Source organism: Erigeron canadensis, chromosome 3, assembly GCF_010389155.1.
Source record: "Erigeron canadensis isolate Cc75 chromosome 3, C_canadensis_v1, whole genome shotgun sequence".
Classification (NCBI taxonomy): Eukaryota; Viridiplantae; Streptophyta; class Magnoliopsida; order Asterales; family Asteraceae; genus Erigeron; species Erigeron canadensis.
Genome location: NC_057763.1, coordinates 35862316 through 36004085, shown reverse-complemented (window position 1 = coordinate 36004085; position 141770 = coordinate 35862316). Strand labels below are relative to the sequence as shown.

General features: G+C 33.5%; 19 protein-coding genes and 1 pseudogene across 20 annotated transcripts; 8 read left to right on the top strand and 12 right to left on the bottom strand.

Annotated features, from left to right (window-relative positions):
- The first annotated feature begins 4098 nt into the window (after positions 1-4098).
- Positions 4099-16039, top strand: LOC122593679 (calcium-transporting ATPase 4, plasma membrane-type). Its single transcript, XM_043766120.1, has 7 exons — positions 4099-4567; positions 12084-12138; positions 12288-14236; positions 14620-14775; positions 14884-15055; positions 15139-15437; positions 15512-16039. The coding sequence occupies exons 1-7, from the start codon at positions 4397-4399 to the stop codon at positions 15815-15817; spliced, it is 3108 nt and encodes a 1035-aa protein (XP_043622055.1). The 5' UTR covers positions 4099-4396; the 3' UTR covers positions 15818-16039.
- A 5432-nt stretch (positions 16040-21471) lies between these two features.
- Positions 21472-22429, top strand: LOC122590490. Its single transcript, XM_043762693.1, has 4 exons — positions 21472-21561; positions 21675-21838; positions 21949-22001; positions 22165-22429. Exons 2-4 carry the CDS (start codon positions 21743-21745, stop codon positions 22382-22384), a joined length of 369 nt encoding a protein of 122 aa, XP_043618628.1. The 5' UTR covers positions 21472-21561; positions 21675-21742; the 3' UTR covers positions 22385-22429.
- Positions 22430-26540: 4111 nt separating this feature from the next.
- LOC122593032 (UDP-URONIC ACID TRANSPORTER 1-like) lies at positions 26541-30567 on the bottom strand. Its single transcript, XM_043765374.1, has 4 exons — positions 29857-30567; positions 28458-28561; positions 27988-28216; positions 26541-27047 (listed from the first exon to the last, which is right to left on the bottom strand). Exons 1-4 carry the CDS (start codon positions 30529-30531, stop codon positions 26901-26903), a joined length of 1155 nt encoding a protein of 384 aa, XP_043621309.1. The 5' UTR covers positions 30532-30567; the 3' UTR covers positions 26541-26900.
- Positions 30568-31646: 1079 nt separating this feature from the next.
- LOC122593180 (probable glycerol-3-phosphate dehydrogenase [NAD(+)] 1, cytosolic) lies at positions 31647-36013 on the bottom strand. The gene is made up of 6 exons (XM_043765549.1): positions 35523-36013; positions 34400-35312; positions 33344-33565; positions 32612-32859; positions 32314-32453; positions 31647-31925 (listed from the first exon to the last, which is right to left on the bottom strand). The coding sequence occupies exons 2-6, from the start codon at positions 35055-35057 to the stop codon at positions 31802-31804; spliced, it is 1392 nt and encodes a 463-aa protein (XP_043621484.1). The 5' UTR covers positions 35058-35312; positions 35523-36013; the 3' UTR covers positions 31647-31801.
- Positions 36014-41908: 5895 nt separating this feature from the next.
- LOC122592660 (S-formylglutathione hydrolase) lies at positions 41909-45548 on the top strand. The gene is made up of 8 exons (XM_043764944.1): positions 41909-42080; positions 43080-43197; positions 43932-43979; positions 44118-44314; positions 44484-44582; positions 44662-44727; positions 44986-45161; positions 45424-45548. The coding sequence occupies exons 1-8, from the start codon at positions 41937-41939 to the stop codon at positions 45449-45451; spliced, it is 876 nt and encodes a 291-aa protein (XP_043620879.1). The 5' UTR covers positions 41909-41936; the 3' UTR covers positions 45452-45548.
- A 1307-nt stretch (positions 45549-46855) lies between these two features.
- LOC122593006 (phospholipase D Z-like) lies at positions 46856-49863 on the bottom strand. Of its 2 annotated transcripts, none has more exons than XM_043765340.1 (7): positions 49588-49863; positions 48809-49013; positions 48518-48719; positions 48195-48388; positions 47910-48063; positions 47618-47782; positions 46856-47459 (listed from the first exon to the last, which is right to left on the bottom strand). In XM_043765340.1, the coding sequence occupies exons 1-7, from the start codon at positions 49778-49780 to the stop codon at positions 47001-47003; spliced, it is 1572 nt and encodes a 523-aa protein (XP_043621275.1). In that variant the 5' UTR covers positions 49781-49863; the 3' UTR covers positions 46856-47000. The 2 variants fall into 2 exon arrangements, with proteins under 2 accessions (XP_043621275.1, XP_043621276.1); XM_043765341.1 differs by having other exon boundaries at positions 48809-49070; positions 49588-49641.
- Positions 49864-53532: 3669 nt separating this feature from the next.
- Positions 53533-55481, top strand: LOC122593696 (calcium-binding protein CBP-like). The gene is made up of 5 exons (XM_043766141.1): positions 53533-54068; positions 54416-54462; positions 54626-54801; positions 55100-55118; positions 55232-55481. Exons 1-5 carry the CDS (start codon positions 53630-53632, stop codon positions 55334-55336), a joined length of 786 nt encoding a protein of 261 aa, XP_043622076.1. The 5' UTR covers positions 53533-53629; the 3' UTR covers positions 55337-55481.
- Positions 55482-58638: 3157 nt separating this feature from the next.
- LOC122592032 (alpha carbonic anhydrase 4-like) lies at positions 58639-60700 on the bottom strand. Its single transcript, XM_043764245.1, has 7 exons — positions 60610-60700; positions 59873-60105; positions 59658-59764; positions 59463-59565; positions 59152-59367; positions 58983-59053; positions 58639-58753 (listed from the first exon to the last, which is right to left on the bottom strand). Exons 1-7 carry the CDS (start codon positions 60698-60700, stop codon positions 58639-58641), a joined length of 936 nt encoding a protein of 311 aa, XP_043620180.1.
- Positions 60701-72607: 11907 nt separating this feature from the next.
- On the bottom strand, positions 72608-78081 carry LOC122592031 (dnaJ homolog subfamily C member 7-like). Its single transcript, XM_043764244.1, has 11 exons — positions 77864-78081; positions 76309-76857; positions 76049-76169; positions 75755-75907; positions 75431-75636; positions 75293-75350; positions 74685-74891; positions 73775-73974; positions 73618-73696; positions 73032-73172; positions 72608-72820 (listed from the first exon to the last, which is right to left on the bottom strand). The coding sequence occupies exons 1-11, from the start codon at positions 78079-78081 to the stop codon at positions 72782-72784; spliced, it is 1971 nt and encodes a 656-aa protein (XP_043620179.1). The 3' UTR covers positions 72608-72781.
- A 968-nt stretch (positions 78082-79049) lies between these two features.
- Positions 79050-83592, bottom strand: LOC122594069 (dnaJ homolog subfamily C member 7 homolog). The gene is made up of 11 exons (XM_043766546.1): positions 83268-83592; positions 81794-82453; positions 81528-81654; positions 81261-81413; positions 80948-81159; positions 80809-80866; positions 80235-80441; positions 79898-80097; positions 79735-79813; positions 79521-79664; positions 79050-79376 (listed from the first exon to the last, which is right to left on the bottom strand). The coding sequence occupies exons 1-11, from the start codon at positions 83513-83515 to the stop codon at positions 79326-79328; spliced, it is 2139 nt and encodes a 712-aa protein (XP_043622481.1). The 5' UTR covers positions 83516-83592; the 3' UTR covers positions 79050-79325.
- A 2316-nt stretch (positions 83593-85908) lies between these two features.
- On the bottom strand, positions 85909-93662 carry LOC122594578. The gene is made up of 11 exons (XM_043767015.1): positions 91485-93662; positions 90887-91126; positions 88953-89076; positions 88523-88675; positions 88221-88432; positions 88047-88113; positions 87504-87710; positions 87053-87288; positions 86848-86926; positions 86619-86759; positions 85909-86547 (listed from the first exon to the last, which is right to left on the bottom strand). The coding sequence occupies exons 1-11, from the start codon at positions 93494-93496 to the stop codon at positions 86341-86343; spliced, it is 3678 nt and encodes a 1225-aa protein (XP_043622950.1). The 5' UTR covers positions 93497-93662; the 3' UTR covers positions 85909-86340.
- Positions 93663-98951: 5289 nt separating this feature from the next.
- LOC122592030 (protein IQ-DOMAIN 19-like) lies at positions 98952-99929 on the bottom strand. The gene is made up of 2 exons (XM_043764243.1): positions 99690-99929; positions 98952-99527 (listed from the first exon to the last, which is right to left on the bottom strand). The coding sequence occupies exons 1-2, from the start codon at positions 99927-99929 to the stop codon at positions 98952-98954; spliced, it is 816 nt and encodes a 271-aa protein (XP_043620178.1).
- A 2609-nt stretch (positions 99930-102538) lies between these two features.
- Positions 102539-104080, top strand: LOC122593535 (transcription termination factor MTEF18, mitochondrial-like). The gene has a single exon (XM_043765957.1). The coding sequence runs from the start codon at positions 102712-102714 to the stop codon at positions 103900-103902; it is 1191 nt and encodes a 396-aa protein (XP_043621892.1). The 5' UTR covers positions 102539-102711; the 3' UTR covers positions 103903-104080.
- Positions 104081-108185: 4105 nt separating this feature from the next.
- On the top strand, positions 108186-112131 carry LOC122590968 (probable 3-beta-hydroxysteroid-Delta(8),Delta(7)-isomerase). The gene is made up of 4 exons (XM_043763144.1): positions 108186-108428; positions 108900-109046; positions 109125-109233; positions 111714-112131. Exons 1-4 carry the CDS (start codon positions 108290-108292, stop codon positions 111976-111978), a joined length of 660 nt encoding a protein of 219 aa, XP_043619079.1. The 5' UTR covers positions 108186-108289; the 3' UTR covers positions 111979-112131.
- Positions 112132-112645: 514 nt separating this feature from the next.
- On the top strand, positions 112646-114184 carry LOC122590969 (annotated as a pseudogene).
- Positions 114185-114451: 267 nt separating this feature from the next.
- LOC122590967 (peptide chain release factor PrfB3, chloroplastic) lies at positions 114452-117872 on the bottom strand. Its single transcript, XM_043763142.1, has 6 exons — positions 117697-117872; positions 116390-116607; positions 115815-116015; positions 115423-115632; positions 115096-115273; positions 114452-114855 (listed from the first exon to the last, which is right to left on the bottom strand). The coding sequence occupies exons 1-6, from the start codon at positions 117830-117832 to the stop codon at positions 114566-114568; spliced, it is 1233 nt and encodes a 410-aa protein (XP_043619077.1). The 5' UTR covers positions 117833-117872; the 3' UTR covers positions 114452-114565.
- Positions 117873-118630: 758 nt separating this feature from the next.
- Positions 118631-122465, bottom strand: LOC122592029. The gene is made up of 14 exons (XM_043764242.1): positions 122414-122465; positions 122217-122318; positions 122048-122110; positions 121408-121472; positions 121209-121306; positions 121075-121126; positions 120812-120904; positions 120545-120655; positions 120180-120441; positions 119645-120057; positions 119472-119581; positions 119325-119383; positions 119047-119234; positions 118631-118883 (listed from the first exon to the last, which is right to left on the bottom strand). The coding sequence occupies exons 1-14, from the start codon at positions 122463-122465 to the stop codon at positions 118695-118697; spliced, it is 1857 nt and encodes a 618-aa protein (XP_043620177.1). The 3' UTR covers positions 118631-118694.
- A 1656-nt stretch (positions 122466-124121) lies between these two features.
- Positions 124122-128753, top strand: LOC122591040 (GTP-binding protein BRASSINAZOLE INSENSITIVE PALE GREEN 2, chloroplastic). Its single transcript, XM_043763228.1, has 3 exons — positions 124122-125670; positions 126401-126568; positions 128196-128753. The coding sequence occupies exons 1-3, from the start codon at positions 124210-124212 to the stop codon at positions 128511-128513; spliced, it is 1947 nt and encodes a 648-aa protein (XP_043619163.1). The 5' UTR covers positions 124122-124209; the 3' UTR covers positions 128514-128753.
- A 165-nt stretch (positions 128754-128918) lies between these two features.
- LOC122591041 (protein EARLY RESPONSIVE TO DEHYDRATION 15) lies at positions 128919-129584 on the bottom strand. Its single transcript, XM_043763230.1, has one exon. It carries the CDS (start codon positions 129466-129468, stop codon positions 129145-129147), a length of 324 nt encoding a protein of 107 aa, XP_043619165.1. The 5' UTR covers positions 129469-129584; the 3' UTR covers positions 128919-129144.
- A 2331-nt stretch (positions 129585-131915) lies between these two features.
- LOC122594377 (triacylglycerol lipase SDP1) lies at positions 131916-135237 on the bottom strand. The gene is made up of 3 exons (XM_043766843.1): positions 133448-135237; positions 133132-133275; positions 131916-133015 (listed from the first exon to the last, which is right to left on the bottom strand). The coding sequence occupies exons 1-3, from the start codon at positions 134876-134878 to the stop codon at positions 132086-132088; spliced, it is 2505 nt and encodes an 834-aa protein (XP_043622778.1). The 5' UTR covers positions 134879-135237; the 3' UTR covers positions 131916-132085.
- Positions 135238-141770: the final 6533 nt, after the last annotated feature.

Below are 141770 nucleotides of genomic sequence, written 5' to 3'. Positions count from 1 at the left end.
GTCCCTAAAGTTGACACGTTTTTCACTTTTGATCCTTAACTTTTAAAAATTACAATATTGACCCTAAAGTTGGCCAATTTTTTCAATAATCGTCCTTTGGCCTTACGGCGTTAAAAAATAGCCGTTAACGTACGCACGTGCTAGACACGTGAGGGCACTAATGTCATTTCACCTTACACCGAGGGACGAAAAGTGAAAAAATAGTTACTTAAGGGACAAAAAGTGAAAAAATAGCTACTTGAGGGACGAAAAATGAAAATCATACAAATAAACTTATTTTTCCATTCTTTCTTTTCCGATCATCTTCTCCGATCATTTTTACAGATGGAATTTTCCGACTTTGAATCTAAATCTATACCACAAATAAAATCATTTACTAAAATTCATGACATTCAAAACACAACCAATCAAACAAATTATAGTTCAAACATTACTGTCATCTTTTTTTTTCTAAATTTTGATTTTAATTGAAAGAAAGACGGTGGATGGTGGTGATTCTAGGTGGCGGCGGTTGGTTGGTGGTGAATGTAGACGGCGGTGGGTGGAGGTGATTGTAGATGGCGGTGTTTGGTGGTAATTGTAAGCGGTGGTGGCGGGTGGTGATTGTAGGCGGTGGTGGCTAGTGTTGATTGTAGTGGCGGTGGCTAGTGGTAATTATAGGCGGCGGTGGCTATGGGTGGCAGTTTCCCGTGATGGTTATAGACGGCGGTGGCTGGTGTTGGTTACAAACGGCGGTGGCTGGTAGCGAGGCTGTTGGTGGTGATTGGAGGGGCTTGGGGGTAGAGAGAAAATAAATGTCTAGTCAGAAAATTTCATTGGAAAAGATGATCGGAAAAGAAAGAATGGAAGAATAAATTTATATGTATGATTTTCATTTTTCGTCCCTCAAGTAGCTATTTTTTCACTTTTTGTCCTTCAAGTAGCTATTTTTTCACTTTTTGTCCTTCAAGTAGCTATTTTTTCACTTTTCGTCTTTCAAGTAACTATTTTTTTACTTTTAGTCCCTCGGTGTAAGGTGAAATGACATTAGTGCCCTCACGTGTCTAGCACGTGTGCACGTTAATGGCTATTTTTTAACGCCGTAAGGCCAAAGGACGATTATTGAAAAAATTGGCCAACTTTAGGGTTAAAATTGTAATTTTTAAAGTTTAGGGATCAAAAGTGAAAAACATGCCAACTTTAGGGACGAAAAGTATAATTTACTCTAAAGAAAAAGACATGGGAAATAAAAGAATTTTATCAATAAAATTTTCTAGTGAAACAGATTTGATACAGATTAAAAAGGTAGAGATTCTCTTCCTATTAGGTTTTGAAGATGCCAGCAAATCATACCACATTTAAAAAAAAAAAAAATTTGAATATGGTAAATGTAACATTTATTTTGGTTAATATAAAAATATAACAACAAACATGTTATATGTGATACTTTATTGAAAACATGATATAGTATCATCATTTAAAAAATAATATCAATATCACTATTCTTTAAGTCTTTATATATTTATTATACACTGTTATTTTTATAACACATTGTACTAAACAATAAAACACGCGGATGTAATTATACCAATTGTTGTAATACTAGTATCATTTTTTAAATAAAATATCCATTAAAATAAGACAAACATATTTCTTTTCATTGTTTATACTAAACCCTTAAATCAAACATATTTTAAAGCTCACATTATATGTAAAACGTGGATAAGCATAATTAAGATCATTTATGTATCATATAATGTTAATGTGATTGTACAATATGATATGTGACTTGAATACATAATATGTAAAACGTGAATAAACATAATAATTTATGTATCCTATAATATTAATGTGATTGTACAAAATGATATGTTGTTTATGGAGTAAACGTGAAATCTTATCAATGATTAAAAAAGAATATTGTCTTTTTGAGAGATGAAAAAGAAAAAAAACATCGCTTTAAAAAAAAAAAAAAAAAGACTATTGTAAAATTTAATTTTTGTATGAACTATTGGTCACCCAAATACAAACATAATAAAAAGATGATCTATTACATTTTAAGAGTCACTCCATGCAACCAAATATACCCTAATGTAAATATAAAAAAAGTCATTTTCATTTATGTTATTATATATAAAAAAGTAAAAGAAAAAGAAAAATACATGATTAAATTTATGAAGTTAATTTCAAATATTGTGTCTTTCAAAATAAAAAACTTATTGCATTGTCACTTGTCAATATGCAATAATTTTATTATAATACTTTTATATAAGAATTAGAGTAATTATAGGTTTAGAATTTTTTTACAAACAAAACCTCTACACAGTAAATTATTTTTATGTATTCGTTTTTTTCTTTTTATATCCCACCTACGCTTGTATTAATTAGTTTGTAAAATATTTGTTATTGTAACATAACCTAATTAATTAGCTACTTTAGAAATTTAACATATGTTTTTTCTCAAAGCTTTTATTGAGTATCATTGAGTATTTATTTCTTTGACATTTTAATCTCTTGTTGAAAATGATTGTCAGTTATATTATCTTCATGACTCCAAGACACTTTCATGAATCAATGAGTGTTTTCAATCATATCGTTTTATATTTTTCTCATGTGTCATAGAAGCAATCTAACTTTCATTTGAGTGATCCTCATTCCGACTTTGTTGTCGTTGTGATTGATGGCAAATAACCAATGTTGAAACACACTTGTGTATGCATACATAACACAAAACGTATCAATTTTTTAAAATTATATTATACATTTAAATTTAAATCTAAGGAACTATTTAACGACTTTTTACTAATTGACTTAGAGACCATTTTTTTATATGGATCGTCTAGGTCCTTGTATTAAATAATGAGCTTTGATTAGGAGACCTAATAAATAAACCTAAAAATTAACCTAACCATTAAGATATTGTCATGTGTACATATCACTATTTACTCCAAAACTTTAATAATCGTCTTCCCATTTTACCCCTAATATTAATTTAGGCAACTTTTTTTTGTTTCTTTCTCTGTATTTTTCCATTTAATTAATACTCAGTATGTTTTATTTTATTGATTATAACAATTGACCTGGAACATAACCTCACAACTTTTATAAAACATTGAAAAATATATAAATAATAAAACGTGATTATTCCAGCCGCCTTCAACAAAACTTGAGAAAAAATTGTTTTGTATTTGTTTCATAAGCAGCGGTGTATACACAAAACCAAAAAATATGTTTTAAAATAAATTAAATAAGAATCTTTGTTTGCTTTAATGTAGCTATTAGCATTATGTATTCAATCAAAGAAAACTATACGAGGTCAATCCCATAACAAAAACACAAGAATCAATAAATAAGATACATCATGCAAAAGCAAGATCTAATCGATTGAAATAAAAGATGAATAAAAGTCAAAAAAGACTTGCATGATAAATTAGCAACTTTATATATTCGATTGAAATAGATTAGCATTGAAAAAAGAAGACTTACATGAAAGATCATCTAAGTACGTGAAATGGTGTTAATATAAAGGAAAACTATGCATATAGTTAGTTTGCCATAAAGATTAAGGGTATTGTTGTCATAAAATTAAATAATTAACTAACACCCAAAATTATTAGCACAGGTGGCATTAGTTAAAATTTTAGGCCTTTTTATTAGGTCTCTAAAACATTTTTCTTAATTAAAAAATTTATTTTTTCTAAAACTTTTTATTAGGCCTTTTTATTCTCTCTCCTTCATAAATCATTTTATTCATCTAATTATTTCAAAATCTTTTATCTTAATAACCGTACATTGATAAATTATAAAAATTATATGGGTGTTCTTAAAATTTAATGCTCTTTCATTAGAGATGTCATTCGATATACTTTCGACGAATTTTTAAATCCGAGGACGGAGCCCGTACGGCTAAGGTATTTGACTATGACATTCTATGATGTATCACCTCCTATGACCTATCACACTCTATAACCACCACCGCAACACGCAGGTAGTTGCTCTCGTTACTTTTTCATTTTAGAATTTAAGTTGCTCTTTTATAATTGTTAAATGTTAGATAATGCAAAGCCTATATATATATATTTAGCATAGAAACATCCTCAGTCTGGATGTTGGATCAAAACTTGGGCCGATCCATAATGAATCAGCTAAATCATGTGCCCTACTATTACTAGCCCTCTCCTCTTCCCAAACTCTATAAACAAAAAATATACGAGTAACGCAAAATCTTGTTTCAAAGAATATCCGATTCGCTGTATCCTCTACATAAATACAAAAGAGAAAAAAAAATTCAAAAATAAAAATAACATATCATACGCACACATATGTTATGTAGTATTATATCGGAATTCGGAACTAATAGCATCAACCTCCTCAATTTCTCTCTAGCTCTTGCTCCGCCAAACGCGGAGGTGCAACAATGAAGGACTACATGAAGGATTTCGATGTTCCGGCGAAACATCCGTCGGAAGCGGCGTTGCAGAGGTGGCGCGACGCAGTATCAGTAGTTAAAAATCCTCGCCGGCGTTTCCGTCATGTTGCCGATCTCGCTAAACGATCTATTCATCAGAATCGCCTTACCAAAATCAAGGTTCTATTTTCTTTTCATCCCTTTTAAAATATACACGCACACACATACACACCGATATATACACTTTTTTATCTCTAGTTTTTTGTGCCTGGTGATTACATTTACTCTGATTTCATTTTTTTATTTTATAAATTTAGAAAAGGATTTTATTATTGAAAAATGATAGACATAGCATAGTATCATACTTAATTTATTAAGACATGTTTAAAACTGTTACATATTTAATCTAACCATGTTTGATAAGTATGAATAAATATGAGTACAAATTATTTATAACTCGAGGCTATATTTATTGATTTCTTCTTATTAATAATAATAAAACAGTAGTAACAGAAAAGTCAAAAAAATGATGAAGGTCATAAAATTTGATGGTTGAAGTAGTTGAAAATTGTATTACGAATATTGAAATTTGTCTTTGTTTTTATTCAAATATTTCGGCTTCAATTGTAGCGCGGCTGCTTTAATTTTTCGTTTATTCGGTAAACGCTATTCCCGCTCCCTTTTACTTGTATAATCAAGGTTCCACAAATACATGGTCATGTTTATAAGCAATGTAAAATTTCACGCAGCTTTAATCGTAATTAAATTCTATACATGATAGATATTAATTAATCTACAATTTAATCTACATAAATACTAAACTAATAGAATGTCCTTCGATATTATCTAGTCGATGTCGATTGGTTGTCTCAAAAAGGTTGCAATGAAAGTGCTTGAACTTTGGATAGCAAACAGTAAGCATATATCATGTCCCATTTCCCTGATCGTTTTGAGCAAAATGGATGAAGTCGTGCTCATAATAAATTATTTAATTTTCGTAAAATATATAGTAACGTAAAGTTTCGTTAGGAGTCATACACTCATACATATAAATGCTTCTTATTATTTCAACTTTTCATCTTCGCATGTCAAAAGTGTTTCCAACTCCCACCATTACCCTACTAGCTATTGAAAATGGTCCTTCACTTGACATGCCGTCTCAGCTTGCGCCTTTTTCCCAATTCGATTTGGGGAATATTAGAGTGTCTTAAAACATAGAAGTGTCTTAAGGATAAAACTGATACAATCGATGATTTATGTCCCATATTCTTTTTGAAAATTCGCTTTAAAAGCTTGGGACAACTATGTAAAAATATAATAATTTATTTTCTTTTGAATTTATTATTTGTCTTCATCTTATTTTTGAACCTATTGATAAGTTTGTCTTTAAAATCTGATTCTCACCGTTTTACCCTTTAAGACATTCCTGCCAATATATGAACGAGTATGAAAGTCATGTGAATCTTACTGACATGCTTTTAAGTTTTCAACTCACAATGGTCCTATATTTACGGTAGAGGGAATGATTAATCCTTTCTAATTGATTAGTCTAAAAGTCCTCGTAATTAATTGGATGGTGACATATGAAAATTTAAAAGGGAGATTATAAAAGAGATTAAATGGAATCACTTATCACATTTATAATGGTTTAGAAGGATTTTTACGCTAATGTTGATACATCATTTTCCTTATAGTAATTCTCACTAACAAAAAAAAAAAATTTCAAATTTTGATGCGAAAAACAACTTTGAATCAACAAGGAAAATACAACCATATCTATTCAAATATGGTGACAATACCAATCATCGTGGTAATCGAGGCTGCATTGTTATACTCGTAATAATAAACATATGAGCTTTTGTTTCTTTTCTAACGATTCATTTATATTTACAAGTACTAGTCCGCGCTATGCGGCGGTATTCGTGGCGGTGGCGGTGTTGGGGGGACAACAGTTGGTGGTAGAGGCGGCGTCGAGTGGTATAGATAATTGATGTAAAAATAATTAATGTAAAGAGTTAATTGAGATATTTTAAAAGATTAAGGACTAATAGTGTAATATATGATTAAGGACATTTTAGACATTTTCTTCATGTAACTTTCAACATGGGGCTATTCTTTTTATAATATAGGATATTTACAAGTATATATTTCGATCGACATTATAAAAGTCCTTTTAGATTCTCATTTTGCAATTTTGCAACTTATTTAAAAGCACTTTTTTTGAGTTTTTTTTTTATCTAGTACAAGATTTCATAATAATGTAGGAGATCAAGAATAGTAATGTTATTATTGGTTTCCATATTAGCATTACTTGACACGAAAATGGATGATTCGATTATCCAATTGATAGTATAACAAAATATAAAAGTTGATAAAGCCATGAGGTTGAATCAATCATCAATGCCCATTTTCCCAAAGGGAGATAGTGGGCTGCGACATCACCTTTTTTTATATATTTAAACAACAAAATAAATTAGTCGCATGAAGCCTCTATGGTTCTATTCATGCTGTTTCTTAATTTCTTTAGTTACCGGGCCTTTGTTATCCTTATTTTCTTAAGAAAAATATCGGTAAAGTTAAAAAAAGAAAAACAATACTGTTAAAAATCTTCGGATAAGATGAGTGAAAAGGAAAAGTAGAAACGACATATCAAAATGTCTCGATAGCAATAGGAGTTTTAGAAAGAAATTCAGTATTTTTTAGAATTACAGTAATTGTTTTTTTTTTCTTTCTGTCAAAGACTAAGTTTCCAAGTAGCTTCACAAAAATGTCTTTAATCTTTCTCTTACATATAAATAAAACAAGATTGTTTCTAGAAGTTTTTTATTCATGTGGCATGACACCATTTTTTCCTAACCTATTTTTAAAAATATATGATATCATAATAAATTTTCTTTTTTTTTTCAAAAACTATTTTATATATTAGGCAATATGTAATTTTTTTCCTTTCATATTATTGTTTTAACCTTAACTTCTTTTAATTAATATGAAAAATAATTGACTGTATCCTAACTTTTTAATTTTAGTTTCATATCTACCATTAGCTTATGATAGTTACTTTTTTAAAATTTTATCACTCTAATCGGTTTGTTCATCTTTACAAGTATGTTGTTATCTCCGTATTAAATTATAACGTATTGACAATAAATTACATACATATTTCTATATAATTTTTGGTTTTAAGTTTTTAATTAAAAGTTTCGGGTTGAAGCCGAGTTGATTAACTAGTTATATTGGAATAGTAGAATGGCGATGCCTTATACTTTAGTCTTAGGCCATGCATTTATTTCCATAATTTTTGTGCCTTCTTTTGGAAAGGATTATTGTGCCGTATAAATTTGATTTTTAACAAAAAAATTTTAATTGAATATATGTTCTTACTTTTAGAGAACAAATATCTTTGATAACATATATTTAGTAAAATCCTGTTTATACTTTTCTTATGGAATAAATAGTATAAGTCTGTTCAACGCAATATATATCAATGTAAAAAGTACATCTTCTATACTATATTATAAAAGAAATAGTCCTTTTTATTTATGGAAGTGTTGAAATATATAATATTTTTACTTAGCACCCTTTAAAATATTTCAACATACACTACCTCATATCATTAATGATTAATTTACACTACCAATCCTTTATTATTTAATATATTTTCATTAACCATTTACATCAATTATCCACACCACTCGACGCCGTCTCCACCACCAACACTCGACCCCCCACTACAACGGCATTGTCACGACCACCGCCGCATTGCGCGGGTAACGTGCTAGTTATATCAAGAATTATATTATACATGCAGAATATTCAAATATAAATAAAGAAATTAGTTATATATAGGGGTCTTTTAATTTATAGTTTTATAGATATATAAACGTGTATTGTAGGTTCCATTGAGGCATTGGTCATGTCATATTTACCTTATAAAAATTTAATATTAATTATTACTCTCATTATTATTACTATCCATATGTTTTGGTGTTATTTTTATAAATAAATATTTCTGTCCTATACACATCTACATAAATTATTACTTATTCATCTGAGATACTTCTTTTGGATAGAAAACAAAACATGTCTAACATCACCATTTTACATCAAATGGCAATCTTCTTTTTAAAATTATAATGAAGGGAAGCTTCGGACATGAAGTCAAATAATATGTTCTTGATTTTATGATTGATTGATGGGAATTTTTCTCTTTAAAGCATGTTGTTCTTGAAAAGAAAATAATTAATCATTTCTAAACATTAACCTAAAAATCCCCCTACACCTTTGACACGTGGATTTTACTCGATTTTTTCTTAAAAAATCTTACTTGATCATTCCAAATGTTATCATCTTATTGTTCAGAGAATTTTTAGGCTAATAATTTAGGAGGATATATCATCTCCTCTTACCAAGTAGGCAAATACTACCGAAGAGTATTATGTCGTAGATATCAACTTTTAGAGGAGTTTCTTGAACTCGATTTTTAGAAACACTAGTAGGTCTCATATGGATAGGTTATTTTTTTAAACGGCGAATTAGTTGTTAGCGATCAAATACCTACATTAATATAATAAGCGAACAATATACCGATCCCAATGATTCCTTAAATACCCCAAGGGAAAACCCTGATATGTCTGCTCTAAGCGGGAAACCTCTTAAGAGAAGACCCCTTCAAAAGGAATACCCTTCCTTCACACTATATAACATATATATGGATGATCAAATCTCCTCAAAGGATTAGTGAAAAGTTTTAAAATGATTATCTATTTTAGGATAGGATGATAAATGTGTATTGTGTATGCATGAATAATGTGGTACACTTCTAGATGTATTGCCCCACCAAAACTCCAAAAGGTCTCAACTCTCAAGTAATAAACTGGGGTGTTGATTTTCAATTTAAATATAAATTTCATAAAGAATAAATAAAGAATAATACGTAATAAAGTATGGCTAACACTTAACAGTCCATGTGTAAGGTAGTGTTGGCCATGATTATTACAGATATGATATAATATATTATCAAATAATACACTTCACATCCGTCATCCTATTCACGCTAAACACGTGCAAGAAGTCAACCTTTCTTGGTCACCTTCCAGAAATAGTACTAAGATGAACGACCCATGTACGGTTTTAAATTTTAAATGGGTCAATGGTAAAGCTAGATCTTCGGTGTGAATGACAATATAGACCTTATACTTCTTTGGTTAAACTGAAATATATGCAATATGTAAAATTGAATATAGAATAGGATGTGTGCTCTAGGATTTGTTTTTTCTTTTACTTTTTAACTAGTCATTGATAGTCATTGACTCATTGTATGTAACAGTCTTTGTGATGAACTTATGATCTTTCGTTCGGTGTCGTACAAAAAACATTAATCTTGAGAGTTTTAGGCATCTCAACATCGACTTTGAAAGGACATTGTGATATAGACCGCTTATTCGATATCACGGAAATTTCATAGAACCTTCCTTCCACTTTGAAATGCCCCATCAAAGTTGAGTATAGCTAACATGGGACCCCCTCCGGGGGCAAGCAAGACATTCGGACGGGGCACAAATTTGAGGGGCACAAAAGTTTCAAAAATTTTGTTTACATATTATATATGTAAAGGTTTTTGGTAAAATAAAATAACCAATTTGTTATGAAAAATGCTAGGCGAACTTTTCGAATCATTGATTAACTACTTTGGTATATAAATTTAATACAACTATTTTGTTATTGTTATAATGTCTCAATTATATAAAAATATTTTGCTTATATAGTTAGATTCTTAAGAGTTGGGGCATTTTTTTTTCGTCTCGGACAAGGCATCTGAATTCTCAGGCCGTCCCTTAGCCAATTCCCTTAAAAGTTGTACTAATCAAACATTACTATAATTTTGGATATAACTGTGCTTGTACGTATCAAAATACACCCCTATATCCAGGGCGGTATTAAAGGATCAAGATTCTCTAAAGTTATTATCAACTTCATTGGTGAAGTTGATAATTTTGACCTTTGGATTAAATTCAAAGGTCAAGATTCAAATATCAACTTTGAATCTTAACCTTTGATTTTAATCCAAAGGTCAAGATCCACTCAACTTATCTATGAAGTTGATAATAACTTTAGAAGATTTTGATCTGGTATTAAAGGGGGGCAAAGGGGGCTAATGCCTCTCTCAAAATTTGAATTTTCTCATGTATATTTAAAATTTTTCTATAGGTTTTAAACATTTTGCCCTCATTTAAATTTATTTTTCACAGATTGTTTAATTTTGCTCATTCTAAAAATTTTTCTTGGTACCGCTGTATTTTACTTGCTAATTCACCTCTGTATTTTACTCGTATGCTATGCTTGTAAACTGGTTATAAATTCCGGTTATGCCTGAAAATATAGTCTGCCTTTTTCCGAGAAAATGTTGATAGAATGTTTCAGTTAAGCAGAATATGGTTAAGGTAAAAGTGAAAAGTTTTATCGAATACGACAAACTTCAAGGGCTTTAATGTATTTAACGAAGATTCTCAGTACTTTGGATAACAAGGAAATTTCGTAGCATTTTCGTCCCGCACTTGGATACTCAGACACCCCACTAAACAATGACATGTGTAAGTCAGAAAATAAAACTACTCCGTATATATTAAATCATACATATATATATCTGCTGACATTATCATCTTAAATGGATAAATTTCGTATAAAGTTTTACGAAAAAATAAGTTTAATCGTCTGCGGCCTAGTTGCTTCAAGTTTGGCATTTTGCTCATGCAGTATCTCTCTCTTATGGAAGTTATCTTAACCAACATATATAAAATGATTTTAGATTTCATATAATTCCAATTCAAAAATTTAGACATGTCTAACCCACAAACGTCGGTTGATAAACATTTGATGAGGTGAGAAATTCACTTATTACGATAGAAAACTTATATATTATCAAACAAAATAATATGGAAGTTTATTTACTTAGAATATTAGACATACTAAGAGATCACTTGATTATTTAGTTTTGTGCAACAACTTTATTTGAGCATTGTTTATGGGACAACTATCAAGAAACTGTACGTAACGGGTTGAGATGTGGAATTTACTCACACATCCTATGTACTTGACTGTTCTTAACTAGTTATATATTTACCGGGTGTAAGTGATTACCCAAAGAAAACTATCAAGACATTGTGTTACTGATCATGCATGTAGAAACACGCAATATTTTATCAATTTTTTTTTTTTTTAAAGATTTTTGAATTTAATTATGTTCGTCAATGAAGTTGTGGAGATCACCTAATTATGCAAGAGTGGAAATTTTTGGGAATCTTCACTCCTGCTGGTGTGGGAGACATCTTTCTGTCCCGCATTGATGTTTTTTGTTGTATATTTTGATATACTACAAATTTACCTGTAACTGTTGTAATGTTAATCTTACAGTAGCGTCAAATTAACCCTTTGTGTCAATGACAACAAGTTTATGCATGTCATATTGTCATGGCAATGGGAATAGAGATGATAATAATTCTTTAAGCTTAAGATGTGGTTGACGGTTTTCTGTGAATATCTTACATAACATTAACTACTGATGTAGATATGTTGTACATGAGTTTGCACACTGCATGCACCTAAGCAAACTATAATATAGTTCTACCAAAATTTATGATCCGGAGATGGTCTATCTCAAATTTATTTCACAAAGTAATTTGTTTGTCACCTTTGACAGGAAGATCTGCGTGTTACCTTTATTGCCATGAGAGCTGCAATGCGCTTTATGGATGGTACGTTTCTATAAAACATTTGTGCATTGTATAGCACGCGCATGAGCTGAGATAGACTTGATATTTATCTATTTTTCAATTCTTCTTGCACACATATGTTTTCTTATTATAATATGGCTCTTTTTGTTTCATTGTTCTTTCGAATATAGCTGCTGCTCACCCTCAGAATTCTCATGAACGCAATCAAGCAAGTGATGTAAAACCTTCAGAATTCAGTAAAAATCCAGAAAAACTTGCATCCATTGTTCGTAATTATGACATGAAGATGTTCAGATCTGTTGGAGGAGTTGATGGATTAGCAGAAGCTGTAAATGTCTCGATTGAGGAGGGAGTGAAATCAAGTGATTTGTCTATCAGACAAGAGACCTATGGCACCAACAAATATATTGAAAAACCTTCCAAGAGCTTTTTGATGTTTGTTTGGGACGCCCTTCACGATCTAACTCTCATCATCCTTATAGTTTGTGCCATTGTTTCAATAGGCGTTGGACTTGCCACCGAAGGCTGGCCAGATGGGATATATGATGGGCTTGGAATTCTACTTAGTATTTTATTGGTAGTCACTGTCACTGCTGTGAGTGACTACAAACAATCTTTACAATTTAGGGATCTTGACAAAGAGAAGAAAAAGATTTCATCTCATGTAACAAGAGATGCATGTAGAAAGAAGGTCTCTATTTATGACTTGGTTGTTGGAGATGTGGTCCATTTATCAATCGGTGATCAAGTTCCAGCTGATGGGATTTTCATATCAGGATACAACTTGTTGATTGATGAATCTAGCTTAACAGGTGAAAGCGATTATGTCCATATCGATGAAAAAAAACCGTTCCTACTTGCCGGGACAAAAGTGCAAGATGGCTCAGCTAAGATGCTTGTCACAGCAGTTGGGATGAAAACTGAATGGGGAAAGTTAATGGAAACATTAAGTGAAGAAGGAGAAGATGAGACTCCATTGCAAGTAAAGTTAAACGGTGTTGCTACAATCATTGGTAAAATCGGGTTACTGTTTGCTGTGCTGACTTTTCTTGTGCTGACTGTGAGGTTTTTGGTGGAAAAAGCAATGCGAAATGAGTTCTCAAGCTGGTCATCAAGTGATGCTTTGCGTATGCTGGATTACTTTGCCACTGCAGTAACTATTATAGTCGTTGCAGTCCCGGAAGGACTACCTCTGGCTGTTACACTGAGTCTTGCATTTGCAATGAAGAAATTGATGAATGATAAAGCACTTGTGAGACATTTATCTGCTTGTGAGACAATGGGTTCTTCAACTTGCATATGCACGGATAAAACAGGAACTTTAACAACAAATCATATGGTTGTTAATAAAATATGGGTATCTGGTGAAATAAAAGATGTCAGAGACGGAGAAGGCCGCGTTTTATTTTCAAAAATTTCAGAAAGTGTCTCAAACATTCTATTGCAAGGTATATTTGAATGTACAGGTTCTGAGGTGGTGAAGGACAAAAATGGTAAAACATCCATTTTGGGCACCCCAACAGAATCTGCAATATTACAATATGGGCTAGATGTAGGTGGTGATTTTGATGCGGTACGCAGTGAGATTAAAATTCTAAAAATGGAACCTTTCAATTCCGCAAAGAAGAAAATGTCTGTTATTGTTGCTCTTCCTGATGGTCAAACGCGTGCATTTTGCAAAGGTGCATCGGAAATAGTATTAGGATTATGTGACAAGATCATTGATGGCAGCGGAGAAACAACACCCTTAACTGAAGAGAAAGCAAAACTAATTACAGATGTTATACATGAATTTGCAATGGATGCTTTGAGAACTCTTTGTTTGGCTTACTTGGATATTGAAGAAGGCGATGCTGAAAAAAACATACCTGAAAGCGGTTATACATTGATTGCGGTCGTTGGAATTAAAGATCCACTTAGACCAGGGGTGAAAGAAGCTGTTGAAACCTGTTTAGCGGCTGGTATTACTGTTCGTATGGTTACTGGTGATAATATCAACACTGCTAAAGCTATTGCTAAGGAATGTGGCATACTTACCGAAGGTGGTTTGGCCATTGATGGTCCAGAATTCCGAACCAAAACTCCTGAGGAATTGAATGAAATAGTGCCTAGACTTCAGGTATTATGGGCTATGGGGCAACAAAATGGGGTTGTCATCCACCACTGAGAATGGGTAAAAACAGGCTGCATTCAAACCTATATATTTTTATTACAATAATCTCACCTTTTTTTTATTAAGTGACTTAGCAGCTTCTTTATGCATTTTTAATACATATCAGCCGACTGTTATCCGTTGACCCACTTGACTCATTTATCTGTTTTCTTATAGTTAAATCTTTTAGCTTAAACTGATTCAACCCGTTAGAGATTAGATATAACCCAATGTGACCCATTTGCTTATAAATGGGTCCTAAATGCAACTTTCAGGGGATTACGTTCCATCTCTATAAATCTGCATAAGAAAAGAAAACTAGACTCTGAACTAATGTCCCATGAACACAGGTAATGGCTAGATCGTCACCCACAGACAAGTATGGTCTTGTAAAGCATTTGAGGGGCATGTCAGAAGTGGTTGCAGTTACAGGTGATGGCACAAATGATGCTCCAGCTTTGCATGAATCAGATATTGGATTTGCCATGGGTATAGCAGGAACTGAGGTCTGTATTTCTTTTTCTTGTGCACATTACATATGTATACTTTCTTGTGGTCGTTATATACACATCATACATGCCATTTGATTTAGTGTGTTGAGAACCAAACTGCAGGTTGCGAAAGAACAAGCTGATGTCATTGTGATGGATGATGATTTTGCAACAATTGTAAAAGTAGCTAAATGGGGACGTGCTGTATACATTAATATTCAAAAGTTTGTACAGTTCCAGTTGACTGTGAATATTGTTGCTCTAATGATCAACTTTGTTTCTGCATGCATCACAGGTGATTGGGTTTATAGTCTCCGTAAAGATAATTTTTAGCTGATAATTTAATATAAATGTTCACTTACTCTTGTAAAATCTCAGGGTCTGCCCCTCTTACAGCTGTGCAATTGCTTTGGGTAAACCTGATCATGGACACTCTGGGTGCACTAGCACTGGCCACTGAACCACCAAATGATGGACTGATGCAACGGCCTCCTGTTAAGCGTACAGACAGTTTCATTACCAAGACGATGTGGAGGAATATCATTGGTCAGAGTATCTACCAAATGGCTGTCCTGTTTACTCTCAATTTTGCTGGGAAGCCTATTTTAAATTTGTATGAGCCAAATGCAACGGCCACCCTTAATACTTTCATATTTAACACCTTCGTTTTCTGTCAGGTTAGACGAGTTCTATTACATCATTGTTTCCATAGATTTATGTATGTTTCTTTTTACCATAATAAATTTTGCAGGTATTCAATGAAATAAATAGCCGTGACATCGAGAAGATAAACATATTCCGTGGCATGTTCAGCAGTTGGATCTTCATGGCTGTCATGATAGCGACGGTTGTATTTCAAGTAATCATTGTTGAGTTTCTCGGCACTTTCGCAAGCACTATTCCCCTAGATTGGCAACTCTGGGTGCTTAGCATTGTGATTGGATTTGTGAGCATGCCGATTGCAGCTGTTTTGAAGTGTATTCCTGTTGAGAAGACTCATGTCAGGGAACAACATGATGGTTATGAGGTTCTCCCCGATGGTCCAGAACAAGTTTGAACGAAAGCTGAAGATGTTCTTACTTCATTTTTCTTTTCTAACATGGTAATAATCATACATTATCGTACATTATGATACTAGTATTTTAATTTGGCTGTTAAAATTTTTTTTTTTTTTTCAAAATGGCTGATTTTATAGAAGGATGGATTATGTCTCCTTGAACATTCCAACACATGTTCACCTTTTGGTGCTCAAGTGAAAATTTCGACCTATTATGGTTCAGTCTTATTTTCTTATTTCTTAATTCTATTTAAAAAAAGTAGCCTGTACGTTATATTTTTGCAGACAAATAATTCAAAAATGCAGTTTATTTATAAAAAAAATATTAATATAGTTAATAACAATTATACATAGAAAAATTAATTAATACAATGTAAATTGATTATTATAATTGAAAACTTATACTTTATATTAGCATAACTTTGAAAGTAAATTAGTGAAATGATACATGTGGTTTGGTCAAAATTACTAGTTTTATACCTATTAGATTTAAATTAAGCCCATCATACCTGTGATTTACAATTTCACACTCCGAAGATACCTCACTTGGACGGTCGTTAGTTGTATCATTAAATAGCCAATGTGCCTTGCACGTGAGATATGAAACATGTAATATTAAACGAACCACAGATATCATCCGTGTAATTTAGTTGAGTTACTTTTTTTAATAAAAATTGAATTGATTGTTTAATAAAAATCATTTCTAGTTGAGTTATTTTTTTTAATGTTATATTAAAATACTCTTACATGAAATACTTTTTTAAGTAAATTACTGAATCTTTATTTTAACTAAACGAGTTTTTAATAAAATGATTTTTATTAAACAATCAATTCTATTTTTATAATTTTTTTAGCATTATAATAATTAATTAATGTTTTGGCTAGTAATCAAATATAGTACGTGGAACTCGAACCTTGGTGAAATAACACAAAATCAAAGACCTTATCAATTAGCTATCAACCCATTAGTGATAATAATAATAATTAATATTTTTTAAAATAATAATCTTAGAATTTTGATACAATTTATTTTAAAATAATTATATATAATATTAATTTTTTTTTATAAATTTATAATAAAGTTTGTAAACCAACAATAGTTTTTAAATAATTTTAGAATGATAATAGTTTTATTTAAAATAACATTAAATTTAATATAAAAATAAATCTTTTGATAAATAATAAGTATAATTTACACAGATGGTACCTTTGGTTTGTTTAGAATTACATGTTTCATACCTCATGTGCAAGGCACGTTTGGCTACTTAACGAAACAACTAACGACCGTCAGAGTAAGGTATTTTTCGAGTGCGAAATTGTAAACCATAGGTATGATGGGGGTAATTTAAATCTAACAGTTATGAAACTAGTAATTTTGACCAAACCACAAGTACTATTTCAGTAATTTACTCTAACTTTAATAAATGGTTAACCAAAATTAACGGACTTTTTCGGACAACTGATTTGCGGGTAACCGAAGTTAAAGGTTCAAAATTTCTAACTAACCGAACCGAAACCCCAAAAACAGTTTGAAATTTCTAACTAACCAAACCGAACCGCTTACAACCCTAAATAATACTACATGAATGTTAACGTATAACTTACTCATCAAATATTTACTCATATCAATTAACCAATTATTTCACTAGCTTCATTTGATATATTTATTACTCTACTAGCAAATAGTAATGAAGTCTGAAACCGAGTCTGATTGGGGTCTTTAACCACTTGTAAATAGGGATGGCAACGGGCTGGGTTTAAGTAATCCCGGACCCGGATCCAATTAAAAATCTCCGTCTCAAACCCGGACTCAGACACGACGGGTACCCGTTTACTAACTAAACGTCGGGTAACGAGTTTCTCCACGAGTAATCGGGGATCCGTTAGTTTATAAAAATATGATATATATATATATATATGTATGTATGTATATGTATAGTGCGTATTACTAACCATTATAACGGTTACAAGAGCTCTGATCCATTTGATTAATTAAATTTATAGTTACAAGACTCGGTTGTCATATGCAAAATTGTTAGTGACAACGCAAATAAATTATAAGACAATAGCCATATGTTGGAATATTCATTCAGTCAAGCTAATAGTTTTTGGAAGTATAGATATCTGTGATTAACTGTTAAATAATGAGGTAGCATTTCATACATCTAAATACCTATTGGAAATAAAATTATCAATATTATTATAATAATGTATACATACGGATCGAGTAAACGGGGTCGGGACAGGTTTCAGGTATACAGGTCGGGTATGCGGGTTTTAATTTATAACCGTCCCTTAACCCGCAAAAATATTTTAATATTATCCCCATACCCGGCCCAAGACCCGCATACCCGGACCCTGCCCAAAAATGTCGGGTTTCGGATTTCCCCATCAGGTACGGGTTTATTTGTCATCCCAACTTGTAAACTTAAAGATGATTATTAGCAACTATCAAACTTGTTTTGATTAGTGTTGTTTCTTCATTATGTAATTTTTATCAGTTAAAAAGGGCTTAAAGATATATGGAATGCAGGTTAATTATATATAACTACTATTCCTCCGTCCCATATTAAGTATCATAGTTTGACTTTTTGAGTATTTTTTTCCCAACTTTGACCGTAAATATTTTTGTTTGTGTTATATAAGACTTGATATAACATATAAGAATCGATTGAGTTTTAAATAAACTTTTCATTGATATAATTTTCATTAACTAATATACTACACAAATAAAGGTATTTATGGTAAAAGTCAAAAGATAAAGACTTGATCAGTCAAAATAAGACAATTAAAATGGGACGGAGCGAGTAAAATTTCAAGGTCGGTGTGTGAGGGGGGAGTACTGTAGCTAAAAGTATTCCCCCTAATGCATAAGATACAACTAGCTATTGCATACCCAAATTAATTAACGGTCTTAACGGCTGCTAATAACTAACGGTAGTTACAAAAGGGTATTTAACGGAGTTTGTTTTCAAGTTTAAGTTTTTTAACTATTCTCACCAAAGTTTTTGTAACATCCCCGTATTTTAAGGTAAAAGAAAATTAACCCTTTTCGTAGTTTTGGCATTAAATTAATTTCCTAGTATTTTGTTTTGAGTTAAGGGGTTAATTTAGTTAGAACTTTAGTGGCTAGCGGGTATTTTACCCACAAATTATGTCATGGGACGTGACTAGCAGAGAGAAAAGCCAGCCACCAAGCTTGATGATTCATGTTTTCCCACCAAACTTCCACTCACCCTTTTCACTATCTTTAACTAATATTTTCCTTCAAATCCATGCATTGGAGGCTTCAAAAACTAAAAGAAAAGAATTATAATTCTGAAGCAATAACTTTAATCATCTCCAATTGATTTAGAATTTGAAATTTGAGGGTTGTGTGGAGGTGGTGGTGGCCGAATTTCTCAAGAAGAAAAGGGGGAAGAATTGTGATTGAAAGCCCTAATCTTTTGTCTTTCATTCTTGAAGTATTGATTTCTTAACCCTAGTTTTATTTGTTATTGAAATTTAGGGTTCTTAACCATAGAATTTGGGGGTTTTTGTTAATTGAAAAATTCAAGAAGAACCCTAATATTTTGAATTGAGGAATTGTTAGTTTGATTTAAAGAGTTGTTGATAATGGAAAATCCCCCATAATAAGATATTCATATTTGGTGGTGTTTGGCTAGAAATCATGAAATAAAATTCTATCATGAGGATTTAGAGTTTGTTGGAAAAGTGTTTAGAAGCCAAACACCATAATCTTAGAGTTGTTGAATGCAACTAGATGTTTGTAAGTAGTTAAGTCATGGAACTCATAGATGATATGTGTTTATTCATGTATAGGTGTTGAAGAGTGAGTTGTTGACCTTGTAGCCCTATTGTGTCAACTAGCCAAGTTTAAGGCCCATTTGATAGTTGTTTGTTAGAACTAATAGGTGGGTAAATTCCTACTAGTCAATTTGTTTGTAAGAGCTAGTAGGTGGGTAAATTCCTACTAGCCAAATTATCCATGGCCATGTTGAAAATAAATGTATGTTGTTTGAAATGTATGAAAAGGCTAGCTTGCTAGGCTTGTATGGTGCTTGATGCACAAAGTTGAAATGACATGATTATGATTATATGTGTATGCATTCACTAAGCGTTGCTTATGTTTTAGTTGTTCACTCTTTTATAGGAGTTGGTAGTAGTAAAGGCAAGGAAGTTTAAGAGTGAAGTTCCAGTGAAGGTTCTTGTCATTGCTAAGGTTGGCAAGTTGGATAAATTTGAGGGTAGATAGTCCCTTTTGGTACCCTTTGGCTCTTGATACTTGATCTTTGGTCACTCTTTTTTTTGATAAGCTTCTGAAAAGTTGTGGTTGCGTTGAAAGCGTTGGTAACGATAGAACTTGTAACTAAATTAACAATTACCCAAGTAGGGTTATTTTGTAGTCAAAGGTCTTGTAAAAAGGAAGGATTTCCATGTATTGGTTATTTGTGTGTTTTAAATGTCATGTTTTAGAATTTGGAAATGTTGAAGTTGAATTGGTGTTTTGGATTTTAACAAATTGAGTCAAGTGCAGGAAAACCTGATTTTTGAACAAGTGGTTTGCTGCAGGTAGCCCCACTGCGCCGCAGTGGGAGCCTGTCCTAGCTCACTGCGCCGCAGTGGGCTTTTGGTTAATTGTTGCCGAGTAAAACCACTGCGCCGCAGTGAGTTTTCTTTCATTTTTGCCGAGGTTTTCCACTGCGCCGCAGTGGAGGTGGTCTCGCCTCACTGCGCCGCAGTGGGCTATAAAAAAAAAAAAATATTCGATTTTGTTTAAAAAAGTTTGGGTTCTTACAGTTTTTGTTTTATTTATTTGTTTTGCCAAATAACTTTTGGTTTTTAAGTTTTTCCCATCAAAAGTTTATTTCTTTATTATTTTTAACACATAACTTTTAGTTATTAAACTTTCGCTATGGAACCTTTCTTAACTTTTGTAATTTTTTCCACATAACTTTTTTTTTTAAGTCTTGCTCTAGTTTTCCTTTTATTTGCTTTTACCATATAACTTTTGCTTTCTAAATTTTGTCACTAAAGTTTCATTTTCCTTACTTTTGACCACAACTTTTGTCACGCAAATTTTGTTTTTCGGCTTAATGTTTTTTAAAAGTTGTCGCGAGAGTTTTGTTTTCCTTCCGGGGCAACGCCGGGTAGAAATACTAGGTCAATGCTAAGCATATATGCCGACTTTTTCAATGATCGATATTAGTACAAAACAGAAAGAAAGTACCTCTTGTTCATGTCAACTTCGGCTTTCTTGCAGGGGTAGAGCTAGTAGGGGGACTAGGGGGTGCTTAGCCCCCGCCAACCTTGCAATGACAGTGACTACTCTTCTCTGATTCATCAAATAGTTGTCGAAATTAAATAGTCATTTTCTGTATGCTGCAGCGTGATTTTTTTTCCCCCTTCCCTTTTATTCATGTGGTTTAATGCAGTCATTCTACGTACATCATATTCATATCTTGTCTTGTATCATTCACAACTTCCAGATTCCTCCTAAAAAGCCACTTTCTGCTTATCAACTTAACCCTGGCTCGTTTCTTTGTTTATTTCCTTTATTAGTATTTTTCTTTTTGGGACCATCATATTCTTTTCATAGCATTGCGTTGTTAAGATGAGGTCAACGTAGTCTTTCCACATTCATAGCTTCATCCCTCTTTGTTGGTAACTCGATCATTATGCAGAGAAACCCGGCCATAGCTGCGGTTCACACCTTCACTGCCAAGCTTTTTGTCGTGGATAAGGTAAAGCCCATTTTACTATCGCTCTTTTTGTCTTTGTTCATTCTGATCATTCTTCTTATTGTATATATGCTTAATTGGTTATGATGTGGTCCTTGGTGCCGGTATTCTTTCAGATCCTTATTACCGCTGGGCTGTACTGCACATCCATTCTGCTGTCAAGGAATGTGAGATTCTCGATATTATGCAACTAATCGATCCCAAGACCGGGGAACCAGTTGAAAAGAAAAAGAAGACGGTCTTTGCAAAGAGGGGCAATGTTTGCTTATGCCGTATCCAGGTTAGTTGGTATTGATGTATGATACTCGATCTGTTTTAGTACTACTTATTGTAGTCTCCATGTTTATCTACTACTTCTCGATCGTAACCTGTGGTATTTGTCTTTTCAAGGTGTCTACTATGGTATCCATTGAAAAATATTCTCATTCTCAACAGCTTGAGAGGTTCACACTTTTTGACTACCTTGGTGGCATGGGTGGAAGCTGCCTGCAGCTTTAATCAATCCATTTTTAATTGTGTTTGTTCATTTTTAATTACCTCTTTATCCATGCATAAAAGTTGAGGCAGTTTAATTATTGATTCTTTTGGCTGTTCTCTGCTGCACAGGCACAACAGTTGCACTTGGAAAAGTTACCGAGCTTGCATAAGAACAGCATGCAGTCTGGCAGTAGTGAATATCGGGTCAAGCAGCCGGTGGTGGCGGGGGTTGTCTTTTATTTTCAATAACTTTATCGTTTGTCTATTTTGTCTTATTTTATTTTCATATTCTCGTACTGAACTTTTAGTTGTCTTAAAAGACCTATCCTTGCTAGCTGGTGCTCAGTAATGAATGGTTCAAAGTACTACGAGTATATATTATTGAAAACCAAAGTGCAGTTTAGGTGCATAACATTGCTTATTTCAAGAAAGCACTTATTTTTAATACACCTACAAAGATGCACTTCTAGGCACCCTTTGAATTTCTCTTTACAGAATAGGAAATGATAAAACTACGACGACTTTTAACTTTTCACAACGTTTGTTTTATACAGTTGTACACTGTACAGTATAATATGTATAGTTGTTGTAAATAACAAAAAATTATTGTATATATATCACTACCCTTATAGAATGAGATATATTATTATTACTCGTATTATTCTATATATAATGTGACAAATCTCGTATAATCAATGACATGGGATATAATGTGACAAATCTCGTATACATCCCCATTCTATGTACTTAATAGTGATTTCAATTCGTCGTTTTAATATATCATTGGGGTAGCCCATTTACCCAAAAAAAAATTAGCTCTAGCAGTGGATCATACATCACTTTGCTGCATGCATGGCAAACTAAACTAAATGATACAAATATATATGGATAAGATGATGATTTTCAAGATGCATGATGATTTTCGGTGTAGAGATTTTCGGTGTAGAGAAACCTATTGCTTTATTTGTTTTACTTTAATATTATTTTACCTAAAACCTATATATATATATATATAGAGAGAGAGAGAGAGAGCCCTCTTCTTAATTTATCAAATAACTATTGATCAGCTTTTAGTACGTGATCAATATCTATACTCCTTTATAAAACAAACTCCCCTCTCCTTCCTTAATTTTAAGAACATGAAATGACACATTTATCCTCCATCTTAATACATCCTTATTTTTATTTTATAGAATGTGGCTACAATGTCCTTAAATAATTCAATCTCTATTTCTTCCTAACGCAGAAACACATTGCAAAACCCTAACTCAAAATTCGTACCCCGTCTTCCCCCTTTCATGTCTCACGCAACAATTCATCATGTTCCCGACCATAATGAAAATATTTTTACGTTAATAACTACATCATCACTGTCGCAGTTATCGCTGCTGCATTGTGCGGGCACCAATCTAGTATATATGTACAGATAAAACGACGTGTTAGATATACATGATCAGGTTCTTAGAAACCTCAATGGCTAGAATTACGAGTAATCCTTACAAGGTCTCATCGAGAAACGGTTGTACGTTCCAGGCTTCTACTTAATTTAAATATGATAATCAACTAACTAATTGACTAGATACATGTAGCTAGAGAGATACCTGATACGTACTATACATGGATAAATTAATTACGAGTAGTTTAATTATTTAATTATTAATTGTTAAAGATATTTTTGACATTCTATATCAATTTTGTTGAAAACAATCAAAGCATATATTCTAGATACACATGGACACATGGTTGATCATGACCCCGGCCATGATCGTTTGGACCTGCTAGCTTGTTGGACCGCATATTGCCACGTGAATAATATATATTGATGGGTTTAGTTCATCGTGGTAAAATCATATGGGCTGAAAATCTTATGTTTTTTTGGCATAACTAACTAAGGGTACCAAACTACCAATATACCAAAACAGGATGGTGTATTTTTTTAATCGATACTTGGCGCATTTTTTGTACGACATGTGTCACTTTTAGTATAATTGAAAAAAGATTTCTAATTCATAATTACCTAATTGTAATCAAATACTAACTTTTAGATTTACCAATAAACTAAAACAGAATTGATATGTTCTTGAAACGACACATGGCGCAATCATTGATCGACACGTGTCCTTTTAATTTATTTATTTTGTTAAATTAGTTTTTTTAGTTGTATATAAATTCAATTTCCTTATTAGACTTAGAATTAAAATCTAAGTTTTATTAATACAAAAGACATTACAACCTTATTTGATTAATCGTTTTCTCATTATTAAATTGTCTCTTTTTCTTTCTCAAATTTTCAAATTTTATTACTTATTATAATAACTGTAATAAGTTATTAGCATGAATACTTTAAAAATACGATCTGAAATCACAATGTTATTTGCCTTCATCTACCATGCTTACAAGTTTCGAGTTTGATGTGGTTCTAACAATTTAAGATAAATCCAAACTTTAACTAAACATATATTATATTTAACATTATTGTTTATTATAATTTAGTTTCGATCATCTATTTACTTTAATAATAGTTTATTTCATACTCACGAATCATGTATGAGACATATTCAAAATTTTTTATGATACAATCTATATAACTACCGTATATCGGGTATTAGGACTAGCATACTATATAACTAAGGGTATAAATTGATACATGTTTGTTGACTGTCTTATAATTCTCGTTGTTTTTGTATATGCGCCTAGATTTACACGGCATCATCTATGTACTTTCGCGTCCACGCTTCCCACTCGCATCTTTTATATGTTCTCGAAGTTCATCAATAAAACACAAAAAATAAAATAAAATATATATTTAATTTGTTGTTGTATTCGATCAGTAATTAACTTATTGATTGATTTAAACTCTTTCACTCACATCAAGCAAAAATCTTATGCCAAAATAGAAGCATGCAACTACAAGATGAATTAGCATATACTTGCATTACAAATTAAGACGGTCCCATGATGAGCTAAAATAGATGCTCTTAATTACGTAATTAACTGACAATGCTTTCTCGTCTACATTATTAAACAGGCATTCGGATTTTCATTCATCACTAAACAACTGAGGGGCGTATACATAGTGAACAAAGTGTGGAGCCTAGCTCGATCACCATCCTTACCCTTTTGCTTCTATTTTCTTTTTCTCTTCAAATTAATTACCTTTACATTTAGAAGAGTAAATTTTACCTACAACCGATCTCTATATATCATATCGTTTATCCAATCGCATTCGTTCTGGTCTAATTAATCCGAACAGAACTACTTGAATGGAGCTTTTTCTTTGCCAAGGGGCTTCATCCCTCATTCTCGTCAAAAAGCCGTTGAAGAATCCCAACCCTATTCTTCTGACTTTGATCCCACACATTACACGAATATCATATGTTCAAACATCAACGTACTGTACACTATAAAACATTATAAAATATACTCGTGTAACCATTCTTTTTCTACTAAAAATACGTAATAAAGTGGATAAAAATGGCAATATATATTATATACACCAATTGTAAATATTAGATTCACGTTCGGACTGAATCTTCAGTAATTCACTAATTTGAGACTCCTCAAAATAGCACGACAAGAAAAGGTTATATATGATGAACACCCAGCCTGTAGCAAGAACATATACTACAGAAGTTTAGAATCAATTAGGCATTCAAAACAACATCTGCTTTTTACCTAAGGTAATTAATTTGACCCATTACCAAAACAATCCATATCTACCCTAAACACAAATCAATTATATATAGATCAACTTAAAGAATATTTGAAAAACAAGCTTTTGGTGAAATGAAAGATGAAAACGGACCTGATCTTCTTCAGACGCTCCAAATCATCTCTTTGTAATCCTTCTTTCTGTTTAAGGAACCAGTCTGGAATTTTAAACTGGCGAGGGTTAGCCACAATTGTCATTAGGTTGTCAATTTTGGCATTAGACAGTTCACCAGCCCCGCAAGACGCAAATACAAAACGGATAGTAATCAAAATAACGATATACGTAACAAATTAGACCACGTCTTTCATATACATAAGCAGCAATGAGTGCATAGATGCAATGACATCAACTAAACAACTTTCTCGATAAATCAAGCATTGTTATACTGTTTTTAAGTTACACCTGCGGCGGTGGTTTAGGTCTCACATTCTGATTGATAACATTGAACGGGTTGGGCATATGGGTAGGTAAACGTTTTATATAATAATAACGATAATAGTAAGATGTCTAATGTTTATAAACGTAGAAAAGAAGCATACATAGTTAAAGAAAGGTCAGTAACTAAAAATACCTACCTAAATTACTTAATAAGCCTATTAGAGGAAATCTTGCTAATACTAGTTATTGTCAATTAAGAAATAGATGAATATGAAATATAGCATTTTCATAGAGCAAAATTTGTGCTTTTCTCAGTAGTATGCACAACAAATGGAGTACCATTTTGTGATTTTCCATCAGAAAATAATAGCTTGTTGACCCTAAAAATTCAAATAAAATACTAAGAAACAAATGATTGTGCAATACCATTCCAATAACAATAGTAAGAAATGTAATAATATAGACTTCTAGATACAATCCAATTTGGCTACACCAGCTAAATACCACAAACCGAATGAAAATTTCATCGGAAAACGATCAAAGGTTACATCTGCTAGTGTGGAAGCCACATGCAAAACTTTTCTCTATATGACTATATGCTTGTAAAAATCAATTAGTCATGGTGCTTGGTGAGACCATTAAACCTGATACAAATATACCTTGCCTCTGCTGCAACTTCTAATCATATTATATCATAGTGAATACTGAATAACATACTCCACTAGCTAAAAATGCTTCTACAATATTTGGTTCATATATATAGCGATTGCAAATATCATTGGTATCTCCTCTTAGCTTCCCCATAAGCAACCACTCCCATAACAGTCATCGAGTAACCAGCTATACCAACAAATGTTACTGGGTTTCTGAAAAGGAGTATCGAGATAACAACAGCTACAGCCCCTTTGGCATTCCCAAGTACCTGATCATTGAATATGACGTTTAATGCAAAAACAAACACTGGACACGACAAAATAGACAGTTGGGTAACATGTAGTAATGATTATATGAATGTGTGGGAAAACAGACTGAGTTGGGTTGGAAGGCCCGCCAAAATTTTTTGACCCGTTTAGCTCATTCAACCCATTTCATTATTAGCTAGTTTTCTAATCTTGAACAATCAGTTGGGTTTCTGCAATGACAGCTTACAAATGATAGAGTTGCAGCATGCATTATATGAGTCAAGTCAAAGGAGCTGATTCCTTCTCAGTTACATTCTATGATGAAAAGATATGAAGGTCCTTTAAGCTATGCTTTGATAATTGTTAGACTTTAGGCCAAACAGACTCATTATTGAGTTCAGTTAACAACATAACAGAGTTTTTTACTTTTTGTAGTGAAAACGAATTGATAAGACATTGGGCATTATAGCAAATGATGCAGGGAAAGAAATATCATTCTCAGCGGTTGGATAGAAGGCCTATGAGTATCTAAGTTCCAATCACCTAAGTTAATAATAGGGTAGTAAAAAGTATTGCAATTTCAACTCTTCTCATATAACAAAGTCATTCCAGGTTTTAATCTAGTGACGCTCAAACTTGTGCGGAAGAAAATTACAAATAGAGAAAACATGTCAATAGGGTTGAGAGTCCTTTAATAAGTATCTATATGGTTAAGACCTCCTAAATCTTTTTGCTTTCAAGGATCTAGATTCTATAGTTTGTAATCATATATTATCAAGTTAGCAATCAGTAATATAGAAATATGACAAGAAAAGATTTGAGTGGTCACTTAATCCAACCTGGCCCCATTTTGACACAAAATTATAGACAGTACTGGTTGTGGCTGCCATGCTACCCTCCTGCTTGGCCACCCCTAACACAGAAAAGGTGAAAAGATAACCAAGAGGTAGAGAGACGAACCTGTAGTGTCAATGCACTTGTGTTCTTAGTCACCAAGAAGTTAGTCAAGTTGGCTGCATAAGCCATCGTTGAATTAACCAAAAGCAATAGCCACATGAATTTATGATTTAATGTGAGAGAAAGGGTAACATCTATGACATCAGGTTCCATTACAAGTGCAGCGGGTAATAAAACAGCAATGGCAATCGGGGACATATACAGCAACAGATTCATGGAATTTAACTTTTCCCTGCAAATACATAATACATGTAAATTTATCTGCTAACTATTAGTAAGTGAGCAACCTCAACAGAAATGCAACTTCAAATATACTCAATACATTATTACATATTCGTTCATATTCTACTAATATAGAAACCAATCAACCATATGTGACATCCACACTTTTTAACAAATTTAATTCGTTTATTGTATTATGCATCAGAATGTCATGGTAATAGACTTATAATCATAATAAAAACTGAATTTACCCCTCAGAAGAAAGTAGGATGCCTTGAAGAACTGACTTGAAGGCCCTAGCAGCTGTCGCACTTATACACATAATGAATCCATATAAGTGGAAACTTGGCTCACCCTGCCACAAACCAAATCACTCTTACATTTGCTTCATTAAGGGGGTTTTCAAGATAACATCTTTTTATAAGTGCTCTTAAAATAAGCAACATTCCAACAACTTCAAAAAGTGTCTTCCCTAAAACACTTTAAAACACATCATATATTCAAAAACTTCAAGGTGCGTTCTGCAGTGGCGGAACCAAAATTGAACTTGACCCGTTGCACAAATTTTTTTCCGCTAGCCTTGTATCAGCGTAAACGATAACGACTAGATTGAAATAACCTTTAGCAATTTTTAGTGATCTTTAGCGGGTGTTTAAGAGCTTTTTGACACTTTTGATAGTTTTTATATATCATATAGTTCCACAAGGTCTGCCTGGAAGCAGCCTCTCTACCTAGGTAGAGGAAAGGTTTGCCTACATCTTAACCACCCCCATACTCCGTCGAGGTATTGGTGATCAAAATCCGGGGAAGGCGGCAATGAGCAGTTTCTTTCTTTTTTCCACAAGTACATGTTTATAAGTTTTATTGATACTAAAAGCTTAAAGTTTAAAGTTAGCTACATTGACCGACATCCCATATATATTTGGCCCATAACACAAATAAAAAATACATTGTTTTTCAAAAATATTTAGCTGACTCATAACCCGAGCGCCGCGCTACCCCTAATCTGTTATGCAGTTCTGCCTATGGCGTTCTGGATACTAAAAGAGCAAATTAAGTCATTAAACCGTAAGCCCATAATCAAAATATGTGATTCTTAACACCAAACACATTTCAATGAACATAACATCAATACTTTGTAATGAAACCCCCTAGCCCTCTACCTTATGTGGTAAGCAAACCTTATGTGGTTAAGATGTAGGCAAAATCCATAACAAACAAGATTACAGTGTCGACCAAAATCCATAACATCAATACTTTGTAATGAAACCCCCTAGCCCTCTAGGTAATTATGTACTCATTCTATTAACACGTATATCTAGACTACTGACTACATATATAGGATACAACCTAAACCCAAATGCACCCTAGCCAATACAATCAGACAGAGCCATACTAATCTAAGCACAACTACGATGGCCAAATAAGTCGATAAATCTTACATTAAAACGTTGTTCAAGATCCATGCTTTTTCACTTAAATACTAGCCTACTCATAGATCGAGATCAAATAAAGTCACAATTTACTTCTACACACTGCAAGTCTGCTACATCCCACCTCCCCAAACCTCGCCCATGACCGGATTAAGTATCATTGTTGTCATAAAAACAAATGTAACAAAAAAATAAAAATAAAAAAAAGAACACATACCCCACTAGCAATAATAACACCAGTAACAACAGGAACAAGAGCACCATAAGTAATCCAAGCTTCTCTTTTCAAAGTCACCAAATAAGCAAACAATGCAGTAAAAAAAGGTGTGGTAGCACCAACAGCTTGATTAAAAGAAACAGGCAAATATCTTAATGAAATATTCCCACCAACAACAGACCCACAAAACACAACACTCAGACAAGCAATCCTTAAAAGCTGTGATCTTGATTTGATCTTTTGCAATGGGACAACTTTAAGAAAAACTATAGATACATAACTCAAGATTGCACAAGCTGACATATGACACATTGTCAAAAAGATTGGAAATTTGAAACCATAGTTTGATAATAAAAGTTTGTTCAAAAGAAGTACACCAATGTTTGATGAGTACCATAGAATTATAAGTAATGCTATAAACAAATAAGATGACATTTTTATGGGGTTTGATGGATCTATCAATGGGTGGTCATTTGGGTTTAATAAAAAAGATGGTTTTTTTGATTGGGATCTGTTGTTGTTGTTGTTGCTGTTGTTTTTTAAGGTTAAGGTTACAAAGTGCCGATGTTTGTGGCGTGATGCAGTGAATCTGTGTCGGAAGATGGTTATTTGGGGACATGTGGGAAGTAGTAGTAGGAGTGTAATTGGAGATGTTTTATGTTGTACGTGTCTCATTTTTATTGGTTGAGGATCGTTTTACTTTTGGTTTTGTAGATGGTAAAACTTGGTTGTGTTTGTGTGTATCTATTTTCGTCTTTCTTTACATCAAAGATTGTTGTTTGTATCGATTTAGAAATCACATTTATTATTTGTATGAATAGATGTTTTTGTTATCTAGTAAAAACCATAAAATGGTTTGATATGTATTTATTTTATTTTTAAAGTATATATTGAGTTGTATAGTGAAATGAGATGAAGGATAATAGTCATAATACAAAGAGTGATTGTAGATATTTTGTGCGATTCACGGTGTTGTTTAGTTGTGCACATGCAAGTAGAAAAAAAAATATGAAGAATTTATAAAAGTTTGATGACAACCCATCATTGGTGTATCGTTGTAATAGTAATGTAGTCTTAATGACACCATGAAAACCCAAAAAAGCAATAGGTTCTGGTAGCTTACAAATATGAGAGTATGAGACTGTAAGAGACTTTCACTCTAATTCTAGCTTCTTGCAAGATAGGTTTCAGGCCTAACTATGTACAGTATATTCTAATGACCATTGTAAATATACCTTAAAACAATATTCTGTTTCACTAAAAGTCTTGTAGAATGATGAACGACCCTGGTTCAACTTAGCGTCCATGCGTTAGCTGACTAGCCATATTTGATTGGGTGCATTAAGAAACTTACAAACATTATATCTGGTTCGGAGCTAATCAGAGGACTAAATTGTAGTCGGCCCTTTCTAACTAACCCAACTTTTTATGTACATTTTAAAGTTGATATCTACTATCTGAAATTCACAAAAAGCAAGTTATCCTATTCGATCTTTCTCATCAACCATCTATACTAATTTTAGTTGTTTATTTCTCTGATTAACGTTATATACAATATCTATCAGTGGTCGGCTCCCCTCCCCCTCAAGTTTAGTCCCGTTTCCGCCCTTGATTTAGTTGAGTGTTCTACTACAATGTGTGCAGTGCGTTTGACATATGGAGTCGAAAACCATTTCTATGATTGCCATGGATGATCCAGGCGTTTTGTAGAATGACATATCCATGATATCAAACAACACCTTGCAACTGATCTTTTGTTCTAAAAACCCTGATAGTCAAGAAGAGGAGGATTTTTAAAAATACTAGCATCTCGGAAAAATGCCATTATCTATTTAATAGAGATTTACGGCAGTTATAATAATTGTTTGAAGGAAAAGAATTAATAGTAGGCATCACTCTGCAAAGTGCAAATGCTGTTACATGATCAATATCCTAACAGGCAGCATCAAGGCTGGCCAAGAAGAGAGGGCTTGTAGAATGCATGGCTCTGAGCAATCTCGATTCTTTCCCGTGGATCGTTCAACCTCTCATCTCTAAGTGCCTCAAGAATTGCTAGTGAATCTTGTTCCCTGATGATAGAAAAACCAAGTATGTAATTTCCCCTTTTGTTGGGATTTAAGTGGTGTTCAACTCTATATATCATTTCATCATGCCATGACATTAAATGTAATTTTAAGTATACATTCAACACCGAGTAATGATATTTATGGCTACAATGTACGCCTAAAAATATGCATAATGGTTCGATGGATGACACATAGATTACACTCATTCTCTCTTAATCTTCACCTTTGATCTATGATGTGTCAAAACCAGATTTTTAGACATGTTTGTAGGCCTGCCAGATTAGTTATTATATCTACCGATAAAGTTGTTTTTAGGAATGACACCAGTTAAATACACGTGAAGTCAGACATTTGCAGTTTTTTCTGACATCATGTATAAAAGAATCATTACCTTTTTATGAGTATTTTGTATAGCGTCTTCAGGATAGGGCACAACTCAACTGGTGCAACAGACTTTTTTTCATTTGGATGCAATACACTCAAGCTCGATTGACTCAGAAGCTCAAAAAAAGCTCCGACTGCAGAAACTCCCTGTAAAAAATAACAGCAACCGTTAAGCGGTAGATTTGGCAATGTGAGGGGGCCTGTACGTTGGGTAACGGTTGATTGCAAGTGAATGAGTACATATTTTCACTACAGTTAAGCAGAACTAGACAATTGGAAGGGAGAGAAAGAGCAAATGAGTATACCTGGATCATCCCCTTGCCACTGATGCTGTCACCCATATCGAGGCTCAGTTCTCCCTTAGCAATCATTTGCCCATACCACGCGTTACGTCCTTTCAGAAGTGTCACATATGTGTCTGCAAGCAACGGGCCTGCTAGCTTTTCTGGCTCTTCAGTTAATAAATGAGTGATGAATATCATCTCTGATGTGCAGTGTGCAAAATACACTGATTTGCTTGTAGCGCTTTCATTAGTCAGACTTGCCACCATTCCTGAACATATAAAAACGAAGGCAATTGTTTGGTTTAATATATCACCTGTATCTAATATTACAACTTACAGCTTATAGACAACCGTAATGTACTATACTAAACCCTGCTATAGCCCTTAGTTATGCAGTTGTTCATGAACAAGACAAAGAATAATGTTTAGTATACTTGAGGTTCAAAGTCAACAATCGGTTGTTCTTTGTCACCAGATTTATTTATGCTGCATGGTTCGCATAGACCAAAAAGTTCAGTTCCAAATTTACCTTGCACCTTTAAGTAAACATAAAAAATGACGTTGTTTTGTATGCCATGTACAGACAGATGCATGACCAGCTAGTTTTTAATGGTCTCATTTACTTACAATATATATTTACCTTGTATACGTGCCAGTATTAGTCTATATACAGGCAAAAAAGTAGTCAATGGCAAGTCTAAACGTACATCGATTGAGAACTACTTCTCTTAAATATTATGAAAAATATCTTACCAGCTCCAATTGCATAGACATTTTTCAACCCTCCCATAACCTCATGTGTGACGAGATCACTATTGTCCCATACGATGAAATGGGGTTGCCTTAGAAATTTTGCAAGTGGTATCCTCCATTTTTCAGCCCCACAAATCCGAGCATTGGCATACTCCTTGTTGTAAATCTCAGAAGCAATATTTGGTCCACCAAGATACAGAATGTTTTCTGTTGGAACTCCAGCTACACGAAAATTACATTAACATAAGGCATGACTGATATCTTTTTTAGTCCTAGAACCTTATGGTTGTGGGTTTAAATTTCTTTAATGACAGATAAGTACTTTTGTTTTCCCTTTCAAAACAAGATAGTTCTTGATCAAAAGTTATAAGTGAAAGATGGAGACAAACAAAAGAAAATGAAATCCATGCATGACTTTCAACAAGAAAAATACAAGTTATGGGGAAAACATCATGTTTAGAGGGAGTGAGAGACAATGTCAGCCAATTTAGCGAAAAATGAATAGAGACATACGATTTGAAACTGACAAAATCCTCCTACACGGTTTTATTCAAGATAGTTGGGCCATTACTTTTTTTCTTTTCCCAGTTTTGTGAGAACTAATCATGAAACTAAAATGAAAAGACAAAAGCATGTTGTTGGAATGTTGGGTCAATCTAAACCAAACAATTCTGAATGATCCCACTTAAGGTTATTTAAACTGACCCGAACCAAATTCCATGTGTCCAGAAAGAGTCGACTTTACAATATAAAACAAATTTAACAACCTTTCAAACAATTGTAATCTCAGACAATTCAACAAAATAACCTCTCCGGTGTTCATAAAACAAAAGTGTAATTTAGAAACATCAAATTTCATCTATATGCAAAATTTTCAAAAATCATAAATCAGGTTTTCTTGGGAAACATGAGTTGTCTTGGCTTCTCTTACTACCGTCACTCCGTCAGTTGCAACAGAACACCTAAAGTATGTAATTTCTTTCATTTCTTTACTTATATGCCTAGATTATGATCAATTCTAAAAGTTATCAGTAAATAAAGGTTAAAAACACTTACTTGCCCGACTGATCATTTGCGTTGGAGTAATTATATGAGGAACTGGATCTAAAGCAGCTTCTATGCCCTTTGACAAGGATATAATGATAGGATGATTAATTCTCTCTTTCCAGTAATTCCTAATTTCTTCAAAAACCTCACGGGTTTCTGTCGAAGGCAAACCATTCACCACAATATCAGCATCCCAAACCGCTTCCTGCAAATTAGTTACAACTTTCATGGGACTAAGTGGTGTATCTACCATATTTAAGCAAAACCCATCTTTCAAAATCTCATCAGCATAAAGAACCCTGTCACCTAATCGTGCTTCAACATATTTCAAATATGCACACCGCCTAATTAACCTCCTTAACACATCTTCCCTTGAATTTATCACTTCAAACAAATGTTCAGCGGTGGCTCTATCAACCGCTCTTCCACCCCTTCTCCATATCCTGATTTGTACCTTGTCACGGAACCGGCCATAAGAATCTTGAAGCAATGCTGCAAAAACACTACCCCAGGCACCCGCACCAACTCCAACAATCTTTAACAAATCACCATCAGATTTTCCAAGAACACGTCGAAATTCGTCCAATTTCTCTTCTAAACCATTAACAATCGAAATCACCCCATTTGAATACACATTCGGTGTCATAACCTCAATGTTTCCCACCATAATTTTTTCAAAAAATCTAAACTTTCACCTTTGTAAATAAATGAGACTACCAAGATCACAAGAACCCGCCTGTACCTTTAACTATATTCACCTCAAAAGAAAGAGCCTTTTTTCCTTGACAAATTAAATAACTTTATTAACAACCCACCTCCATTCAAGCTTCATAATTTCCCAACTGTATTTATATTAAATGATTGGAACATATTGGTACAATTTCCACCTAAATCAAAGCTACCCCTTTTGTTAGTATTTCACCTACACTCGTATAAAAAGTAATTAAAATCATACAACTTTATTAAACGCTAACTCAATAGTAAATAGCACAAAAAAAAGTCAAAATGCATACAGATGTCTACACAAACTAAAAAAAAGTTGGTTCATCCGTCCAACAACAAATACAATAAATATGGTCAAAACAAACAAATACTCCGTATGAAATATAAAGGTCAAGAAAAAAAAAAGAACCTTCAAGATTTCAGCAAATTAATCAACTTTCTTCCAAGAAAAGCAAAGCCCTTTAATGGTTTTGATCATAAAACAACCATGAGTGAGAAATATCATCAAAATGGTATGAAGTAAGTACAAGAAATGTGGGTAAAAGACACTATTGAAATAGTAAAAGTTTGATAATAATAATAATAAATAATGGAATTGGTGGGTGAGTGTGAATGTGTAGATATACGAAGTGAGATATTAGTGATGATGTGATGATAACAATAATGGAGGTTAGAGTAAATGCATTGATGAAGGAATGGGGGATGATGAGTTGGGGAAGGTGCCAAAATTTCCATTTTAGACAGATTAGACAATAAAAGATTTTCAAGGATGGTTATTTTTGGGCATTTGCCATTAATATGGCCGAGATGGAGGTGGTTGAATCACACTCTTCTTCCTTCTTTGAAAGGTATTTCCAAGGTATTCCATTTTAGTAACACTCATCAAACTGACAAAGTGAACTTGAATTTTGATAACCTTACTAATAATTATTGACATGAGAATCGATCATTAGTCTTTGTCTTTAACAAAGATTCTAACCATTTTATCCTCTTAAACAATTTTTTTTCTCTATCAAAGATGTAGATCAATTGTTAGTAACAATGAATTTAATTTAATTTGTCTTAACCAAATTCATGCTGAAAAGTGTTAAAGAAATAAAAAAAACCCCAATTAAACTGTTTAAAGACACAACGTTTAATTGGAATAAAACTTTATCCCCTCAACAGTATTTGAACCCGAGTTTTACATTATTGAGAGACTTACCTGTATAAATGAACGAATAATGTATTATAACGATTGTTAAATATTTAACAGATTAATAAGTAATAAAAATTTTTTGTTATATGTATATTAATATTATTATCTATAATTCTTTATAAAATAAATTTTTCCGATCTTCTCAGATAATAAAGCAATGATTTTTATATGTTTTTTCTCTTTTGTTCACTAATATATATGTATTTGCTTAATATACCTCTAATATTCTTAATAAACTTATTTAAAATATACTACTCTTTTAAAAAACTACACCATCCCCTTTTACACAGGGGCGGAGCTTAAATGGGGCTAACGGGTGCTTGGTCCCCCCAACCAATCATATATTTCTTTACAAGTTTGTCGATGTTTTAAGCGAAGCTATGTGTATTTCAGTTTTAGGTTGGTATTTTATATAAAAACAAAGTTGCAGGTTGAATTTTCAATGAAGAAGATGGTGACCTTTTAATACTTTCATTTAAATCCTCTATGTATGAATGAAGTGTTAGCTTTACCCCTAAACTTCTGAGCCTAGTTTAATTTAATGGAAATACTAAGTAAAGACAACATCTTTTAACCTTTATACTTTTGTATTTTTGCTTTATACTAATGAATGAGCATTAGTTTATAAGCTTAACATTAATTAAGAGTTTAGGATATTATTAGAACAGATTTGATGATTAGTTACATATAAGTTACACTACAGATGATATAATTAACTTTTAATTTTAGTTATTACATTTTATAAAATCATATATTCTGTCTCGTGTTAACATGCGTGATACATTTTAGCAAAAAATTATATCGATTATCATATGGAAAATGTCATGATAACATTTTTTGTCACTTGGCCCTCGTCAACCGAAAAGGTCATGGGTTCGATCCTCATCCCATGCAAAGGTTGGAGGGTCTTTTCTACCATTTAGGTAGAAACTGGAAGCAGCCTCTCTACTTAGGTAGAGGTAAGGTCTGCCTACATCTTAACCTCCCTCATACACCGTCGAGGTATTGGGGCTCAAAACCCGCGAAAGGCGGCACTGAGCAGTTATTTTTTTTACCCTCGTCAACCGAAAATCCTACTCCGCCTTGCTCTTACATTAATTACTTTTAAAATAATAATCACACCATTTACCTATGCCACCCGTCACAACCATTATCGTCACCGCCGTTACGCGGCCTACCCTCTACTCTAATTATTACATATTCCTATTGAGAAGTTACATAATTGGGATATGATTAATAATTATATCTTCTTCATTTACATATATACACCATACATCTTTTATTTTTTTAAATATCTATACTGACTAATTAACAATTATTTTTACATCAATTAACTAAATCACTCAACGTCTTCATGACCACCACTAGTTGTTGCCGTCACCAAACTGTTGTCATCGTCACTGCAACTATATTGCACGTGTATCTTTTTAATAATACCTTGTATATATATTTATAAATTTAAGTTTAATGGTATTAAATGTTTATATACTCAACTTCGATTTAAAATAATATTTCACTTGTACAGGTAGCATTTTGTTCACGCTGATATACAATTTCGATATCTTTAATTTTCAAGCTCTTGTTAATATCACTTGAAAAGTGGTGAAACTTGCACGTAGATTTCATATAGTCATATCCTTTTTAACCAACCACAAAAGCGTTTTATTATGCATCCAAACAAGTACATATTTAACACGATTCCATGTGCATCCCATTAATTGTTTTTTGAAAAAGCATTCATTTTCATCCCTTTTCATTTATTAAGAAAAATGTTACACATCATTTTCTAGCAAGAATAAAGATATGCTTAGTTGACCGACAAATACTTTTAGTCGTTCGAACTAATCATAACTAGATCAATACCCGGTCAATCAATACCCAGTCGTTGATCGGGTTATGAAATTGACCTAAAAACAACTGATTTGACATACTTAATCAAAACCAATCCACTTAAAAGCATACTTGACTAACCAACTTATTTTATTTATCAACCCGTTAACCTGTAATTTAATCCATTTATCTTACTTGTCAATCCGCTAACCTATAATTTGGCCAACTTTGTAAACCCGGGTCGATTACGAGTTGAATTTTTGAACATGAAACTTTTAATGTTTACAGTTAGGATCAGAGAGTCCAACAGGTCAACATGACTGGGTCGTGCTTATATATTAGAACAAAAATGGAATATATTATTGCAATTAAAAAGTAATTATAACAACAAGTGGTAATGTAAAAACAATACAAATAAAAATTCAACTTTGTAGTAAAAAAAGGTAATTGAATGGAAATCATTCTCATATACCATTTGGTACTCACGAATCCTTCAGTCATGCTAGTATCCAGGTAATTCTCAGCCACTTAATAACCCTTTAATTATCTCAAGTTTGCCTTTGGCAAGCTCGAACCCAAGACCTCCCCTATAAAGTGGTGGCGGGTGGCCACTGGGCTATTACGCAATGATTTTCAACTTTGGAGTATGATACACCTTAAACTCTCTATGTTACACAACCCTCACGGATGTCAGAAGCCAAAAACAGTCACCTTCTACTTTTTAACTGTATGTCCTAACTATAACATTTAAAAAAATATTTGGATGCCATGTATTACACGAGCACACTTCTAATCTATGTAAAAACTCAAACATCTCGTTATTTTTGAATCTATGATTACAAAATTTCGCATGTACTTACTAAATTCTATCATATTCTTTCTTATACTATTTTTTTTCTTATAAATTATAAATTTGGTGTGAGAGTTTATAAGTTTACCATTTACCAAATTAACTAAAATGAAAACTTCCATTAGATTAAAACTAATCGATCAAAAATGTGAAAATATCAAACATGCATTATTCATCACATCACATATAACTCAAAACTAATTAAAACTATCTACTGTGATGTAAAAATACAAAAATAAACTAATTAAAGTATGTTGTTATACACAAACACTCTGATCATTGCCGTGTGATTTTTTTTTGGTATACTACGTACTTTAATTTTTTTTAAAGCAATTAGTTAGTATGTTTAATACAATTGAAAAGTTACCATGTTTATATTCTTTTGACTTTTATATTTTTAGAAATTTGACTTTGAATTTTAAAGGCCAAGGTTTAAAGGTTTATGAATTTTAATGGTTAAGATTAAAATTTAACTTTATTTTTTTCTCTATGCTATGGTATCTATATATATATATATATAATAATCAATCTTACAGATAAAAGACAACCAAATCATTTTTTTAATTAAATTTTATTAAGGGTTAATAATAGTGTAACAATAATAATAATAATTATGCGGTATGCAAATGTCGATACCAATAATGTATCAGGTTAGGTGTTTCTTTCAATTTAGACCTTTCTTAAAAATTTAACTAACCGTTCAGAAAAATTACGTTATTAACTCCTTAATTGTACATGATTATTAGACCTTTCTTTCATTTTAGACCTTTCTTTAGACCTTTCTTTTTCTTTTTTTTATATATTTTTTTTTATCAAGAGATCATCTATCTATACTTCTATACTTCTATACTACTATATAAAAATTATACCCTTTATACCCTCCATGTTGAAAAGTTTACATTTTTTGAACACACGAAGTTACCATTTTATCCTTATTGAATTAACTTACACAATCATTATTCCATTATCTTTTAAAAGATATACTCTACTCTTTTAAATCAAATATTTTTATATCTAATACTTACACCACTTACTGCATCTGCCGCCACCAACTGTCACTGTCATCGCCGCCGCATTGCGCGGGTACCATGCTCGTACTCTATAAAACAAGCTACCATCTCCCATTTTTAACTTTTACATCTAAAATACCTAAATTACCCTTAATTTTCAACACATTCTCAACTTACATACTACATCTACCCAAAATATCACGAAAATATTTTTCAACCCTATCTATCCAAACTATTTCTCTCCCTTTTTCACTGATTTAAATATTACCTATAATATTTTTAATGAAATTTATTTACAACATAGATCATTTAACCTTTAAAATAACTATAATACCTCCTATTACATCATTTACCTTTACATTAATAACCACTTTTTTACCGCCACCGCAGCCACCACCACCCTTCGTCATCACCACCGTTGCATTGCGCAGGTAACTTACTCGTGAATCACAACTTAAACTTCACATACTGTTATATTTGATGTAAGGCTAGCATAACATGTCACATGAACCTGTTAAGACACGAACCTTTTAAGGTCAAACACGAACACGACCTGTTAACTAATCGTGTCATTTTTTTCAAACACGAACACGACACGTAAATTAACAGGTGCACCTCTTATGACCTATAAAGAAACTTGTTAACATATATTTTTTATAGAATTCTTGACTAATATTATAAAAAAACTTAACGATACAATAACTCTTATAAATCTCAACTATTATATAATGATAATAATCCTTATATTACAAAAGTTCATAGACATCTTACCTTACAAAAATCATATATCAAATCATAATAATCAATTCTTAGTATTTTATATATATGTATAACCTTAACAGGTCTTAACATGTCCTAACGGGTCCGGATTTGTTAAGACATGAACTTTAATAAGTCTTAATAAGTCTAGACCTGTCACGAAACCTGTTAAGAACAAGTTGTGTTAACAGGTTTTGTGTTAAAATTGTCAGCCTTAATTTGATGTCATTGTTGGGTCTCAAATAGTAATAATTTTTTGTTAAAAGAATTAAAAATATAAATGCCATATTATTGAAAAGTTACAACATTTTTAATACTGACATTGATTACTTTATTCTTAATCTAACTAGTGGTGGAAACATGATTTATGGTGTAAAGTGCATGATACCAACAAAGGTAAAATTGAGTGTATAAAATTTTAAATGTATATTTTATTAAGTAGTTAATTACCTCTAAATTTAAAAAAGTTCATAAAATATAGTTTTTAAAATAAATAGTTTTACATTATGAGTATGTCACAACTACCTTCAGTCAACACTCATCACATAACTCCACCACTAATCCAAACTACCTTAATTAACACTCTTATAACAACAATAACAAAAGTACTCAATTTTTACATAAGTTGAGTATAAATGCACTAATTATGATATTTAGTGAGCTTCTACATCTTAAATTTTAATCAACTAGCGAGTTTATAAGTTCGCGCTGCGGGCTTCAACTATTGTATTTACGTGCAAAATTACGTTCAAATGTTTGCGATATAATTAAAAAAATTAAACAAGCTTACAGACAACTAAAAACATAAAAAAAATATAAATGTATATAATCCTTAACGTTTTTTAAAAAATATAAATGTATATAATCCTTAACGTTTTTTAAGAGTTTATTGCAGTCACATTCCGTTTGATATATCCATTAATTATTTATATCTACACGTGACAAATTTTGTAGAATTTAGATATAGATATATCACATCGCAATCCTTAATCGATGGCAACAGTGAGAAACGTGTATGTGGTGCAAACTGAGGTTGCCACTTGACACTCCACCTATCTATCTATGAGTTGAGTATATTATAATAACAACATCCACCCACCCCCACCTTTTCATTTTTCTTCTTCTCATTTCATCGCCTCATACACACACACACACACACACACACACACAAAGGAAATGGAAAAGCCAAGTGAAATTAGCAGCTCAAAAATGTTTGAAGGATTCAACAAAAGATACAAACATCATTCCTCTACTCTCAATTGCTCCATGAACTTCCACATTTATTTCCCTCCTTCTTCTTCCCCTTCCCAGAAATTCCCAGTAAATCAACCATCTTTATTTCTTTTCTATATATATATATATTGTGTTTCTTGATCTTGATATGTTTTCTGTTAATGGGTGTTTGTTATTTTGTAGAAATTTGAGTTGGGATTTAGGGTTTTTTTAATCTGGGTTTTTTTTCTTGCATTTTGAAGATTTGTATCGATTCTAGCTGTTATTTGATGTTTTTGGAAGTGTAATTTGTAGATGTAAAATGCATAAAGTTTGTAGCTTTATTTGATTTCCAAGATTTATATAGCATGTATGGGTAGTATTTCTGTTTTTTTTTTTTTTTTATGTGGTCCTTGTTAGTTTATTACTACCTAGCTAGAGTTTATGGTGAAATTGAACCTAATTAGGCACATTCAAAGTGAAATGTAGTAAATAAGAAGTTGATTTGTTTTATTATATAAATATATATGGGCTTTTATTTTGTGCTTAAAAGCCGGACATCATAAGTAAGTATAATAGATGTACGCCATAAGTAAAAAATATAAAAAAGAAAAAGATTGTTCTTATTCATTAAGCCATTGGTTTACCATGCTTTTTCGCTTTTTTAGTTAATAATGTGATGTAACCATCTCCAAGGTGGCCTAATGGTAATTGGTAAGGCGTCCTTAAGGTCTCAGAGAGTCAGAGGAGACTTGACTTTGAACCTTGCTAGGTAAACCTTTTGCGATGAACAAGGACATAGCCTAGAAATTGGCCACAGGAGCACTAGTTAGGCCGCGTACACCAGAGCTTTTTGACTCGACTTTCCACTGTAGCTTGAACTGGGATCCCGTTTACCCAGTTATTGCTATGAGGTCAATGAACATGTTAAGGTGTTTATGAATTATGGAATCAACAGAAATTGATAAGTGTTCATTTATGATCTTGAGTGACTTTCACTTGATTTCTATGTCGAAGTGTTAGTTAGCTGAAATGCATTTTATTAGATGTTGTATTTAAAACTGGCATTTCATTATGATATAACTGTTATATTTGGTTGTGGATTAGGTACTTTATTGGCTATCTGGTCTTACTTGCACTGATGAAAACTTCATAACCAAGTCTGGTGCACAGCGAGTTGCGTCAACAGAAGGCATTGCTTTGGTTGTTCCTGATACATCTCCAAGTATGCTGGTTTTCTTTTTGAAACCTTTTTTTATATCTGGTTTATTACATTTGTTTTGCTGAAGTACTCCCTTTGTCCTGAAAAATGTAATGATTGACTTACCTATTTTTTATGATACACCGTCTACAGATTAAGTACCTAGAATAACTTTTTAGTAAGACAGAATTAAGAAAACTTCTAGACCACAATTCAAACTGATCGAGTAATGGTTGTTTAAGGTCAAATTGGCCATTTGAGAAGGAATATATATATATATTTATATATATAGGTTTATATAAAATTAAGAAACTTTACACATGTTTCTAGGTGTAGAAAATTTTGCATTTTTGGGGATGGAAGGTGTATATGGCTGCTCCATTTTTGATGTGCTGATACTAATTACACATAAAATGTTGGCAAATTGGTATTTTGATGTTCAACAGATATTTACTCTCAAGTTTCTCTCTTGTGCTTCCGACTTCTAATAAGGAGAATTGTTGGTGGTTTGATCTGGGACCATTTATTACTAAACTACTTTTTCTGATTAGTCTAATTTGTGTGTATGTACATATTAGACGTGCACCAAGTACAATTAATTGAGTTTACCTGTAAGGACAAGTGTAAGATTTATAGTGTCGTACGTGAATTTAAATTCATATTTTTTGCATCAGCTAACAATTGATGATAAGTTTATGGATTTATACAATTATTTGAGGCTTATTTTTTCTGACTAGCTCTTTTCTCGTCTTATATAGGAGGTCTGAATGTGGAGGGGGAAGCAGACAGCTATGATTTAGGTGTCGGTATGTTACAGCAAATCAGAAACTGCATATAATGCACTTGTTGACTTTCTTTTTAATTACTTTAACAACACAGGCAAATAATCAAGTTTTACAAGTATTTCACGTTTTCTTCACTCAATCTGTATATATTTGAATCAGGTGCCGGCTTTTATCTTAATGCCACTACTGAGAAATGGAAGAACTGGCAGATGTATGATTATGTTGTCAAGGAACTTCCAAAACTTCTTAGCGATAACTTCCCACAGCTTGACACGTCAAGGGCATCTATAAGTGGTCACTCTATGGGTGGACACGGAGCACTTACTATTTATTTGAAAAACCTCGACAAGTACAAGGTATTCTGTATTGTCATATCAAAGAAATCTTACTCAAGATCTTGTTTCAGAATTTTACCAGGAATAGTCAATCAAAATGATTGTTGCCTTAATGGAGCTTGCAAATTATGATGTTTATGGTGATTTCTTTATTCTATGTTTTTGCTTTTCTTAATTTGTTCTTTTGCAGTCTGTGTCAGCTTTTTCCCCTATTGTAAATCCTATCAATTGTCCATGGGGACAGAAGGCATTTACTAATTATTTGGGCGGCGATAAGACTGCTTGGGAGGTATGTTTCTCCTTTATAATGTTCATGTTGGATATAGAAGGTAGCAAGTGCTCATGACTATTCACTCGTATATATGCAGGAATATGATGCCACTTGCCTGATATCAAAGTTCAATGATGTTGCGGCCACAATCTTGATTGACCAGGTAGAAAATCTTTTGTTAATCCAAATTAATGTATGGTTCCACTCACCGCTTCCTTCATGTTAAACTGGCATTGGCTTAATGGACCATATAACCTCTGAAATAAATCTTTGATTTTACAAACAAGTGACCCAGCTATCTTAATCAGTAAATAAACATTAAGACATGCATTTAGGTTGTATATGGCCTATAGATTTTCACTCTTTAATCGGATTAGGATTGGTAATATGGTGAGTTACATTTTTTTCTACTCGTGTGCAGGGTGAGGATGACAAGTTTTTGCAAGAGCAGCTATTGCCAAGCAAGTTCGACGAGGCATGCAGGAGCGCGAAAGCTCCTCTCCTGTTGCGCATGCAGCCTGGCTATGACCACTCTTACTATTTCATAGCCTCTTTCATAGATGATCACATCCGTCACCATGCTCAAGCTCTTAATCCGTAAGCTGCTTTACAGCACGCACGCCCCTTGATCTTGCAACTGAAAAAACTCCTTAAAAAACTTGTTGGGTGCCAGTATTTCATCTTCTTTTTTTCTTAATCAGATGAAACTGCATGTTTTAGTATTATGCATCAGAAAAAGGGTGCACCTGGGCCATGTTTATATCATGGTTGCAGAGTTCTGAACTTGTCTGATGTTATATATACGATACAGTGATTAGATGTAAGCTTTCTTAGAGATGGTGGTTTAATATTTTGGTAGGTCAAGGGTGGGGAATTCCAGGATTTAGCTGGGAAGCTTTATGGATGCTGCTTGGACTATCTTTAATTTAATTGTTGTCTTGATTTTCTGACTTATGATTATGCATGTGTTTGTTATTGTCTAAATCTTAGCAATCTCATTCTATTGCATGATTTAGCATAAGAATGTTTCACGTGTCAGTTGTGGATCTTATTTGAGCTTGAATCTTTATACTCATTTATTAGTTAGGGTGGTACAAATGCACCTCTATGGGATGGAAATAAGTATAAATGCATATGCTTAAAATATGGGACTAAAATTGCATGAATTATTAGTCTACAGCGACAACATGCTTACATGCAGAGGACATTTGGAGTAGAACTGCAGATAAGAACACAGAATCTGTGGTTGCTGCATTATTGAAAATGCCAAATCAAAAGGTTTAGGTAAAAGGATGTCAAATGGGCCAGGTAATTTAGAACATACATTGAAATGCTTATGACTTCAAACGAATCATCAGAACTCAAACCAATGTATACATTGCTATCAAAAGGCATGATAAAGATTTATATTATTGCAATTTCCAGACAGCAAAAGATAGCAAACACTACAGTTGGCCAGTGTGGAATTTAACAACATATGTTGCATCAAATCAGTTCAAAAAAGTATGCCTGTCCTGTATGATTCAACTGGAACGGCATAAGGAGAATCCCAGACTCATCAAATATCTTCTGAAGCTGCAGGGCGGTTGCAGGATTATGCGTCCCTAACAGATCCCTGTTGTCGTATAGAAGTCATCCTTGACCAAGTTACTGATCCAAATATGTAGGGATGAGCATATGACCCGACCCAGACCTGCCCTAACCTGACCGAACTTACCCACCTGATAGGTAACGGGCCGGGTCACAGGTTATCCAAAAAAGAACCAACTTACCAAGTTATATAAACTAAATAGAGCATACATACATAATAGGCGACATACTTACTAGTATCGAGAACACCAGGAGTGAGAGAGAGTCGGGGCATATAGGAATGGACTGGACTAGCCATGCCTTGCACTAATTTTCATTATTATCCAACTATGCAGTTGTTACTGTAAGATATGTATTGATTAATATTACTCAATGATAACTTCGTTTCTGCTTGTAGAATTATTACTTTATAAAAATAGAATAATTAATTCAGATATGTTGTGTTTATCTGATACTTTTGTATTTTTCATGTTCAAGTTTTTAAACAATCTTAATTAAGGTTTGTTCAGACCATGACTAGATCATTGTTTTTGTGTAGAAGGATTTGATCTTTGCAATAGATTCTTTTTACACTTGTGTATTTAGCTTCTTGGATGGTCTTACTTCCTAGAAATAAAAATAAAAGTGGACTCGAACTTTCAGTGTTTGATTCCCCCCCCAAATACAATGAGTATCAAATCCGTTTGGGGGCGTCACTGATATTAGTGGGAAATGATTCTTAATATCCGAAAAGCTTCTGACATCTATGATAAATTGATAACGATTTATATTACATAAGAAATATCATGTCCCAAATGGGTGTTTTGATTTCTAAACCAGAGGAACTCACAACTATATCGAAATAATTCAACTTGAAAAAGCATGTCCATCCTGCAATGGTTGAACCGGAACTGCATATGGTGAATCCCAGTCAGCATCAAATATCTGCTGAAGCTGCAACACAATTGCCGGATTATACGTTCCAAAACTGACACCTACTGTCGCATAAAAGTAATCCCACATCAAATTACTAGTACTGATATGTGCTCGCATGTCACTAACTGCGTATTTTCCATGGTTGACTCTAGTGAAACCCGGATACTTATTTCCTGTGCTTGTTCCATTACTAATTGCAGGACCAGTCGAATTATAACCTGGTACCATATAGTACTTGATCTCAATTTTACCAGAACATTTGTTGTCTGGTGAAGAAGAGCATAGATTATTGGAATACAGAAGAGATTTCAGATATTGATCAGTGTTGTCGATAAAATGCGCCCAGTAAGCTACAAGTATCTTCACTTTTGCATGCTTCGAGAATATAACCTACATTTGTAAACATAATTAGATTAAAAGATGAGAATTTGAAATGATGTAGCTTGAATCAAAATATTGTACAAATGCTGATGTTTAATAGCATGCTTCAGGTGGTTATATATTTTTGTAAGGTTCAAAATGATCCTCTAAGAACTATCACGAATTACCTCTGAAATCGCGGTGGATAAAGCAGACCAGTAAACAGTTTGTGCCGCGTATTCAGATTGACCAAGCCAATCCATGGTACTGATTCGCACAGTTCCACCATTTTTTACTGATTTCACAGTGTCAATCCATGCCTGTTCGTCTGCTTGGTACTTCCCAAATGAAAGCTACATTGCAAGAACAATGTCATCCACATGAAGGAATAAAAGACCAAAAGTAAGTAGATAGCTTGTATATGGAAGCTAGATATAGCCATTTAAATCAATGAACCCTTGAGATGGATAAAATATTGACCTCAGGAGGAGCAAATGATAGATAGCTCAATAGAGGCTGTGAATTTGAATTATTGCATGCAGGAGTCTGAATTGGTATTTGAAAAGTCGAAGGGTCCGTGAGCATTGGATAGCCGGCTGTGTGAGGAACCTCTACATAACGAGGGAGAGGAGATCTGCAAAGCAATGATAATTATATATCCGGGATTCTAGATACTACAATCACAATCAAGTGAACAACTTTGAGATAAAATGAACAGTTTTTAGTCTCAATGAAGTTAAACTATTTAACCATTCGCTAACATACCTGCACCTTCCTTTAGATGGTATAAAATGTGACCAACAAGGGACTGTTCTACTGATCTGCCATTGCTGATCCCATATCTTAGTTGTGTAAGCCGAATAATTCAGAGATCCAAGTTTCCATAAGTTATCATAGAAGATCTCAACTTTATTAGCTATAGTTGGACAATCAACAAGATAGATTCCCAGTTCTTTCACCTATAAATTCAAACATTAGTACATATCCAAGCAGTACACCTCAAAGCATTGTCTCTTAACTTTTATGCAAAACAGTATGATGCAAGTATTGTATTTCGTCCTATCTATAATTGTACATCATATGATTACCTGAGTAAGGGATTTCCAGTCATTGTTAGCAGAGCCAATATAAACATGTCGAGAATCTGATATCCAAACTTTGGCATGGAGCACACCCGATTCAAACCAATCATTTATCAACAAGGTTACATTCTTTACATTCGCCCTCCCCGAAGCAAGGGCAGAGGGTTCTTCAGTGTAATCAGGATACACTCCTGAATGCTGCAAAAGCCTACAAGAAAACTTATTGACTACCGAACAACCAAGCAAGATAGAATTAAGTCGCTATGTTTTTGATAAAAATACTGGTCCGGCACATACCTAATATTGACATCACGATCAGCGGCGTCTTCAATGGATTTATATACACTTGAACCATCAGAAGAACCAAAGCTCTGCATTTCCTCTTTAGAAAATCCATAATCCCCAGAACGAGGATCGTCAGGATGGGCTACCAGTTGCCAGTACTGCGCCATTATGTCTAGTTTGCGGGTAGAGTTTCCAGCTAACCATCTTAACACGTCCGCTGATGATTTGCATTAGCTAAACTCACATCACTTATAAATTGTGGTAATCATTTAAGCTGGTAAACACAAAGAAGTAGTGAAAGGAAGAAATGAAAGGCCATTATGCTAATAAAGTCAAGAGCTTGTTACGCAAGTTCATACCGAAAGTCATACTCCGTTATTTTTATGCATAAAATTATACTAATTAAAAGTCATAATGAGATAATAATTCGGTTTCTTTTCCTACTTGTCATATTGGATCATTGGGAACAGTGAGCTGTTTCAAGTTAGCCCTCCCCTGTTTATTTCATTCATCATTCTCCATCAAATTGAGGAGGAACGAAAGTCAAAATCTGTGTTTGACCTTATTTTATGTGAATGAATGAATTTTCAGATAATATCCTCCAATACTTACATCTAGTCAAGTATGGGGGAAGTTAAGATGTAAAGGTCTACCTACATCTTGGACTTCCCATACACTATCCAACTTTAAAACTTGATCTTACTTGCTACGAAAAGGTTAGTGGGTTCTAGTCTCGTCTCGCTGTGGAATGAATAATATAGTATAGGCTAAAGTTAAAAAAGAAAAGGTACCGGTAGCGAGGACGCCGGGAATGAGGGAGAGATGAGGCATGTCGGTGGGAATGGACTGAACTAGCCATGCCTTGCACTCCTCCCCATCATTATTATTAATCAAGCTGCTCGATGATGATGCTGCTAAAATTACGAATTCATTACAGAGTAACAACACAAACAATGGTATCAAAACAACATATGTTTCTCTCATTACTGTTTCTAATCACTTGCTTGATTGGAGTGGTATTCCCAATCAATTTGATCTCTGTATCTATTTATTCTTTTATAATAATCACATCAGAATCAGATATATAAATACATATATACTGCTACCTACTGTATATCATATCCGTTGACTTTCTACCCCGGAACAATCGATTACGTTTGTTTGGAATCCAACGTGGATATTAACTAACTTCACTTTTTTATTCTAATACGGACTACTTTCTTAATTACCATGTTCAACAAAATGACCCCGTATCAAAATTAATACTCTATTTAACATTCTATGAAACAGTAATAAACTAGATTTATTCATGTGTTAAATAGGAAGTTGTTAATAATTATAATTATAAAAAATAAAATAAACTATTAAATAAATAAATAAAAAATACCCTACGGACGTAGATATGCATATAAATTATCATGTGGACCGAATTACCATCATCAACTTTAACATACGAGTCAATTATTTTAAGGGTCGAAGGATTTACATTACAGATTATTTAATTAAGAGTACTATAGGTATATTAAGTGAGGATATTTAAATTAGTAAATAAATAAGAGGAGTATATTAGTTATATATCAATTCATCTTTTGAGATTTTTGGAAGAAGATCTCCCTTTATAAGATATAGATATAGATAGTTTTCTAGTTTTTGTGTACATCCTATATTTTAATAATTTATTTATTAATATCATGAAAAGCTAAAAAGGTTTCTAGTTTTTGTGTACACCCTATATTTTAATAATTTATTTATTAATATCATGAAAAGCTAAAAATGTTAATTATATTTAAATTAAGTATTTTGTATGATTTATTTTGTTATGAAAAGTTAAAAATTATAAATTAGTAATGAAAGGCAAAAAATAACCAAATTAAAAAGAGTTTTATTTATATAATTATTAATATAAGTAATAATTAAAGTTTTTATGACCATATTTTTAACTTATAATAGCTTAAGTTAACGTAAAAAGCAAAAGTTATTTTGAAAATATCGAGGTTGCGATTGGTTGATAAGTCACTAACGACCCTCTGAATCCTTAGTCCACCCCTCTGTTGACCACCTCATTGACGAAGATGAGGTTGACACAGACCTCATCCACGACCTCATCATCGATTCCCTTCAGTGGGTGGATGAGTGACTTATATATGTGTGTGTTGCTTTTCGATTATATATATATATGTATATATATATATATATATACGAGACTAAGTATCCGTGCATTGCGGCGGTGAGATGGTGGGGGTAATAGGCAATAGAGTATGATAGAGCATAGAAGGTGATAGACTGATAAGTCATAGAGTGTGATAGCCAAATGACTTAGCCGTCCAGGCTCCGTCCTCGGATTTTAAAAATCCGTTGAAAGTATATCGTTTGACATCTCTAATGAAAAAACATGAAATTTTATGAACACCCATATAATTTTTATAATTTATCGATTAACGATTTTTTAGATCAAAGATTTTGAATGAATTATAGGAATAAATTTATTTATGGAGGAGAGTGAAAAATAAGTGGTTGATATTTAAGGAGAGAGAAAAAAAATAAGTGGTTGAAATTTCTTTTAAAGTTATTATGAATAAGTGATAGGGGTATTTTGGGATTTCCACTTATTTAAAGTTGAAAAATTTGAGGGAACAAATGATTTATAATATAGTAGAGATATATTTGAGGAACATGTGAGAAAAAGGTAAGGTTAGTAATGAGTGAGGAAGAGGTGATTTAAGAGAAAGAAAAACTGATATGGAAGTGTGAAAGAGGTGAGAAAGAGAGAGAGACCTAAAACAACTGTAATATAATCATCATATTAATATTATCGTTACTTTAACTACGATTTTTGTTGTTTTTTTTTTTTTTGAACATTCAGTCTATCAAGGAAATCTCACTGAAGTGTTGCATGTACCTTAGATAACTAGATGTTGAGCATGGACCGTTATAACTTACATGTATTGAGAAGAAAAACCCCAAGGTTATCTCATTAAGAATCAAACTCAAGATGTTAAGTAAAAACCGAAAATACCTCCAATCAAACTAGTCATAAGTGGCTTCTTTTTCCATGATCATTTGATGTTTATGTGAACTAATTCTTTTATCTTGTCAAAGGGGATACTTAATCAATCTAATTTTTTTTTACTTTTTACTTTTCATTTTAAATCAAAAATATAATGATATATACGACTCATTTGTTAGGTCTAGAAACATGTTAAACATATTGTGTTAAGACGTGGATGGATTCCAATTAGTTTCTTTCTTAATTCTAATGCATCATGCATGTTTTGATACTAGATTTTTAGACACGTCTTTAAAGATATCAAATTAATCACATTTATCAATTTTCAAATTAGCATCATGATACCAACAATTATAAGAATCAAATATCTTCTTTTCGAAAGTGTAAACACTTGTTTTACTTAATTATAGATAACATATTTCCCAAAATCCTCATATACTTTAACGAATTTGACTAGTTAATGTTGGTCTTGGGGAACCCCGCATGCCCACTTGCCAACCAATTTCCTAGTAAATGTTAAGCTATTGACATGACTTACTAGCTAGCATCGGTGTACAACTACGCGATGGGTTGGTAAACATGTCGTGTTAGATAGCTAATTGTGAGTTATGGTTCATTTTTATGATATACTTCTGTAATAGTTTAACCATTTATATATCAAATGTGGATTTAATTTCGTTTGTATAACTTTTAGCTGGTTATATAATGTATTGAATTTTTTGGTAAAAAGGAGTAATTGTATTACTCTGTTCCATTTTAATTGTCCAAATTTAACTTGTTAAGTTTTCTGACTTCGAATTTGACCGTAAATAATTTTGTTTATTTTTTTATAACATTTGATATAAACTATATGGATGAATTGAATTTTAAATATATTTTTCATTGATATAAATTTTATTAACTAATATATAACACAACCAAAGATATTTACGGTCAAAGTTTAAAAATAAAGACTTAAAAAGTTAAATTTTGACATTTAAATGTGACTGGAGGACTAGTTTATAAATGAAGAGTAATATTGAGGGTATTTTATCATTATAAATATGTTTGACTTTGACTATAACATAAATTGTTTTTTAAGTAATAATAATTGACTTTTGGCTACCATTAAAAATAAAAATGAAAATTAAATATGATAGAATAAGGAATCTCTGTGATCAAAGTTTGAAGGTGATTTGGACATTTTTGATCTAGAAGTTTATACAAAAATTTGAAAAGTTATAGATGTTTTAAAAAGGTTAGCAAAATACTATTTGACAAGAACTTTCTCTTCAGAGTACGAATACGTGTCGACTTCTGTGGTTGCATTTTTGTCGTTTTCCATCTTCATGCAATGTTATTATCTTTTCACAAGTAGAAAGTCACCTCATTTTTTTTTATTGCCAATTTTTTTAATATTTACCGTTAAGTGATCGACAGTACTTTAATCTCTAAGAATTTATTAAAAGAAAATGTTTATGGAGGTCACTCTCAAGTATTTATAGAAAAACACGTAAATGTCTCAAATTACAAAGGCCGGAACTAGAATGTGTATCACATTTTCAACCCGAATGTATTGTAAATTTAGAATGCAAGTTCAACTATAATGATAAGGCTAAAAGACGTCGGCAAATAAATAGATAGTCAAACGCGCCTACGTAAGAAGAAGATAAACATTTAGTCAAAATACTTAAACATATATAGTTTCATATATTTATTATATTATATATGCCCTGCACAAAATCAACACGTTTGTTTACTCAAAAACCAATTCCATTTCCATAACTCCATTCAAACAAACAAAGACAAAACCACACGTACATTACATTATTCCAAAAGCGCGAGCCATGTCTGGATACCCACAAAGCCAAACCGGTTACACTTATGGTAGTGCTGCACCACCACCATCTCAGCAATACCACTCTGCCTCTTATGGTGCCACACCACCACCATACGGTCAACCACAACAGCCCGGTTACGGTGCACCCCCTCAGTATTCAGCTCCTTATTACTATAACAAACCGCCAAAGGACGACCATTATTACAAACCTTCATCTTCATCATATGGCTATGGAAGTAGCCCGCCATTTGCCTCCCCCGGGTTCCCTCCTGGGACGGACCCGAATGTGATGGCGTGTTTTCAAGTGGCGGATCTTGATGGGAGTGGTGTTATCGATGATAAGGAGTTGCAGACAGCCCTGTCTTCGTATAATCAAAGCTTTAGCATTCGTACTGTTCGTCTTCTCATGTATCTTTTTACGAATAGCAATACAGCACGAAAGATTGGTAAGTACGTACTAGCAGCTAGCTAGTTGATTAATTATTGGTTCTCTTAATTAATTAGTTTGGTACAACAAATATATATATATGCCGTAATTAATTAATAAGCTGTACGTTTAGAGTCGTTAATTTAGCTCTGAACAGCTTATATGGTTACAAAGGATAAATAGTTTTGTTTTGTGTAAGTAATTAAACAAGTCCTTCCATCTATATATTGACTAGCTAGCTAGCTATAGATGCATTAAACGTTTTTTAACAATATTATAGGATTATATATGTTAAACTTTTCATCTAATTTTTTGTAAAATATGGTGACAATAATTATTGTTTCGTGATCGATGATATGATTTCAGGGCCAAAGGAATTCACTCAAGTCTTTTACAGTCTTCAGAATTGGAGGGTACATATACGATGTCAAATAAATTTTAACCTCTTAGTCTCTTACTATATATTTGTATAAATATTATTACTAGCTCGTAAAACTTTTATTCTTTCAGTAGTAAGTTTAATTGTCTCATTAATTTAGTTACTCGATCTGTCTTAATTAATTAATTAATTTGTAGGCAAATTTTGAGAAATTTGATCGGGATCGCAGTGGCCGTATTGACGCATGGGAACTGAGAGATGCACTCATGAGTCTCGGCTTCGCTGTTTCGCCTGTTGTCTTGGATTTGCTCGTCTCCAAGTACGACAGGTCCGGGGGAAGGAACAAGGCCATCGAATACGACAACTTCATCGAGTATGTTTCACACATATATATAACAACCTCTCTTAATTAATTTGTATATATATATGTATCTTAGGTCTCGTTTGTTATTAATTGACTTAATAAAAAACTTTATTAGCCAATTTTTTTTTTTTTTTAAACTGTGAATTGTTTGTTTTGACTTGATAAAACAGATGAATTGACTTATATATGCATAAACAATATTTAATCATTTAGTCACTTAATCCCAATTATTAATTGGTTAAAAAAACTTGGTTTTTTCTTTGCTAATGTTATTAATGTCTTCATTTTCTTTTCTTTGTAATTTCAGGTGTTGCCTCATTGTCAAGGTATGTAACACGAATATAAAATTAAATTTGTCAACGAATTTTAAAATGCCTGTTGTGTAAAATACCCATAAAAAGAATCTGTGAATAATATGTTAGGTTTGATGATAATGCAGGGGCTAACGGAAAAGTTCAAGGAAAAGGACACAACGTACTCGGGTAATGCCACGTTCACATACGAGGATTTCATGTTAACCGTTCTTCCCTTTCTCATTGTTTAATTCATATATACTAGATTGTCTAGATTTTGATGTCCCGTGTCAAAATACGGAAAGGTTAATTTAATAGTGTTAAAACATTTTAGGATGTTTTGTTTGTTGTATAGTTATATTTCTAAATTATGATATATATGTGTCCTTTTCTATTGAGTTTTTATATATATATATATATATATATATATATAATATATATATATTATATATATATATATATATGATGATAAATAATTTTGAATCGTGAAAGGTAAATTGTCAAAAAATATTTCAATGATTTTTTGTATTAATAGTTATGTTTTTATTATTTTATATTTTTCATTAAAAGAAAAAAAGATATATATATATATATATATATATATATATATATATATATCTACCAATATATATATAACAAGGTCCTAAATTCTTTTATGGAGAAACAAAGACAGTTAGATGAGTTCAAACTTTTAATTACAACCCTTAGATCTAAATAATAGTACCATTACCAAATTTAATATTAAGTAAACACAACATTAGTCCATCTACTATTAATAATTTACACTTTTTTGTTTTCCATAACTAATTTACAGTTTTCACCATTAATATTTAATCACTAATATTAAGAAAACACAATATTAGTCCTTGTATTTGAAATAATTAAATTTTGTATATTTAATAAAGTATGTATATACCTAGGAAGCCATAGATCGATCGATCAGTGTAATGTGTAAACATAGTGAACTAATATATATACTCATGCATGTATGAATTTATATTGTAACCGTATTATTAAGTTATCAAATCGTTTACAATTATATTATATACATTAAAGGTCTTTTAGATTATCCGACTATTATTTAACTAATATAGATAACTATTAATTTATTAATAAAAGACAAAGCATGTCATTCACTATATATACTAGATACTAAATTAAACTCGTATGTTGTGCGGGATAATTGAGAACAAAAATATAAAAACAATAATTGATAGTTGCATTATTATTCATAGTTATGGTAATATAAATAACTATCAGATTACGACTGATAAAAAAAAAACTTATAATTTATGAATATATTATATACGCTAAGTATAAAAGCAAGACTAATGAAACATAAATATTTAAATCATAAAAGTCTTTCTCATGATATATAATTATTAAATATAATATAATAAATACTTTTCAAAAAATAAACATAATATAATAAATAATCTTATTTGATAAAAGATAATTATCATAGAATTAATTAAAAAAAAGTAGTATAATATATATAATCTTTGCACTTATATATAAAATGAAAAATTAAATATTAATGATTAGGATTATAATTAATGATTATGATCAAAATTGATGATAAAGATTGTACATGACAACATAGATATAACAATTTAAATGAAAAATATGGCACCTCTTTAAAAATCTAATGTGACAAAAAAACTACAAATGTCACCTATGAAACTATCATCTCCTAGTTATATAGAGAGATTGAATACATGGTATATAATTATAAACACATAATGAGTTTGAATTTTTCATTACATGCCTTAAATTTTTTATTAACTTCGTTTAATTTCGTACGCATATTTAAAATTCAATGCAAGAACAATTACCTTTTATATATTGACAAAATATTACAAGAAAAAAAAATTTAAAAAGCCATTTTTGATGCAAATAAAACTTTACATAACAATACAATTGTATTTTAACATGTTTTATCTATAATTAATAATTATGTTATTCTTAAAATTTATTGTGTTTATTTCACGTATTTATATTGTCTCGCGTAATATACAAAAAAATATAATTTTACTTTTATATATACAAAAATACGATTTTCTTAAATAATTATTAGCCAACTGAAATATTTTATTTCATTTAATTAATATTTGCTTATGTTGTTGATCCTATCAAATTGAAAAACTTATTACTTGACACTTTTTAATAAGTTATTCATTATATGTTTTTCCTAATAAATCTAGAAGTTGAAATTTATGGTTTTTTATAAGATTATATTATGAACTTTCAAATCTTAATTATTGTATTATAATTTGCTTTTACATAAGTTATGTTAATTAAAGTAAATATTAAAAGTTTAAGATTTTAATTTCCTAAATATTTTAGTTTTTAAATTTGTTACATAAATCCAATATTTGTTCCAAATATTATTAATATTAATAATAAAATTCAACCATGACTTTTAAAAAATATTTTGAAACCTCAATATATTGATGTGAAATTAATTTTAAAAATTTCAAAAGGTTAATTATAAACACAAAAAGTAAACTTTCAAAAGGTGAGCTACTGGCAAGGTCTTAAACCTTAAGGAAATCCGTCAGGGTATAAATCACACTTTCGAAGTTTGTATGAGTGGATAATTAAGAGGGTTTTCAATAATACTGGGTTTCATCTCAGACATGCGTGGTTCAAATGCTAACTACTTTTGTTTTGTTAAATTTTCTTTATATGTATATTTATATAAACATTAAACTACGTAAAATTTGTAAAAAATGACTAATATAGTTACACTAATTAAAGAGAAGTCAAATCCATATAGAGCCCTTATTTATATTCCGCTAAACAAATCTGTTTATATTGAATTTCAAACTATCACTTGCCACAATAATTTGAAGTGTTACTAATTGTTTATAGAAACATAAAATCATGAAATTTTATGTTTTTTTTTTCTATATAAAGACATACATTAACAACAAGATACTAATTAATTTACAACTTTGACACCATGATACTAATTAATCTATTTTTAACATCTTTTATATATGGTTGTCAATGTATGATATTGTGAAACGATAACTTGTCACTAATTAAATATGTTATCTCGTGTATTACGCGAGACAATAATCTAGTATAATATAAATTTAATGTCTAATATTAGTGTGTGAAATTAACGATTTTTATGAATCTTAAAATTAAGATTGAGTTTTCTGAAAAAGACTTTTAGAATACAACAGCCCTATAACTTTGAAGCATTGTTTGCATTTTAATTCACATGCTGGTTGAACTTTTGGATACCCAAAATGAGTTGTGTTAAACAGTTACGGACTCATGAGAAGTACTGTAAATTGAAGTCACGTAATTTTGTGTTTAAATGATATATGGTTCAACCATATGATGGAATTTACCGGCCATATGATTATTTTAGCTATTATAAGTATACATTAATATTATATGCACGTCGTTAGTTAATGAAAGAAAAAACTAGATTATTATTACTCAACTTATTTCAAAAGTTTATAACCGAGACCAAATGAAAATAAAACAAATTAAGCAATAAGGATGTCAACCCGGCCTAGCTACTGATGGATGGATCTCAAAATAAAAAAGAGAAAAACATTTGAACTAAAACAGTGATGATGATTCCATTCCACAGCTTCAATATTGCTGATGAATCCGCTCCACTGTGATCTGAGTCTTCCGCAGCACCCCTACACAAAACAATTGTAATAATACAACTTAATAATCATGATTTCATTCTATTATATATATATATATAACACCATGCTACTATTGTCACTTTTTCGATTTAGGGCCAGGTCTTTGACTTAGCTTATTCGGGTTTTAATTAATTTGGTTCTGTATCTCTATGTGTAGAGATAGAGGATCCTTTTAATTAGAGGATCTATATCCATTAAGAGATGGGTTGAGAAAGCTTACTCTTCGTCTTTAAATTGCGTAAGTGGTCTTCCGTTGAGCTCGACAACAGGCCTTGCATTTTCTTGAAAATCCTATAAAGTTAATAAAACGACAAGATCCGATCAGGGGTAAACCATAAATACTATATGTACATTTTACAATGCAAACAAACATGATATGGAATACTTACAGGGTCAAGAGCTCCTTTCAGCAATTTGATTTGTTCCTCTGAAATGGGTCTAACCTTTTCGGCCACAGTCCAAATGACACCCTCCGAGCATGGGGGAGTTGTGAGAGAGCCGATGTATCTGAAATACTTGTTGTTATCACTCGTGATTTTGCCTGCACTTACTTCCCCCAAATCATTTCCATTGCTACCCAGCCCTTTGATTTTGCTCGCAATCACCTGCACGTACGTATATAATTACAATATGGCCGATCTCATGTGTCAATTTCACACTTGATTAAATGTATACAAGTGTAGAAAGAAATAGTGAATACATCTTTAATAAAGGGATCAGACTCTCCAACGGCGTACAGAAGGCCAAGAACTGCCTTCTGATCATTTTCATTGCTATGAACGAAATGTAGCTCCGCGTCATATCTAATAAGAAAAATATGTGCGATATACGTCAATAACATTTTACAAAACTTGTGTCCAAAAAAAGAAGGTGATAACAATAAGACTGCACATACTTCTTCCCATCAATAGTGTGCTCTGCAGGAGTATGCCAATGGCATTGAACTAGCTTGAATGTTGAACCATTCACTTCTATACTTCCGGCATCTCCTTGCCATTCCACCTATCCAAAAATTTCAACACAATATCAACAATGATGTAACAGATATATAGTTTATATATGTGCTAGATCAGTAAAATAGTAGCTAGTCATGATCATGAGCTTAATTACCGCGATATTGTGGTGTCTATTGAAAATTTTGGCAGGAGCTTCTTTGTATGACTTTTTCAAGTCACTTGATTGCTCTTTAGCCTTTTTAGTATCAATGTTAATCGGAGATTGTGATTTTCCATCCGAGCAAACTTTCCACTCTGCGCTAAGACTACCCCATTTCTCTGGGCCATCTGGTGCCGACTCTTCATAGCTGAATTCCTTTTCATCCCCTGCATCATATCGATTGTATTCTAGTAATTAAAATGGTTCATAGCAGAGTTTCTTTGTATTAGATATCGTGTTATCTAAAAATGATGAATTCTCTTCGTGACAATAAAAAAAAAAATTCATGTCAGAAATATTGTTAGCTTGAATTGGTTACGTAAAAAACACATTTAACTAATACAAAATCGTGTAAAAACATATATATATATATATATACAACAAAGTTTTCACCCTTTTTTGGTGTAGTTTGTCTTGTTTGTTCAAAAAGATGAGTAAAATATTTCCCCTTTCTAAACAAATTACACTAATTCTTTACAAGTCTAACTCTAAATTTGTCACTTGTATATGGGCCTGTTTCAAACTTTTCCATACAAAGGTCATGGGTTGCGGTGTTACATGGTTCAAACAAGCAAGACTGACTCTTGACGAAGCTCGTGATCAACAGGAAGAAGATTACATTGATAGATGGCATAATGTATGTTTTCTTACAACAATTAATACAAAACGAATAAGCAAAACATCATACGTACCAGAGGGGGCGGCATTGCATATCACGATCAAAGAAAGCGATGAAACGATGAGAAATGTGAAAAGAAGAGATGATAGATTAGGGCTTGTCATGGTTGAGATGTTGAATTGATCAGATATGTTTGTGAATTACTACTTATGATGAGCTTAGTTAGAAGTATGCATTTATGGATGTATTTATATATGCATGGATGCACCAAGTTAACGTACACCATTTGTATCATATCGTGGGATTCGGGTTCAACTTTCCATTTGCTAAATATGGTATGGTAATTAGTGATAATAGCCAATACTTAAAGACAACTTAGCCGATGTTTTCTCTTTGAGTGACAGTAGTGTCCATTTATCAAAAAGAAAACGTCAAGTACGTACCTCTAGTCACTAGCTAGTGTTAGGAATTAATATATGTGTTGATTTAACTAAAATAACTTCTTTGTAACATTCGTGACTTTTGACCTCAATTGACTTGTAATTAAACGTAATTAAGTGATGACGATTTCTTGAATGCATATGATTTATTGAACGTTTTGATATGTTTTAACGTAACGTTGAGTTTAAATGTGTTAACGGGTTCGTTTTGGCATTTAAATGTTTAACGAATAGCTATTTGTCGAAATTAGTGGAGCGGGGCCTCAAAAATGAGACCCCATGACCGACCTCTCTCTTCCCTCACCACACACTCTTCTTTTCTCTTTTCCTTATCCTTTTTTTATCCTCCCTCTCTCCCCCATATCATTCATTCTCCTTCTTCTTCATTTACCAAAATGCTCCACCATAAATTGTTCATAAATCCTTGCAAATCTTGTGTTGTTAGTGTTAAATTAACTAAACTTCTTAGCAATAATAACCTACATCATCAAAGTCCAAGATTCTTACAAGTTTCAAGTGTTCATCCAAGGTTTTGAGCCCAAATTTCGGATTTGAGGTTCTAGACCGAATTGGTAAGTGTTTCATAGCTCAAAACGTTCCTTTTACATTGTAGGTTACTTCCTTATTGTCAACTTAAACATTTGGAGGTCGATTTTGGCATAAAATGGGTATTTTTGCTTAAAAACGGGTTTGAAGATGAATCTAATGATTTTGGACTTGGGTTTGTAAAACAAGATGTTTTCTAGTGTTGTTTATACTTGTATTTGGTTGTGTTAAAGTTTGGTAACCAAATTTAGCTTCTAAGGTTGTCGATTCTTAGGTCAAAACCAGTATGTGTTCATCAATTCTGCAGATGATCTGCAGATTTGCGGATGATCCGCATCCGCCGTAGCATCCGCCATATCGTCTACCATCCGCCATACCATCCTCCATTCGCTGTCCATTTCATTCACGTTTACGTACGGTTACCGGTCGACATTCAAGGATCCAAAACTTGTTTATTAATCTTATATCATCATTCTAAGGTCACCAAAATTGGTTAAACACATTTCTAAACACTTTGATTCTCAAGTCAAATTTTGGTGCTAAGTCATTGAACCGAATTTAACTAAAACTTTTCTCTTGTCGCTTAAACGTTCTCGAATCACTTTTAAAGCATCCTCGGGATTGTGGCATAGTTTAGCTAGCTATACTTTATCGATTGAGGATACCTCGCGATGATAAATTGTTGATTTAATAGGTTGTGATCGTTGTGCTCCCCGCTCACCCGTTTAAGCTCATTCTAGTGACTTCTAGAGGCCAAGGTGAGTTTCGTAAACCCTCCTTACTCAATTGAGATTCGGGCTGAAAAGTGTACGTGCTTGTTATTGTTGTTTACTCGATTGATTGATTGTTTGACTAACGTATGGACTTGTTGCTCGGTTAATTATGCTTCCATTTATGAATACTTGTTGTGGTTTGGGTAGTTGTACATACATGGAAGACGGTTATACTTTCAATGAATAGGAGATGTGGTGGGAAGGCTGCGGGTGACCCTATATATAAGCATCAATGATTCCTTGAAATTAGAATCGTAAGAAGTGTATGTGCATTGTGTTGTTGATCGATGGAAAACGTTTTGATAAAGATCGGGACATAGGATCTCGCATGATAACATTTTTTCCCCCTTAACGTATTATAGATTTGTGATGGTGATAACGATTAAGTCCATGTTGATGGCATAACGATAAGCCTACGATTTGTGGCATAACTTTGTTGTTAACGATATTGTTTAACATGTATATTGAATATGAATGCTTAGTTGTAACGTAACGTTGATATTACGCATTTGAAATATATGTAAGTCGTGCCGTGATATTACGCATTTGACATATATGTAAGTCGTGCCTGGGACGTATCTTACGCATTTGAAATATATGTAAGTCGTGCCTGGAACGTAGTTTACGCATTTGAAATATATGTAAGTCGTGCCTGTAACGTATTTTACGCATTGTTTATCATGTAAGTTGTGCCGGTTTATCACGCATTATTCAATAAGTAAGTCGCGCCGTTATTGGACGTTATATTATATATGTATGGACGTGGACGTGGACGGTGGATTGACGAATCCACACCCGGCATGATCATAACCGTGGATACGGGTTATTTAACTCGCGTATTGGACGATATTATATATGGACGATTATTGGACGTTGACTTGTATTGACTTGTGATAACGTGAAATCCTTTTAGGGTTTCCTTGGAACGTGATTAGGTATTCTAATCCTTGTATATCGTTAACGGTTGTTATCCCGACACACTAATTTCCTGATACTTGTCCCTACGAACTCACCAACTTTATGTTGACGCGTGTTAGTACACTTTTCAGGTGACAGGTTAGCTCAAAGATGTATTGGATGATTGATTGCCTGATTTTGCTAGAATTGGATTTGGACTTGGACTTCTTGGATCCGTGATTCATTATTTCCGATTAGGGTTTATGCTTAGATGTGATCCGGTTGCTTGCACTACTAAATGGTTCGTATGGATTTACTTGATCCTTTTTTGCATTTAGTTTACTCTACATAATTTCCATGTCGTGTTGTGCTTTTCTTGTGATACCCCATGATTCCGCCTTATTGGGGTGTTTCATTCTTAAAGTCTACATAAAACTTTTGGTAAAATAGATATATCAAAGAAAGTCTATGCATATATATATAAATATTTTTTTTTACTGTGTGTGTGGTGAGGCCGTGAGGGGTGTTTCAATGAGACCTTAATTGAAAAGTTTAATATTCGTATATATATCTATACTTCTTTACTCCTATATAAAAATTATGCACCCCTCTCAAAATAGAAATAGTTACTCATATGTCACATACAAAATTACTAAATTGCTCCTTAATAAAAACCCACTATAGAAAGAGTTTTATAAATTACCAACTTTGCCCTTAATGAATTAATTTACACTATAAACCCTTTATTTTAATACTTGACACTTTAAGCCCTTATCTTCTAAAACTTTTCACTATCACAATTACATCAACCTACACCACTTGACACCGCCACCACTACCAACAGTACCATCACCGCCACCACTAGATCGTCTTCTACACTATCGCCACCGCATTGCGTGGGTACCATGCTCGTATATTTTAAATAATGCATATATGGGCTCATGGCACCCCATGCTAAGGCATGTGCTTATAAGCACCATCTTTTTGGAGCTTCTTCACTGCCACATCAACATCATATTATTCAGGACTCTCATCAAGACACTCACTGTCTATAAACAAAAGTTTCTTGGAACTTTTTTACACATCATCAATTATTTTATAAATTATCTTACACACACAAATACACATATATATACACTACATATATATAAAACAAAACAATTATTGCAGCCGGCCCCACATATACAAAGTCCTTGAACTTCTTGGGGAAGAATATCTTGCAAGATGCAGCCACAAGGACGTTTAATGTCAATAGCGTCCAATCGTCTTCGGCCTTTAAGGACGCTCGGGAAGACACCTATAAGCACCGGCCTAATAGTAATTCACACCTTATTTTCATTATTCATAGTACAAAATGTTCACTAATATGAAAATTGTTAAATAATGTGTATCACAATAGAACTTAAACTAATACAACATAAGCTACATCACAGATGCAACATAAATTGTAAAGTTTAAGCTTTATTACAATGCAGCTTTAAAAAATTTCATATTCTTTTTATTAACAAAACTTGTCATGAGAACCTTTTTTTGCCCAACCAAACAATGCAAACGAAATTATTTACGTTTTTTCCATTTCAAGTCTTTTTATCAAACACAGCCGAGGCAAATAAAACTTCTTTAAAAGGCTTCAATCCATAACTTGGTTAAAGAAGCAAGTTACATACAACTAGGCGGAAACTTGTTCCTAACTTGTTTAAAAAAGAAGCTCACATACAAATAAACTACAAATCCTTTGTTCAAATTATACCATGTTATTCTTTATGCTGAATATTTATTATATCAAATCAAAAATCTAAGCTCGACTTTACGAAAGAATTTGGTTAATTATGCTTAGTCTGAGTTGTTATGAGCTGTCTTTACTTTCCAAAACTTAAGAAGCATACAGTGTAACTAGATGATAGTTGTAGGTACTTGTAACAAAGGATAAAGTTACACACTTACACTCAAAAACCTTGATATGTAAGCAATATATAATTAATTATGTTTTTTCTTCCAGCAAAAACTATACAAATTTATCTGCCTTTGTATCCTTCTCTGTATTATCATTTCATTTAGGTTGAGACAAAAAGAAGTATATATAAAAGAAGATGGTAAAAGATTTTGGGTCAACCACCCAATGGTATTCCTTCTTCCCTTGGCAAATTGACACCAACTATATATCCCAAAAAAGCTCCAACACAGCAATATACAACTTCTGTTTCATGTTAACATTGAAAACCATCATTCATTGCGTCTTCAAGATTATATTTAAACCTCTGCATATGATTGCCACAATTAGTCCTCGGCAATTTAAATCATGGTAAAATACTAAGCTATTATCAAGCAGAAAAAAGTGAACTTTAAGTTATTTTAGCAACAAAATGAAGTCGGAATATGAATGGTAAGAACAAAACCTTGTCAGAGTCGGATAGTACATCATATGCTTCCCCAATTATCTTAAAAAGGTCGTTAGCATCATTGTGGATGGTTGTGAAAATCTGTTTCCAAACATAATCATTTGCTCTGCTCACATTTCTTGGTAGAAAGTTACCTGCCTGCAACTGAAAATAGTCAGTTACGTGACTATATATAGGAGCATGTATATATAACAGCAACATAAAAACAAAACCTTGTCTGGATGATGTTTGAGAGCAGCTTTACGGTATGCTTTTTTAATTTCTAAATCAGTCGCCGATTCTTCAAGCCCCCTGCCAAAGCATAGTATATGGGCATTTAATGGTTATAAGTTAGTGAAGACAATGGATACTTATACCACTTAACATAATGCAAACTTACAAAATGAGGTAGAGGTCCATTGCCATTCCTTGCTTCAATTTTCTCTTCACAGAAGAAAGATCATGACGAGCTACTTTTAAAACTTCCACATACTTCTTTTCGCTATGCTTTTCAAGAAGAGAGACAAGTCTCTCAAAATCAAGGGATGCATGCACATAGTCTTTAATTTTCTCATGTAAAGTGGCCCTCCTGGAAATTGCCTACAAACATGATAATGCTGCAAGTTATATAATCACAAAGACAAAAACATACTTGTATTCAATAATGACCGTGAAGAACAGCGATGTGGCAATATCCCAAAATTAAATCTTGAAGGACCTTTATGTAATCGCCATCAAGGGCTATAGCAAGATTGCAATCTGCAATGGCATCAATGATTTCACCTAAAGCTTGGTGTGCAGCAGCACGGTTGCATAAGCAGATAGCAGTGAAAGACCTTGATTCAATACTCAGCATAATAGCATTACTATAATGATCCACTGCTTCTCTGTACTTCCCACCTTCAAAAGCTTCATTTCCTACACGCTGAAGTTGATGGAGTGGTAAATTATGGCAATGAACAGAATATGACCCCATAACCAGCTCAAAGACTATTAATTTTATTGCACTGTTGATGTTGTAAACTATGTCTAAGACTATTTCTAACGCATAATACTCATTATTGAAAATCTGATTGTTCACAGTAAATCAACACCAGTTTGCAATAACTTAATGCAATGGCAGCATGACAATTTGTTTACAAATAATGTTAAACCGTTATTAACTTACAAACACTATAAAATATAGAAGCCAAATGCATAAACTATTTCACACCTTACAACGAAGAAGTTCACACATAGTGGTAGCTGAAGGAAAGGACAGTCCCTCGGTCCTACAATGGAAGGAAAGTACAAAAAAGGTTTAGAAACAATTTTCATAAAAAAAAATATTTTTTTTATGTATGTATGCTTATTACATAGTTTCAGAAGGCACTTGTTGCTCATATTTTTCAAGGATGGCAAGGGCCAAGTCAAACTTAGCCATATGAAAGTAGGACCTAGACATCAGGCTCCATCTCCAAAGCTTCAACGGTTGCTTTTGAACCACATCTGATACTTGATCACAATCAGCTGTGGTAATATAATTCATTTCAGCAAAAACAAGTGTTTGCTCACACATTTGAGCCACTTCGGCATACTTATGCAGCTGTTACAGGCCACATGTAATATATTTAAAGTTGGGAATGATTATATGTCAAAATAAAATGAGGTAATTCAATTTCTTAATAAAATTCTGGTAAGTTGCAACAATGAATACCATAATAAGAGCTTCCCCTTTCATTTGAAGTAGTTTCTCTGAGTAAGAGCTTATTGATAAGGCTTCTGTAAGAACCTCCAATGCATTAGTTGCTGACTCTATAGTTTTACTTTGCAAAAGGTCAGCAGACTGGTTGAGATAATTAACTACATTCTGTCAGCACGAAAAAACCCAAAATCAGAAGCTGATATGAAGAGAGATAAGTCCATCCATCAATCAACAGATATACACGGTACTATGGTAGCAAACATCCATTTCTCCTTCAATATAGACACACATACACAAATCATTATTAAACATGAATATTATGACACATAAGTTACCTCGGCATTTTGTAAGCCATGAGATGCCTCTATAATAAGCCTTCTATCCAAGCAAGCCGTACTAGAATCCAAGCTTTTTTATAATAATTCAGCGCGTTATCAATTTCTCCAAGAAGCATATGGCAACTAAAAACACAAATCATAACAACCAATTGTCTATGATACATAGCCATAGAATATACAAGTAATCATTTGAATTTTCCAATCACTGATATATTAAAAATGGTAATATATATAGAACTCTGAACTCTTACTTTCCGGCTGTTAGGTAAACCTTAATAAATTCAGGATCTAATCGAGTTGCCATTCTGCAGTCATCAATAGCTTTCCTTATCTTTCCGAGTGACATCCTTTTAGCCGCACGATTACTGTAATATAAGACAACATATTCAAGTTCTGGTACCTTGGAGCATATATCTGCATGTTCAACCAAAACACTAGCTATAGCTTTTCCTACTTTCTTCCATTGATCTGCCTCTAGCTTTAGCTTCGTCTTTTCTACACATGTGGTCAACTTTGCCTTTTCAAGCTTCTTAATATCCTTATTCAGCTTATCTTTAGTTTCTTCAAACTCGTTATTCAAAGAAGACCATTTCATAAGCATCACCTTGTTCTTCTTACTCTCGTATGATAGTTCAGTTCTGCATCTTTCTAAATCCTTTTGAAGCTCGTCCACGTTTAGAATCAACTCCTCATTCTTGGCTTGACAAGATGCCAATTCTGAAGTAACTTTACTTAATTGACCTTTCAGGGTGTCGACTTCTTGGGCCTGCAATTCTAGTTCCCTTTCTTTAAGCTTTATATCTTCTTGTAGTGAGACCATTTCCGGGTCTGAATAATCTCTACAGGCAACAAATCAAATAAGAACCACATAACACTACAGTCTTTAATAAGCTAGGGGCAATTGATCTATTGCTTTTCGAAAGCATAAGGGGTAACTGATTATTGCAGAAGTCACAATGATAAGTTTCAAGCAAGTATATGATTATAACTCTGATTATATCATTATTAATTAGAGTCAACATAATCACATTCATATAGGTGTTTAATAGCTTGCTGTAAAAAGTGATTATTCAGAGAAATGTGCAAAATTATCTGATTCTTCTTCTGCAAGAAGAAACAGTCATTTTCATAACGCATATCCAAACACAGGGGCGGATCCACTTGAATACCAATGGGGGGTAATGCCCCCGATAACATTGAAAATTTTAATACCAATACCATAAGCATTTATGGTACATACGGCCAAATTTCACTATTGCCCCCAGCTTATTTTCTCAATGCCCTCATTTAATTAAATAAAGTCTAGTAAAAGCAATGAAACACTAATACATCGATTGTCATATTTTAATATTTTATAATACTTTCTACACACTTGTAGACTTGTACTCTTGTAGTCCTACTTCACCATAGTCTTACATTTTTAGTTCTATCTTATAAGAGGCTCTACATTTTTGGATACATATATCATTAATTCTGTGAAAGGAGTACAGTTAGTTGCATATATATTTTTAACCAATTAAGATTTTTTTTCTAAAAACTTAATGGCTGTTTTCATCTAAAACTATGATAAATAAATAATAAGGTTTTTTTTAATATATACTTTAGATACATATGACGTCCTTAGGAGTAAAATCTAAGTTCATTATCTTAATAGAATTACCAAAAAATATAGGACTCGACGAGTCCGGGTCTAAGGTTGAAACGAAGATTTTTAAACAGGTCCATAAGACCACAATTACCTAAACCCGGGTCATACCCGACCCGTTGTTATTACTAGTCATCAAATAAGTTTTTATGCCCCCACTTAGACGAAATCCTGGATCCGCCTCTGTCCAAACATCTGCAAAAGCTATGGTTAAGAGGTACAATATGTTACCATATTATCGCAATCAGTTGCTAGTTACCATGCCTAATAGGCTAATACGCTTACATTAATTCATAACCAAAAGTCATAATATTAGGAAAAAAACAAAATTTTGTTGATTATCATTGGTCACATACATAAGCAGCGTGGTTTGGATCAGTGGTAAACATTTAAGTAAAAACTGAAAGTAGCCTCTCTACCTTGGCAGGAGTCTGTCTACATCTTAACCTCCCCCATACATCGTCAAGGTATTGGGTCTCAAAACCCCGCAGAAGGCGGCAGTGATCAGTTCCTTTCATTGGTCACATACATGAAAAAAAAAATTAATCCACACCCATTAACTTAGATAATTTGATGCAAATCATATTGCTACAGTCAGCCGTCATGTGTCACATGATTCATCAGTTTACATTTTATGGGAATATATATATATATATATATATATATATATATACAAAAATATGAGAACATAATAGTATAATAATAATAGTAATGAATAAAGAGTAAGAATTACATTATACCTTGGTAAAGAGTTGGCGAAAAATGGACATTCATGAACAAAGTGACCAGGAAGCTTACAACCATAACAATAATTCTCACCACGACCGCCGCCGCCACTACGGCCGCGGCCGCCACGCCCACGCCCACCACGGCCTCGGCTAACGGAGGATTCATAAGCTGGTTTTCGATAGACATAATGATGATTATGATCAATAGAATCGCCCGAAAAAGAACGCACGTTAGACATTATTTTTTATTATTATTTAATTGTTATTTACTATACTACTGTACTACTTACTAAAATATACTGTAATAAAGGGGTTTTTTTCCAGTTTTTCTAATGGTGCCCTTAAATGAGTCAACTAGCGGTGTGTTTAGTAGTCGCGTCACGCCGCTTAGAATTCCGTGTTTCAAAGTTCCTTTTCAAGTTTCCCTCCTTTTTCCGGATGTGTACAAATTATGAACACTACTACACACTAGTAAAATTTATTTTTTTTTTTAAAGGGGATTTCGTTCGTGTCGTGATTCGATAACGGAAGATCTAATCTTAACCGGGTCCGCTTTAAAGAGCCTCTTGTTAACTTTTGTTTTTTTTATTAGATTAGCCGAAAAATCTTCTTATCAAAAACAATAAGATATGTAAATTTTACTAGATTTTTTTTTAATCTTTATCTCTTTGATTATATGTCATAATCATATAGTTATGAGATTTTTAAGTTATTTATTCAAAGATTTATCATTTCTCAACAAGTAATAGAAACTATAAGTAATTAAGTAGTAATGATAAATTTATCATAAGATGTCATACAATTATCAAGTCTCAGTGATAAACTTACAATATTTTTTGACATGATTATCAAGTCCAACTCTTCAAGTGATCAATCTACAATATTTGTACTGTTCAGTCTGGTTTGAACCAGATTGTTTAACCAATTCAACCATTTACGTCACTGAAACCGGCTCACCAGCAAAACCGGTGTTAAAACATTGTTGTTTTAAGCATTTTAGTTTACCGAAAATTCTATCTAAATAACATGAAAGTCCTCCTAAAAATAAGCAAATATAATGATAGACAGTACATTGCTAACTTTATAAATTATTCGTAGTATAATATTGTTAAATTTTCCATTTAGTGCTATCTATAATTAAAAGAATGAATTAGAAAAATATATCATTACTCATTTGTAATTAGTGTAATACGCATTTTTCACAAAACTAAAAGTTTTTTTTTAAAGCACTAGGTATAAATGGAACCAAAACATGATTATCCCATTTTAGTATTTGACAGGAATAAAAAAAAAAGCTATAGAATCCAATATATACTTTATAATATAATACTGAAAAATAATAAATTTTCATAAAAGAATAAACTAAAGATCCTCCTAACTATTAGATTGAGACATGTAACAAAATCATGAGTGGGATTAGGAAAGAGAATTAATGAATAACATGTGTCATATTTTAAAACTTTTAGTAGGATAGTAGGATTTTTAAGCTAATTTTTAGAAAGATTAATCATTTTCCTATAATACTCCGTATTATATACTCTGTCCCTCAAGCTAGCTCGTGCATGTTCAACCAATTAACGGCCAAGATTAGCCTTATCATCATAAGTTCATGACCATATATTGCATGGACTCATGGAGCACCTTTACGACATTGTTCTCTCTTGACACTTACTACTCTTTTTGCCACTTTTTGCCACCATAACTTAGCATTCTGAACTCGGCTTACAGTTGTGGTCAATGGATGATTGTTGTTAAAAGGATACATGGAGTTATATATATCTATATCCATAGTATCTTAGGCTATCACGAGCAAAGCATTTATTTGTCATTTTCACCCGCGAAAACGCCCCGGAACTCCCCGGGACGCCCCGCACATTGGCCCAAAGAGGGGTTCTGGAGAGAGAAAGGAGGGAGGCGTGAGATTTTGGACGCCACTTCATGCCTTATTTTTCATGGACCTCATTTTGGACCACCTGCCACTTTTCTATTATCTTGTACTTTTTCTATTCTTTTAATTATTTTATTTACATAATAGTATATAAATAAATAATTTGTGGGTTCTGAAAGAAACATTAAAGGAAAGTCTTGCTCCCACAAAAAACAAGGAACGCCCTTTGCTGATTGTACTGCCACGTGTCGCAAGATGCCCCTATGAAACACCCTAAAAGGAAGTCTTTCTCTTCATAGTCTTATAAAACATTTTGCCCTTTTTTAAAATCTCAAAAAATGATTTGAACTACCTAAATTACCCCGTTTTTTATTAACTAATTGAAAATTTTAAATTACCTAATATACATATAATACTCTTAAATCTCAACCACCCATTTTTCTCTCTCTCTTCAAATCTCAATCACTCATTTTTTCTCTCTCATCTAAAAATCATTTTATTCCTCTAATTCATTCAAAATCTTTTATCTAAAAATTGTGTGAATGTTCTTAAAATTCCACGCTCTTTCATTAGAAATGTCATTTGATATACTTTTGACGAATTTTTAAATCCGAGAGCGGAGCCCGTACGTCCAAGGCATTTGACTATCGCACTTTATGACTTATCACCTTCTATGACCTATCATCCCACTATCTCACCGCCGCAATGCGCAAGTCCTTTCACTCGTCAAAAATAAAATAAGACACTTGGAACATATTAAAAGTTGTTATTTGCAACAGCTAAAAATACAAGGCATATCCAGCTGGGATTCTTAGTTCTGTATCCAGAAAATAATACATATAGAAGATAAGATAACCTAGTTCATGTTTACTCACGAAAGGTATATATATATCCTGGGAATCTTAGTTCAACTTCCGAGAGTTTGTCCTTATTCTTCCCGGTGCATGTTTCGAAACCAATCAGCAAGCTGGTAACACATAAAAAAAGCAATATATGAATTTAGAAATTACCACACAAAGTCATCCTTCATTGCATTTTCAAGATAATATCTTAACTTTTAGGTAAAACAAGACACTACTATACCGCACTTACTATGATTAGACTAAAATGTGATCAAGTAGAAGAAAGATCATTTTAGCAACGGATAAATAACATGAATATTAGCTTATAGAACAAACCTTTCTATCGTCAGATAGTACATCATATGCATAATCGATATTCTCAAACAGCTTCTCAGCTTCTTCATGGATGTTTCTAAAAATCTCTTTCCAGACATGGTCTTCTACTCCACTCTCACTTCTTGTTAGAAACTTACCCGCCTGGTTTTATAGACAATCATTTACGAGACTATAAAAGGCTCTTGTATATAAAATATAGGGGAAATTCCAAAAAAAAAAAAAAAAAAAAGGTAACGTTTTTACACAAATTTCTTATTTGTCGGAATGTAAAATATTTTTGAACAAATAAAAGGAGCATAATTTATAAATTAACAAAAAAAGAGGTAACATTTCCTCATTCGAACACTAACTTTAGTTCCTCAATTAGCATATTTTAATTGGATTATGTGTTATCTTTAAAAAAAACGTTTTTGATATTATGTTACCTTTTTAAAAAGACAACTTTTTTATGACAAAACTTAAACTTCTAATCCTTTCTTTTTTATTTATTTATCAAATACATGTTACGTTCCCCTAATTAGAAAATTGCAATAAATATGTAACCTTTTGTTAGGATTTTCCCGAAGATATAAGATATATATTAAACCTGGTCTGGGTGATGCTTGAGTAAAGCTTTATGATATGCTTTTTTAATTTCTGCACCAGATTCTGACCCTTTTAGTCCCCTAACAAACAAGGCATTGGAAATGACTCAATGAGCATTCAACGTTTATAAGTTACTAATGAATATAACGCAAACTTACAAGACCAGGTAGTGATCGACTGGCCTCGCATTTATCAACTTTATTGGCATAAAAGAAAGACGCTGACGAGCTATTGTTAGATATTCCACGTCCTTCTTTTCACTACGCTTTTCAAGAAGAGAGACGAGCCTTGTGTAATCATCTGCTTCATACAGATGGTCTCTTATCTTCTCATATAAATTAGCCCTCCTATAAATTGCCTGTGAGCATGATAACGCTAGCTGGAAGTGAGTTTTATCACAAACGACAATATCCCACAATAATATTCCAAGAAGCTGTATTTTATTGTATATAATAAAGGGTTATAATGATCTCTATACACAAGGTAATGATTTACACATAGATACCCTCTTTATCTAAGGAATTTACATCAAAGTACTAATAGTCTAATGCATTGACAATTTTTAGTGTACATAGTAGTATAGTACTAGTAGGACCACATTTCGCAGATTCCAAGAAATAAATAAAACGAGTTTTTCAGAAAAATAGTGTATTTCTTGATAACATTTGTTGAACTAATAAGTCAACAAACAACTTCGTAGAACCAGTAAGCCCGAGGGAGCATCGACCAGCTTTGGGAAACCTGGCCTATAGGTGGGAAAGGCGTGGGTGTTGCAATGTTGCAGGTGGCATTGGCGATATGTTAAAGACCAGATTTAGGAAACCCGGCCTTTACACGTGGCATGCATGGAATGGTTGGAACAATATATAAAGCATGTGATTGGGACAAAGCCCTGATTTCCCAACCCCAGTCTTTCGCTGCCAGCATGACCGGGTTTCCCAAACTCATGTGTACCGTTTCTACAAATTACCTTGTTGTCTTGTTGACTTAGGGGTTCTACAACTTTGTTTGAGAAACACCCCACTTCTCCAAAAAAAATAAATATAAAGAATATAGAAAAAAACAGACCTTCGCGTAATCCCCATCAAGAGCTATAGCAAGATTGCAATCTGCAATAGCATCAATCACTTCACCCAAAGCTTGGTGTGCAGCCGCACGATTGCATAAGCAGATAGCAGTGAAATGTCTTGATTCAACACACCTCGTTATAGCATTAGTATAATGCTCCACTGCTTCTCTATATTTCCCATCTTTAAAAGCCTGATTTCCTGCACTCTGGAATTGATAGAGTTGTAAATAAAATAAACAATAAAACATGAACAAATCAGTGGTACAAATAAACTGTGCTTTATTTGAGTTGGATATGTGTATGTCACATGTATATGCAGAAGTTAACTACAAAGTGAATATTCTATATCATAACTAAATCAAAGACTACCAAGACAGTCACACTTGCTATGTTTGTGCAGGAAATTCTACCAAATTGCAGAAGACAGATGACAGAGAGAAGAAAATATACTTGTTTACAGTAAATAATACAGCTCTGCAATAACTAAAGTGTAACACAGTAACATAACAACTGTTTACTGGTAGGATTAAGAGTTTCAAACTCAAGACAAGTTATTACTTTGTCGCCAATATAAATACTACACCAAAACACATAATCTGTTTTATACCTTGCAGCGAAAAAGCTCAAGGAGAGAGGCAACTGAAGGAGAGGATGATCCCACAGTCCTACAATGGGGAAACAAATTCAAAATTTGATAATATAATTATCTTAAAAAAACATTTATACAAGTAAGTTTGGTTATGACTTGGTTTCTGGAAGCCCTAGTTGCTCATATTGCTCAAGAATAGAGAGAGCCAACTCAAACTTAGCCATACGAAAGTAGGACCTAGACATCAGGCTCCATCTCCAAAGCTTCAATTTTTTATCCTCATCTGACATGTGGTTACAATTCTTTTCAGCAATAACAAGTGTTTGCTCACACATTTCAATAGCCTCCTCATATTTATGCAGCTGTGACATTTCACATATATTAACTCAATGTTAAGAATAAATATATCACAAAGACCCAAAGTAACATGAGATGATCAGTGCAATTACTGAAACTATAGTAAGTTGCGACAGAGGATACCATAAAGAGGGCCTCCCCTTTCATCTCAAGCAGTTTCTCTGAATAGTAGCTTATCGATAAGGCTTTCGTAATAACTTCCAATGCATTAGCTGCTGAATCGACAGTTTTATTTTTCAAAAGTTCAGCAGACTGGTTGATATACCTAGACACTTTCTGTCAGCCAGTAATACCCAGATCAGAAGCTGATATCTATGAGTAAAAAAATAAGCAGTAACACAACACACAAACACATGCACACAAAAGCCTAAATCTTTATTACATGAGTGTATATGTTGCTTAAAGTATATATGGTACCTCAGCATTTTGTAGTCCATCAGATGCCTCATTTGAAAATTCAGGCCAAACCCATCCGGAGTCCAAGCACTTTCTGTAACTTTTCTGTGCATCATCAATTTCTCCAAGCACCAAATGACAACTAAAAAACACATGGCAAAAAGAATAATTCAATTATATGTGATTGATAACAAAATGAATGTACAAATCATCATTGAGTTTTTGCCAAACATATTAATGCTACTCAAAATATGTATACAATTAAAATCCTGAAATCTTACTTTCCAGCTCTGACATAGAAGCTAAGAAGATCTGGCTCTAATCCAGTTACAATTCTGCAGTCATCTATAGCTTTCCTTAACTTTCCATTTGATATCCTTTTATCAGCACGACTACTGTACAACAAGATGAGAGGTACAAGTTCAGGTTTCTTAGAACATAAGTCTGCACCTCCAACAAATACCGAAGCTACAGCTTTTGCCGCTTTACTCCATTCTTCCCTCTTTACGACTATCACATTGTCAGAGACAGTAGAAAGTTCTTCTGTAAGCTCCCTTGTTCTCTCATTCAACCTACTTTGAATCTTGTTCATTTTTAGAATCATTTCCTTATTCTTAGCTTGAAAAGAATCCAACTCTGTAGTAGCTTTGTTCAGTTGACTCTTCAGACTTTCAATTTCTTGGCGACACGATTGTAGTTCTTTTTCTTTATTTGTTAGTAATTGAGTTAAATCAACATTCTTTGAAGGCAACTCTGTAACCTTAGGTGTCACAGATGCAACTTCCCTTTTATCAACTTTTGATGAACTGTTAACAGAAGCTTGGTTTGACCTATAACACATCGACTTATTTCAGAAAAATAAGACAGAAAAATAAGACAATCTGATGGCATATAAATTAATAAGTGAAAAGCGGCATCTAACTATGAATACGTCCGTGCTGTATCTGTATGCCTTTCTTTCCATGGATGTTGACTAATTACTAAGTCTTTCTAAACCACCCAATCACTACACACCCAAAAAGGGCTTAGCTTAATTAGCTCTAATACAAACACCTTGGGTTCATGGGTCGCGAGAGGTTCAGCTATAATTGGAGAATATTAAGGAACATCAAGATCGATCACTTAACACAGAAGTCTATTATCAAAATGATGATTTTACATATTAGAAACAATACCCTCCCTCCAATTCACACACTTGTAGTTAATTTAAATAAATAAACCTCGACTTGATACGAAAGGAAAAAAGCTGATATAACAAACATATAGTATATATATACAAGAAGCTTTTTTTGCAAGAACCGTGGATACTCTTAAACTATGTATTGACTCACATGTTTTTAAAGCTCGTTCACATCTGAAACGTTATAAAGTTGTAAGTTGTAGAAGAATTTATTTTTTTCAAAGCCTTATAGATAGGCGTTTGTTCACTTGTGAATGTAAACGTTACCTAATTCATTCACAAGTTCACTTTAAGGTTTTGAAATTTTTTTTCTTTTAGAACATTAATTTTTATAATGTTATACATAATTTAGGAGTTCTTTTAAAAAAAACTAATTCTTGAAATAAGAAAAGTCTCTCTATATATGTATATTATCAAATTTTCTAGTTAGGCGCAATTTAACAAATAACAAATAATACGATAATAAGAAAAGTCTCTTTCTATATATGTATATAATCAACTCTCTCTTTAATTCTTGAAACAATGCAAACATAACAAATAATACGATAATCATTTTCTAGTTAGGCGCAATTTAACTTTAGAGAATCAGCATCTTAATCCCAATTTAAACGACAAAAATGAAAGTAAAAACAAAATAAAGAGATAATTAAACAAACCTCCCGGCAATGGCGTGAATAGCGTCATCGGGCAACGGACAATCACGAATAGAATGTCCAGGCTGATTACACCGATAACAACACTTATCCTTCTTCTTACTCTTCTTCTGATCACCACGGCCACGGGAAGCACCAGGCCGGTTTCTGTCATGATCATCATCATCATCAGTGGCAGCAACAGCAGCAGGCGGTAGTCGAGAGCTATTCACGTTAGCCATCACAAATTATTTTGTAAATTATTATCACTTAGATATCAGTTTATTATTATTGTTATAAAGTTTTCATCTACTACAGTTTGGAAAGAATTTGTATGTGTTTATTATATTAATTGCTGTGTATTATCGTGCCTTTCAAAAGTCTTTTCCAATTCAAGTACAACTTTATTCAAATTGCCTTTTTTTATTACTTTGCCTCCTTTAGTAGATAAAATAATAATTGTACGTTTGGGTTGGGAATATATACTGTATTTTATTATTATTATTATTATTATTATTATTATTATTATTATTATTATTATTATTATTTTTTGAACGGCGGGTTTGAAGGTCGTTCCATCGAGCTGAGCAGTAATATCCAAACGGGTAGTATGCTTAGGTTTCGAGGCGCCTTACACCGCTGGTACCCCAAAGGAGTCCATTTTACGCTAAAGATGTAAATGCCCGAGGTCAATGGGGAATACAAAGTTCGATCTCATGACCTCCAAGCCAACATCCCCTCTCGCCAAGATACCCAGAAGTTACCCCGGCTCGCCAAGATCTCATGACCTCCAATCTTTAGATGATATATTGGTGAATAACTTAATAATAATATGAATTATTTAAGAATTATAATCAATATAGTTTGTGATTTGGGTAAATATGATAGAATCCTACCTAAAGTTGGGCAAATATGAAATTATTAATTTAAGTTGGATAAATATGTAATTAAGGTATTAAAATTGGGTATATGAAATTCTCCCTAATTTTTATATATTAGCATAGATAGTAAAAATATAATATAACTCGTTAAAAATAGTATAGATATTTAATAACAATACGTATATAAATTTCAAAGTTCTTTACTAAGGTGTTAATAAAACAAAAAAAAACCTCACTCGAATGTCCATTCAAAAGAACCCGACCCATTGGCTTTAACGATGACTACTGGATGATAGTTGTAAGTTTTTAACAAAGGATACATGAAGTCATGACAACGAAAGAAAATAACCTTAGATATACATTTAATTAAAAGTTTTGTTTTTAGAAACAACAAAAAAGAAAGAACTATACAAAATTATCCGCCCTTGTACCCGTGAATACAAACATCAGACAGAGAAAACCGATTTCATGTTAATTTGCGAAAAAGGCATATCATGGCATTCTAAGGTCTCAACTGGTGAGAATCGTCCTTCTTCCTCATGCAGAACTTGAAACCACTCGACCATATAATGCATAAAATGGCAATGTATGAATTGAATTAGAAGTTACCACGCACAGTCATCCTTCATTGCATCTTCAAGATTATACTTAAACCTCTATATATAGTAAACAACACAATCAATACTATTATATACCTCAGTTATTCTGATTATGAAAAGAGTGTGATGAAGTAGGCGAAAGAGCATTTTAGCAACATGCAGAAACATGAATATTGGGAGTGGTAATCTTAAGGAACAAACCTTGTTAGGGTCCGATAGTACAGCATATGCTTCCCCAATTATCTTAAAAAGCTTGTCCGCATCCTCGTGGATGGTTGTGAAAATCTCTTTCCAAACAACGCCATCTGCTCTACTACCCTCATTTCTTACTAGAAACTTACCCGCCTGCTTTCATAGATAGTCATTTACGAGTACTCATAAAGTCTCTTGTATTAAATATGAAGATAGAACAAACCTTGTCTGGGTGATGTTTAAGCGCAGCTTTATGGTATGCTTTTTTAATTTCTGCACCAGATTCCGACCCTTTCAGCCCCCTAACACGGTATAATAAATGAACATTCAATGGTTACAAGTTAGAATGTGTATAATGAAAATCAATATATATGATGAAAACTTACAAGATGAGGTAGAGGTCCAATGTCAGTCCTTGCTTCATATTTCTATTCACTGAAGAAAGACGCCGACGAGCTACTGTTAAGTCTTCCACATGCTTCTTTTCACTCTGCTTTTCAAGAAGAGATATCAGCCTTTGAAAATCAAGGGCTGCATGTACATAGTCTCTAATCTTCTCATGTAAATTGGCCCTCCTAGAAATTGCCTGCAGCATGATGGCTATATACGTTTAGTTAACCACAATTAATTATATCCAATAATCATCTTGATCATTATAATGTATATAGGAATATGAAAAACAGTCAAATAACGCAATATTTAATAAATCAAAGTAAAACAGACCTTCATGTAATCCCCGTCAAGAGCTATAGCAAGATTGCAATCTGCAATAGCATCCATGACCTCACCCAAAGCTTGGTATGCAGCAGCACGATTGCACAAGCAGATAGCAGTAAAAGGCCTCGATTCAATACTTCGCCTTATAGAATTGCTATAATGCTCCACTGCTTCTCTATACTTCCCACCTTTATAAGCTTCATTTCCTGCATTCTGGAGTTGATAGAAGGGTAAACAAAATTAACATGAACAGATCAGTCTACAAATAACTGTACTTATATGCGTTGCAAATGTTTATGTCAGATAAAAATGCAAAATTCAACTACAATGTGAATGATTTATACCATAATTAAGTCAAAGACTTCCAGTACTGTCACACTTGCTAATGCTATAATGTTGTGCATTAAAATTCTATTAAAATGCAGAAAAAAGAACAAGGCAAAACATACGAGTACTTGTTCACAGTATATATCCAGCTCTGAAATAACTTATGTGCAAGACAGTATTATAACAGCTTACACACAAAGTTTTTCTGTAGACAGTAACTATAGTAAACCAGATAAGATAATATGTTTCATACCTTACAGCGAAGAAGTTCACGGAGAGAGGCAGCTGAAAGAGAAGATGGTCCCTCGTTCCTACAAAGGGGGTCACACATTCAAAATTTGGATTATATCATTATCTTTAAAGAATATTTATATAGTATGTTTGATTTTTACTTGGTTTCCAAAGGTGCTAGTTGCTCATATTTCTCAAGAATAGAAAGAGCCAAGTCAAACTTAGCCATACAAAAGTAGGACCTAGACATCAGGCTCCATCTCCAAAGCTTCAATTGTTGCTTTTGATCCTCATCTGACATGTGATTATAATTGTTTTCAGCAAAAACTAGTGTTTGCTCACACATTTCAACAACCTTTTCATATTTATGCAGCTGTAAAATTCCACATATGATCAACTCAATGAAGAGAACAATAGAAACGTGAGGAGATTAGCATTATTAATAAAGTTCTAGCAAATTGCAACAAAAGATACCATAAAGAGAGCTTCCCCTTTCATCTCAAGCAGTTTCTCTGAATAGCAGCTTATTGATAAGGCTTCCGTAATAACCTCCAATGCATTAGTTGCTGAATCGATAGTTTTATCTTTCAAAAGTTCAGCAGACCGGTTAATATAACTAACCACTTTCTGCCAGTCAGAAAAACCTCAAATTAAAAGCCGATGTCTAAAAAGAAAGTCTATTACTAGACACACATCGAGATGTCTTAATTACATGATTATTTATGATGAGTAAAATGGTACCTCGGCATTTTGTAGGCCATCAGACGCCTCAATTGTAAGCCTTCTATCCAGGAAAACCACTCCGGAGTCCAAGTACTGTTTGTAACTTTTCAGTGCATCATCAGTTTCTCCAAGAACCAAATGGCAACTTAAAAACACGTGGCATAAAATTTTTTATTTATGATTAATAATGATATAAAATTACAAATCATCTTAAGCCTTTGTACTCCCGGACATTGATAATATTACTTAAAATATGTGTATAAAAAAAAATCCTGAAATCTTACTTTCCAGCTGTTAGATAGACTTTAGGAAATTCTGGATCTAATCGAGTTGCAATTCTGCAGTCATCTATAGCTTTCCTTATCTTTCCAAGTGACATCCTTTTAGCAGCACGATTACTGTAAATCAAGACAAGAGGTTCAAATTCTGGTGTCTTAGAACATACATCTGCACCTCCAACAAATACCGAAGCTACAGCCTTTGCTGATTTCCTCCATTGATCCATCTCTAGAGCTAACTCCATCTTGTCAGAAACTGCAGTCATATATGCTTCATCAACTTCGGCTAATCTCTCAATCCACTTAGCTTTAGCATCTGCAAACTCATCCTCCAAATAAAACCACTTCAACCTCATCTCCTCAGTCTTTTTACTCTCACATGATAGCTCCTCTCTGCATTTTTCCAAATCCTCTTGAAGCTTGTTCATGTTTAGAACCATGTTCTTATTCTTATCTTGAACAGAATCCAACTCTGTAGTAGCTTTGTTCAGTCGAGTTTTCAGACTTTCAATTTCTTGGCGACACAATTGTAGTTCTTTGTCTTTATTTGCTAGTAATGGACTCAAATCAACATTCTTTGAAGGCAATTCACTAAACTTGGGTGTCGCAGATGCAAATTCTATGGTATCAACTTTTGATGAATTGTTAACAGAAGCTTGGTTTGACCTGGACGTATCAACTTCTAACCATTAATAAGCTAGTAAGTGCCGTAAATTCATTTAAACCTCATAGAATTATGGGAGTGGGCCGAATATATTAATTTTGCCACGACACCTCATTAATCATTAATCTCAGTCCTTTCTATAGATGTTGACTAATTATGCCTTTCTAAATCACCAAAAATCACTACACCTCCAAAAAAGACTTAGCTCTAGTGCCAAAATCTTGGCTAAAAGCTCTCGGGTTAAAAAAGAAAAAAAAAAATAAAAAAAATGGGGTCTCGGGTTAAACTATAATGGAATAAGATCAGTGTATGTCTAGACAACTTAACATAGAAGTCTATTATCAAAATGATTTTACATACTAGAAACAATGCCCTCAAATTCACACATTTGTAGTTTAAATGTTTGTACTGACATTTTACCCTTTTTTTAAACTTTAAAATATCAATGTATTTCTCGTTTTATCTCAATCGAGACATCTTACTACTTCCTCCGTCCCAAAAGAAATGTTCAACTGACCATTTCTAGATTCTTGAAATATATGATTATGCATTTCTTGATTTCTAACAATGTTGGTCATTTACATTGTGGACACTTATTTTGGTACATAATTAAGCTTCTAAATCTTGTCCTATATATATATATATATATATATATATATATATATATATCTAAGACAAATATCGTACTTAAAACTTTTGGCCCATTTGGAACAAAAAACCGAAGAAATTAATGCACATCGACTACTATCATTAACAAGTACAAGAATGTTTATAAAAAAATATAATTAGAGAAAGATAAGCAAATTAATAATCAACCTCCAGGAAAGGGCATAGTTACTATTACTACTAGTACTAGTACGAGGATCAGGCATCGCGCAGTCACGAGCAAAATGACCAGGAAGATTACACCGATAACAGCACCTGTCGTTCTGATCACCACCACGTCCACCACGTCCACGGCCACGTGAACCGCCACGGCGTACATAACTTTGTTTTCTGTCATGATCAAAATTTGTCTTGTGATCATCAGGTAGTTGAGAGGTATCCGGATTCACTCTAGCCATCTTCAAGATTTCTACAGTATATTATTCATTTATTATTATGTTACTTTTGTCTGTGAGATGGATTACTTCATAATCTGATTTATTGGGAAACAGGAAGAAACTGTTTTGTGTGTTACTTTTGTGTCATTATTATATATTCTTGCTGTTTACTACATCCTCAAAAAGTCTCTCTACTCATGTCGTATAGTAGTATGGTACTACTGTAGACTGTAGTCCTACTTGCTTTTTTCAAAGTTGCCTCCTTTTTTCTAAATACTAAATCTTCTACCTATAAATAAGTGTGAACATGAATATTATTTATTATTTTTAGAAAATAATATCTTTTTTAAAAATAAACTGAAAATCCTCATAATCATAAAATGACAAATAAAAAAATAAGAATAAAACTTTTTTTTCATCTATCTTAAATTAACATTCATCAAAATGAATACATAAATTTACAAAAGCGATTGTCTATTTTGACGTATAAATTTTTTGTTAAACAATTAAAAAATAATTATTAATTACTTTGTTAGTTTATGGACTTATCTTGCATCAAAATGAAATTTTTGCACCTTTTCATATTGTCTTTATTTTATTTAAAGATGTTGTCATTAGAAAATCATCTTATATATCTAAATCAAGATATATTTTTTGAATAACTTGCCATTATTTTCTTTTTTCTGAATTGTGTCATTACAAAACTAATGTGCTTGACAAAATGCTTACGTGGTTTATTTGCATTTTGTTCAAGTGTACAAAGAGATGTGGCAAAAGATATGTCGGCTCTTAGAAAAATTATCAGAAAATTAAGTAACTGCTCAGTGCCGCCTTCCGCGGGTAAGTAAATAACTGCTCAGTGCCGCCTTCCGTGAGTTTTGAGCCCAATACCTCGACGGTGTATGGGGAAAGTTAAGATGTAGGCAGACCTTACCTCTACCTAAGTAGAGAGACTGCTTCCAGTTTCTACCTAAATGGTAGAAAAGGCCCTCCAACCTTTGCATGGGATGAGGATCGAACCCATGACCTCTGTCTCCAGAGACAAGGGTGTTTACCACTGATTTAACCATGTTGAGAAGCGAAAACAAAAACTCACATAATCACATGGATATACCACGTTTTAAATTGTAGTATTTTTAAGCTAAAGTATGGAACTAATGATTACAAGAAAACCTTTTTCTAACGATAGTGAAATTTTAACTCAGCGGTGATGTTTTAGTGTTTATTTACTTTGATATATGAATTTGATCTTATAGTGTAAGTTAGTGAGTCATTTTTGTTTAGGCATATTATTAAATAGTGTAAGTTAGTTAGTGAGTCATTTTTGTTTGGGCATATTTGAAAAGCTATATAATTTGTTAAAATTGTTGATCGAGTCATTGTAATAGAGTTATGTAAGTTCTATCTAATTTCTCAAGTTAATCTTTTGGATTATAAATAGGAAAATACACATTTGAAGATGTAATGTTTATGCAACGGCCCAAAATCTTTTTAGGATTATAGTGTATAATGAATTATTTTAAAAAAGTGATATTCGTACCATTTTTTGTTTTGATACATCTATCACAATACTGTACAAATTATTAAAATACTAATGTGGTATATGTATCTAAAAATATGATACCAATATCACCTCCCATTATTGTTTTGTAGTAAATAAATTGTCAATTATCGAAGATAGAAGGATTTTTATAACATTAGAGACATACAAGAAATAATTGATCTTTGGCAGTTTGACCAACTGGTTTGACTTGTTAATAGTCTACGGGTTTCTTTGTTTTTTACCCATTGGGTGTTTAATGGATAAAATGTCGGTCTGAAAAATTATGGTTTATATAAATTATAAGTTGTATTGTTAATTTTTAATGTGCAAAATAAATAGTTTATATACAAACTATTGCTAAAACTCAGAGACTTATGGCTTAAGCAGCAAATGTATGACTTTGAGTTTTGGTTATGAAATTTCACAAATAAAGTTCTCCAGTGAAACAGGTCTGAGTTTGTAAAAGGGCAGTGTTTTATCCCAACTAAATGTCGTGCCTTACAGCGATTTAGTTGGGGGTTTCTTCTCTTACTAGGTATTGAGGGTGAAGAGACTCTCTAACACGGACCCGGTTAAGACAACGTAAGCTAGATCCCTGTTGCGATCAAATGATTCATAACTTTAAGAAGAAGAAAAAAAGTTTTCTAGAAATTTCTTTTATAAAAATCATTCTTGTGACATGCATATATTAAGACATTTCCCATCTAACAATCAAGTGCAAAACAAACACCACCTAAATTCTAGACATATACACACTCTCGAGCACAACAAAAGTTTGAAGGCTTTATCGACAAAAGAATTGTAGAGTGGATAAACTGTCGGGCTTTGACAAACTGGGGTGGCTATAGCGACAAATATACTCTATGATAGCTAAATCAACAATTTTAGCAAACTATGTTTTGCCCTTTTCGTTTAGGAAAAATGTTACTGCATACAAATATACAATAGAGTCTTGAATCTGAATAATATGCACAAAGATCCATCTCTATAAACTTGATCATCAATTTAGTAAGAAAAGGTTATCGTAATACAATAGAATGAGCGCCAACTGAACTAATGAGCACAAAATTGGGTGAAAGATTCAATTCAAGATCCATCTGATCTTCCAGCTTGAATTCCTACTTTCACCATGTATATGTAGTCTAACTTATTCCTCATGCAACTTTTTTTCTTAGATGAAAGGCTGATCATCTGTATTGGTGTTTGGAGCCTACCAAAGCCATCTATAACAACTCGATCTGGAACTCGTTGATCCTGTATGAGATGAGCCAAAAAGAATAATGTGTGGATGCTTTTTATGAATTTACCAGCGTGGATAGGAGCTATGGTAAGTCTTTCCCGAGTTCTCCCAATAGTAGGAGTTACTATAGGTCTTTCTTGATTCATGTGAACTTTTCCGGGTGGTGAAATCGTATGGAGAACTATAAGATTCCGAAGCTCTCCTGCTACTGCTACCAACGTCTCTGTTCATGTCTTCCCACATTTCCTCATCAAGGTCATACTTGGACCTCTGCAAAGTTTAAATCTGAGGTTAGAAAATAGTACTTGATTCAAAAACAGATGAGGTAGAACTTTGCAGACCTTGGTGGAATCTGAAAGCACAGCATACGCCTCTCCAATCATTTTGAAGAGTCTGTCAGCATCCAGTTGGATCGATTCAGAAATCACTTTCCAATGTTGACCATCACTTCCACTTTCAGCTCTTGCTAGGACCTGTCCGGCCTATTAATCGCCACAAACGAACTCTTTAGACAAGAAAATGAGTTGTCAGATATCAAAATCAGTAATAGTCTAAAACACAAGGAGTAACCTTGTCTGGATGATGTCTCAGAGCTGCTTTCCGATAAGCCTTCTTAACTTCTACTGCAGAATCTGAAGATTTTACTCCCCTAAAAATAAGCAAAGGCGATAAACATGAACTTTCTTCCTTTTTTTTTATTTACTATACAGAACTTGTTTCATTACCAAAGAATATAAAAAGGATAGTGCGCTAATGAAGTAAAAAACACACTTACAGAAGAAGATAAAGATCTAAGGGCCTTTCTTTTTTTGCCTTTGCTTCTACAGAAGAAAGACGGCGGCGGGCTTTTCTTAAATCTTTCGCACTGCCATCAGTTTTCCCTAGTGTGGCAGACTTTTGCAAATTCCCTCCTGACTGTACCTCAAGAATAGATATGAGTCTCTGAAGATCATCAGCTGCATGTTTGTAGTCTCTAATCATTTCCCATAATGTAGCCCTTCTCGAGAGTGCCTGATAATATGACAAAAAAATTATAGGAGATATAACTCTCTTATCATCAGCGAAAATGCCAGAGTTGCTTGCATTACAAACACCACATAGCAGAATGATTTCAAAGTCATCTTGCATGCTGAGAGAAAACTCAAGCTAGAGAAAAGGACATGATCCATATTACAATTAGGTAATAGCCCTTTGATGAAATCAGAACACCCAAAAAACATGCATACCTTTGGGTAACTTCCATCAAGGGCAATAGCTATGCTGCAATCTCCAATTGCATCAACAACTTCACCCAGAGATTGGAGTGCAGCAGCACGATTACAAAAACAGACAGCGGCAAATGCATATGATTTCATACTCTTCGATATTGCAGCAGTATAATGCTCTACTGCTTCTGTATGCTTACCACTCTGAAAGGCTTCATTTCCTGCATTCTGACCCCATAAAAAAGACAGAGAAAAGAGTACACGTAAGTACAGTTTCACAGATACACTAATATGTACAATGTTTCAGTCCTCGATTTGCCATAATGAGGATACACAAATCTTTTTTTATATTACCCATCATCAGGATCCATATCTTAAATATAATAACACAAACTGCAGATGCTTAAAGCAAGTAAAAATCGCAATAACTTTATTCTCCAAAGTATATTGAGACGGCTACACTTGGTAAATTCTGAACTTAAAGGATTATTAGATATTACATAAAATAACATAATTAGATTAATAAATAGCAGTACTGCATGACAAAAACAGTGCTAGCCGTACCTTGGAGAATAAAAGCTCACGTATAGTAACAGCCAAAGAAAGTGATGACTCGTCAGTGCCTACAATCCTGGTTTTACACGGAATAATGTAAATATCAGTACCAAATTTCGTTGCCCCTCCCTACCAAATGGAGACGCCATGTTTTATTATAATGATAAAACAGTAATGCATTACTTGTCTGCAGTAAGTCTCAGTTGCTCATGTTTCTCAATTAAATCCAAAGCTATTTCAAGCCTGCCCAGATAAAAACAAGACTTGGACATCAAGTTCCATCTCCAAAGTTTCAATGCGTTCTTGCAATCATGGCCATCGCCAGTTGCCAAATTCTTTTCAGCTAAATCTAAGGTTTCCTCACACATTTGAACTACCTCATTATGCTTCCCCAACTGTAACATGAAGACCACATAAAGGCCAATATATCAATTTTAATAACTAACCAGGTATAAATGATAACGATTATGTAAAACATCCCATACCAAAAGAAGGGCCTCCCCTTTCATCCTAAGTAATTTATCCGAATAGCAGCTTATGGACAAAGCATCAGCAATGAATCCCAGTGCATTAGTTGCTGATTCATAAGTTTTCTGTTTCAGAAGCTCTGCTGACTGCCTAAGATGATCGGCAACTTTCTGCCAACGAAAAGATTTTGAAGTAGATGCTCACAATGAAAGAAACTTACAGATTCTTGGTCTATTACATGTTTAAAATAAAACTCATGGAAAATCCAATACAAATATACGTTCTGATCAGTAATCGACACAAACAGTTAGAATTCAGGATCTCAAGTCCTTAGTGCCTTTAAAACTGAGTTTCAAAAGCACCAAATATGAACCACCATAGTACCATTGAAGTAAATGCTACATATACCATAAGAGAGACAAAAAGCTACATAAGACATGTGATTACCTGTGACTTCTGCAGGCCGTCGGCAGCTTCAATTGCAACTCTCCTATCCAAAATGATATCAGACTCCAAGCACTTGTTATAATAGTAGATTGCTTCCTCTAGCTCTCCTAGAAGTAAATGACAACTAGAAATAGGATACAAAACAGAAACGTTAATAATTTACATCCCTCGAACAGCAACAAATCCCAATGAAGCTGATGAAGAGAAGTAGATGCAATTAGTATGTGTTGCATGATATGCCTATAACTCCCTTTGTGTACACAAAATTTCACCATACTTTGGTAATACTTCTTACAGCAAACATCTCATTGATCAACACAAACACTATCATAGCTGATTGAAGACTGTTAACACCATATACCACCAATTCATGACATATGTAAAGACCCCATCACCAAAAAAGGCTGATAAATCCAATCTAAAAACGGCATGTTACAATAAAAGTCTCCATAAGCTTAAATATAACTTATAATAGGTACAGTCGGACACATAAGATAGTGTTAAAACAATATACTTCAAGTGTGGTTCCAGTCACCTATTTAGACAAATTATTTTCAACTTCGAGCTTTAATTACGCATATAAGCCATCACGTAGGCATATCCACTTGCTTTACGATGCATACCTTGTTATTCACATGCTACCGGTATGTAACATTACCAAGATACACAGGCAAGAATTTTCTTTGAACACCGCAAAACATCAACCATCTTTTTATATGATTGCCTCAGAGATGGTTATTCTACGAATGTAATAGGTATACTATATACAACCTTTTACCCCAACCTTAAAGAGTATTTATGATTGCACGTTTGGCAAAATGCTTAAAACTGTTTTAAGATATAAGTAAAAAATGTAAAATTAAGTATAGCGCTTAACTTGAAGAGAAAAAAAAAAGAAAGAAGAAAAACACACACATAATGCCTTAACTCAAAGTTAGAAAATATGCATGTAATGCATATCTGTACTTACTTACTGAGACTTCTACAAACTCTGGATCCAATATGTTCAACTTCCCAAACTTTCAAACACGTAAAAACCCCAAACAAAACATATACGATAACCACGATGCCAGTCAAAAAATCAAACTAGAGTAATCACACAAAATAAACATAGCAGCCTGAAAATCAGGTTTTACATGCTTAACGATGCAGATCTTGTTGAGCAACCAGTAAAACGATGATCCCTTAATAGAGTATTAAAAATATAAGTCACCAATGACATTAATAGGTTGTACAATTTGTGATGCTGTGGAAAAGTTGTTGTAGGCCTATTGTAAGTATCAATCACATCAACAAAAAGAATAATGCCATTTAGGCTCATGATGACATAAACTCATCACAAGATATTGATGTAGACCTAGGAATTTTGAAAAAACAGCTATGACGCTGTAAACTTACTTTAAACAAACCCATATATGGCAACCTTACTTGTGTGACCAGCCAAATATTCAGATATATCTCCTCCGCTTGTAGAAAAAATTAGCATGGTTCAAAACTTATAGAGGTGAAAGAAGAATATATATGAAATACTTGCAATATACAAAGACAATAGGGGACCAAAATGTCTACAAGTTATACAAGTAAGCATCTTCATCAATTTCCCTCTAGCTGTAACAAAGACTAATGTCAGTTTAGCAGTGCGGTGCATTGAGTGGAATCCTTAGGTAGAATGCTATTAGGGGGTACTGTTCTATGAGTTTGGTATACACATTTCAGTGTTGATGTAATAACTCTTTACTAATAAGTAGCTATGAGTGTGTATGCTTAACTAGTTATCAATATAGCTTTACGAGGTATAACTGTTGTAAGTTCCAACTATTCTGCTATACATACCATGCATTCACACCAGCTTTCTGAGTGAATACACTTAACTTAGGACCTACGAGTATGGTACATCTTATGCAGTAGAAAAATGCAGCAGACAGAAAACTTACTTTGCAGATCTCAAGTTGACCTTGACAAAATTGGGGTCTAATGCAGCGGCCACTCTACAGTCCTTTAAGCCTTCTCTCAACCTCCCAAGAGCCATGCGAGCAGCTGCACGATTGCTATAGCACAGAAGAAGAGGCTCTGTACAGAAGTCTGGTGTCTCACTATGTTGTATTGAGTTAATACCCTTTGAATAACAAACTTCAGCTTCTGATAAATCGCCATTCTTGTATGCCTGGTTTCCCCTGACACAAATCAGTTTAGTCAGAAGTAAACAACAGAGTGTACAACTATAGCATAACATACCCCCAAACAATAATAATAATAATAAAGACGACGGTGATGATGCCGGGCATATAAGGGTAGGATTGAGATCCTCTAAAGCTAATGTCAACTTTACTAGTACAGTTGATGATCTTGACCATTGAATTAAAATTACGGGTCAAAATTCAAAAATCATCTTTGAATCGAGACCCTTGATTTTAATCCAAGGGTCAAGATGCCTTCAACTTTACTAGTAAAGTTGAAACCAACTTTAGAGGATCCTCATCCTATAAGGGTATACATTTGTGAAAAATTAAACATGAATGAACAAAATAAAACCTTTTTCGCCATTTGTCACATATTTCCTGATCTGAAGCCATAGTATGCCCTCGTCTAGTAAACTCATAAGCATGAGATGCATCAACTCTGTTCTTTGGAGCATTAAATTCTAAATCACGGCCAATCTTCAACTTATATTTCTTCTGTTGGGGACGTCGTCTTGCAGACACATCCACATTAGCAAATGATGTAGAGGAAGATGATGAGACGTCTTTTACATTGAACTTCTCTGTGGTATCAACAGCATCTTCATTGTTAGCCTGAAAGGTTGCAGGGTCAGGAGAAGTTGATGCACATTCAGTACCACCATAAGGAGAGAAATCCATCGGTGAACATCCAGAAGATTTATCAAAAGCATGTGGGACCTCTTTAGATACACAAGTACGACCCCCCTGATGACAATTCATGCCTTTCTGCCTCAACTTTGCCTTTTTCTTTAATTTCCTTAGGCCCACAGATTTGCTTTTACTAAAATCCAACTTCATACCTAAACCAGATAACATATCTGATGTGAAGGAAGTTGCCAAATTGATATCTGGTGTGTTAAAGCCTGTAAATGAAGTCTCCAATCCACCAGCATCACTTAGAGATCCGAAGTTATTGGTTATTCCAGATCCATTGGTCAAAGATGATAGATATGTTTCGTTGCGGCTAAATGAAGTCACCTTAGTACCCCTGTCACTCTTTCCTTTTTCTTCAAACACTGGCACCTTATTCACCTCATGTGTTTCTTGAGCAACCTTTCTTTTGTCGCTTCCAAACACAAATGAGTTGCTAAATTGGGAAGATAAATCACCATCAGAACCATTGATCTTATTCGTAATATTGACTTTTGTTGGGTCATGAATATTTGATGTCTTTGTCTCATCAGAGACTTTAGATTGAGGGGTATCACCAAAAGCATTGCCTAAATTACTTCCAGAAACAAAACCATAGTTACCATCATGGACGGAGTCTAAATTACCGTCTTGCTTCTCCAAAAGATCACAGCTTCCTACTCCTTCACTCTTCAAATTTCCCTTTACGCCATTGACTTTCCTACTTGCCTTGAATCCGGGCCTTTTTCCATTCCGGCTTCCAATATGAAAAGCTCCATTAACTTTTTCATTCGAAAACATTACTCCACTATCTAGATTCCTCTTAGCACTATCACCAGATCCCTTCTCCGTATCACTAACCCTGCCATCTTTCTTCCCAAAACCTTCACTTGCCATTCCCACATCCATAGGCGCACCAAACACCATATTAGCATCCAACTTCCCAATCTTCTCTTTAGATTCTTCTTTCCTGTTACTCATATCAGTCCTAGCATCTCCAAGATTAGCAGAAAACACAAAATCCACATTTCCAAATTTCCTACTATCCTTCATCTTATTCTCCTCTACCTTAGACCTATCAATCATTGGTTCCTCTTCATCTAACCCTCGTGTTCCAAGATTCAGCCCTGACATAGAATCAACCAAATGGGATCCAGCTTCAGCCTCATTTGTAAACTTATCGACCTTCACAAACCTATCAACACCATCGTTCACCTTTGCACCAAACACAAAATCCACACCGTTAACTTTCCCAAACTTACCATCACCCATTTCACTAGCATTTCTAGTATCCACTTTTTCATCCAAACCACCCGACTTCAACCTAACCTCGTCATCTCCTACGTTAACTCCTATATCGAACCGCGACACACTAAACTCATTACTACTAGTTTGCCCTAAACTCGAACCACTATCACTCGCACTAAATACATATTCAAAATCAACATTATTACTTTTACTATTAACATCTTTTCTACTCCCTAAACTATGTTTCTTCACTTTCACGTGTCTCTTTTTCGACAAACGAACGGCCGCCGCAGTAGCGGTATCACTTGAACTACCAAAATCGAATTTATTTAAATTCATAAAATTAAAATTATTACTGTCATTATTGAATATACCTGAATCAGTATGAAGTTTGTGAAGGCTGGGGTTAGGGTTTTGAAATGAGAACTCTTCGGCTGCCGGTGACATGACAAAGGATGTGAGTGTGATCACGGCGGCTGAGTGACTGAACCGTCGTCGCTATGCCGCCGGTGGACGGAGAGTTAATTTAGGTTTAGCTTTCTTTATTATTATTTATTTATTTATTTAAATTGTTGGTAGCTGAAGAAATAATATTTGAGTGATGCGTTGGTGAAGAAAGTGAAAGGAGGGAATGTGAATGTGTAAAGTGAATTCAAGGGTTTATCAGAGGGGGGTGTTTCGTTTTTTAAAAATTTATACATCACGCCGTATATGTGATTTTTGTTAAAATGTAAAATCAAAATAGGTAAAAGCATTTAAAATAAAAATTTGAGAAAGAAGTGTCCATCTTTTTTTTTAGCCAAAAAATTCCAAAATCGGTCAAATATTAAGGTGTAGTGTCGTAATGTGTCAAATACAACTAGAAAGGTAACCGCGCGTTGCAGCGACAATAATTTATAATGCGTGAGATGCCGTAACGATAATATAAGCTTTTTAGGTTACTTTCATTAGATGCGGCAATGAGGTATTTAACTCTAATTGCAATGGTGATGGTATTGATGTGTGTATGAGAGAGAGAGAAAAAAAAAAGGATATGTACAAACAATCATGAGATATATATGTAGGGATGGCAACGGGCCGAGTATGGTCCAGGTTTACACGATCCCGGACCCAAACCCGATTAAAAAACCCCGTCCCAAACCCGAACCCAGACCCGACGAGTCCCCATTTATTTGGTAACCGTCGGTAACGGGTTTCCCCACGGGTAATCGGGTATCCGTTATAAAAAAATCCTTTCATGTTTTTTTTTAATGCAAAACCTTGTTTCATAATTAACTAAATTAACATTATTAAACTTCATGACTTTTCTCAGCAAGTATGAAATTTATCTGTAACTAGTTGATTATGTACAAGTACAACCATGTTGACTGAAACTATTAAACCCGTTAGTGTGGCTTACCAAATAATATTCATTACAGAAGCTTGAAATCCTTTCACTTATTATCATGTGTTAGTGTTAGGCAAGCTAGTATTTCATACCTTTTCAAATAATTAGAAATAAACATACTATTTTTATGATTATTATTATGTAGTTTAACATAAACGGGTCGGGTATACGGGTTTGGGACGGGTTTCGGGTATACGGGTTGGGTAAGCGGGTTTTAATCTTAAACCATCCCCGGACCCGAACCTGCAAAAAAAACTAAAATCATCCCCATGCCCGGCCCTAGACCCGCGTACTCGAACCCGGCCCAAAAATGTCGGGTTTCGGATTTCCCCGTCAGGTACGGGTTTATATGTCATCCCTATATATATGTTAAGGTTATTTAAGAGCATCCCCAATGTCCATCCCCAATACACTACCACATCAGCACCACATCAGAAAAACCTAGTTTCAATACATTTTTCTCAATTCACACCCAACACCCAATACATTCCAATACACTCTAACATATTTATTTTTACACTTTTAATTAATATTTTATTTTTACACTCTAAATACTTATAATAATAAAGATAATAATAATAATAATAATAATAATAATAATAATAATAATTATTATTATTATTATTATTATTATTATTATTATTACTATTGTTATTATTATTATTAAAAGGGTAATAGTAATATATATATATATATACGAGATGGATACCCACGCAATGCAGCGGCGGTGGCGGCAACGGATGGTGTTAGTGGCGATGGTGCTAACGATGTGGTTATTAATTTAAAAGTAATTGACGTAAATGGTAGTTTAGTTATTTTATTGTTAAGGGTTGTATCTTTTGTAAATAGTTTATTAAAAATATTATAGAGATATTAGGTGGAAATATTTAAATTAATTAATAAAGGAGACAAATAGTTTGGATAAATATGAGTGTAAACTATTTTAGGGATATATTAGGTAGATTTAGTATGTGAGTTATGAATGTGTTAAATATTAAGGGTATTTTGGGTATTTTAAAGGTAGAGAGTTGAAAAGAGATGAGAGTGGTTTGTTTATTAATATAGTATAGATATATATATATAAGGGTAATAGTAATAATTTTATGAAATTATAGGGTTAGATTTAAAATTACTATATGATTATAAGGACTAAAATACGTACAGCCGCCGGAAAACGAAAAAACATTCATCTTCTTCATTATTAGGGATGGCAAAAAAAACTCGACCCGGCGGGGAAACCTAAAACTCGAACCCGTTCGGGCCAGGGACTGGGGCATGTCTAGCCCGCCCCGACCCGACATCAATACATATATCTATATATTTATAAGTAATTAGTTTTGAATCTATATTCCACACTAATATCAAAAAAAATTGTATCTATGTTCAATAACTTACACATCCATTTCTCAAAACATCATGAATATGTAGTATCCTTTCTCAAATCATACAAGTTTTAGTAAATACTTTTGAAAAATACTATCCTTATCGGGTCGAGTTTCGGGCTTGATTTTATCCACGATGGGATCCCCGATAAGGTACCCGATGGATATCGGGTCGGATTCGGATCATATATTCCTTATCGGGTTCGGGTTTAGTACCACCCGCCCCGAACCCGACCGATTGTCATTCCTATTCATTATGATATATAAGCAACACACACACACTATAGAAAAGTTAAATTAAGGACTCCTTCTACCTCATTCTCCAGCCACCACCACCATCATCTCTGACCACCACCACCATGATCATCTCCGACCACCACCATGATCCTCCAGCGACGGCAACCATCTCCGGCGAGACTTACACATGTGTAAGTAACTTACACATGTTTTAAGTACAATTTTTTTAGGTAGATCACCCATCACCGGTTACCCCCTATGACCTATCACCCTCTATGACCTATCACACTATGACCTATCACCCTCAATGACCTATCACCCCCACCAACTTTGGTTTATGAATATCCTTAAAGGCGAAGCTCGCTCCGAATCATAATTTTTATTCAACTTACACATGTGTAAGTCTCGCCGGAGATGATCAGTGGTGATTAGATCTGATGAAAATGAACGGTCTAGATCGAGTCCCTAACAGTCCCTAAAATAAGAAGTCCCTAATCTAACTCACCCCTATATATATATATATATATATATATAAGTGGATTATTTTAGGACCACCTCTTATTTTAGGACCATTTAGGACATGTGTTTTTTGTAACTTACACACCACCATCGTCATCTACTACGATATACAAGACTTTTTTGTAAAAAAACAAAGACTTTCCGGCGACCCGGTGGCTGGAAAATCATGGTGGTGGTCGGAGACGATCATGGTGGTGTGTAAGTTACAAAAAACACATCTCCTAAAATTGGTCCTAAAATAAGTGGCCCTAAAATAACTTGCATATATATATATATTGGAGACGGAAATCAAATAAAACAAATAAACAAAAAATGCTCGAATACATTTGTGGTGGCTACCACGATTCGCTCGAATACGCAAGGAATACGCTCGAATATGGCCCACACCCAATGGTGTGGACCATATTGGATACTGAATACAGATCAATACTACATACATTGGGGGTGCTCTAAGGGTAGTTTAGGGATATTGAAAAAATTGTTGAATTTTTTAAAATAAGAAGTTTAATTTGTTTTATAAGAGATTATAGATAGGTTTTATAGAATTTTTTTTTTTAGAAAAAAAAAGAAAAAAACACTCCTCTAGTGTAAACAAAGGGGGATAAAGGTCAAAAAGGTAATGTCTCACTGTCCCAATGTTGATATGCATCGGCTCTACTCGACCGATTTTAGTTGCCGATATTCCTTTGCCGTCTTTTGTCAAAAACTAAAGGGTAAGGAATGCGATGTGCCAAATTGTGCCGATAAAGAAACTGACCAAAAAAACCGATTATACCTTTCATTCTTAGTCTATCACTAATCTCATTACATAACATGTTCGAATGGTTTATAAGGTGTTTAAAATTAAACAAGGAAGAAAAAATACTCACTAATCTCATTACACGGCTAAGCCTCATAATTTTGAGTCATAATACTCATCTTCCAGAGTAATCTTGGAAGAAAAATCTAAACAATGTATAGCCATGTATCTTAAAATGATATACTTGTAAAGTCTATACTTAGAGAAATGATATAGTTAAAATGACAAGAGGTGGGATTTGAACGGCTTTTTTTCACTTTTATGTTATATTACTGTCATTATCGCTATTCTAACTATCAATATGTACTGATCGGTTGTCCGGTACAATTAGCCTGATATTTTATCCGGTATTTCACTATCCATTACCGCCGGCATTTTCCGCTATTGTAACCTGTTTATTTCAATTTTCATTTTTTAAATTTTTTTACAAAATTATTCTTATGATACTTTAATGTTATTTTTTGTTGTTTGTAAACTTTAAAACTTATATTTTGTTATAAAATACCTATTTGGTATTATTTTTTAATGAATTGTAATTATATTTTGACTATTTTCATTGAATTATAACAAGTCTTGTATCATTATTATAAAAATTAAAGTTAACCATACCAGACTACATACCTCAAACATCGATAGCTAAAACATTGGTTAATGGTTATTACTATGATATCACATTGTCACATTAACCTTTGAAAAATAATTTAATAGTTGATTGCACAAATCATCCATGTGGTTTGCACAATTTTGTAATTTTCATCCCTTCAAGTTTTTTTTAGGGTATTTCATCCTCTAATTTTTTTTTAACAATTTACATCCTTTTGAGGGATGTAAGATGCTAAAAAAGTTTGCACAAAGTTTGTATACTTTTCGTCTTTTTCATCCCTCAAAAGGATGTAAAGCGCTAAAAAAATTTACTTTAAGGACAAAATTCACTAAAAAAATTTTGAAAGGATGAAAACCACCAAAGTGTATAAACCACAGGGATGATTTAAGCAATTAACTCAATAATTTATATAAAGGTTACATATACAACGCAAAGTCGCAAACCGCCCATATATCATACATCTTGTAGCTAGATGGATTAACAATCATAAACACATACATAGACAGCTCAATAGTAATAACAGGCTAAGTAATCGCTTTAGGCCTTCAAAAATCTAAAGGTCTCCATTTTTCGTATAACAGACTTAGCTTTTAGACTTTGTGCTAAATATTATTAAAAAATTTGTATTACAGTAACACTTTTATTAGTTTTTGTATCACATTTTTACTAGTAGTTTAACAACATAAGTTAAACTACTTAAATAATATGCTAACGAAATAACCCCTAAATTTGATCTCGTTTAAGGCCAAAAAAACCTTAAACCGTCATTGAACACATAGATCGTCCTATATGTCTTGATAAGTGTTTAAGCAATTAATACCCCATATTATTAATATATCTTCAAGTTTTCATATTAAAATTAAAAACACTCATCAACATCATATGCTGGATAACTTTTTACAACTAGATCATATAATTAATAAAGAATATAAAGTATAATCACTCTTTTAAAAACATACAAATTGACCTTTAGTTCAAAAATGCACGTTCCTATAATTGCTTTTCATACTTCCATTTAAAGATGATGATGAAACCAGGATGGGCATACCAAAAGATGAACCATTGGTGTAGTAACCATCAAGAAAAGATAATCTTTGTCTTGGGGTGCTTAGCGATCGAGCCTTAGCCATAAACGATTCCGTGGTGGCCATGTAAGAAGGAAAAATCGGCGAATTTGGCAATGAAGTGTCATCTGATCGATCAGGTGATAAGTGGTAGTGTCTTCTTGAATTATACAACATTTGAGGGCGAAAAGATGGTGAATTGTTTTCTTCTATATGTTTTTCATGTCCAAATCTTGGTTTCATCATTTGTTTCGCAGTCAAGTCTTTGATAACCTTATTGTTTCTTGTATTATTTTGTGGGCTAACATGATATTGTTTTTCAGGATGGCTATTAGAGAGATTGAGTAATGTAGGAATCCGTATTTGATGAAGTTTAGCCTGGTGTGTTTTCTTCAGTTTGCTTAAAAAACTTTGTCTCACAATTTGGCCCCGAATCACTGCTTGAAGCTTCACTACTCCCCTCAGTCCCACCAATGCTTTCCAAGCCTGTGTCAACCCATGGAAATTACCATAATCAATCCAAATAGATGATGTAAGATAGTTGACCAAATATTAATGAATTTTACATTTACTTCTTGTAATTTTGATTTTTGACCCAAGAAGTAAAATTGTGTCAATTAGTATTAATCAACTAAAATATATGTGTACCAAATGTGCCCGGTAAAAGGATTGAATCTTAATGGCTGCAATGTTTCGGGTTCTCCATTCAAGGTCTTGAGAAGACCTTACAAGCCTGGCAAGCTCGGCAGCTGCATTTGCAGCTGCCATGGCTGCTTCAGCTGCAGCCGTCATTGCCATGGAAAGAGCCATCATGTGTGGTTTCTGATCCTTCTCACGACCTTCCACCTTTGTTTCGGATGTTTCAAGTGCATGGTAACGTTGGTTCATCTTTAGGATACCAAAACACCAATTCCTCTTCTTTTTTCCCTGAAATCAGTCCTCAAAACAATGCGGAAAAAATGGCACAATGAGATATAACAATATGATTGATACCATTTATACATAATATATGACACACACAAAATCCATGTGCTAGAAAACAATGAGATGAAAGTTACCTTCTTGTCAATCGATTCAGCCTTGCAAACGAAAAATCTCGTTAGGAAACTATACCAACTTCTCTTCTTTCCCATTAGAATTCGAACACCAAAAAAAAAAAAAAATGCTAGATGAAACTTAAACAATCAATTAATGTCTTTGTAACATAACTACTTGTGCGCATTTCAATTCACTTGAACAAATGAAACAGCATAGTGATCAAATGACATCAAATCGGGCTGTTTCAGTTTCAAGTTAGATTCTTGCTAAATTGGTTTTTTGGGTTGTGGTGTGAAGGTGACAGCAAAAAAGATATCAACTTGACTTTTGAATGTTGTAAGCTTATTGAAACACAATGGCTTTTATAGATGATATACAGGAGTTCATGATTATTTTTCTTTTGTATAGACTGTTATCATCTTGCATACTTTAATTTCTTCTTATATTAGTGTGAAGTAATTTTTAAAAATCATAATTTCTCCGTACATACAAATGTCGTATTAACAAATATTTTCACACTTAAAATCGTGAAAGTTAATTTGTAACACCTAATTTATTTGAGATCTTTCTCGCGTGAAACAATTTGGTGTTACAATTTGACTTTAGTGTGAACAATTAATATGTTTTTACACATTTAAAAATGTGAATTTATTTTCCCCACATATATAAATGTGAAGAATTTATAACATTTTACACACTTTCGAATCCGGAATCATTTTATATATTTTTAGGTATGAAAAAATTAATAAAATTTTTAAAAATAAATGTGGACAAATGAAATCTATGTTATAATGAACTTCTAACTTTCACATGTTATGAATACGTTATTATCATATTCATTAATAACTCACCCTATAATTAACCCCTTTCTGTCTGTAAATATGTCTTGTTAGGATATAGTAAAACAAATTATAAGGTCTGTTTAATAGTATTAAATATATAGTCAAACAAGGAATTTTATATACACTTTGTGTGACCACTGATCGACCACCACATTGATGTATTATCATGTGCATCTTGAAGTATAATCAAGTACGGCCATGGCTTGAATTATGTAATGTTCACTTTATTGTCAGAAAGAAAAGAAAAGAAAGACATGTTAATAATAAAAATAAGCTGTTAGTTTTTAGTTTAAGAACAATAATATAAATCTTAGCTTGTTAGATATTCAAATAAATTTTTAAATCATAGTTAAAGATCAAAAGTACTTTCTTTTTAAAAAAATAATTAATAAAGCAAAACAATCTTATAATCAAAGTAACATGTATCAATGAGTATTAGTATTTTACAATCAAAATATATTTAGACTTGGAACACGATATAATTAAGTGATGTAATTCTGTAAGAACTCAGAAAAACAATAATGTTATTCACAATTTTGATATAATAGTTTTAAAACATGGATTTATTTACCAACTCTTATAACGATTCCACCACTTGTTCTATCTCTTGCCAATAATTTATAGTTGGAGTGATGACACATCTAGATTTTGCTTATAAGGAAGTTCAGTTATTGACTTGGCTTCTATGGAGTTTTTCCTCAAATTAGTGTATCTTGATGAGTTTGAGCTTCCATTCGGCTAAAATAGTGGGTAGTTGTAAGTTTTGGTCTATGATGTGGTAGGCTTTGACCATTGAACTATCCCGATTGGAAGTTTGGGTTCATTCATCCCTTTAGTAGTAATTATTATTTCTTCCAGGATATGGTGTAATGGCGATTTGAACATTATATTAGTAATAATCATGCATAAGACTTCATTATATGTAAACTCAGTAATGATGATTTTTATTACACACATGGATTTCGAAATAGAGAAGAAATTAACTTTTTACCCAAAATGATACAAAATTGATAAACAACACCACTTTGACATACATTTTTAACAAGAAAATCACTTTTTGCAAAATATTTATAAAAAAAAGGGTAAATTACACTTTAGTCTTCGAACTTGACACGTTTTTCACTTTTAGTCACTAAACTTTAAAGAAATTATATATTAAATTTGCCACTTTTTTCACTTTTAGTCACCGTGTCCAAAATAGTTAGTTTTGCTCTTTTAAGTTGCCCACGTGGGGATATTTTCACCCGTCTCCGTTAATAGCTTAAGTTGCAAAGCAGTGTTTTTACTAGTTTCTGCATACTTCACACCCATCCCTATGTTACTACTTAATAGAAATGTAACTTCACATAAAAGAGGACTGACGAAAATAACCCCACGTATTTCACATGTGGGCAACTTACGGAGCAAAACTAACGATTTTGGATAGTGACCAAAAGTGAAAAAAAATAGCAAGTTTAGAATTTGTAATTTTTGAAGTTTAGTGACTAAATTGAAAAATATGTCAAGTTCGGGGACCAAAAGTATAATATACCCTTAAAAAAAAAAACATCATTTTACGAGTAGTAAATTATTATTTCCAAAAACACCATTTTGACTAAAAACATGCTCATCAAAACTTGGCCAGAGACCAAAAATATTTCATATGCAAACAAGCTCCAAAAAGATCTTCACCGCTAGGGTTCAGTGTTTAAGTCCTCAAACTTTCATCACATGCTGACACCACGTTGCTACATCACAAATCGCTCATATCCCCTGGTAAATCCACACCTTTTGTTCTTAATTTCATTCCAATGTTGTTTCATTTCATTTTTAGATCAATTTCTACCCACACTAAACCCTATTTAAACCCCCATTTTCGTTACAATGGCATGTTCTCATTTACAACTTCAACTTTTAGTCCTTCATCAAATCAATACTCATTTACACGTAATTATCTCATAAATTCATGTGGGTTATCACCAAAATCCGCTCTTTTGGTCTCCAAGGATCTTGATCTATCAAAATCCCTAAATAAACCTGACTCTGTTCTTGAGTTCTTCAAGAATCAAGGATTTACTGATTCTCAAGTTTCAAAACTAATTTCTAGGCATCCGAAAGTCTTATTAACTGATATCGAAAATACCCTTTTGCCGCGTTTCAATAGTTTAAAGTCTCTTGGTTTTTCCAGTAAGGATATTGCTGCCATTGTAACTGTTGCACCAAAAGGGCTTTTGCGTAAAAGGCCGAAAGAAACAGTCTTGCCTTGTGTTAGTTATTTGAGAAGTGTTTTAGGGTCTGATGATAAAGTTATTTGTGCTATTAAGCGACACCCTTTAATATTAACTTATGATTTGAAAGTTTATGGTGCTGAAAATATTCGGTTTTTGTTAGAACAAGGGGTTCCTGAAGAGAATATTGCATTTACGTTGGCACACCAGCCTAGAACTTTTCTTACATCGGTTGATAGGTTTAAGAAAATTGTTGAGAATGTGAAAGAAATGGGATTTAACCCTTCGAAAACGAGGTTTCTTTTGGCAATCCAAGCTGTTAGGGGGATGAGTAGATCGACTTGGGATAACAAGTTGGAGCTTTATAAGAAATGGGGTTTGTCTGAAGATGATATTTTTCTGGCATTTGAGAGATGTCCTGGGTTTATGATGGCTTCAGTGGATAAAATTAGCGGAATCTTGGATTTTCTTGTTAATACAATGGGTTGGGAAAAAAGTCTTATTGTTCAGTGGCCGATTGTGATGTGTTTTAGCCTGGAGAAGAGGATTATTCCTAGGTGTTTACTTTATCAGTATTTAGGAGAGAAAGGGTTGACTGAAAAAGATGATTTTTGCTTTAATAAGTGGTTGATGTACACGGAAAACAAATTTCTCAAATTTGTTGTGAAGAGGTATGAAGATGAAGGCCCGGAGCTTTTGAAATTGTATCAGAAGCATTTGGATGAGGCTAATAGATCTACTACTTCCACTCCTCGAAAGACAGATTTAATTTGATTCTTGAGGTTATCAACTTCAGATTTTGGTATGAATTTCTTAGAGGTTCTACAATCCACATTTTAGTTGCTGTTTTTGAACTATGACTCGTATGTTACTTGTTCATACACCCTTTCAGTAAACCTTGTGCATTGCCATTCCTTGTCCAAATATATTGTACTATAGTTTTTTTTTCCAAGATTTTACACTCTTTTGGTTTTATTTATCTTTCAAGCATTTGTATTGGCACAATGCAAAACCAAAATGTACTGTTTACCTTCTTTTGGTTTTATAGGTCTTTCCGGCATTAGTATTACTCCAGTGCAAGTGTGCAACTGCTAAACTACACTTATCTTGGTTGTAAGGTTTATAGAAATGAGTATGATCTCACTGGTATATTGTTGAATATAATTGTCTTCTGTAAAATAATGCTCAAGTTAGTTTTCTCTTAGACCCATGCTTTTGACTTCTAAATTACAAGTTAACACCACAATTGATTGCAAGCTTGATCTTCAGGACACCTTCTGAAGCTTCTCAGTTTAGGTTGTTTGTTTGGTGCTGTTGTTTTGCAAAATCGTGTTTGGTCTCTTATGTATGATTGTGTTATATGACTATATATATTTGTTGTAAATTAATCACTATACTTGTCAAGTTACAAGCATTTGTATTGCCGCAGTGCAAAATAAAAATCCACTGGTTACCGTCTTTCAGTTTCATAGGTTTTCATTCATTCGTAATACTCCAGAGCAAGTATGCAACTGCTAAACTACACTTTATCCTGGTTGCAAGGTTTACAGGAATGTGTATTACCCATTTGGTAAATTGTTGAATATTTACTATTTCTTCTGTAAAGTAATGATCAAGTTATTCTGCAGTTGTCCAGACCTTTCATTTGATTGTGTACCTTTATTATATTTGAGTTTAGTGCAATTTGCAAGCAGATGGTACTAGTACTAGTTAAATTACAAAACAAACACTAGAGCATACAAGAACAAATGAGTTTTAGAGATGATGGGGGACTTGAGTGAAAGGGTCTGCTTAACTTGCAGATCTGCACTACACTTGGGTCATTTGCCCATTATCATTTTCGAATCATTGTCTAATTGTATATTCATTGTTATACATACAATTTTAATTACTTTTGTGTTCTTGTTGGTCAGTTGGCACATAAATCTCGTGGTTACTTGTAACTTTGTAATCTGTATATGCCTGTGATCTCTTGTCAATTCATATATTACATAGATGTTGTAACACCCATCATTTAAAAACAAGGATTTTCAAAAATTTTCACCTAACGGTGTCAAAGAAAGTGGAACAAACATTTAAAAGTCCAAACCAATAAATTCAGTTTGGTTTATTCATTAAATGGTGTTACTTGCCATATCATAGAAATAAGTCTAAATGGAAATCCATCGGTTGTCCAACATAAAACAACCGATCACAAGTCTTAACAAATCATAAAGTCCTTAACATAAATCAAAAGTCTAAAACGAGCAACCTCTATGGGTAAACTATGGTCATCATCAAGCAATCTACCCATGTCTCGCTCTTTATTCATCATCCATCATAAATTTGCTAAACCTGAAGGAACAACACATTTCAAGAAAACAAGTGTTAGCTAAGTAAGATAACACCTCATTTATAAAGCATTTGTCCAATTAAAACTTATTAGAAGTCGTATTTTATCATTAAGACACATATCATCACATAACATCTAATGTAGCCATAAATATCATTCATATAGGATCGTTCGTCTTAGTTGTGCTTACTCATCTTTTCATCATCACATATAACATCATTTCAGGTGTGACATAAGTCACTCATATCATATAAGGTATAAATTTGTGTGTAGGTGGTCATAAAACCTAACGGGGACCTCACACCCGACTGGATGGATAAGCCTTACGGCGGTCCATCAGTGTCGTTAAGGAATGGCAAGCCAATCCAGGAGTAGTCCGTATGTTCAAAGACATTGGTGGGTAATCACTCCACCCGGAGATACCTAAACCACGTAATTATGTTGCAAGGATCCACCCAAGCAACCATACACGCACTCACCGGGCAAGGGCAAGTACGGGTTAAGCTTAACACTTTCATATCATATACGAGCTCGATTTGCATTACATATAGTTCAGGAATCCACATTACCTAAACATAACACATATTCATCTTTTACGTTTAGACCCTTAAACGTGCACGTGACATGGCAACTTAAAGAGTCTAGTGAACTAGATGAACAAGCCATACAAACATGCACAATACAATACATCTCAAAACATATCATATCCTTTCATTTCATATCACATTATTACATTTCATATCATAGGGACTGCATATCAGGCCTCAAAGGTCATTTACATAGCCCATATCACCTCTCGTGTATCCCGATTACCCATAAACAATCAAGATATCAAATGGAAGTTATTATAAGAAAACCATCTTTTGTTGAACCCTCAACATGTCAAAGTAGTGTATCTTACCTCTTGGAAGCGTATAAAATGATAACGTAAGTCACCGAACTTTGCAAGTATTCACGACTACCTATAATCATTAAACGACATAATAATCTAAACAAGTACCTACTTACTTTTGTTCATGAATCAAGCCTAAGTATTTATAAACAAGACCCATGACAAAGCTTGATGCATCAGACGAAACTCGACATTCACTCACTAAATTAACCTTTCTGGAAACTTGACATCACAATCATCTTTTAAAAACATAACCATTAGAAAGTAGACTCTCTTATGATTATGTGGATAACTTATTTGTTAAAAACGGAGTTACGGTTCAAAAGTTATGGCCATTTGAAAATTCTGTCGCTATTGCGTCGCAACTACCAAGTTGCGTCGCAGCTATATGTCACTGTTTTCTGGTTGCACCGCAGCTAGTCCCGATTCTGCACAAAACTCATTGTTTAACCTCCAAAACTTAACCAAACACACCCCAAACGACCCCAAACCTTATGAACGACTTTTGTACCTCAAAATTCATCATTTTAAGACCATAATAATGCAATGAAATCATTGATTAACCCCTACTTGATTTGCATCACAATAACAAACATTTAAGGTTATCGAATCGATTCAAACGCATGATTTCGACATCAAACAACCCCCTATTGACTTAGACCAGATATGAATTGAATCAAGGGATTGAAATGACATGAAATCAATGTAATAATACCTCAAATACCTGAAGATTACAATAAGAATGCAAACTGTGGATTAAAACCTCTTCAAATCACCAATAAACGATGAAATCAATCAAGGGAATGCTATGGGGCTATACGACTCCGTCGATAAGAGCTCTTGGGAGTCATCAAAGGGGGCGACTAGGGCTTCAAGAACAAGTATAATCTTTGTGTTTTTAGTCTAATGACAGGTTAATTACCCCTTAACCCGTTTTTTAGATTAGCCCTATGTCAAAACTGGTCCTTAAGCTTCCAAACGACTCATATTAAGCTCAAAACACCTATAGGGAATACTTACAACACATTAAACACTTCGAGCACATCAAAAAGGCATATAAAACATTTCTTAAACACTTTAGCACATTAATCATTAAGGCACTAAAGCCTTACACATATAACACATTAAACACATATAGTCATTAAATCATTTATAGGCTTAACGGACACGTAATGTTGACTTAACGACTCAAGTCAACCGTTAAATAAAAAAAGTTTGAGATGTTACAGATGTTGTCCTTAATCTTTAGGAAAGTTCAACAACTAGTTTGTATAAGCTAAACCGAAAGTTAAAAGTCTACTTTGTTGAACTTGGTCACTTGTTTGACTGGTAGCCATATGCAGGCGTGTGCAAAACAACATTCGTATTTGAACTCCTATATAAAAGAGGAACTTCTCAAATCTCAAATTACAACTCTAAACTATCAAAATTACTCATCTTTTTTATTCATTAATTTAAATATCCATACCTAATATAGGTCAAACGGTGTGGATAATTTATATAAAAATGTTTAATTTTGGGGGTTGTAGAAATATTAGACTAATATTGGTAAGTGGTAAATTATTTTATAGGTGTTCATATTTAGAAAATGACATCTAAATTTGACCATTGTGATAATTTTATCTAAAATTTTAGGGTGAATTTTTTATATAAATAAACAACATGCTAAATACAACCCTAATGTTGTATTTAGGGTTTTCTTTGGAAAAATAAATAAATAAAAAATACAAATACACCCATCCATTTGATAACCCAAACCCGAAAGTCCACTGAATCGAGTGCTGGTCAGCATCAGTTTACCTTAGACTGATTTAAATATTTTTGAGAAGTCGTACCATTTCTAGTATTAATCCAGCTAATTAAGAAAACCAAATTCCAACAAGTCGACTTTATGCTTGCTGCTGATATCATTATATCAGATCATATAATCAGTGTAGATGGCCGGAGCTCATCCATTTATTCCGGCCGATCTGAATCTGCCGGAATATGTACCAATTAAGCTTTCTCAGCTAACAATTCTCGGTGTTTATGGCTCCGCTTCCCTCTTTGTCATTCTTTTCGTCTGGATCCTCGCCGGTACCCTCAATTCTCATTCTTCTTTTAAAATCTTCTATAACACTTGCATTTCTTATTATTTTGTGTGCGTATTTAGTTACTTTTATTAGTTGATAAGTATTAGTAAGTAGTAACATGTTCGATAGATAGTTTTTTTTGAGGTATTGTTAAATTAATTTGGATCTATGACTAACTGATTAAACAGTAAGACCCTCAATCACTTTGTTCAGAATATGTTCACCAATCGGTTATCATTCGAATCAATCGACGATATATAGTTTAGATGATAATAAAGTTTGATAATTAGGAATGGGATTGGTTGTGAATAATCTATCTGCCTTTGTAACAAATCGAGAACTTTTCTTCCCTGTCTCTCAAATAGGGTATATTTCTAGCATTAAAAATGATGATTATTAGGCTTGGATTAATGAAACAGTAGCATTTAACAAATGAAAATCTAATGGAAGATTCCTTTTATAAATGTCATGACAGGGCGGTTTCCTAAGATATCAAAAACCGACAAACTTCTAATGTGCTGGTGGGTTTTTACTGGCCTTACACATATGGTCCTTGAGGGTTATTTTGTTTTCACTCCAGAGTTTTACAAGCAGAAGGATCCTACTTACCTTGCAGAAGTTTGTAAGTTACTATTTTATGATTCTACTCACCTAGATTTTGAATAACATTTGATGAATTATCTTCTTTTACATATGACAGGGAAAGAATACAGCAAAGGTGACTCCAGATACGCTGGAAGAGATTCGGCAATAGTTGCTGTTGAAGGAATTACAGCTGTTCTAGAGGGCCCAGCTTGTATATTAGCCGCGTATGTATACTATCTTTTTGCACAACAATTAAATCATATTACACAGTGATATGCACACACGTACATACACTATCAGCTTTGGTGCGTCTTCCCTGCAGTGTGCAAACATATTTTTCTGTTATATACAAAGTTAGAGCTTGCATGGTATCACTTGGCATGATCATTAACAACTAACTTGAACGGAATATAGGATGTAATATTAGAGGTGAATATCAATTGAGCTAGCTGCAAAGTTGACCAACAAACCACAGTACTTGCTTTTTTATGCCTTATTCACCTAGGCCTTTATAGGCTGATCCTAAACTACTCCCTCAATTTCATAAAGACGGAAACATTTCTGATAAATGACATCACATGAATATTGCATGTTTGTCAATTTATGATTCGACTTCATCGATATTGTTGATTTTGTTGTCTGTCATTACTGAAAGATATCTTAAGACATCTAACTGATAGTCAAAACATTTATATTCCAACCATATATAGACATAAATGTGTGGTATCTATGAGATTGATTAAGTGGCTGTAATTCGTATCTACTAGTCAAAAGTATTCTACCTAAAATCAATACTGACGTGGTGTTTGGTTTGTAAACGGGATTGATAATGAAGTACAATATTAAAAAATACAGAATACAACTTGTAACATTTATAGTGAAAAATACAACTTGTAAGCAACCGCTGTGCTTCAAGTTATGCAATGTAGTTGGCAACTATGGCGAGTATGTTGCATATTAATTTAATAACTATCATACTTATTTGAGAAAATTTCATTAGATCACCCTGTGGTTTGCTGTTTTATCAATTTTCGCCCCTGTCCTTTTTCTTTATTATTACTTCACCCTGTGGTGACTTTTTGCTTCATTAGGCACCCCTCCCTTTAACAGCCATTAGTATGGCTCCGTTAACCCTCTCATGTGCATTGCATGTGAGGGTACAATGGTCATTTTACACCACTAAACACTCTTTCTTCATCCACCTATTTCTCTCTTTCCTATATCTATCTTCTTCTTCATTCACCTGCTTCTTTCTCTCAAGTTCATATATATGTATAGTGTTTATCTTTCGTGTATTCTCATAAATTCCATCTTTATAATCCCATCAATTCTATATATCTATTCCTTTTATTCCCATCAAACCCAGATGCCGCGACAGATAAAAAGCCAAAAGAATCAATAATACATATATCTATCTATATCTATACCCGTCTCTATCCATCTCTCCATATACCAAAATCATAACCCTAAATCTAATCACAAAAATATATTAATAATAATATAATAATAATTGAAGTAACTTACAAGAATGGTAAAGAAACAAAAATGGACCTATCTATATCTAATAATATATACAATTAACTTGTAATCATAGTCTTTCTATATCTCCCATAATTAGAAAACAATGGAATTAGTGGGTAAATTGGCAATCGTCATTCTTGTGGTTGTAATAGTGAGATGGTTATGGAAAGTAAGTACTCCAGTAAACACCACCACTCTCCACCACTGCCACCGACTATCACTGTCGTGAAAACTCCCCACCGCTGGCACAACACAACCACTGTCGCAGCAATCACCCAAACAACCACCACAATCAACTGCTGCCACCCACCCCAGACACCATCTCCGTCGTCAACCATCTCCGGTGGATCTTAATTTTTATAGGTTTGTAGATCTTAATTTTTGTGGGTTTTAGGGATCTTAATTTTTGTGGGTTTTTGGGGATCTTCTCTGCCATAGAGTCTGGCCATCCACCACCGCCGTGTAAGAGAAACAGTTCGTCTTTGGCCTCATCGATATGTTATTAACAAACTTTTCAGAAACTTGATATATATATTATGATTATTCTAATAAATTAATAGGTAATTACGACACTTTCAGAAACTTGTTTTGGAAAAGTTTGATACTTTGAAATTGATATATCTATATGTGTATGTTTTGTTCAGTGATATATATATATATTGATTTGTATTAAGAAATCTTCGATGAAGTTGTTTTGAGGATGTTGATGCTGATGATATTGGGTTTATATCTTTTATTAATTGATATGATAGATTTGATTAGTTTGTTTTGGTGGAAAAAAAAAGATTTGATCTGATTGTTTGGAAGGGGAAGGTGAAATGGGTGTTTTGGAAGCAAAATGACTAAGTTACCCTCATGTGCAGTGCACATGAGAGCTTTGACGGAGCCACACTAACGTCCGTTGGAGAGATGGTTTCCAATGATACAAAAAGTCACCACAAGGTGAAGTAATAATAAAAAAAAAAAGGAGAGGGGCGAAAATTGATAAAGCAACAAACCATAGGGTGATCGAATGAAATTTTCTCTACTTACTAACCCTTCTCCTTTTCTGTGTAATTTTGCTATAATTCATGTCTCTTTATCTATTTTTTTAAAGCATAGCGGTTAATTAACATATTCATGTGGAGTACAATGTTTATACTGGTCAGCATTTAAGCATGCTAATTTTGCTTATGTTTAACAGGTACGCTATAGCCACCAGAAAGTCGTACAGTCACTTGCTTCAGATAGCCATTGCTCTTGGGCAACTTTATGGAACCCTTGTGTACTTTATAACATCTTATCTAGAAGGGGATAACTTTGCTGCAAGCACATACTACTACTACTTTTATTACATCGTTATGAATTCGTTCTGGATTTGGATACCCTCCCTCATTGTGATCAGATCCTGGAAGAAGATATGTGCAGCAGTACGCACACAAGACCAGAAGAAGACCAAAACTCGTTAAAATTGTTACATTGGCTCAAGAGACTTCCTTACTGTTGTAATTTGTCTTTTCACCATTCACAGTTTTTTACTTTTGCTTGGCAAGTGAACATAAAAAGTGCTCACCTGACCAAGGATATTAGCTCATTTCATTATTCAAACATGATTTCGTTAATTCTAATGGAGTATGGAAAGAGCACACAACAATACGCTAATGCTTATTATGTATTACTCATGCCAAGTTGTGGTTCGATCACTTTAATTTCATGCTATAAGGCTAACTTCTAAAGGCTCTGCTTTGGTAGGTATGTCTACAGTCTACAAGGCTCTTAAGAGTCTTAGGTACACCAAGGTAATCCTTTTGTATAGCAAAGAAGTAACAAATAGTGGTATCCTACATATCAATTGAAAGTTCAAGATAGTTAAATAAGATTATATAAACATTTATTTTATATGTATGAAGACAAAGTAGTGGATACATCTGTGGGTATGCCTCGCTACTTAAATAAGATATCTCAAGAACACATGGTAATACTGGACTAAAATTGTAAAATTTAAAGTATCCCAGGGGCTACTTGTAACTTTCTCGCACATTTTAATTCAGAACACCCACTGCCAGCTGCCTCAAGGAAGAAGTTGACTTGTGCTAAGCAAGTGCTTTCAGTTTATTCCGTGGATTGGAAGAAAGAATGGCAGGAGTTCAGTCATTAGAGTCGAATCACCCATACGAACCCACAAATCTCATTCATTCTTCCGGATTATGTACCGATCATTCTCTCCCAGTCTACCATTCTTGGTGTTTTTAACAGTGCTTCATTTCTAGTTCTCTCCTTTGTTTGGATCATCGCAGGTTTTTAATTTAACTCTGATATTTCCAATTTAAATCTGTAGTTAAATCGAATGTGAACCACTTGATCTGTTAGCCTGTTACCAATATGTGCATTTTGTTTCTGTTTATCTGAAGTAAACTGATGTGTAATTTCAAATTTAAGATCACCAGAAGACTTTTGAAGTTGATTATTAAGCTGTTTGTCCATTCAAATAATCTTAACCTGAGATACAGATACATTTCCAGCTTGTACCATCTAAATTAACATTAGTGCAGGGGAAAATGAGGTTTATTACTCAAGGAAAAAATAGCATTAGGCAAATCAAAATCTAATGCCAAGCCTTTTAATGTGACAACAGGTCGGTTTCCTAAAATATCAAAACTCGACAAACTTCTTATGTGCTGGTGGGTTTTCACCGGTCTCATCCATATGATCATCGAGGGTTATTATGTCTTTACCCCAGACTCCTACAAGCAGAAGAATCCCACTTTCCTTGCAGAAGTCTGTAAGTTGTTCATATACTAGCTACAATGTAGATCTACTCATCTGCATTAATATATTTTTTTTCATCCTGAATTAATATGCTTCTTTGCGTATTGCAGGGAAAGAAAACAGTAAAGGTGACTCCAGATACATTGCAAGAAACTCAACAATAGTTGCTCTTGAACTAATAACATCAATTGTTGCTGGTCCAGCTTGCCTAGTAGCTGCGTATGTTTACTTCCATTGCACAATTAGATCATATTATCAGAGTCACATTTTGCTTATTTTGCCAACTACAATGTTTTTTGTTTAATAATTTATTTTCTGCAGTAAAATAATCGATTAATGATTTAGAAATCTTAATTAATATAGTATATAATGTTGTGCACTTAAGTAATAGTTGACCTTGTGTTTAGGCATGCTGATTTGCTTATACTTAACAGGTATGCTATATCCGCAAGAAAATCATAGTCACTTGCTTCAAATAGCAATCGCTCTTGGACAACTCTACGGAACAGCTGTGTACTTTATAACATCTTACCTAGAAGGCGATGAGTTTTCTATTAGCCCGTATTACTATTATTCTTGCTACATATCTGCAAATTTGATTTGGGTTTTAATACCCTCTCTTATCGTGATTCGATCCTGGAAGAAAATAAGTGCAGCAGTACACATACAAGAGTAGAAAAGGATCACAACTCGTGATAACTACTGGCATTATGTTCCTACCGTCACTTCCTTACTTATATTTGTTTCTGCACCCGACAATTATTCATATTAATATGTTATACATTTGTCTGGTTAAGGAAAATTAAACCTTATTTCGTTCAGGTTTTGCAAACAAAGATGCAAAACTTGCTTGATTGTACTGACACTAATGCAGTATGGAAAGACCAGAATCTTACTCTTGTTGTGCAGGCCAAGCTCTAAGCTGCAGTTTGAAAATTGTACTTCTATTCTTAGATAACATTCAGTTCTATATTCACGGACTATGCATTTGGTATACAAAAGAAAATAAAACTTACCTAAGATTCAATAATATAGTCCATGAACCAAACATATTTTTTCTCTGGCCATTCTGCCTAAGTAGAAATCAGATCAATGCCAACGTTCAACACAAACCAATTTTAAGTTGCACAAAAATGTCTCGCACTAGTTGAATATATAATCATTCCTTCAAAATTTCATAATCGGGTCCCTTGGAAACCCGTCAAAAATTACATACTAATTTCATAAATATATTCATACACATTAATTAACAACATATACTCTACTGGAGACAAGCTACATCTACTTTCATCCCATATCACATAAATGTCTATTGTGTATATGAGCACTAACAAAAGGGTCAAGATTGCCATTTAGAACAAAATTTGGGTCAGCCAGCTGAATGCCGGTTTTTATATCCTGAACAAGCTTGTATGGGCGAAACACATACCTTCGTGTTTCTTGGTGCCAAGGTTCAAAAACAGCTTTGTTATTGATCTCAGTCACAGTGGGGACTCCTTGCTCTTTTAATATTACTAGTAGTTTTGCCTTCAATCGATTTTGGGCCTTCATTTTGTTCGAAAACTGGTTCCTTTCCCCTACAACATTATTAATACAAATACAAGATGATAAACGGAAAGCATACAGTCATACACTAACATAATTCAGAAAATGATGGTATAAGGTTGCATTGGTCCCCGAAAACTGTAACGTTTGACTTTAGACATGACATATCCCCCATGTTATCCCCAAACTTAATTGTTATTATATTGCATTTAACTTTTTGAGACTCCTATGAATATTATTGCCAGTTTTCAGAGTAGTAAATTGTTTATTACCTGATGAGTGAACTGTCAAACCAGTTGGAGAATGTTGAAGTTGAACTAAAGACACTTTTTGACCCCGACCGGCTTCACATAACGAGAGGTAGCTAAATTTCATGTCTTCCTCATCAACAATAATTTCAGGAGTTTCTTCAAGAAATAGAGGTACCACATCAACAGCAGCCGAGCTAACCTAAAATCCCATAATTTCATGAAGATGAAACATTTATACAAATAGGGGTATTGACCTTTAAAATACTAAAAGTGAAAGCAACATATATCAGAACGTGTATTCAATAGGGCTTAGGTTGTGAATAACAAGTACTTTTGCATTAAACATACCTCAGATAATGATTCAGGGTAAGAGGTTATCATTCGATGAGTACCCTTTTCCCCTAAAAAGTAACCATAAGCATACTTGTGTTCAAACTCAATTGTTACTGACTTGATACCCCCTGCTTTTGACGTGCATTTCTTCTCAACAATCCTTCCCTTTAAACCTTGCTTCTTAGCCCATTTCATGTACATTCCAACAAGTTGTTCTGCCCATATCTGAAAAAGATGTACGGCCCATTATATAATCGACTTACATGACGATAACAGAAGTATATCTGCTTCAAATGCATAAATTTGTCCAATGCTTCACTTTCAAGTAATTTGTTTGTTAATATACTGTTATAGTCTTGTAGAAGCATGGACAAGACGATCAAAAGAGAAATATAATATTCAAGAACCTCAGATCGAATGCCTTCAGTTCCCGCTTCTATCATAATGCAAGCTCCTTCAAATTCATATTTCCCTTTAAGAAGTTTGGATATCTCATACTTATCCAAAAACTTGCTCACATCTACAGATGCGGTATATGCTTGCTTAAGAAGTGCATAATTTATAATGTCCATTTCAGCCAACTCTGTGATTAGCTTGGCTTCTTCTACCTAAATAAATCACAATATACATATATAATATATTTAAAGACAAGCATTATGTTGTATGAACTCAAGAAAACCAAAAACTGTATTGGTATGAAAGAAAACAGTCATATGACACAGCCTATGATTAACAACAACCATAAGATTTATCATAGCAAGCTAGTAATAGACCTCGATAGGGGTGTATAAATGTGTGTTTTGAAGGTAATTATGTGACTATATCATTCCTAGTGTTCGGGTAACCTACATACACTTATATCGATTCTAACCATTCTATATCATATCACCTTAAATTTGGCTTCTCAATCTATTTTGTGAACTAGTCCAAACAAAATGTTGTTTGATAGAAGGATGCTGAAAGTTACATAAAAGAACAACACCTTGTATGTAAGGTCTTTAAGATCATCAACCACCTTAGCACTATCAGCTAATTTGATAAGGATATCACTAGATTTGGATAAGTCATCCCACAAATCATATTCTCGAGCCATTTCTACTTGTTTGACTTGACGTGCTTCTTCAAACTCCAAAGCAGTTAAACCCAACATCTCAGCACGATTTACAGAATCTTCTATCTTCTTTCTCAACGAAAACATACCTACACAAATCACTAGAAACGGTTAACACAATCTTTTATCGTTTTTAATTTCTTCTTTTTTCACTACAAAACAGTCAATATTCGTGAAATGAGACCTTGGAATCCAATGCAAAAAGGTGCTAACCAGCTGCGAAAAGGGATGCACAATGATGCCTAACCTCTGATATAGATATGGATTTTCAAACTATGAGCACTATTTTATATGGGAAGGATCAGGAGAGAAGTTCTGTTTTATGAAGAAAATGGCATGAACGATTTTGGTTCTAACACATGTCTAATGCACCACTTTTCACACTCTGATGCACCAAATGATCTTGCGCATCCGTTTGGAAATTAAGCTAAGTGTGAAAAAATGGTGCATCGACACGTGTCAGCACCAAAATCTTTCTTCACCTTTAGAAGAAAAGCCTCATGAACCTCACCCTACACTTATAATTACCATAAAATTCCTAAAATATTGTTAATACAATGCCTATATAATATCTAAATGTCATATAATATCTAAACGTCATATATGCACTTTCTGAAAGTCAACTATCGATACACTACCGCCAATTACAAAGACATGTCCAAGACCCGAACCTAGAATCTCTAGGCCGATCGATCACCTCAAATATCAGTAGGCCAAATCCCATTTGATTTAAAAATGTACAATTAATGCAATTTCGAGATAGGTTATAATAAAGGGAAAAACCGGATTCTTGATAATTTATCTTGAAAATACTCAAATAGACACTCTTTTTGGGATAAATAAAGGTAAATCTTATCTTGTGCAAACCTAAAGTCAAACTAAAACCAAGGTAGTTCGAACCTCCCTAAGTAGTTGTGGGTGGTTCGAAAACGGCCACTGAGACAACCCGGTTATGCCGTTACTCACCTTTCCTGGGTAAACTCAACAGGGAAAACCAATTTGTCAAAGTCATATGTAATATGTAGTAGACTTTTTGCAAAATTTACATATAAATTTGCAAAGTGCATAAATTTACCCAATTTGCAACACCAATTATCCACAGGTTAAAACCCATATCAAGTTTGAGCTCAAAAAGTGACATAATTTTTTATAAAAGATAAAAATAAAAAGTAACAAACCAAGTTCTTTATAGGATTTGATGGGTTGAGAGGAAGCTGCAGCTACGCTCCGTCCCTTTATTATTCCGGCGACGCATCTCCGGCGACTACAGCTGTAGTGAGTGTGAAAGTGTGCTGCTGCTGTTTCAGCCGCCATTTCTGGGTGTAATTCTCAATTTCCTTTGATTCTGTTTGGATAAATGACCGCCAGATATTTTTTTAAGTTTATTTGTATCAAAGTTATTCGGTCCGGTTCAACTCTACTACTGTCTACTTGTGGGTTGGTTTTTTCTTTTTCCTTTTCTTTGAACTAACTATTAAAAAATATATACTTTTAATTTTTTAAAATTAAAAGTATTTATCTTTTTCTTTTTCTTTCTTTTGATGTATTTATCTGTCAAACATTTATTATATATATCCAATTATATCTGTATCTTTATCGTTCTTTTCTATTTATATATGTCAATCATATAAGTTGTCACGTCATCAAAACCATAGTAGAATACCATGTTTTTAATGGTTTGATTTATATACTAACAGTCCGCGAGTTGATTTTTTGATTGTTTGGTGCATACAATTTATGTCTGTTTCTAAGTTGAATACTCGTACATAAGATGACACAATTTCATTCACTTATACATCTTTCTAAAATTAAAATAAGGTTGTTAACAAGTAAAACTTTTATCAAAAGCTCAATTCCATCAATGAGCTCAGAAATGTATATAGTGTAACATTAGTTCCTTCTAAAAGGAAACAAAACAACATATGGTTGAAATCAGAGTGTCTTTTAGATCTCAAGTTAAGCAGAAAATCATTCGATCAAGTAATTACAATGTAACTCAAAAACCAACCCAACCAAAAGACTTCAACATAGATAATACTGTCTAAAGATAATAATAAGTTATTCTATTATGAGAATTTTTAACAAAAAGGTTAAAAATCTTTACAAGTGGACATATGTTATCTTAAATTGTATGCCCCAAGCTTCCTGATTAACTTTAGGAAACAAAAACACAATGCTAAAGAGATTCAGCAAACTGAGGAGCCTCCAAGTCTAGATCCTGTTTCATGACACAATTCATGAACCACTCATTACTGAATGTCGGTATGCCTTTCTTCATAGCTAACAATGCTTCTTCCATGTTGTCTTCACTTGCCACAAATATGGTTTTCCTAGAATCCTTCATTTTGTTTAAATTGCGAATAACCTGAATTTGCAACAAAAAGAAAGAAGCTAAAACGATGTAAGGTAGATGAAAACATCGGGCCAACTAATACATTTTGATTGAAATCATTGCAAATTTTATTACAGATTATAAATACAGTTTGTTAAGTTAACAAAACTCGTTACTAAGAGGCTGGTTGACTTACAGTTCCACCTGCAGATGTCACAATGGCAGACAAGGTATTGACAGGAGGCTGCACATGAGCTGCAAGGCATACTTTAAAACCTTTTAGTAAAGCTCCAGGACTTGTTCTTGCTCTAAGTACTGTACTCTTTAGGTCAGTCCTGTATTTAGACTCGTACTCGAGATCTTTTAAAATGTATGGCATTTCATCTGTATATTGATATATAGCAGAAGATGTCAGAAACTATTAACATTTTTTTAAAAAGGGGACATGATTGGCAATAGAGCCTGATAACTCACCTACAAATTGGCCTTCTTTGAAACTTTTTTTTAACCAAGCAGGTGATATAATCCAAGCTCTGTATACATGATTATTAGACTAACATAAATAAGGTTATATTCTATCTAGGAGATAAATGTTACATCATAAAAATAAGTAGAACTCACCCTGAACAAAGAGCTGTACAAAAGTTTAATGTTTTTCTCACTTTTCCAGTTATAACATGTGTGCTTACTCTTCCATCAGATGTAACCAAGCCACCAAGATCCTCAATTATCTACATCCACATGAACATTTAAGAAAGCCAATATAAGCAAATGAAGGCATTAAACTAGAATACCTTTGTCAGATGTGTTTTTTTTGCATCATCCGCCATGTTCATCAGCATGATTTTATAGCAATTTATATCTTGAGTCTTGTCATCGTTACTGTTACTCAAAGGACCTCCAAGCGTGGGTGTAAAATTTGCCAGACTTTCATCCCTAGTTATGGGGCTCACATCCATACAACATTTATCAGTTATATTATTTCTTGCAACACAGTCGCTATTTGATTGGCAAACAGCCAGATGGCCTCCTTTGACTTTTTTCGACTTCAGTGAGGTATGAGAGGCTTCCCAAGTCCTCTTTTTTGCACCCGATGGTGAACATGAACAATGTTTGGTATCACCATCAGTTATAAGTCTCATTTCATTTTCACGGTTTCCTTCCTTAATGCATTCCACACTGTCCAAACACACAAGGTCCTGGCAACCTATTATAAGAGTGAAAATTTGTAAGATAACAAGTGAAATGAAAATGAACCATCCTTACACTGCAAAGACTTAATATATAACATATTTTGGCAGATTCTGATGCATATGAAAATGTACTCACCAACCATCGGCAAATTATTATTGAATACTTCAGCTCCAAAGGGTTGACTCTGATGCATAGAGGCAGGTATTGCCTTCTTATTAGGCTTTAAAAGAGAAGAAAGTTGTACAGACTCTGCAGTGTTATTTGAACATTCCTTTTCAAGATGAGCAACCGTTAAGGTTGAACCACCGGGAAAGCATAATGCTTTCCTGATATCTGCTTTAATTGGTAACCTTCTTGCTCTACCCTTGGTATCTACTTGACCAACTGCTACAAAGCCCTGTTATTCGTACATAATTAATAAACTAGTGAGTAGTGACAAAAAAAGAAAAAAGAAACAAGTTACAGAAACAGGCATAACTCATCAGCAGAACTAATATTACCTGCTTGAGCCAAAATCCTTCAGATTCAACATCAGCCCAGCAAAATATAGAGTGCACACCAACACTCTGCAGTCTTTTCCTCATCTCGAAATACATCAGTTGCCCAATTCCCTGTAAGTTGAAGGTGGGGCTTAATTCTAACAACTAAACTTTAGCAAATTTGAAAAAAGAAAAACCTATTACTTTATTAGCCCACATTTGATTCAACAAACATGTGGTTTAATAAAGGCAACTAAGCAAGGCTTTCGACATAAATGTGCATAAGACCTTATGTTGGTAAGATGAACTGACTGCAGCAAGTGGGACCTCGGCATATTGTGTATCAGCCGGTATTAACTGAAAACTAATTGCAGCAACAACCTGCATAGGGGAATAAAGATGTTGTTTAGAGTACAAACCCTATGCTTAAAATATCATGCAAAGCATCATACAATCGGTTTTATGCATAACTTATAATGCTAAAAGTCAGCTCAGGATAGGTTCTCAAGATGTGAACACAAAGAAACTTGATACTGAAAACACAAACCTACCTCACGAGGGCCTTCTTCAGATTTTGAGTTCAAAACTAGGGTGCAATACTTCCTGCACTTTCAACAAACTCTTTATTAACAATAAAAGAGCTATTACCGTGGTTGTGAAATAAATATGGTAGATATAACTTTACCCATTGGATACACATCTTTCAAGGAACATCGACTTCTTTCCGGTATTTGCAGCATAGTTCATTGAAGGTAGTTCCTTTGTATACAAGGCTAATATTTCCTACAAAACATGATTGATGATACATGAACACCTAAAGATACTTAGAACGATGTCAATAAAATATCATGCCTTGTCTGCATAAAGAAAGAGTGATGAGTTACTTGGAGTAGAGACTTCGATTCAGCGTCAGAATCCTTGGGGTTGACAAGCACAAAGTAATAATTTCCTGATCGTAAGTAATAAATAGTTATATCACCATTATTTATTAATGCTGATAATTGAAAAACTGATTTTGATCCCAAACAATAGTTATGTGTCTGAAATGGGCTTAAAAAGATGCAAAGACATGTGGCCACATGGAAAAGATCAATGAAAAGAAAGACAAGATAAAAAAAAAAATGATTGATGAGTCTTTGGTATCAAATACTTGATGGATTAAGCATGTTTTAGTCCACATTTAGGCCTATGTATCATCAGACAATACCAAAACCAGCAAAAAAATTTAAATTAAGTGAATTTGCAACATTATCCATTTTGGGATGTCCCATTGAAATTTAGCACAACAGTTCCCCCACTTTAGCAAAACATTATAACCATAGTAAACTAATCCTTTTACCCTATTTTTGTGGAAAGCAATTAGTCTTTTTTTTCTTCTTGTAAGACACTACTGAATACGACACGTTTATTCACATATTATTGCACATTTGTCCTCAATGGGGCACCAACAGACAACCTTGATACCGCTCACCCGAAATCCCCTTTAGTCATGCAAACCAGTTAGTGATACCACTGATACATTACCATTTTCAGGGAAACTAGAAGGTTGGATATCATTTTGTTCTTTTCCAAATGTACCATTGACAACTGCCACAAATAAACATATCAATAAAAAAAAAATTGAATTAAAAATTAAATTAAATAGGTCTATCTAAATTAATCAATTTTAAAACTAAAAAGAAAAAGATGATACCAGAGATTGTGATTTTGGCATTTCTGGAAAGAGATATTTGAAGGGTATTCTGATTAGACTCAGCTTTGTAGTTCTTTGCTTCAACAATCACCTCACAGTTCCCTGATATATACATATACATATACAAATACATAAGATATTTGAAAAAGTGGGAAAAGGGATTTTGAAGAAAAATGAGAAAGTTAAAAACTTTTTACCTATTGTGATCTGAGAATCGGCAGATGATGATGAGGGCTTCTTTCGTGCCATTTTTTGATGGACAGATGGTTTCTTGGAAATGGAGATTTAGGTTTTAAGTGGGGGACTAAAAGGACTTTTTATATTGGCGGGAAGAAGAAGCGAAATCAATTCAGAGGTGGATTATATAAAAGTTAAATTTTCCCATTTCCTTGTACTAATTTATGGAGGGAATTAAATTAAAATAGGATTTCTACAAAATAAATTTCACAAATAGATTGTGAAAGTTCTATAATTTGAGCACAATCCTTGCATAATACAGTAGCATAAACCACCGTCAAATGTAACAAGTCATATTTGAATCATGTCTTGGGCCAAATGGTCAAATTAATTGCTAATGTAACACGGATTTGCTCTTTTTTTTTTCATCTTCGTTTCCTTTATTCGTTTAACAAAATTTAAATAAAAATTTTAATACATGAATTGTCTTTGTAATTTTGAATCGGTGCTTAAGTTATCTAGGTCGCGGGTTTGCTACTTTTGTCTTCCCTTTCTATGGCCGGGTATACTCAGCAGACAGGTATACCTTCGTATGCTATTATTGGACGATAGGTATGGTAACTAAACTTTCTCCACTTTTCGATTCCATCTCTTTACAGCCGGAGGTCCCTATTGGAAGCAGTCTCTTCTACCTCTGGCTAGAAGTACAACTATCTACAGCTCACCTTCCTCATACCCCGCCCAGGGATTAAGTCTCGTTGTTGTTGTTGTGTGAATTGTCTTTGTAAGTTTGTCATATTTATATGTATGGTTTTAAAAAAATTATTCATTCAAAAATTATCAATTGATATTGAAATTTTTGTAATACAGATGGTCTCTTATCTGACAACTTCCGTGAAAAAAAAAAAGAATATTTTTGCAATGAAAAAGTATTTGGAGTTGATTGCTATAAAACAAATATTAAAGTAAACAAATAAGACAAGATTTTAATTCACATATCATGATAAAATTGATTTACGAAAATTCATGAATCACAATTATATATACTAATCTACAATGATTTTCATGATGCACAATAATTTTCAGTAAAAAAACATATTTTTTTATTTATTTTACATATTTTATCTTGCTAAAAATTATGTGCGCAATTTTGTTAAAAAGGGAATACGCATAAAATATGACGAGCATAATATCTGCGTAATGCGGCGGTGATGGCAGTGATAATGATGTGGTGGCATCGACGGATGGTGATGGCAGCGATGACCGTTGGTGGCGGAAGATGAGTCAAGTGGTGTAAGTATTTGATATAAAGATATTTGATTTAAAATAGTAGTGAATAATTTCTAAAAAATAACAGAATGATTATCTAAATTAATTTTTAAGGGTAAAATGATAATTTCATATGTATAAAAAATCTTAACTTTTTAATATGGGGTATAAGGGGGAAAAAAGTATAAATAAACCATTCACAGAATTAATAAATTAAAAAAAACACACAAATGTTATGTTCTTGAGTTTTTTTAAGGGATGAAAAGGAAGAAATCCAAATGATCTTGAAACAATTTGTGTTCTTAAGTTTTTTTTAAGGATGGAAGAGAAGTAAAATGATAAAAAATAGAGTGATAATTTAGTTGATTTTATTTCTTAAATCTTCTTCCCACTTTTAAAATGATTTAAAAGTTATCAATTATCTTCTAAAGTTCTAATCTCATTTCATTTCATTTCTTTTCTGAAAAAAACTGAGAACTCAAGGGTTCAGCAAAAACCCCATCTTCACTTCACTGCAAGTAACAAAAACAAACAAAATTATCGAAAGATGTCATTTTTCTTATCTACTTCACCTCTACTTTCTTCAAAAACTCAAACCCTAATTCACAACACTTTGGAATCAAACTCATCAATTAGTCTTCTCAGTTCAACAGGTAAAGTCCATTTTCACATACCCTTTTCCGATTTTAATTATAAAAATACAAACTTTAAGCATAAAGATTCATATATTGCTTTATCGGTAAATAGTAGTAGTAATTTATCATCCACAACAAGTTCAAGAAAAAGATATAAAAAACAAAACCAACCTCCAGTTTTAAGTGAAGGAAGAGATGATGATGATAGTTTAGGTGTTGTTTGTCCTGGCTGTGGTGTTTTTATGCAAGATTATGACCCGGCTTTACCCGGGTTTTTCCAGAAAAAGAAAGTAGTTGATGTTATAGATGAGTTAGTTTTAGATGATTTAGATGACATTGGGAGTGAGTTAGAAGATAGTGATGAAGGGGATGAGGGTGAATTGGAAGGTGAAAATGATGATGATTTGGATAGTGAAATGGAGATTGAAGATGATCTCGATTGGGATTCAGATTGGGAACCTGAGTTTGAGGATGATGATGATGATTTGAAGGAGTTGGATGGGTTTACTGCACCGGGTGTGGGATATGGAAATATAACTGAGGAGGTGATTGAGAAAGGGAAAAAGATAAGGGTGTCAAAATCAGAGAGAAAGAAGTTGGCCCGTGAAGCTCAAGTGGAGAGAGAGGAGGTTACGGTTTGTGCAAGGTGTCATTCTTTGAGGAACTATGGGCAGGTGAAGAATCAGACTGCGGAGAATTTGATACCTGATTTTGATTTCGATAAATTGATTAGTACCCGTTTGATGAAACCAACAGGGAATGCTGATTCAACAGTTGTGATCATGGTTGTTGATTGTGTAGATTTTGATGGGTCGTTTCCAAAACGGGCTGCTAAATCTTTGTTTGCAGCCTTAGAAGGAGGTCGTGATAGTGTGCAGAAAAGCAAGAAGTTGCCTAAACTGATTCTTGTGGCGACAAAAGTTGATCTTTTACCTTCACAGATTAGTCCTACTAGATTAGACAGATGGGTTCGTCATCGTGCTAAGGCTCATGGTGCACCCAGGCTAAACGGGGTGTATTTGGTCAGTTCACGTAAGGATTTAGGTGTCAGAAATTTGCTAACTTTTGTTAAGGATTTGGCTGGACCTCGAGGGCATGTGTGGGTAATTGGGGCACAAAATGCTGGTAAGTCAACATTGATTAACGCACTTGCTAAGAAAGGAGGGGTGAAAGTTTCTAAGCTTACTGAAGCTGCGGTTCCCGGGACGACACTTGGTATTTTGAGAATTGGAGGTATATTATCTGCTAAAGCGAAAATGTACGATACACCAGGTCTACTGCATCCATATTTAATGTCCATGAGATTGAACCGAGAGGAGCAAAAGATGGTTGAAATACGAAAGGAATTACGGCCTCGAACATACAGAATTAAGGCGAGGATTTCTTTTTCTGTTGTTATTTTTTCATATTCTTTCGGCTGTATTGATGGGTGATATTATATTATAATGCTGATTATAAATTAACGTTACTCACTTTAGGTGGCAGAATTGATAGGTTGGAAAAATGTAAAAAATCGGTAGTCTTTTACTGTGGGTCAGCGCTGTTCAAGTTGTGATGGCACTTGTCTGTTTCTTTTATGTTTTTATAGCTAATACTCTAGTATGATAAAAATAGGTAGCAAGATGCTCTACAGCTATATATTAAGTCTAGTTAATGAATTGATTTATACTATTTATAACCTTCTCCACCAATTTTGTGTGTCAGAGATAATGTTTAACCTCAATCCATCCATGTAGTAATATATGTTCTAAATTGCCACCTTCTGTATCGTTTAAAATTGTCCATACATGAATTAAAAGTGTGAAAGAGACTAATAAACCATCAGGGGACCTGAACCAGGGTATTCATGTGTGTACTCTGGAATGTCTTTGTAGTGTAAAAAAGTAAAACTTACTTTGTTATGATAATGTATGCCGCGGTTAAAAATTCTGGACAATCACCGTTTTCTAAGCTGATAAGGATTTAAGGTGTTACAAAAAGAAAATTAGTAGATGTTTACATTGAAGTTGAAGTACTAGCATCAATGTTGAACTGTCAAAGGTGGTACATGTGAATAAATTGGACGATATATTGTATCTGATGCAAGATTTTGGTCTCTTGCAGCAAGGCCAGGCAATACATGTTGGTGGTCTGATGAGACTAGACCTAAACCAAGCATCTGTGCAGACAATTTATGTTACAGTTTGGGCCTCGCCAAATGTTTCGTTACATATGGGGAAGATTGAAAATGCAGACGAAACTTGGAACAAGCATGCTGGTGTTAGATTGCAGGTATGTGGCTTGCCTAATTTTGTGCATTTTAAGTGTTAGATTTCTAGTACCTTTCATTATGTTTTCTGCTATTTAGGCTCTCTGTATGTTATACTGTTACTCAAATACATTATCCTGGCCTGTGAACCCATCTTGTACATTCCCAATAACGAACATTTTTAGGAACCTTAAACGTGTAGATGATTAGCCAACAATTTGCTAATCATGATCTAATCGTTGTCAAGTTTTCTGCTTCATGCAGCAGTGACTCACCACCTATCGCCACCAATTTTGCTTCCAACAAGGCAACAACCATCTCTTACGATCCACAAAAATTTGGTAACATGTGTTTTTCCCTTCTGTCCAATTAGATCTGACCAAGGATATTCCTAAAAGCGACAAGGGTATTGTTAATCTTTTAACCTCCAGGGTCAATTTGCCATTTTATAAAATTTAAAAGCTTATTTTGCAACTTTTCAGAAAGTTGCATAGTTTTTACAACTTCTGACTTTAAGTTGCTTCACAAAGTCGGAATGTCTAGCAAGTTTCCAGAAAGGCGATAGACATGTTTGTCATTTTTGTGACTCACCATCATTTTCTGATTATCATCATTGGGTTTTCAACAGAGTCATCTCAGCTGTATATATCCCAACTCGTGACCATTTATGTGTGTGAATCGTGTCCAAATCACGGATTACTATACGTAGCCTTGGACTTGTTTGAAAGAAGGTTCCACATATTCAACGCACCATTTTATCAGTAGTAATCTCTTAAGCAATCAACTCCATAAGTTAATCAGGTTGATTGACCAGAGTCTAGAAATGATTTACCACTTATTTTATTCTGTATATCTGGTTCAGATTAAACTCAGTTCTGTATGTCCCTTAGATTTGATAATGCTGAAGTGAGCTCTAAGTTTGAGTTAAAATTTTAAAAATAAATTTTATGGCTTTCGATGGGCTTACTTACAGATCCTTCTTCCGTATAACCTGTGTTGGCATCATATGATTGAAGGGAATCTTCTATAGGTCATTCATATAATGTTGAATCATTGCAACGGTCCATTGTTGTTTGGGTGGCGAGATTCCTTTATCACATGTAGATCCACTAATATCATCACATCATGATGATAAATTCTTCAGATGCTTGCGAGGATTCTATGCCAATAACACTAAGGACAAAATATCCAAAATTGTGACATCTAGATTGACGGTTCTACTTAAGTCTCGCCTTCTCTTGATCCTGAATTACATATCATGATTGTGATATGAATATTGCTCCTTATTTGCCTGAATTCTTGAAACCCTTAGAAGTTTTGGTGTTAGCTCGCTTACTTTTTTGATATTTGTACCGCCTACATTATGTTTCAGAAAGCCTCAATTCTCACACCAAACATCATGGGAACTATATGACCTATAATACTATGTTTTCAATATTCTGTGTATATCTCATCTACTGATAGTCTTAAACCGTAAGAATATCCCAAGTGCACTTTGCTTCAGGCTTCTGCACCATTAAGTAGGGAACAAGTTTATTCATCTCGTCAAGTTTATTCCCATTACATATCTTGAATGAACACTTTGTTATGCATTAATGAAAATTGCTTAAATGTAATTTATGAACCAACCTTTATTTGTTTCTGTTTAAGCCCCCAATTGGTGTAGACCGAGTGCCTGAACTGGGCAATTGGGAGTCGAGGGAAGTCAAGGTATCTGGAATAAGCTGGGACGTGAACAGCATTGACCTATCGGCTGCTGGCCTTGGTTGGTTTTCTTTGGGTTTAAAAGGGGAAGCAGCCTTGACATTGTGGACATTTGATGGCATTGAGATAACAACCCGAGAACCCTTAGTACTTGATCGTGCACCATTTCTCGAAAGACCTGGGTTTTTGCTGCCAAAGGCTATATCAGAAGCCCTTGCCAAGCAAAACAAAACTCAGCCCCAAAGCGAAGATGTTCTGGTCTGATCTTTACTTTGTGCCTATATGATATTCATGCTTGTTCTTCTGACAAAACCAAAAGCAGTCAATGGTACGTTGCCATTTTTTTCTACAAGCATGCGAGGTTTCTATCCCTATAGTCACTTGTTAGCATATATGTTCTTGTAAGAAAGTTGATTTTTTTCGTCCTTTTTGTTACACTAGCTTTGTTGTATTACCAAATTGTCCGTACAGTTTTGTATAATATCATTTTTTGTTAGCGTAAAATTGGAGTTATTTGCCTATTCTTCCAATTCTGATACTTGTGAGTTGTCAACCCTAGTGATACATGTTTATGCATCTTTGCTGTCATCGATACATAAGAAAAGGTTAAGTAATCTATGGACACATTATCGACTTGATTTGGTATGCACTTCAAAGAAGAGAAAACAGTTTCTTGAATAATATCTTCTTCATTTAGTTTCCCTGACTAGTTGAAATAACAAGTGTGAGGGTATGAACAAGGATACAGAAGAAAGATAAGACCTTGTTCTATACAGAAACTTACAAGAAACAAGACGACGCTACTACTGTTTTTTCTTTTTATTTTTTGTGTGAATATGTGTATACATACAGAACTTCTAAGCAAGGCCAGAGAAACCTGCAGAACTAACTACATTTACTGAGTGGACATTGAGAGTTGTCTTTCCAATTCAGACGAAAGGAGGAACTGCTCGTATTGTGCTTCCATGGACAAAGTATCTTCATCAGTGTCAATAGAATCAGGCAGCAGATCAACAATGTCAGTTGTATCGGAATCATTTCCATTATAGAAACCATCCTCCTGGTGCTGGGTGAGCCAGTAGTCATGGAACCAAGTTGAGGTGGTCACCAGGTGCCACCATTCCGGGGAGAAATCCTCGACTTGGCGAACCGCAGCCGGGATAAATAGTGGTGCATCTGGATTTAGAGTTGACCCTTGTCCATGTGAAACCAATGCCATTTCTTATTCTTATATCTTACTTGCTAACAAATGAAAATTCTCTCAAATTTATATGAAAAACAACGAGTTTTGTAATAAAAGTGCTAGTCTAGTGAGTATCAAAATCAGGTATTTATAAGCAAAAACCATCATATTGGAACTAAATGAAGTCATAGGCAACGCGTTTAAAGGACCGTGTTTAGGTCTGCCTGTCTGTCTGTCTGTGAGTAAGTGATCGGATATTTCGCGGGACCATAACGATTGATCATGGGAAAGAACGGATGAGATGGGGGCTTTTGGATTGATCTGACGGTGGAGATTGTTTAAATAATGGAATTCTGAGCTGGCTTTGTTTGGGGTGGGGTCAAATTTGTTAGGCGCTCGATGTTGGCCTTTACTTTATTTCTTAGTTCTTTCTCATAATCTGCACATGGGATTTTTTATAATCATGATGATTGAAGATGATGCTATGAATTATTTTATTAATCAATACAAAATACATCAATTTCTATTCTTCTTAAAGTTGTTATATATTACTGTACTTATTATTATATTTTCGGTTAGAAAGTATATTTTTAGGAAAAGTTATCTAAATAGTAGACGTGTGTATTGGGAAACAAATTGTAGACATCGATGAACCAAAAAAATATATTTCGAGGACCACGAGAGTAGAGGTGGATGAACCAAAAAAAGGCATGTGTGTATAGGGAAACAAAGTGTGAGGTCCGCAAGATGTCCAGGGGCCACGACGAGGACCGTGAAAGTTGATCAAAGGGCCACAAAAGGTTAAACCAAAGTCTGCCGAAGATGTTATCTTAGGGGTGTTTGGTATTGCGATTATAAAACAAAATCCGCGTTTTCAAAACTGATTATGCGCGTTTTGAAAAAGCATGTAGTTACATGCTTCTCCAAAACAACGTTTTCATAGTCAATAATCACTTTTTCATACAAACATTTTTTTAGATTATTTGCGTTTTACAAACATAATAATCATGGACGGCTCCACAATGGGGGCAGTGTGGGCAACTGCCCTCATTCCAATTTTGGTACAATGTAATTTTTTAGAGGTATATTTATAGTTTTATTTCTAAATAATACTTGTAACAATAAACAGAAAATACATTATACATATAAATGTCACCATCGTTGTCATAAGCCTTTTCTTTGGAAGTATGTTACTTATGTTGGGAGCATTAGTTTTGAGATAAAATCTTCTATTGGTAAAGTCTAAATATTCGGTTATTTTGATTTTTAACGAAGTTGAAAAAAGTGTTTTATTTGTTTGGGTAATTGTATCAAAATTTATCACATGCTCTAAAATTGCAAAGAACAATGTTCAAGTTAAAGATAGATGTTCTCATAACTGGCACCCAGACGAAATTATTTTAAGGGTCCATTTTTTCTAAATTCTCCGTTGATAGTTAATTTTTGTTTAAAAAGTTTTTTCCCCTCAAAGATGACTCTAATAAATATAATAAGAGATTTTTAAATTTGCCTCCTCACAAAAAAAGTTTTGGCTTCATCCCTGGTAATAATTATAACGGAATCTCAAACACCCTCTTAGTTAATGTAATCCCGTCTAAGACACTCGCATCACCTTTTTCATGGCTCTCGTATCTTTCTGTGACCCTCTCAACTGTCATCACATTCCTAGAGTACTCTTTCACGGTCCCTGAATCTTCCTTTCAAGGATCGCACACATTTTTTTTTATCCATATCCACCCTCACGGTCTTAAACGACCTTTTGGCGAGATTATGAACCTTTTTGAACATGAAAGTTTTTATTGTCCTCCTATTTGAAGTGTGCGTCATGGGCATATTTTTCACCATCTCGTCTTGAGCATATGAATTTTCAGGACCGACCTTGATTACATCCAAGACCTAAACTAGAGAGACTGCTTTCAGTATATACCAAAATAAAAAGAAGATCTTTGACCTGCCAAACATGAGGATTAAACCACTAACATCTGTTTCTAGAGATATAAGTTTCAACTACTTGTTCCAGTTGTTAGCTCTCTTAAAACAACAAATATAAAGGCAGAAATGATGTAAAATATAAGGTGATTGTATCAATGGTGTACGAGAACCAAGTGAAACAAAGATTGTATGTTACACTTTAAGTCTTTAACTCATAATATTAGATGTAATATATTAGGTGATTGTATGTATGTGACTACGTGTAATTCTATGGGGAAATGATTTTATTGTCTATTATATACAACTATACAAGTATAGATAAACTAGTAATAGAAGTAATTAGGTTTATGCTAACAAATATCTAAAACCTGTGTGTATGACATTTCACATATATATCACATAGTATTAAACAGAGGAGACAAAATAAAATCTCTTTGAGTTGGGTGTGTAACATGGGTTCAAAGGTTAGGCTGGATTTTGATTTTTTAGAGATTTTTCTTACAAAAAAACAAATATCTGTTTCTCTAACTCTATCTTCATTCAATTACAAGTTTGGAAAAGAAGACTAAAGAGTATATATTTACACTTCTGTCTGTAATCATATTATGAGAGCTTTTTGAGATAAGTTTTTAATGCAGAGCTTTTGGTTTATGTACATTATCAGGCTAACAAAGCAAATTTTGAAAACCTGAAGCATAAGCACTAACAAACTTGCAAACAGTTAATGACCCTCAACATATCCGTGGATACCATCTTGATCATCTATAGGATTTCTATGATCCTTCGGGTCACAAGTAGACTTTGGTTCCTTTACATCGTCATCATTACAGTTATCGGAGTCGCCATTTTCAGAACCTGAGCTAGCATCCATCTCCTTGTCTGGACAATCTAGTTGCACACATTCGACAACCATGTCTGAAGGCGAGTGGTGATTTTCTGAATCATGGCTCCTATTTGATGGAGTCAAATCCCCCTTCTTAACGACATTGAACACAATGCCATTATGGATCATCGCAGGCTGTAAAAGATCACCTTCAGAAACGGTGATGCTAGTATGAACTCTATTGTTGATCTCCCTTTGATCAGATTCTATATCTGAGCATCTATCTGGAGGTATTACAGTCACCCTCAAGTTTTGATTTGGTGGCATTGCTCTGTTGGTGGGGGAGTCAAAATCCAAGTGCTGAACATAGTCAACAAACTGATCGGCTGAAGCTGTCCTCATCAAAGGCCCACCGGATCTTGTCCAAGTATTCAGCTCTGCGGTCTCTGATTCACTATCACTTCCATCATGTGCATTGTGGTTGAGCAACCAGCTGCGGCCACCAAGTCCCTGGTGGAGAGAGGAAGTCACATCAGAAAGGTCCTCTAGAGACCCAGTTGAGTTCTCACGAGCCATGCAATTCCACGATGGGATTCGTTGGTATGCATTCAACCGGACCATGTTGGTTAACCCATGAGTAGCTGAAGCTCTCTCTGCACTCCTTTTAAGCCTACGCATGTGGTTGAGAATTGCAACGCACTCATCCAAAACAAGTTCGATCCCACAATTGGCTTTAATGGCTGAAAGCTTTTCCCATGTACATTTCCTGCCTTGAATTGCAGCTTTTTGAAGCTCTAAGTGAGATGGATTCTGTATAATTTTTGAGTACTGCATCACACATGTAGAAATCTTTTAGTCCATCAAAAATATCTAACTAGATACTTCATGAAACGGTTGCTTACGAACAATGAAAAAGTTTCTATGATAAATTATTTAACACGCACCTGAGCTAAGGTAGCAGGCATAACAATAGTGACATCACCCTCCCAATCTTGAGCAAACAGCTTTGCAAGTCCTCCTAACGGGAACCCAAGCTCCAAGACTTGGTTGCATCGATATTTCACCTCCATCTCAACTAGATGAGCAAGCTGCACAGAAAAAGATTAGAATGTTAAGATGGTATACAGATCTATATCTATCTATTTTAACTTCTTCGCAGGTAAAGGAGATCATTTTACTATTAAAACATCCCAAAAAACAGTATCTATACCTATAATACTGATATATAATGAAAATATGACTGGGATATATGGAACACACCTTTGCAGCAAAGCTGCCTCCATAAGCTCTCACAACTTCTTTCAATCTGAGTAGGGGTGAAATATGAGGATTTGCTTGACTCACAATAAAATGATTTACATTAAATAGCTCTTTCAATTGTATCATGGGTAAATCTATCTCCAAACTACCATCCCTCCAGCGACGTGTAGAGCTGCGACCGGCCTCTTCCGGGCCCCGGTGAAACGGTGGGTGATATGGAACAATTTCTCCACTTCTATCCTTTGCCATGAGCTCTTGAGCTTCAAAAAGTCCCGGAAAAGCACAGGACGCAGTAACTGCACTCCATATAACTACGTGAGGTGAAGTTAAGTAATTAAGACATCTCGGAGGTTCATGCTTTCTTGGTGAGCAAACGGTTATCCCAAGAACCCGACCCGTCATGTCATAAGCTTCTTGGAAGGTAAGATTATTTGTCACATTCCTTAAGATCACCTGCAAACGTCTGATATCATGAACCGCTCCTAGTCTCGTAACCCTTTTAAAAATATTAAAAATCCCACCCATTTGATCAAAAAACTGAAAAGAATGCAATGAATCCTCAAAAAAACTCTGAAGTTCCGGCCAGGACTTAGTGGCAACAACTGCACAAATAATGGATCCTACACTAGACCCTGCAATAATCCGTGGTAAAAGCTTATGCTCAACTAATGTTTTCACCACACCAATATGAAAAGCTCCAAGAGTCGCGCCTCCACTTAAAAGCAAAGCCGTCCTTCCAAAAGCATGTCTCGTCTCGTGCATAAACGCAAGCTTCTCCTCCAAAACAAGTTCCTCACAATCCGAATCACAAACCATCCTCAACTGCATCGATACCTCATCAATGTATTCCTTTATAAGCTTTGGCACTTGATGCCTACCCTTATGAAGCTCAGGGTTACACATATTACCAAGATTCCTAACTAAATCGGCTCGCATACAAAAAATTATCTCTCTTAAACACCCCTCTTTACGACGATGCCTAAGTTCCTGCAGTTTATTCCTAACAAGCTCTTCATCATAAAGATTACTTTCATTCAATCTAGGACTCATTTTGTCCAACATTTTAGCAGCATGAGCCCATTCCTCATACGTAATCGCAGCCTTCATCATATTCCTCCAAAACTTCCTCTTGTACGCTAATTCGGCTCTCTCTTTCACATTGGTACAACGCCGAAGTAAAAACGCCATTAACGTAACTAACAATAATATCCCTTGCGGATTTCGCGGATGCAGCCACGAAATCACAGGGACAATAGTTCCTGACACATAACCTCTGACAACCCTAAAGTAATAAACCAATAATTTCATAATCCGATGCCTTAAGTGTGTCATTGACTTGAAAAACAAAACCCTAAACGCTATACTCCGGCCGATAACAGAGGACGGCCCGATCGAAAACGGGTCGACTTTCGCCTCACTACTAATATCCATTTTGTAATCACTTACAATTTATTCACCCTAGGTAATAGGTTTCTCTATAAACAGGCCAATAAACTATCAAATATCTGTTAATCAATTTGAACAAAACTGAGTACACATGTACATATAGAATTATAGATATAAAGAAAAGTGTATGTATAGATAAGAGTACCGTGACGGTAACGATGGGGTGACACGTGTCAGATGTTGATTCAATTAAATTTTGTGTAGTTAGTAACGTGTATTTGTGTTGTGTTGTGTTGTGTATATAGGTTGTATGTATGGTATACAGATAAATTGGGGGAAAATAATTGAAATGATTGCAGATAGAGATACATAGATAGATATAGAATTTGAAATTGGGGGGATAAGAGGGAAGGTTGTTTTTTTAGTGGCAATTTTGACTGATTGGGATTTGTAGGAAAAAGTTTGGCGCAACTTGTGTGTGAACGGTTCTTATCCATTTTAAGATAGAGACATATACAAACTAGTACTGCTATGCTATGTCGTTTTTAAACCTTTTTTGGTTGGCGTCTTGGCAATTACAAGGTTGATTGGTCTGGATCGTTCCAACATGTGGTGTTTATAAAATAAAATAGATTTTTCTAATAAGTTAGTTAATAAATCAACTAAAAATCATATCAAAAATTCACTCTTTAAATTTATAAAATTATAATTATTCATGTTAATAAAGGTCTATAAAAGACTCTTAGAAAATACTAAGGGGATCTTTATGCTGACCATATTGAGGGACAAAACAGTTTAGATTAAGCTATTAACGAGTTACAAATTAGGTGTAAAATACGTGGTTGATTTTTAACATATTTTCATTGGTATTGCCGTATTGGATATTGGGTTTCACATTATTATATTGTATATCATATATTAGTCACTTGTAGGTTGTAGCCGTTGTTGTTACAAGTTTAGGATCCGTAGTGTATGGTTAAGATCGTTGTAAGTTTGCATTTATTATCTATATTCCCTATTAAAAATTATTCACCCTGTTGAAAGTTTATACAATTTGGGATATGTAATTTTACTTTTGTACCCTTGGTCATCTCCTTACTCCAACAATTTGAATTTTCCAACTCCCAATAAAAATTACCAATTAATTATATATTACAGTATTAGTCCTTATTCTTTTAAAATATCTAAATTAACTTTTTACATCAATTATTTACACCACTTGACATCACCTTTACCACCAAAAGTCGTCCCCCACCACCACACCGTCGCCGCCCCAAACACCTCCGCATAGCGCGGATACCGTACTAATTATTATATAAAACATTTTACTATTTTCTTAAGTCACAAAGAGTGCCATTAATTTGTTAACATTTTCAACAATTAAAACAAATACTTTATCAAAAGCATTATAATGAATTAATTTACAATATATATCTTTAATTTATAATATAACTATATTACGTCATTTTATTTTAATTACATTTTTATCAATAACCTATATTATCAGTCCTCATCACCATCACCACACCGCCGTCACTACAATATTGTCGTCGCGTCATATAAACATGCATCTAAATATCTAATGATATCTTTAAATAACGATATTCTAAAGAATTTGTTGAAAGATAGTGATCAACTTATTACTTTGTTTTATGAACTGTAGTTATCTAAACCTACAGATAAAAATAAAAAAATAAATAAAAGTGCATTGGATATTATAGTGAATTGTTGCAAAGCAAAGAGACAACAATTTAAAAACAAAAAGGTGAGAAAAAGTACATTTTGTCAACATGTCCCCAAGCAATAAGGGTGGACGGAGTCGAATAAGGAGGGGACCGGTACCGGTTGGTACCGGATGGCACACCGGCCCGACCCCTCGATACCGGTGGGGAGGGGAGCCACTTGGGCACCGCTGTGCCGGATACGCTGCCTATCAAAAGTGACCGTTACCTGCTTTAAAAAAAAAAAGGAAAAAAAAAGAAGGGGACCACATTCAACGGTTCATTCTTCTTCTTCACCATATATTTCCTTCTTCTTCTTTTATTTCACAGCCTCTTCAATTTTATTTTTTTTTAATTACTTTCAAACATACACAAACCACACACAAACATATATATATATACATATATTATTTATCAAACAACAATCACGAATCCTTTCTTCAACAACTTCATATTGTCGTTTCGTTTAATATTGTAGTTTGGTGTTTTAATTTGTTGTTTTATTTAATATTGTATTAGTTTTAATTTATTAAATAAAATGTTTTAGTTTTAAAAATAAATAGAAATGAAATTAAATAGAAAAGGGTGGGGAGGGGAGAGGTGGCGAAGTGCTCCTAGCAAAAGGGGAAGGGAGAGGAGGAGAAAAAAAATCAGGGAGGGGAGGGGAGGAGTGGGGAAGCCCTCCCCCACCCTAATACACATAATGGTTGTTGTAAATAGATATTGACATGTAAGCTGATTTTGACCATTTTAACTTGTTGTAGATTTGTAGGAGCGAACTCAGAAGAGTGATCTTATCTTAATTCTTAAGGGATGGTTTATCTAGTTGGAGTACTCTATTAATTATTTTTAGAATGGCTGAATATTATAACTAATAGAAATTTTGACAACACACCAAAAAATAAAAGATTTCTTCAAATGACTCGGACGAAATTGTTACAGCGTCCAAAAAAAAAAAAAAAATCTACGTCGAATACTAATCCAAAGATACGAAGTCGATACAATCTGGTTAAACAACTCGTCAGAGTGTATTAGTGTTTTAGAAAATTATACCTTAACCTTCAAAATTAGCAAGAAAACTATCAAAAGTATGTTATTTGAATGAACATAGCCTTACAAACTCATCTTTATAAGGTTTGGAGTGGAATTGTATATGGGAGAGATAAGTGTTTGCGAATGAGACTAAACATAGACGAATGTTTAGAGTGTTAAAAAAAACTAAAGTTGAATTTATTCGGGTATATGTGATAATCATAAAAGCTGTCAGTTTGTCACTTGTAAGTTTTTTTATTTTTGAAACTCATTATATACAATGAACACAACTTTAATTTTTTAACACTATAAACATTCATCTATAGTTAGCAGTGACGGATCTAGAATTTTAGTTTATAGGGGTCCTTCAGACTTTATGCTCCAAAAACTACATGTCCAAGAGGGTTCTTCTACCTTATATAACTAAGTTTTATAAGTTTTTGTATAGACATTATTAATAATTTTAATTTCTAAGGAGGTTCAAATGACCACTATAGATATATAGTGGATACACCAATGATAGTTAGTTACATTCATACATGTCTAACCCTGTCTTGAAAGTATGAGAAGGCAATCGCCTCATGATTCTAAGCAAAGTTATTAAGATCTAGATTGTCGTGATAGTAGGATCATAAGATCGTACACTCTTGCTAATAGATTTAATTAATGTCCAGCTAAATCTTGTTAATAAGCTCTATTTTTTTAGTAGGATCGGGTCTAAGATCGTAAGATTAAAATATTTAATACTTGGTCGACCCTACATATAAGTTTCATACTAATATTTATTTCAAAAAGCTTTACGCGTTATAATAAAAATATTCTTTATTACACATAATTTTTTTTCATGATATCAGAAAATGAAAAAGTTTCTGAATTGCACATGATTGTAAATTTGTAATTGTTCAATAAACGAAATTTTGAGGATTTAATTAAGTAGAAGAGACGAAGAAAAAAGACTTGAAAAATTATAACAAAAGATGTATTTGAAATATGGTAATGTATCTTGTGCAATCCCGGAAGGAAACGAAGACGATATTTTTCCATAAGAAATAATTATGTTCAATTCGCAATTTCGCATGAATAAGACAGTCCTTTTGGTCTTCATTAAAAAGCGATGTTGATCAATTATGTATGACAAAGTTGACTTTGATTTCGACTATTGTGTATAATTCTAGAAACAAGAAACAATATTGGCGAAATGAATGTTGCAAATTCTAGAAGAACTTACTAATCTTCTACGGTGTAAATCATTTGTGGCGTTTATCCACAATTTGTTGAATGAGGATGATTAGCATATTTAGTTTACTTCTACTAATCTTGTAGCTTTGTATTTGATGAGATTGTATGACGATGTTAGTATGCCCGTTTGAAGTGGCTAAAATGTATGCTACGATAAAAATAAAAATTAGGTTTCGATTACGAAGTCATTTATGTATTGTCCTGTTTAAGACGACTTAGCCATTCCTAAGACAAGACCAGCAACTGTATCATTTTTGTTGAAGTTGCATTCATTTTCAAAGTTAAATGCATTTCGGTTCATAGTTTTTAAAAGTTAAGGTTTCATACAATTATTACTTTTTGTCATTATTAAACTTATCATTTCTCATATTTGTGAAAAATCACGTTAGTTAAAATAAATACTAGATGAATACCCGCGCAATGCGGCGGTGTAGACGGAGGTGTGTTGGTGGTGTCGGTGGCGACTTATAATGTGGACAAATGGGGTGTTACAAAATTAACTATAGAAGTCTACGCTAAAAAGTGTGAACTTTTAGTTCTATACACTTGTTAGTGTGGCTAAATTTTCACACACTTTTAGTTATATATATTTTTACACACATAAAAGCGTGACATAATTTTTAATTTGTTCACACTCACTAAAAGTATGGACAAATGTAACATTATTTGTAATGATTTAAAATAACTTATGTGATTTAAGGGGTCAATGAAAGTAATTTAGTAGATAGAAGTTGTATGCTGTAAATGTTTTAAGAGATTCAAAAAACATAATGTATAGTTTATTTTATAAGTAGTTATATATAAATAACACAGTTCAGATGATAAAAGTTGATTTTAAATATGAAACATAAACATTTATTGGTGACTAACTTTAAGTTTTCTTAACTTTTATCAAAATAGATTTCGAATTGAAATGGGTTTAACATATAGACACTACTAACCTGTTTATTTAGTAGGTTGGGTTTAGGTTTAGCTCTTCGACACAATTATATACCGAATAAGTCGGTTCAATTATATGAACTCATCAACCTGTGAAGCCAATATGACCCAACATTCATCTTACAAAACATGTACCGAATCAAATCGTATATGCTTCTTATCAACTTGGTTAGTGGTTAATTCCAAGTTAAAAACCGAACTAAGTTGTTTTTAGGGTTTTGCTATTTATATCACTTAGCTTAAGTTTTTAATAACCTTATAGTTATTACTCCATGGGTATGGACTAATTTTATTGTGGAAACACAAATTTAAAAGGCGGTCAACACGAAGCCAACAAGGACCACAACAAGAGAAGAAGATTCGAAGTCTGACTTTTGCGTTAAGCACAAGGCAATAAAAAAACACACGCACACATTACCTCCCAATAATTTCTATTTATATCCATAGATCATATTCTGAATATCTAAGCTAAATCTTTTTCTTCGTCTAATATACAAACTAATACTTATCACCCTCTTTAAACTATACACATTCTACATATTGCACGCCAACCTTATTTTTTTCGACCAATTAATAACAATTTATGGCAGGCCTTCAACAGTTTTACTTCTTCCCTACAGATTTTCTTGACACGATTAAAGACCATCCATCTCTTCCCGTGAACGCTAACGAAGACGACGACAACGGTAAACCTCGTGAAACGATTTTGAGTGTACGAAGTTCTGTCGAGAAGTTGAATGATAATTACAACAAGGTTAAAATATCTAGTGATTCTTTGCCGAGAAGAGTGGTTCCGGTCCAGAAACGGAAGAATAAGAAAGTCGATCTTTAAAATCCCTCTTTGGAGCATAATTAGTAGGCTCGGGTTTTTGACATTCTGTATTGTTCTGTTTTTTCTTTTTTGTTTGTATATGTGTGTACGTTTTTTTGTAGTTGCGCAAGCCTTTGTATATGGATTTTGTTCCATTAGTAATGATGAAGAACATAAACGATGTCGAATGTCGATTTTAAAAACTGGCTGGTTATGTTCAATCTAATGTTTGATGTCATCGAATTAATTTGGTCAACATTATTAAACACTAAAATTCAGTATCTTATCCTAAATCGGTGTTCTTTGATTCAGTTGATACTTAATGCTAGTGTGGTTAAAAAAAAAAACAATTCTTTGTAAGGGAAACATTAAGGCCTCAAGTCTGATTCCCGTCTTAAAACACACACACAAACATATAAAAATTATTATAGATACAAAGCCTAGACCTACATGTAAAGCTTTAAAGACGTGTTCGATCTTTCAATGTCCAGATCATGTGAGAATTATAATAGAGGTATTGTATCAACATCATATGACGTATACAAGATGATAGATGGATATTCAACTGTGATATCAGGGCTAGAGTTCTCAATTATTTTATTCTCTAAGTATGATTAACAAAAAAAATGCTAAAAAAATAATAAAAGTATAGAGCTTGACAATTATGGAACAATTATTATCAATTTGGTCAAAACCCTTAAGTTTAATTTTAATAAAAATCTTTTTTAACTAGTTTTTCAACTTTTGTACAAGTTATAGAGTTGAAATTATATGTCCACACATTAGATGTGATGAAAACTCACACATATGAAAAAAGGACGTCTTCTTTTGTTGATGTTTTTTAATAATGAAAATTTTTCGTATCTTATAAGCTTTTATACATACACACTCAAATAAAAACTCATTTAATAAGTCAGGGCTATGTGTTTCAAATAACTACCGGCGAAAGGGGTCAACAATAACACTTAACGTAACCCGGATACTCTAAATAAAATATGAAACTATTAAATTTGATGACTTTATCTTTTGTGTTATATGTTATGTAAATTTTTATCATGCACCATCACTTGTTTGCTTCATCATGCCCAAATTAACAATTAACCTTCAATAGTAGTTCGGATGAGAAAACAATAAAAGTTGAATTGTTATTAGTATGACGTGCATAAAACTAAATATTTACCACTCAAAATGTTTG

Bases quoted from the DNA above. Each gene is read 5' to 3' on its own strand.
- LOC122591041 (XM_043763230.1), bottom strand. From the start codon at position 129,468: ATGGCATTGGTTTCACATGGACAAGGGTCAACTCTAAATCCAGATGCA.
- LOC122590967 (XM_043763142.1), bottom strand. From the start codon at position 117,832: ATGGCGGCTGAAACAGCAGCAGCACACTTTCACACTCACTACAGCTGT. The intron at 116,608-117,696 runs GTTTGTTACTTT...TGATTTGTGTAG, and splicing joins CAAATCCTATAAAGAACTTG to GTATGTTTTCGTTGAGAAAG. The intron at 115,274-115,422 runs GTATGTTTAATG...ATGGGATTTTAG, and splicing joins ACCCTGAATCATTATCTGAG to GTTAGCTCGGCTGCTGTTGA.
- LOC122594578 (XM_043767015.1), bottom strand. From the start codon at position 93,496: ATGTCACCGGCAGCCGAAGAGTTCTCATTTCAAAACCCTAACCCCAGC. The intron at 88,676-88,952 runs GTAATCACATGT...TTTCGTTGGCAG, and splicing joins ACGGCCTGCAGAAGTCACAG to AAAGTTGCCGATCATCTTAG. The intron at 86,760-86,847 runs GTTACTCCTTGT...GGCGATTAATAG, and splicing joins TGAGACATCATCCAGACAAG to GCCGGACAGGTCCTAGCAAG.
- LOC122593535 (XM_043765957.1), top strand. From the start codon at position 102,712: ATGTTGTTTCATTTCATTTTTAGATCAATTTCTACCCACACTAAACCC.
- LOC122594377 (XM_043766843.1), bottom strand. From the start codon at position 134,878: ATGGATATTAGTAGTGAGGCGAAAGTCGACCCGTTTTCGATCGGGCCG. The intron at 133,276-133,447 runs GTGTGTTCCATA...TTTTCTGTGCAG, and splicing joins GAGGCAGCTTTGCTGCAAAG to CTTGCTCATCTAGTTGAGAT. The intron at 133,016-133,131 runs GTGCGTGTTAAA...TGTGTGATGCAG, and splicing joins TGCCTGCTACCTTAGCTCAG to TACTCAAAAATTATACAGAA.
- LOC122593696 (XM_043766141.1), top strand. From the start codon at position 53,630: ATGTCTGGATACCCACAAAGCCAAACCGGTTACACTTATGGTAGTGCT. The intron at 54,069-54,415 runs GTAAGTACGTAC...ATATGATTTCAG, and splicing joins CAATACAGCACGAAAGATTG to GGCCAAAGGAATTCACTCAA. The intron at 54,463-54,625 runs GTACATATACGA...ATTAATTTGTAG, and splicing joins ACAGTCTTCAGAATTGGAGG to GCAAATTTTGAGAAATTTGA.
- LOC122592032 (XM_043764245.1), bottom strand. From the start codon at position 60,700: ATGACAAGCCCTAATCTATCATCTCTTCTTTTCACATTTCTCATCGTT. The intron at 59,566-59,657 runs GTATGTGCAGTC...TTTTCTTATTAG, and splicing joins CACACTATTGATGGGAAGAA to ATATGACGCGGAGCTACATT. The intron at 59,368-59,462 runs GTATTCACTATT...ACGTACGTGCAG, and splicing joins CTGATCCCTTTATTAAAGAT to GTGATTGCGAGCAAAATCAA.
- LOC122592030 (XM_043764243.1), bottom strand. From the start codon at position 99,929: ATGAACCAACGTTACCATGCACTTGAAACATCCGAAACAAAGGTGGAA. The intron at 99,528-99,689 runs GTACACATATAT...GGGTTGACACAG, and splicing joins CCTTTTACCGGGCACATTTG to GCTTGGAAAGCATTGGTGGG.
- LOC122593032 (XM_043765374.1), bottom strand. From the start codon at position 30,531: ATGAGACACGTACAACATAAAACATCTCCAATTACACTCCTACTACTA. The intron at 28,562-29,856 runs GTATGTGTTCTT...GGTTTGTGGCAG, and splicing joins GTGTTATTATTGCTAGTGGG to GGTGAGCCAAGTTTCCACTT. The intron at 28,217-28,457 runs GTAAATTCAGTT...ATGTATTTGCAG, and splicing joins ATCCTACTTTCTTCTGAGGG to GGAAAAGTTAAATTCCATGA.
- LOC122592029 (XM_043764242.1), bottom strand. From the start codon at position 122,465: ATGGCACGAAAGAAGCCCTCATCATCATCTGCCGATTCTCAGATCACA. The intron at 119,235-119,324 runs GTGAGTTATCAG...ATCAATATACAG, and splicing joins CAAAGAAGGCCAATTTGTAG to ATGAAATGCCATACATTTTA. The intron at 118,884-119,046 runs GTAAGTCAACCA...TTGCAAATTCAG, and splicing joins TGACATCTGCAGGTGGAACT to GTTATTCGCAATTTAAACAA.
- LOC122591040 (XM_043763228.1), top strand. From the start codon at position 124,210: ATGTCATTTTTCTTATCTACTTCACCTCTACTTTCTTCAAAAACTCAA. The intron at 125,671-126,400 runs GCGAGGATTTCT...GGTCTCTTGCAG, and splicing joins CTCGAACATACAGAATTAAG to CAAGGCCAGGCAATACATGT. The intron at 126,569-128,195 runs GTATGTGGCTTG...TTTCTGTTTAAG, and splicing joins ATGCTGGTGTTAGATTGCAG to CCCCCAATTGGTGTAGACCG.
- LOC122594069 (XM_043766546.1), bottom strand. From the start codon at position 83,515: ATGGCTAGAGTGAATCCGGATACCTCTCAACTACCTGATGATCACAAG. The intron at 80,098-80,234 runs GTCTGTTTTACT...ATCATGCTGCAG, and splicing joins TTGACGGGGATTACATGAAG to GCAATTTCTAGGAGGGCCAA. The intron at 79,665-79,734 runs GTTTGTTCTATC...CTATGAAAGCAG, and splicing joins TTAAACATCACCCAGACAAG to GCGGGTAAGTTTCTAGTAAG.
- LOC122590968 (XM_043763144.1), top strand. From the start codon at position 108,290: ATGGCCGGAGCTCATCCATTTATTCCGGCCGATCTGAATCTGCCGGAA. The intron at 108,429-108,899 runs GTACCCTCAATT...ATGTCATGACAG, and splicing joins TTTCGTCTGGATCCTCGCCG to GGCGGTTTCCTAAGATATCA. The intron at 109,047-109,124 runs GTAAGTTACTAT...TACATATGACAG, and splicing joins TACTTACCTTGCAGAAGTTT to GGAAAGAATACAGCAAAGGT.
- LOC122592660 (XM_043764944.1), top strand. From the start codon at position 41,937: ATGGAAAAGCCAAGTGAAATTAGCAGCTCAAAAATGTTTGAAGGATTC. The intron at 43,980-44,117 runs GTATGTTACAGC...TATTTGAATCAG, and splicing joins CAGCTATGATTTAGGTGTCG to GTGCCGGCTTTTATCTTAAT. The intron at 45,162-45,423 runs GTAAGCTGCTTT...ATATTTTGGTAG, and splicing joins CATGCTCAAGCTCTTAATCC to GTCAAGGGTGGGGAATTCCA.
- LOC122593006 (XM_043765340.1), bottom strand. From the start codon at position 49,780: ATGAGAGAAACATATGTTGTTTTGATACCATTGTTTGTGTTGTTACTC. The intron at 48,720-48,808 runs GTATGTGCCGGA...GTTTTCTTGTAG, and splicing joins GATCGTGATGTCAATATTAG to GCTTTTGCAGCATTCAGGAG. The intron at 47,783-47,909 runs GTCAATATTTTA...CTTGCAATGTAG, and splicing joins TATCATTTGCTCCTCCTGAG to CTTTCATTTGGGAAGTACCA.
- LOC122593679 (XM_043766120.1), top strand. From the start codon at position 4,397: ATGAAGGACTACATGAAGGATTTCGATGTTCCGGCGAAACATCCGTCG. The intron at 4,568-12,083 runs GTTCTATTTTCT...CACCTTTGACAG, and splicing joins ATCGCCTTACCAAAATCAAG to GAAGATCTGCGTGTTACCTT. The intron at 14,776-14,883 runs GTCTGTATTTCT...ACCAAACTGCAG, and splicing joins TGGGTATAGCAGGAACTGAG to GTTGCGAAAGAACAAGCTGA.
- LOC122593180 (XM_043765549.1), bottom strand. From the start codon at position 35,057: ATGGTGGGAAACATTGAGGTTATGACACCGAATGTGTATTCAAATGGG. The intron at 32,860-33,343 runs GTAAGATATTTT...TTATATGTTCAG, and splicing joins TGTCTATGCAATTGGAGCTG to GAATGGTGGCAAGTCTGACT. The intron at 31,926-32,313 runs GTAATGATTCTT...TTCTATCATCAG, and splicing joins TACAAAATACTCATAAAAAG to GGAACAAGATTCACTAGCAA.
- LOC122592031 (XM_043764244.1), bottom strand. From the start codon at position 78,081: ATGGCTAACGTGAATAGCTCTCGACTACCGCCTGCTGCTGTTGCTGCC. The intron at 76,170-76,308 runs GTAAGATTTCAG...TGTGTTTTTTAG, and splicing joins TTCTATGTCAGAGCTGGAAA to TTGTCATTTGGTGCTTGGAG. The intron at 75,637-75,754 runs GTATCCTCTGTC...GAAATGTCACAG, and splicing joins AAGGGGAGGCCCTCTTTATG to CTGCATAAATATGAGGAGGC.
- LOC122590490 (XM_043762693.1), top strand. From the start codon at position 21,743: ATGCAACTAATCGATCCCAAGACCGGGGAACCAGTTGAAAAGAAAAAG. The intron at 21,839-21,948 runs GTTAGTTGGTAT...TGTCTTTTCAAG, and splicing joins TTTGCTTATGCCGTATCCAG to GTGTCTACTATGGTATCCAT. The intron at 22,002-22,164 runs GTTCACACTTTT...TCTGCTGCACAG, and splicing joins CATTCTCAACAGCTTGAGAG to GCACAACAGTTGCACTTGGA.